Here is a 121,896-nt window from a genome sequence, read left to right on the forward strand (position 1 = left end):
GAAAATGAATGTTTTTTCAATGTGGAGGTTGCATTGTTCCAATAGCTTTTAAATAACTATGTTTCAATGTAAGGCAGATAGTACATTTGGAAATATGCTATTTTGACAAACTGTTATGTGTAACCTAGACATTTAAAAAAAAACTGTGTACCATAGAAATCTAAAAAAAAGTTCACTTCAACAAAATTTAGCCCAGTTTTAACCTCGATGTGTAGACGTCTTTTGACCTGCAAACCACCAAATCAATTCTCGCTGGGTGACATGTTGGTCTGACAACTGTCAGGAAGATTGGCATGTGAAATATGTCACCTGCTGTGTGTATGATTTTAATGAAACCCAAGGTTCTGTCTGTTCTCTGGGGTAAAATCTGTTTTGGTGTATTTCATTCCAATTGCTTTACAATGAGTTCATTCTTATTTTAACAAATGCTAATGTCACTCACCCCATTGACAGGATAAGTCTTCCAGTCCAGTTCTCCAAGCACTGTCGTAGTGTCCAACAGAACCACTAAAGAGAGAGTGGGGTGGGGAGAAAGAAAGTCATGCAAAATGGAGGAGAGAAGTTGAAAGAGTGAGAGAACGGCAGTATAAACACAAAGAGTGACAGGAGAGCAGAAAGGCAAAGAGAGAGAGTGCAAGAGAGGTTGGACAGTGAATTTAAAAAGAAGAGAAATGGAGGTGACAAAATAGGAAGAGAGCAGACAATAGTTATCAAGTTGTCAATGAAGAAGCTGACAGAGCTGTAAAGCCCTTATCAGATTCAACCACCTATGAAATAACAGCTCTTAGGAAAGTCCAGGACAACACTAACACTAACAGAGATCCACCTTCCATCAAAGTGAGGTCTGGAAGATTAGTAGTCCTTTTCGGAGGTCAGGAGTTTTATGTGCTACATCAAAGATAAGCCAAAGATGAATAAAGGGGGAAGATGGAAAGACTGTGAAAACTTTAAAGCCTTTCACTAAACAAAAATATGACTTAATTAGAAAAATACAGTTGACTTAGAAGCAAAAAATAAAACAGTCTAAAGGAAAGCATATAAGACAAACTGTCAGTAAACAGCCAACATGCTGACAATATCTCATTGATTGGAGGTAATTAAAGTTCCTCCTTGAGCTAATCAATACCATTTTGAATGACTGATAGCAGCATTGAGACCCATCATCTTATCAAGCTTCTGTCAGATTGGATCAGTGGTGTTATGTAGACATATGGATGAATGAACTCAAGCTCCAGACCAATAAATCGGCCAGGCCATTATATCATTCAACATTAGCTATAGCATCAGTGTATTATGGAAGGTTTAAAATGCCTAAATAAAAACAAATCAAATAAAAAAATAATTCAAATACACATTGTTATACATACTTAATTTTTATGTATTTGACGTGTCAAAACCAAATAAAAAATGCGTTAAATGACAATTATTTAGATTACTATCTTTAATAAGTGAATAAATTGTTTTTCATTGTGACATGAATTTCTGTGCCACATTAAAATCAAATTGCAACACAGAAAATGTTAGGTGTTTTCCAGCAGAGAGCAGCATAGAAATGCCATTACTAAATTCAAAGCGCTGTCATTAGTTTTCATGAAGAGGTACAGGTGAGCTTTTTCTTTTTTGAGATGGAGGCACACTGTCCATGCCAAAATGAAAAACAATCAACTGTCCAATGACAACATGGGGGCGGGACCAACTAATGAAACGGGTATTGGCCTCAAAAATCCAATATTGTTCGAGGTCTAGTGAACACATGATGTAGATCTTGGCCTGCTTGTTCTGACAATGTGAAAACACAAAGGCAAGATAATTCCCCAGATGTCATCAAGTGAACACAACCCACCTAAAATGACACACATCATTCCATAAAGTATGAAAACAGTAGCGTATGTGGACAGACAAACCAATGCAGGTTTCATTATATGATTTATCTCATGATTCCATCTTGAGGGACACTCGTGCTCACTTCTAATCTTATTTAGGTTGAAGTGTTGTTGTGACAGACACAGGGCATTGTTACTGTGAGGATTATCAGTCATCCAGGTCATCCAGAAGGGCAAAGTAAAGGGCAACTGGACTTGTCTTAGATTTCTGAAGACGTTTCACTCTCTCAGCATTGAAGAAGCCTTTTGGATAAGACGCAAAATGTCTTCAAGAATCTAAAACAAGTCCAGTTGCCATTGACTTATCCCTTCTGGATGAAAATGAGGGTTGTGCTCATTTTATACTGTGTAGTGTGTCATAGTGTATGCAGCATCCGGGGTGTATCAAGACATCCCAACGAAAAGACCAGCACCAGAATTTTTTCTCCTGCCTAGTTTCACAATTTCTACAAGGAACACAAGACACTCAGTGGTGCTCAACTCTTAATATGGTGAAATGAAAGAAGAATGATGTGTTGCTTCATTTCTGTAATTCTCTAACCATTTGACTCTAACCCTCAAGTCAGGAGCACACACTTACGTTACCGTCTTCACACATATGTATGCCGCAAAGCCACTCACCACTCGAACCCACTCGAAACTGTGATTACATACATAGACATGTTGTGGGTGGTGGTTCTGTCAGCTGGAAGACTAAAGTTGGTCTCTGGTACCTTACTCATCATATATGTGCATCACAGATGTCAAGACAGCAAATTATGATTGGTCGAGGTCCAGCTTGCCTTGTGTCTTGGCCCAGTAACAGCTATATAATCACTAATCTGACATAGTGATCATCTCAAAAGAAAAAAATATAGTGTAATCTGATTTTAGCATTTGTATCTGGTGGTGTTTTTGCATGAGCATGGTAATAATTTTAATTCTTTTTGTGTATCCATCATCACTTTATAAACATACAAGTGTAACCACCTCAAGCTGTCTGCACCCTGGTCACGGCTCAGGCATGACGAGAGCCATTATCTGGCCCTTGCTAAACCCCCTGAGCCAATTTGATATGATGAATGTACAATTTCCTTTGTCTCCACACAGCCAGTTAATTACAATCTCTATCAATAAAGTGCGGCCCACTTCAGTAGTCGACATTACAAACCAGAGAGTCACATCTTCAGACGACCTGTCACTCCAGCACACAGCTGACTTTGCCAAATCTGGACTAATTTAATGGGGTAGCTACTGTTTTGAGAGCAAGTTAGATAACCAGAGAAGATACACTTTGGTGAGAATAAATGAACCGCTTCAGTATTTACAGAGACTTCATTTAGCCTTGATCCTCTGCTTGTAATTAAGGGCTGAATTATAATATGGTGGCCTTGCCTCTGCTCAAAAGGAGGACATAGAGAGAGGGAGGGAGGGAGACTATAAGACAGACCAACAGAGACAGACAAATATTGATTTTTGATAATTATGAGCAATGTTCCATACTATGTTTGACAACAGCAAACTTTTTCCACCATCTCCCTTCAATGTCTCTGTCTGTCTCTCCCTTACACTCACACACACACACACACACACACACACAAACACACACACACACTCCTTAACATACAGTAATGTAGTCATAAAATAATTAAATTCCTGCAACTATCTGTGGAGCCAGGAAATAATAGATGGCCCAAGACCACAGCTGTAAATTTGATACACCGATTTTCTCACTCAAAGCACATACACATACTACACACACACACACACACACACACACACACACACACACACACACACACACACACACACACACACACACACATACACACACACACACACATTACCCTTGTCTAGGTATCTATTGTGTCTGGAAGCACAATAAGTATTCCAGACCACAGGAAAATTGTCACACTTTGGAAAATAGGGGTGGCACAAATAATCTACAGCATATGGCAGTAAATAGTAAATTGCCACATATTTTCTTGTGATATGTTGATACACCGGAACTGATATTGCAATATTGCCGAACTGTGTTACTGACAGTAGCTTTTAGTATTGGGGCTCCCATCATTGGTGACTGAATGCGCCATTATCAGCTCAGTTGTGACACAGTTTACTTCCTGGTTAAAAGCTTACTGAATATGACCGCAATATCTATAGAAATAACCATGATGTGACTGATATCTCTGTTGTAGATAGATGGCTGCTGAGCTACTAACATCATAAACATTAAAAAAAGCAGAAAACATACATAGTGACAATGACTTTGAGCTGAGCATAATGATCAGTTCAGCAAACTGATTTGTTATTTCCACTTCTGAATGCAATGCATTCTGCTGTGTTACTGGTGCACAGCTGTAGCTGTCATTTACCCCAGAAATGTTGCTCTGTGTGTGTGTGTTTACTCTGGTTTGCACTGCAGGTGGTGTGCTGCAAACTCATCTCAACTGACTGTAAAAATCTATAAACATGAAAGTGTACTTCATAATACATCAAATGTGTTATACTATACTATAATACACTGTATATACTGTATGAAAAAAAATCTTATTGGCTTTCAAGCTCACTTTGATGACAAAACTCCAGGAAGTCACTGTGCTTGCCTGTTGTTCACCTAGAAACTGTTCCAGCACATGACCCTGCATAAAACCACAACTTGTTTTTACATTACTATTTGTGTATGGATTAAACAAACCAAACATAGTTAATTACCAAGCTTTACTGTGTGTTTACTCAGAAATGTTTTTAGAGGTGGCATGATTGCATATAATGTCATTGGGAAGATGCGAGTAGACTGTAATTTACCCAGGGTGGTGCAAATTGATGTGTCCACACAAGTTGAAAATGTATAAACTTCAGTGAAAACTTCACACATAACCTGTTGCTTTATGAATCTCCTTCGTGAACATACAGAGACTAGAAGGAAAAGGAGAGAAACTGTAAAGAAAATAACAGAAAGAACCAGAGTTTCTGGTGAGTTCTCAGTTCAGTTAGAAGCTGAACTGAACACAAACACAGAAACACTCTAACAGACATGGTCGGTGCGTCTGTTGCTAGCTAGCTTACAACTAATGTACAGTTGGTATTTTTGGTTGTTGAGGGCAAATAAATGTTAATGGTCCAGAGGTCAAACTTGCACAAATGATGCAAGATGAAAATTAGAGATGCTGGTAAATGAATTTCTGAACTTTGGCATGAACCAGGCTGGTTTCTTTCAGTCTTGATGCTAAACTAATTGAATCCTTCATATTTAGCATACAGAAAGCAAATAAGCATATTTCCCAAAATGTTAAACATCATCCTTTAAGGACAGGATATTTTTCAGAAGTGCCTCTGTTGTGTTACCATTGTACTGTGATAATGTCCTTTAACTTCTGATTCCTATACAGCAAATGACAAATCTTGTCGGCTGGGGTCAAGCAAGTGCAGCTACTTTATATATGTCTTTGTGATAAAAAGCTACACAACATAAACCTATTGTACAGTCACATATATCAAATAAATCTCATTATTGGCACCAACATACAGCCTTTATTGGACTGTAGTTTGCAGAAAATTGCTGCGTATTTCTGTGAGTAAAGAAAACCTTGGCTTGAACAGGAAAGTTTTATAAATATGCTCCCCTGCAAGAGGCTGGTGAATGCTCAAAAAGCTAGACATTAAGTTAGAATCCTCAATTATATAAGTATTTGGCTGACGATATTCAAGTAGACAAGCTCTTGGCTGAGAGAGATCCCCTGAGAGACAGGCATTTCTATAAGGGCCCTTGGCTTTTTTTTTTTTTTTTTGCATTTTCAGAAAGCCATTGGGTGAAGAAGAATCATTATTTTCTATATGAGATGATAATAAAAGTTGACAGCGGCATCTAATTCACCTGATAATGACAAAATGATGCTGCATCCTCATATTAAGAGAGGAAGACTGCAGTATCTGCCTAAATGCTACTGAAATAGTCTCTGTGATGTCAGTCTGCGATATTTAGTTGATTTAGTGATAAGTTGAGCGACAGGAAATTTATCAGCAACAATTTTGATAACTGATTGGTCATAAAGGTAATTTATTGAGAGAAATATACCAAACATTTGCTTGTAACAGCTTCTAAAAGGTGAGGATTTTCATGCTTATAATCTAGATTCTGAATTTGTGTTAGTTAATTAGATAAAACACCCAAATTTAAGCAACCACAAAGATAATTTTAAGTATCTATAGATGAAAATGTGTCCTTTTTTGACATTATTTCAACTAAGCGACTTATATATTGACAACAAACAGCTAAATGACCAATGTTGCCAAATACCCTGTTATATAAAGTCTAAAGTACGTCTCAATTATGTCTTTTTGAGGACATATGCAAGCGCTGCACATTCGTCATAAGACTCACTCAGATAAATTGCACCTGGCCAACATATATTAGCTTGTTCTCAGACATATTTTAAACTCCTCACACTGTCATTTTTTTTCCAAGTTTCCCCCGTGTGCCTCCCTTCCCCTTCAAGCCTGTCACCACCACAGGCAGACAGGCATCCTGTGGGGAAAGCTGAGCACACACACACACACATAGACAGAGAGACACACACCCACAGAGGCACACACACTGACACACACACACGCACACACAAAATGAAGTGAGGGAGACTTTGACATTTGGCTAGTGAAATGGCTCCTGTCGTCTTTGAAAGTGTGTATCCTAAACATTAAACATTCAGGGAGGAATATTACAATGACCTCTGTAAATGTGCGAAGTGGAAGATGTCAAGAACAGATTACATAATGGCAACCATTTACCCATGTGACTTATGAGTACAACTGAGAGCAGATACCATTATTATGCCCTGTGTTTCCTCATACATATGCAACTGCACACACTGCCCAAGTGACTGGAAATAACACAATTTTGAAAAGTGTGCAATTATCCTGATACTTTTAGTGTCAACCCATTACATTATAAAATTCAGATGTTTCTTACACTCCAAGTATAACACAAGTGTTCCTCTTGGGAATGTATGGGCCAAGATGTATGAAATCATCATAGAAGATAGAGAGGCAGAAATAGGTAGGTCTACAACATCATTACAGCTGACAGAGTATGCCAGTATACTGACATTTACTGTAACTCTCAGGGGTCCATATAGCTGTGGCAACGTTTCTGTGCACTCAGATTTTGGATTTTTTGCATTAATTTCAATGCCATAAATGTGTAGTTGGAATATTCTCAACAAAATTATTTTTTTTTTAGATGGACTACGTTGAAAAAGTTACTAAATCACGAGCTCCTTTGTTGCATTCAGTCTTCCAAAGACGTGTGTTGTAAGCCATACAATATCAATGATTATGACTACAGACATATACTACACATTTAGAGGCTGTATACTGTATGTGTGTTTAAATGTGTATTATTTCATAAAATTTAGAGGCAAATTTATTTATTTTGAGACAGAGTATGCTGAAAAAGTAACTAAAGCATGATTGCAAAAGATGTATGTTGTCGGCTATAAAGTGTAAATGATCAGCAGTACAGATAGATCCACTTTCAGCTCCTGTCAAAACCAAGAGACTGATATTTTTGTATGACTTTTGAGGCTGCAAATGTGTATTTTTTGTAAAATTCTGAGCCAATATGATCTATTTTTGGTAACTAAAACATGATTATTACTGTATCACTGATCGTGAGTGCAAATAGATCCACTGTCAGCGCATGCTAAAACCAAGATGCTGACATCTCTTGATTCAACCAACATTGCAGGAAAAGGCAAAACAACTGAATTAAAACGCTTTGGTAATCTAGGTGTGCCTAATATAGTAGAGAATAGCCTACTACTGCATTGTGACACCATATAGGATAACACATTATTGTATCATTTCATTTGTTTCAACTCTTAAAAATTTAAATGAGTTTACATTTGACAGACATGTTAGGCTGCTCCAATGAAGCTGTTACTGCAAATTATTAGGTTACCGTGTGTGTTGCGCGCGCGTGTGCACGTGTGTCGGATGATGAGAGCAGAAAATGTTTTTGTCATCAAAATATCTTTTGTTGGTAAAGACTTAAAAATGTCAAATCTGATGCAGCCACCCTTGTTTTTATACTGTATATGAGATGCAGTGACGCCCTTTCTGCTCACCTTGGTTTGTGGTTCCCGGGTCCGACAGGATACTTTTAAGCAAGAACAGAAACACACAGTATTTCCCACTGGAGCACATCGTTGAGTCAGACACAAAGTGCGCTCTGAACTAAAGCGTCGCACAGACTCCTAAATAGATCCCCCAAAAGAAAATGTGTAGAGGTTTCATGAAAGAGGCTGCAGTATCCAGACTCAGAAGGTCACTGTCGGAGTTGTCTATTTCTAATTTATTTAGTTATTTATTTATTTTTCAGCTAAGAATCCCGATTCCCTCCATGTGGAGACAGACAGACAGACGATGTAAACGGCCAGCCATTTCGCACAGAAACCCGACGACTTGAGCAAGTTAAAAAATAAATAAATCGTGTCAGTAAACCTCAAAACATGGACAGGTCGACGTCTTCGGGCGCAGACTATCCCAAAAGTGTTCAAAACCCAACTTCTCCGATGAGTATTTCAGGTAAAGTCAGTCTGAGTGTTATTTAATGTGTTTATCCCAAAACGCGAAAGAAGCAGAGAGACAGAGAAAAAGGAGAATCCCGGACTTCCCGCCTCACTTTCAGGCAGTGCATCCCTCACTGTGCCTCTGTATCACTGCGTGTCTCTCTCTCTCTTCCCTCTCTCTCCTCTCAGGATAGGAGTGATGCTCTGGCGCAGGCAGAGCAGCTGATTCTTAGACCACAGCCAAAGAATGAAGAGCCAAGTGCATGCGTCCAAATCTAACTTATTATATATATATATATATATATATATATATATATATATATATATATATATATATATATATATATATATATATATATATTTCACTCTTTGCATCATGTAAAATGGTCGTTTCCATCAGACGGAATGTGCATGTGGGCTTCTGCTCTGTATTGATTCTGGGGGCACACTGGGGAGATGGATGGAAATATGAAGCCATCACTTCTGTGCTATCATGTAGGTTATACCTGCATTGGATTATATGGTCGTGGGAATAGTAATGTGTCTGGGATCGTTTCTATTTATGGTTGTAGGGGAGGAAGGCAACCAGACAGAGTATAAGTTGATATAGTGCATGGTGGGTTGAAGGTGCAAGCACACAGACACAGAGACACATAAGGCCATTTCGCTTAATGTCTTATTTCACAGGTCAATTAATTCTATACTAATTTTCTAGAAAATTGAGTAATTTTCAGGTATTTAGTGCTTGATTTTGAGGACATTTTGCAGAGAGAGTGGTGTGATATGGTACAAATTATATGAAATAATCATAAGTGTTAATTTGGTTTAGTTGTTAAGTACCCCTACATTATATCTGAGTTCATAAGTAGTTATTAATTAGCAAAAGTTCTTAATAAATCAGACAATTGGCAATTCTTTAAGTGACAGAAAATACTTAATATTCAGTGTGTAGTTTTGAAACAATATATCAGCATATAAGTTTATTTCAATAAGTTACTTAAAGTAGCTGCTGGTTAAACAACCTATTATACTAATATGTAGTTCGACACACAAAACCGAAAACTAAGTATTTTCTTTCAGTTAAAGAAATGTTAAGAGTCTAATTTATTAAGAATTTTTGCATATTAACAACAAATATAATGAACTGGCACTTACCAACTAAACCAACTTAACACTTTTTTCAGTTTTTTCTTTTAATTTGTCCTAAATTGCACCACCCTCCTTGTAAAATATCCTAAAAGTTAATCATTAAATATCTGCAAATTACTGTGAAAAATACCAGGAAATTAGTATGAAAGTAAAGGACCTGTAAAATAAAGCGTTACCCCATTTCCATGTTCTTGCAAGTCACATCATTACATTGTTGTGACTGAAAAATTTAAGCATTTAGGTATACTTTGCAGCAGCCCATTCATAAATGTTACTTTCACTCTCCATCATAGACTGATGAAACAAAACAGTGATTCATTAACATTTATTCAGTTCATAAAGACTATTATGTTGCTGTTTGTGTTTGCAAACAGTCGGCATCATCACCCAGGAGAAAAAATGCTCAACTGCATGTGAAGTGATGCATATGATTCTATCAGCAGCAGCAGCAGTTGGTGTAAAAGTACAAACAACAGAAAATACAAAGTTAAATTTCAGAGCAAACTCTAATACTCTAATACAGTGTCAAAAAGCAAAAAAAAAGATGTTTCCAAAAAAAAAAACATCTAAGGGATTACCACTTTAATCCTTTAATGCGCTTGTATGTATTTGTGCCAGTGTAAATATTTTTCCATATTTATGCCAGATTATGTCTGCAGTAGGCTATGAGCTTATTATAAATAAACCCACATGAAACGGTTATAGAGTAATTGAGCATTGTCAACAGCAGGTCCTGACACAAAGAGTTTCTCTCTTGCTTCAAACACTCCTACCTGTCCTGACTAATGGTCTCCGAGCTATAATCTGTAACACAAGGCAAGGCAAGTGTATTTGTATAGCACATTTCAACAACAAGGCAATTCAAAGTGCTTTACATAAAACATCAAAAGCATTAAGACAAAGTGCAAAAGAAACACTTTATAAAAGGACTTTTAAATACAATTAAAATAGTTATTAAAGAGCCAAGAGAACAGGAAACAAAAACAAGCTAAAATAGAGTAAGAGAGATAAAATACAAGAATAAAAGTTACTGTGCAGTGCAAGAAATGTTTCAAAAGCCTCAAATTCGATTTAATAAAAGGCAGCGGAAAACAGAAAAGTCTTCAGCTGATTTAAAAGAACTTAGAGTTGAAGCAGACCTGCAGTTTTCTGGGTTTGTTCCAGATATGTTGAGCATAAAAACTGACTCCATGTTAAGTTTTGACTCTGGGAACAGAAAGCAGAACTGTCCCAGACGACCTGAGAGGTCTAGATGGTTCATAATGTAGCAGTAAATCAAAAAATTTATTTCGGCCCTTAACTATTCAGTGCTTTATAAACCAACAGCAGTATTTTGAAATCAATTCTTTGACAGACAGGAAGCCAATGTAAAGATCTGAGAACTGAAGTGATATGATCCACTTTCTTAGTCTTATTGAGGACTGGAGCAGCAGCGTTCTGAATCAGCTGCAGCTGTCTGATCGATTTTTTTAGGGAGACCTGTAAAGACACTGTTACAGTAGTCGAGTCTAATGAAGATAAACGCATGGACAAGTTTTTCCAAATCCTGCTGAAACATAAGTCTTTTAATCCTTGGTAATTGTCTTAATGTGGCTGTTGAAATTCAGGTCTGAGTCCATGACTATACCAAGATTTCTGGCTTGGTTTGTGGTTTTTAACATTGAAGCTGAGCGCTGACTTTTAATTGTTTTTTCTTGGCTCCAGAAACAATTACTTCAGTTTTGTCTTTGTTTAATTGAAGAAAATTCTGGCACATCCAATCATTGATTTTTTCAATACACTTACTCAGTGCTTGTACTGGACCGTAGTCCCCTGGTGACATGGTTATGTAAATTTGTGTGTCATCTGCATAATTACGGTAACATATTTTGTCGTTTTCCATAATCTGAGCCAGTGGGAGTCTGCAGATGTTGAACAGATGAGGACCCAGAATGGAGTTTTGGGGAACTCTGCATGTCATTTTTGTCTGCTCAGATGTGCAATTACCTATAGACACAAAGTAGTCCCTGTCCTTTAAGTAGGATTCAAACTAGTTTAGTACTGTGCCAGAAAGTCCCACCCAGTTTTCCAGTTGGTCCAGTAATATGTTGTGGTTGACCGTGTCGAATGCAGCACTGAGATCCAGTAATGCTTTTACTGAAATTCTGATGTCTGATGTCATTGAAGACCTTAACAAGAGCTGTCTCAGTGGTTGAAATCCTGACTGGAAGACAATTGTTTAGTGCCGAGAAGTTGATCAGCTGTTGAAAAACAACTTTTGGGGAAGAAACCTGAGAGAAGAGCCATGCTGACAATTTGTAGAAGATCTGTGGCCATGCAATTTGAAATATTTTTGGAAAAGCTGTTGGCAAAATATTAAGGCAGCAGGAGGAGGATTTCAGATGTTGTATAATGTCCTCTAAGTTTTTATGGTTGATCAGATAAAACTGTGCCATGTTATTTGAATTGATTTTAAGTGGACACAGGGATAACACATATCCTGTACCTGATATTTAGGCACTGACTGCTTGTCAAATTTTCTGAATTTTGTCAGTGAAGACAGAGGTCAATTCATTGCAGGCCCTAGTAGATAGAAGTTCAGAGGCTACTGACACAGGAGTGTTTGTTAGCCTGTCAACAATAGCAAACAAGCAACGTACATTATTATTGTTTTTGGTGATTATGTCAGAGAAGAAGGACCGCCTTGCATTTCTCAGTTCCAAGTTATAAATGTGAAGTCTCTCTTTATAGATGTTATAATGAACCTGGAGATTTCTTTTTCAACACCTGCATTTGGCATTTCGACACTTTCTTTTTTCTATTTTTATCAGCATGGCATTTGTCCATGGAGATCTTTTCTTACCAGAGACCACTTTCACCTTAGTGGGTGCAATGGCATCAATAACATTTGTAATTTTAGAATTTAAATCATCCACAAGCTCATTGACTGAGACACAAGTGAGGGTGGGTATGGAAGAGAAAGCCCAAATAAATATTTCACTGGTGTTTTTATATACCGTTTTGTGATTACTTCTGTTTGAACATTTGTGTGCACGAAGATAGCACTCTCAAAGAAAACACAGGAATGATCAGAGAGAGCAACATCAGTCACCACAACCTTAGAAATGGAGATAATTAAGTCCAGAGTGTGCCCCTTGCTGTGTGTGGGCTCCATCACATGCTGAATCAGTCCATAGTTATCAAGGACACAACACAGCTCTTTAGTCCCTCTGTCCTGGGGCTTGTCAACATGGATGTTAAAATCACCAACAATAACTACACGGTCAAAGTCAATACAGATTATAGACCGCAGTTCAGCAAAGTCATCAAAAAGGTTGCACAGTATATAGGTGGCCTGTAGATATTTATACACACACACACACACACACACACACACACACACATATATATATATATATATAGAGAGAGAGAGAGAGAGAGAGAGAGAGAGAGAGAGAGAGAGAGAGAGAGAGATAGCTATATGAGAGAAGCAAAATTTCCATAAGATATCTGCTTGCATTGGAGGAAATCATTAAACAAAATCACAACTCCACCTCCTTTCTTATGCACTCTAGCTTCACTCATAAAACTGAAGGTGGGAGGGGTTGACTCGATAAGAACAGCTGCACTGTTATCTTGGTCTAACCAAGTTTCAGTTAAACACTTAAAATCAAGATTGTGCTGGACAATAAAATCATTGATTAAAAATGTTTTTCCTGCCAAAGACCTGACATTTAATAAAGCTAGATTTAGTGTGTTAAAAGCATTATCAACCCAATTTTTTTGGGACAGGCTGTGGCTGATGAGGAATGGATGCTAAATTTGCAAAATCAACTGAGTGCGTCCTGTATCTTAGCAGATTCACCATTCTTTTTCTGTTACTTATCAAGATAGGAATTGAAGAAGCTACTGGCACACAGGGCCCTGGCTTGTCCACGGAAGAGTCATGAGTGCCATTAGCCTTGTAGCCTGGACCCAGCACATATCAGTTAGAGCTTGCTGTATCTTGTACACAAATAACTGGACATGCTGTTCTTTTATCAGGCTGGGGAGTCAGAGGATGATTCTGATGCCGTCATGGATGGGGGTCGGGGTGGGCGTCTTAATTGTGACGATTGTGTCAAAACTAGCTTAAAGCCAATGGTGGAGGTGGACACCGAGGGGGGTTTAGGGGAGAGAAAATGGGAGTAGGGTGGGGGTTAAGTTGAACTCAAGAGGGAGGAGGAGGGGGAAAGAGTGACTGAAGAGAAGGGTGATCTGGATGGGGTTAAGGAGGGTGAAGAAGGTGAATCCTCACAGTTGTTGGTGAGTGGGGTGGAGACTCCTCTTCTTCTTGGCTCTGGTAACTCTCATGTTTAAATCTCTCTTCAGGCGGGGGCTCAGGTGGCTCTCTTTCAAAATTTCTGCCACATTGTGTTAGTTCTTCTTCTTGTTTTGATTCCTCTTGTCTCTTGTCCTTGGCAGAGAAAACAGATGGGTGACGCAGGAAGTAAAATAGGTTAGAGATTAAAAAAAATTTGTACTCCTGACTCATTAAGGCAAAGTCCATCTGCCTCAAAAAGATTTCTGCTGTCCCAGAAAAAGTTGAAATTGTCAATAAGTTGAATGGAGGGTACCTGCAGTTTAAAGCCATGTGTTCCGTGCCAACAATATGCTGAATCTCTCAACTCCTCTTCTGACTGGTGGTCGAGGGCCACTGATAAACACCCCAGCATTCAAAGAGCTGACTGCGTCCAACAGATCAATAAAGTCTTGTTTCAGTACTTCAGATTATTGTTTCACAACATCATTGGATCCTATGTGCACTATGATGGTTTTCACAGTTAGATGTGCAGCCACGATATGCAGGATTCTTTTTGTCATGTCAGAGATCATATCCTTGGGAAAGCAGTGTATTTTGGTGTTCGTACTGCACATGCTTCTTACATCTTTTACAGCAAAACCACCCACAGTCAGTGGGTGTGAGTTTGAGGCCCACTCATTAGCTTTTCCTGTAGCTTTTTACTTTCTGAGTTACTCTCAGTACTTACCCTGCTGTGTGAAGATGAGAGGTTATCCAGGTCATCTAGAGGAGATCCAGGGTCCTGCAGCAGTGGAGCAAATCTGTTCTCCAGTAACACACTTGATTGTTGGGGAGGTTTGTTGCTAGTTCTCCCTTTCGCAACTGTCCACGGCTGTGTCCTACTAAGAACAGGGGTTGAAGAGGTGCTGTGCCTGGATGACCAGCTGGTTGCATCACAAATCTCAGGGCGCTGGGCTCTGCCTGTTACTTGTCCTCTTATTTCCCAGCAAAATGATTTACTCTTAGACTTTGCACCAAGACAGTTCCAGGGGGACTACTGGACACATAGCCGTCCTGTTTCTTGGTAGTCTTGTTGGAGCTAATTAGCATTTTGGTTTAGAATTTTGGTTCCCAGCACTGCAATCTTCTGTAGAAGTTTGTGGAATTCGTCTGAGGAGAAGGGGGGCATATTGTTGCTAATTAGCTTTAGCTAAGTACCACATCTCCAGTCACTGCAATACAGGCTTGTGCTGTTGGAAGGCCTCACTCATGTAGTACTGAGGAGGTCATAAAAATGTTGAAATATGGCAAAAGCCTACTATATCTATGAAAAAAATTACAGTCCCAGTCATTTATAAGCAGCCAGGAGCTACTGCTTGTAATTTCTCATAGAAAAAAAAACAAACAAGAACATCAGCAGATGAATGCAAACAGAGGAGAGGACAAGCAGCAAAGCGTCTGCACAATAAGAAAGCAGGAAGCAAGTCACAAACATAATAGTGGATATGATTGCCAATAGAGGCCCGCTGGCATCCACAGTGAGAGAGTTTAATGACCCCTTGGGCTCCAGAGTAGCAGCTCAGCTGTTGGAGGATAAAGGTGCTGCTTGAACTGACGAGTCGCATCAGTCACTCACTGTCTGTTCAGGTGACAGCTGAAGTAAGTGCTGGCTGCATTGACAATGGCATTGAGGCATTTAGTCAGGGCATTCAGTTCAACCATGTTAGCATGTGGTTGCTGACAAGAAATGCTACCCTGTATGCCATGTAGAAAATGCATGCTGCACATAGTCAGCAAGTTGATTGCTAAGTGCCATGGCAATTTTAATGTTTATGTCACGTGAGTGTGAAATATTTCCCAGAAGTTAAACCAACCAGGTAGCTAATCTGGGCTGCTCTGTGGCATGGACAAAATATTCAGCTGCCTGAGGTGTTGCTCTTTCCTGGGTCCTGCCCTAAACCCCATTGCAGTTAAAGGCAAAATATCTATCAGCAAGATATCTATATCCATCTGTACATAGAATATTTGGAAAACTTTGTTTTTAGACAAATACAGACACAGAAGAGGGCAGTGCAGCTTTTTTTTAATACAATTTTAAATAAATTCTGTAATTGTCTCGAATTAAGTATTTGACGCGCCAGTGGACACCTACAGCATTTCAGCACCATGCACAGTGAAACCAGACTGCAGAAGACTTTTAATCTGTGATAATTTTTTGCCTGGTTTGGGTAAAAATAAAGTCTCAGAGTTTTCAGACACCACTTACTTTATGAATATTAGTATACCATCTGCTTGGCACAGACAGTATTAGTCAAAAATAAACTATAAATGTGTGTACCATATTTCCCAAAATAACAATCTAACAATTAAATCTAAATGTAAAACTAATGTAAAACTTTCAAAGAGCTCTGATATTGCTGCTTCAGGTTAATCGAGACCAGTTCCATTTCTGAGTTTAAAATTTAAAAAGCACCATACGATACGATACACAAAATTAACATATATTTTTTGTGTGATCAACTTTTTATTGATATATACAGTATTTATATCTATACATATATACATATACATACACATACATATACAGTACCTGTGAAAAGTTTGGACACCTTCCCATTCACTTGAATGAGAAAGTGTGTCCAAACCTTTGACTGGTACTGTATAGATACTGAAATACACACATACAAAAAAAAAAAAAATCAAAAACACATATAGACAATTAAAGAGGATTCTACCAGATAAACAACCATGATAAACCATTAACATATTAACTAAATTCTACTTCCAAACCCACATAAAAAAGGACAAAAAGAATCAGAAAAAAAGAAATGCATCACAAAAGACTTCACCCACCCTCCTGAACCATTGGATTAGTATATAAATGAGCATATTCTTTAAATTTGTTAGAAACTTTTGGGATTCACTACAAGCCAATTACAAGCCCCTATGATTATTTATTTTCTTTTCAGTTGTGTCTCTCTCTGTTTTATCCTCTATCTGCAGTGTGCCCCTCCATCTCCCTTTCTACCTGCTGTTTGAAAGATTCAGGGCCATGTGGCTATTGATTCTAATGGTCAATTTTAAGCCATTAACTTCCCACAGAGTGAAAGAGAGCATGACTACTTTCCATATTTTCATGATTCTATTTTTGCTCTGCAAGCAGCGGGGCTGAAGGATGGCAATTTCATTTGATTGTCCATCTGTCCAAGCAACAATTTGTTCAGAGCATGATATATCCACAAAGTAGATCAGTTCCATGAAACTTGGTGAGGATATTCATGATTTAAAGTTTTCGATATTAAGTGCTACTGTCTGATCAAAGTTTCACATTGACCAACAGTTTGGTCCATGGCAAAGTGAATCCTCATAGCTTGTTTTCCATGGAAGTTGGTATGGATATTTATTTTCTGCAAAAGATCTTTATTCTAATGTTTGGGTGACCCGCTAACCAGCCAAATTCACATATATCAAAATCTCACAGACATTATTACCATGGAACATAGTGAGCTCATTTGTGCTCCCTAGAGGATTTACCATATCCATTTTAAACACTTCATGAGCTTTCCATTTGCATCACCACCAGGACATATTGTTAGCTTTTCATGCACAATATTTCAAAAGCTAACAGATGACCCAAAAGTTTTGCTGAGCATATTCATGCTGCACATTTTATGTTTTTAGGCCCGCTGGTGATAATGCTCCAAGCAAATGAATATTGCAGCTTCTAAGGGCTGCTGGTGGTGGTTTAGGTTTTCATATTGTTTTCTGCTCCACAGTAAACTCAATTAGGAAATCTGTTTTTCATATGTGTGTTCAGTGTTATTTAACTGTCCGCATAGACATACAACCATTCAACTTGAAGCCAAAGAACAGCAGTACATCCAGCTTTACCATAAATGAATGAATAACATGTTGTTTGAAGTGCAAATCATCTTGTAAAATGATATTTATATAATCAAACAAAAGAAGTCCTGCTGAGGGGCCATGAGGGGAGAAGGTTAACAGGGATGGTGCAGAACAGCTGCATCGTGTGTACCCCCCACCAATTGTTTTAATGAACGACACTGTTATATGTTCTGCTAAACCTTACACCTAACACAGTTAAAGCTTTACACTGCAATAATAAATTCCTGTGACTTCAGGGTAGTTTAATTTGATCATGTATAAGAATGATCCTTTGACACAAAAGACAAAAACTATTGTCCTTAAACACAGTAGAAGAACAGAGTGTGGATTCATGCTCCCTTCACCCATCTTGAAAAGCAGTTGTACTTAAGCACTGCCAGATTGATTTTTCCTTTTTTCCAGTGGCTAACAATCACTGTAAATCTTCCCACCTTCATTTCCAGCTTTACCCTGGTGCATCTTTGCATCGATATTGACACATTGTCTTGCTCCAGATTCACAGATGCTGCTTCTCCAGTATAATGCTAACATTTTCTGCATACTCAATTGTGTGAAAGCAATTGTTTACAGACAGCTTTACTGTAATTGACCAGTTCAGTACCTATGTGGGACATCTTTATATGCAGCATAGAGCAACAGGCATCAAAAAGAGGGCACATTTACAGTTCTGTGAGGCTGTAATATTCATTGTAAAGAAAACCAAATCTTAAGATGGTCCATACAGTGGTGTTGGGTCATTTCAATAGATACCTAAAAACAACATGAGTGTACATTTATGTGACAAAGCCCTCTAGGGGATGTAAGAATTATGACTCTTGTCCATTGGGAGCAAATGTGGAAACAGTGTTATGGTGACAAAGTCTGACAACAAAATATCAGACTCATTCCCCGTTTCCTACACTGACAGTAAATGTTTGTTTCTTTTAACTATGACTGCTGTTGTTCCCTGGCCATAACTAAGTTGTTATTATTGTAACCATGACAGCAAAGGTCTCTTAACCTTAACCAAGTATTTTTAACCCAAACTATGTTTCCCAAGTAGTTATTTTAACCTCAACCATCTTTCCCTAACCCTAACCAAGTTGTTTTTGTGCCTAAACCCAACCAAACCTTCATTTTAACATTTTCAGATCATAAAATGGTTTTATTTATGAAACAACAATGTTGTCCTACTGATAGTCAGATCAGAAAACAATCATGTGTTGTTCTGGAGGGACATGGACCAAGGTATTTGTTTCATTAAATTTGGAGGTTTGAATATTTTGTTGGTAAGGACCCAGATAGCATACAGAAGTGGGCCACTTCAGGCAATGATGCGGCACTGCTGGCCTTCTTCTGGCCTGGACAAAATGGATGTGAGCCTGAAATGACCCACATGTAAAATAGCAAATATGGCCCTAATATCCCAAATCAAATGTGGGCCTTTTTTGGTAGAGTGCTCTCAGGTAAGTGTATTCTGGATGTGGGCCAGTTCTGGTTTATCTGGTTTGTTCTTGGTTGACATACGGCTTGCTTGTGGTCCAGATCTGGGAAATAGAAGCGGACTGCCCAAGTACCATTATTCCACGCAGTATGTGGGCCAGATGAAAGTGCCGAAAGTGTTGGGTGTGGGTCGAATCTGGGCCACAGCAATTTTGCTATCTGGGTATGTAATACCACTTTTGAGATTAAAAAAAAAAAGTTATTACAATTCATCCTGTGGTAAACATGAATGTCTGCACCAAATGTTATCGCATCCATTCAGTAGTTGTTGAGATATTTCATCAAAAACGAAAAACTCAAAGTGTGTAAGTCATTCACTTACACACTTACACATTGTCTGGGATTCATATATATCTCAATGTTCAAGGTTACCCATCCAAGCTTTGCTGAGATATTTTCACCTCAGACCAAAGTCTAGGATGGTCCAAAAAAAAAAAAAAAAAAAAAACTGAGCATAAGACAGTGACTAAAACTGCAGAAAAAAATCTTTGAAATCTACTAAAGATGGCCTTTTGCTCAAGTGATTTAATGTTGCCTGTGATCAGCTCAAAGTAAATTACACTCAATTCCTGTAAAAAAAAAAAAATGTTATTGTTTAATGACCATTTAAAGTCACAAAGTGAACAGAGTGGAAGTGAATAGAGTGACTCCACCAGGGAGACCTCTTTCAAGATATGTCAGAATGACCTGTGAAAGAATAAACTCTTCATTAAGTCCTGGATAGGGATTATCACTCTTCAGCTGCAGACAGACTGGGACCATTTCCTACAATCTATTTCCTCTTACACATCTCCTCTGTTGCAGGACACCACACATTGTGCTGCCTGATTATTCCTGATTTTGTCTGCCTGTCAGTCTACATCTTTATTTCTCCCCTACATTTAGAGTACCCGCCCCTCCTCTCCCTCTGCTCCTTTGCCTCTCTTGCCTTTCTGTCTTGTCACACTCTTCAACCTCTCCTCTCCGTGTTTCATCCTCTCTCTCTCCACAGCCTTGTTCGTTCATCCTGCCTCCCTCAACACCTCCTCTGCTTTTTTCCCCTCCTTTCTCTTCCTCTCCACAAACAACCCGTTCCTTCCTTTCAGATCTTCTGCTTGTACCACCTTTTCCCTCCGTCCTTCTTATTCTGTGTTATGTGTGACCTCTCTCTCTCTCTCTCTCTTTTTTCTCTCACTCTCACTTTCTCCTTCTCTCCCCTCCCATCTCTCTCTCTTTCTCTGAATATTTCATGATTTGGTGGCACAGTGCTGAGGTGAAGAGCCTCTGTCTAGAGCTTGCACAGCACAAATATTTACTCTCCTAGCTGAGCTTAGTTGAGTGTTAAGATGGACTTGTGTGTATGTGTGTGTGTGTGTGTTTGTCTTATAAGTAACAGTGATTACATGTGACATGGGCCCCAGAGGGGAAAGGAGGTCTTTGGTCTCATCCTACATTGATGTTACTGCTCCATTTCACACTCTCTGAAGTCTTCTAGGAGATAGATAGATAGGTAGATAGATAGATAAATAGATAGATAGGTAGATAGATAGATAAATAGATAGATAGGTAGATAGATAGATAAATAGATAGATAGATAGATAGATAGATAGATAGATAGATAGATAGATAGATAGATAGATAGATAGATAGATAGATAGATAAGAAAAGCAATGAAATCTCACAGTGTCTGTGCATTGACAAATGTCTGTTCTGTTTTGGTGGCGAGAATGGAGCTCAATTGCATGTCTGGAGGAACATCAAAACACAATTAAGGGCTGACATGGAACTGGTCATGCAGAAGAGTGAGGACAGGGAAAGAGGAAGTGGAGCCAGAGGAAAGTGCTCGCTAAAGAGAGAAGGACAAGAGAATGAGATATTTGGGAGGTAGACAGAGAAACACAGACACATAATTATATTTTATTAGAGGAGAAGTGGGAAAGGAGAGTGATAGAAAAGGAGCAGTCATTTAGGAGGTGTGTGTGCGTGTGTGTGTGCACGTGTGTGTGTGTGTGTGTGTGTGTGTGTGTGTGTGTGTGTGTGTGTGTGTGTGTATACATGTGTACATGGAGTAAATGGGAGGAAATCAGTTAAGCTGAGTTTGTTACTGACTGGCCCTGTTCATCACATGAATAATCATTCCTTGTATACAGGAATTATGATGCATTTAGAGAAGCTAATTTAACTTTCAACTAAGTGATTCTGAAATTTATTATGCATGAATTTGTGTGAAGTCAGTGTGCAGACAAGGCCATCAGTCCTGCCCAGATTATGAGGAGTGGCTCCAAGTCCATACGAAGACAATTAACTATGGGGTTCTCTAAAGACCAGACCTCGCTCAGTCCAACACTTTGGTCCAGACTGAAATATCTCATCGTATTGCCATGAAATTTTGTACAGACATCCATGATCCCCAGGGAATAATCCTAATGACTTTGGTGCAAGTCAAGAGTTGACTTTGTCCTACACTTTGTGTATTGCTAACTAGCAAATGTTAGCATGCTAACCCACTAAACTAATGATGAACATGGTTAACATTGTACCTAATACATATATGTGTTAACAGTTAATGTGAGCTGATGTTTGCATTTAGCTCAAGGCACTGCTAGCACAACTGCAGACTCTTAGTCTTATTATTTACTGTTAGTCCTCATCCAACTGATTTTTGAATGTTAAAATAGGAGCAGCAGTTGGTATGCAATTAGCTTAGTGTAGCAAAAATACTGGAATCAGCGAGGCACAACTAGTCTCTCTCTATCCAAAGTGAAAAAAAACAGGTCCTCCAAATTAAATGATAAATACATCCTTTGACCATGCACTCCAGAACGACACATAGGAGCAATTTCTAATCTAGGACAACATAATTTATCTGTGCTTTCCGAAAACATTGCAAATCACTGTTAAAAAAAAATGTTGTTTTATGATGTGACAATGCTATGGTTAAGGTCTGGTTAGGTTTAGGCCCAAAAACTTTGGTTAGGTTTAGGGAAAGGTTATGGCTTGGGTTAAAATGATCACTTCATTAAGGTTAGAAACATGGTGTGGGTTAAAGTTATTACATCCTTAAAGTTAGGCAACCTTTGTCATTATGGCTACAATATTAACATCTCAACTCGCGGTTTGAAAAGGGAAAACAAACAGCGGTCTCCTGTGGCACAGTCAACTGTTGGGCTAATACCACCATCCACCCCTCCTCCTCTTATACAGTACTGTGTAAAAGTTTTAGGCACTTTATATGTTTAGATTTATATCCATAACACAGTACCATCAGAGAGGTGTCTGAATAGTTCCAAATTCATTCTGCAGCATGACAACGACCCCAAACATACAGCCAGAGACATAAAGAACTATTTTCAGTGACAAGAAGAACAAGGAGTCCTGCAACAGATGGCTTGGCCCCCATAGAGCTCTGATCTCAACATCATGGAGTCAGTCTGGGATTACATGAAGTGACAGAAGAAATGAGACAGCTTAAATCCACAGAAGAACTGTGGCAAATTCTCCAGAATGCTTGGAACAACCCACCTGCCAAGTATCTTGAAAAACTGTGTGCAGGTGTACTGAGGAGAACTGGCACTATTTGAAAGGAAAAGCTTGGTCACAGCAAATATTGATTTGATTAAGGTTTTTTCTCTTTAATGAACTTTGTATGAATTTAATTGATAAAGAAAAAAAAAGCATTATTTTTGTGAACATCCTCACTTTACTTTTAGCACCTAAAACTTTTGCACAGTACTGTTACCTCAACTGTCGCTGCTCCTAGTCATAATTACTACAGCCACTAGATGGCATCTGTCACTCAAACATAACTACTTAATATGTTGTTTTTGGGCGACTGACAGTACAACCAATTGTGTTGTTTTTGTTTTGAGGACGGTCTCAAAAAAAATACACTAACCAACACTATAAAGTTTACTAATTAATCTCAGTTTAATCCAAAAACAAACAGATATGTAAAAACAACAATCCACATGAGCAGTTAAGATCGATGCACACAGACTCGATTACTTATAAGAATGCATGTTCTGTAGTTGGTATTTCTTCTTACTTTTCCAGCCAAACTTCTGTCCACTCTTTTCACTGAGATTATATTTCAATACATATAAAGTTATTTCATTGGGCCAAAATGGTCTTCATTTTGAGTCACAACGGCATCTGGGAGTTATGATTTCCTATTAGCATTCATTCCTTTGAGAGTGCATTACAGTTGATATGCTTGAAAAATCTGGATTTGAACTTTCATGTAGCTGTAAGGTAAAACTGAGAGCATTATAGCTGAAGGCACAACAGCTTCAAAGCTGTGAAGTCAGCAGGAAGAATCTTAACTTATACATTACAGTCCAGTGGACTAAGCCTACCTCTACTGTGACTATTAACCACAACTTCATTGCTATTAAATGGAACACTGAGATTTGAACAGGGCTCGGTGCAGAAAGAAAATGGGCCGTATAAAAATTAAGTCATGTGTATGTTAAGTTTAATATCCATTCTGGGCTCGTTCTGCCCTTTTGAGAGTGTGTAGCGTTTGATAAACTTTATTTTCCCTCGGGGAGATGTTTCATTTTAGTCAAAAGCAAAAAGGTCACAATTAACATTTTGTTAATGTTTTTGTGATCCCCAGAAAGAGAAGCTATAACCATGAAAATAAATAAAGGGGACCAAATAGATACACACTAAACAATACAGATAACATACATTAAAGTCTTCAAAGAAACTCCTCACATCAGTCAATATCATCATAATTATCACATTGCCCAAAAACATAAATTTCACAACGTTAGAGCAGAAATGGCTTAACAAGGTTAGTCATGCACCAAGTTTGACCTTACTCTTTTTAAGATGATCAAATATAACTGTTTGTGTGACAGTCTCAGATGTCTAAGTATTGCTTTTATTCGAGTTAGGTGGTTAAGTAGTCAATATTATGCATATAAACCTCACCGATTTATTCATATTTTAGGTTGTGAAGCCTTTGTTAATTGCCAGATAGAGTACTGACTCAAATAAATTATGATTTAGTCAAATTAGAGTTTATCTTAATCTCTTAATCTTTTGCAAATTCAACTAACTCGGTAAGGTTTAAATCCTCAAACATCAGAGGACATTTAAGGACATTTTAGGTATTCAACACTACATCTCCGGTGTAAAGAGAAGGTGACATATCAAACATCTAGAGGACATCACATAAAGTGTGATCCTCCCTCTCCCGCTGCCTACCGAGCTGATTTCCTTTGTTCTAAAGCTCAGAGAGGCTTTCAGTCGATGCGTGACCACATTTGAACACCTGTGAACACCTGTTGTTATAAGATCGATCTCAGTGGCAGGAGGGGAAGCCCAGATTTGTGGTTTAGGAATTGGATTGAAGCTGTGTCTAAGAGGCCCAGTGGGATGTTGAATCCTCCGAGTGATTAGGGGATGTGAAAGGCTCTGTGCCCTTCAAAAGTGTTTAAGAACTACAGGTCTGTGCACACTAGTCTTTGATGTAGAAACAATTAGATATTAATCCATGATATAACAATGTGATTACAAGACTATCATGATTGCCACAATCTGTGTTTTATGCAGATTAAAGTAAAGATTAAAGTGGTCTGTGTTAATTGTAGACTCTGCCAGATGTTGTGCAACAATGTACAATAAGTCTGTTTATACAAGCCCAAATAGCAGAACCACAATGACGACTTGATACTGCTCTGCCTCTCTTTTTCACTCTCTCTCCAAAGCAAAGTCTCCTGATGAGGATTAAGCTCAGGCCCAGTGTGATAAGATGAGTCAGTGAGACCCAGGTATCACTCCTCCAGGGGAGATTTTAAAGAGGTGTCACCAGGCTGCTGCCTTCTCACTGACCATGAAGACAGCCGACACAGCAACTCTCAGCAAGCTAGATCCTCCCATGGTGTAGTCAAGTGATTCCATCCAAATATTTCTCTCAGGCCTTCAGTGAAGCATGATTGCTTAATTATCAATCAGATAATAAAACCTTCAATCTATTTCCCGTTGGTACATGAAAGTATTTTTGCTGACGCAAAACTGTTTTCTTTTTGGACCTCTCTGTTCATCTCTCCCTCCCTTTACATCTATCATATTGTTTCTTTCCTTTTCCCTTGTATTCTTACTGCTCAGTCTTTCATTTTTTATAAAGTATCTTTTTTTCCTTCACTTACATTGTCCTCTCTTCATCTCTGTCCATTTCTAGTCTAACTTAATGCATTTTGCCATGTTCTTACCTGCCATCTTTCATCTTATGGCTCATTGATCTCATTAAAGGTTACAGGCTTATTTGACCCGCTGGGTCTTTCTCCTACCAGCCAGCTATTTCATCTCCACCATATCTTCCACCTCATTACTTCTAAGTTAACATAATTAACCTTACTTGTCTTCAAATTGCCTTTAACAAGTGTCATACATACTGTACTCTATTTCCATGTCTCAATGAGAATCTGTATCAAAATACCACTTTGGCAAATACTGTATAATACTGTATGTATCACTTATTCAATTTTTTATAATTGTTTATTTAATGTGTCAGCCACTGGATGTCATTTCGGAAACACATTCACTTGAATACCACAAAGAAGAAAAAAAATCCTTGCACTTCTCTTTTACATCTTCTTGTTATTTTTAAAGGACTTTGACCTTTTCATGTTGCATTAATTATAAATCAGTCTGGTTTTCTCTGTTAATGACCTAAAATGTAAATGACAATTATGCTGTCACATTCGGTTCTATTATGCACTACATTTGACTAATTATACATAATAGGTAACGCGAATACACAGCAAACACTGGTTTTATTGTTGTGTTTGTTGACAGACTCCTCTTTCACTGGTAGTGACAGGAATCAGTGGGAGCAGCCAGGAAACATGCAAAAGCTAGTTGGTGCACATGCATCTAATATTTCACATCAAGCAATATCGAGCTATATATGATCTTTTTCTGTTTCTATCACCAAATAAGAGTCACAAACATTTAAGTTGGAGGAACTGATTTATTTTCTTGAATTATTTTCAGTAATTTAATGTTAGGCAAAAAGAACCCAAGCACAGGAAAGGGCTGTTGATTTATGTGCCACCCAAGTGAGAGCAATTTTACCTAATTAAGAGTTTTCTGAAATGTTTACAGTATTTTATTTAAATGTAATGCTTGGCATAAATGTATTGAATATGTGCAAGTATTTTTATTATAAGTGTTGGACAAGCGTTGTCTTATTTATAATAGTTTTTTCAGTGTTAATTGTTGGGATGAACCAGTGGGAGAAGCCAACCCTGTATAGATGGACTCCAAGCAGAGCAGGGGGGTCATTCTGTTTGTTTGTTTATTAGTTTATTTGCCAGGGACAATGCAAAAAACATTGTAACTGGTACAATAACATGATGTGTTGCATACACGATTTCTAAATAAGGCTAATTTGCACCTCTGTCCCTGGTTAGGCTTACAAATGATCATAACGCATCATCATTACAAAAAGTACATTAGTTAAATTGAGCACATAATAAACAGTGACACTGTGTTAAAGAAATAGTGTGTTAAAGTGTGGTGCTGAGCAGACTGCTGGTAAGAGTAGGTTCAGATTTCTAATGTCTTGTAAATACTATTAATAACCTTAAGACAAGTGAGAGAATCACCTTTTCTTTTGAAGCACAATAAATACACTTTTCTACTAATGGACATTGTCTTGGCTTGCTATCCTTTAAGAAACTGTTTTTGAGCTTTTTCCAGTTAATTCTTGGCTAAACTACCCTCACTCAAGGACAGGGCAGATTTAGTGATTCAGGGGCCCTAGGCAAACTAAGTCATGGAACCTCCTCCATGCCTTATTTTCACCCTTTGAGAATGTTGGTATTGGTGGTAGTAGACGAAGTACTCAAAACTTTAAATTATACCACACTAACAATACTCTGCTAAAACTAAAAGTCCTGCATTCAAAAATGTACTTAGGTAAACATGCAGAAGTATTATTAGCACAATCTACTTACATTTACTTAACGTCTGTTCAAAGTAGAGATACTTTTAATAGTACATTATGCCCAGACATCTCTCTTCTCGGCCACGTTCTCCAGCTCTTCCTTTAGGATCCAAAGATATTTCCAGACGTCTGAGGCCAGATGAGATATATCCCTACAACATATTCTGGGTCTGCCCCTGTGCCTCCCCCTCTAAAGAAGGGTGTCCAGAAGGCATCCTTATCAGATGCCTGAATATTTTGAGGTGAGTTTGTTTCCCTGCCTTTGCATGCCCCATGTGCAAGTTGGGAGAGGCTCCATCCCACCTATCACAATTAAAAGCAATACAGTAAGCAGGCACAGTATAGGAAAAATATGGATGGATGAAGTGTATCTATTAGAGCTTCAGACTAAATCCCACTAATAATTGAGATACTCTCTAATTTTCTTATATTAGCCGATGTGACATGCCAAGAACAAGAAGTGCTGACAAGTGGTAGAAGATGATTTAAGTTTTATGTGAGTATTTAATTAGGAGAGGAACAGTTAGGGAAAAGAAAATGAGACAAATCATTTCTCACAAGTTGAAACGTGTGACTTCTGTTTGTTTCAGTGACTCAGTTTCTTCACAGTTTTGTCACATTCTGTTCCTGAACTCATTTGAGCTACTTTTGACGGCAAAGAACTCAAGATGCATTGGTTATCTTGAACAAGTGTAATTTTATTTTCAGTAAAAAAAAAAAAAATGGAAAAAACATGATATTAGATAAGTGTTCCTCTCAGATATGTTTTGTTCTTGTGACTTGTAGCTCGTGTTGAAGAGGAGCTTGGATGACACACAACTCTGGCAAAGTGATTAAAATGCTGCCTCACTGTGTGAATAAAATCTCCAAGCACCTTTTAATAATAAATTCATTATTCATGATGATAACTGAATGTGGCAAAGCAGCAACAGCACAAAAGACTGTTTATGTTTTCACACTTGGACCCATTCTTTTGATTGCACCAGTGTTGTTGCCCCTAAGGTGCTGTCATTCATGTATTTTTTTTTTTTGCTCGTTGTTATATTTCTTCTGGCATAAATTAAAACATAAACTAGCATTTCTTGGTGTTTATGTATCGGTTGAGGAAGTAATATAAAAGGATTGCAGCTGAAATGGAAAAGAAAAAGAAGCAAGTGTCTGTGACTGTTGCCCTTGCCGCATACAGAGCAGTGTGTACGTGTCTGATCATTTGCACACATTGTTTGCATGTATGCGCTCTTACAGCCAGTCCTGCTGCTCCTACTGCTGTACCCACACTGTTCTCTCGTTCTGTGTGCGAGGGTATGTAGCATGAAATTAGACACAACAGTTCAAAGAAAAAGACCCTGTGAGACATGAAAAAATTAAACTTTAATTTTTGGTCCACGGTTTGTAGTTCAATTAATGTTCAGCCATGATTCTCCTTATTTGCCCAACCAGTCTCCTGGCGCCTGTTTACAAGGAAATAATGCACAGGTCGTGAAAACTTGTCACTCATTATCTACAGTTTAATTTACATATGAAATTTTACAAAGTCAATGAATTCCCAAAGAACCATTTAGAATTGCTCAATTACAAGATTTATTAAATATATATTTGGTATATTGAATTCTCAAAGCCTTTTTCCCCAAATATAGTATTTATTGATTTCAGCAGGGAAAAAGAAAGCATCATTCAGTCAAGCTTTTATATTCTGACCAACAGCCACCTGTCACATCGATGTGATCCACCCCCAGGAAAGAGAAATATATACATACAAGCACCACTTGTCTTCTCAGCATCTGCACTATATGTATGGGCTTCCAGAAAACAAGGACATGTTTATTACAGAATAGGGAAGGAAACACTGTATGGATTTACAGTATACATGAATGTGTATGAATATATGTATATTAATATGCAACAGAGCAGTGATATGAAAAGAAAGCTAGATTCATAAAGATGGGTCAGTCTTGTTTTGCAGTTTAGTTTTAATTATTTATTGTACACACTTGCCATTAAATTGTCCAATGTGAACACTCATTTTGATATTATTACTACATAATACAGTTAGGTACCATTACCATAACTGCTTTTGATAGCTAGCTGATATTAAGTGTGAAGCCTGTATCATTCTTATTATTACACAGATTGGTGACATCACATGATTACCACTATCACTCCAAACAACTTCAGCCTGACTAAAGGTGTAATCATCCACAATTTAAAACACCTGTGTACAGAGCCTTTAAACATTGGACAAGTTGATGCTAAGTTTTATAATGACTCAGTGAAAACTCAACTGGTTGACATAAAGTAACACATCAGATTCCAGTTAAAATGTCTGATTTTATTATTATTTTAGTACAGCTGCAAGTTGAAAACTGTAACAAATTTCCCTGTAAAATTATAGTAAACTACTCGCAGCTGTAGTCGCCAGCTTTTTTTTTTTTACAGTACCACTACTGTAATTTACTTACACAATTAATTCCTGTAAAAATGATTACAGTATCCTGCTGCAGAATGTGAAGTTTACAGTTTGATATTGTAGCTAGGCCTGCAGTAATATAATGTATTTTTAGTGTTGCTATTGTAATATACATTAACAGTTTCTTATTGTAAATGTTACAGTAAACAACTGAAAAATCTTATTCATATTAATAAAAACAACTATAAATTGTAGACATATACTGTTAATAGCAATGTGTCATCAATCTTAATGATCCAGTAATGAGATCAGCTCAGTTTTACATTTAAGTGTAAAGCTGTGAAAGCTTTGTGGAACTGAACATTTATGCAGAAGCTTTCAAATGTCAAGTATATTCAAGTATGCGCGTTTGAAAAAAAAAAAAAAATTCTCAAAGTTCATGCCTTTTCAAAGGGGGTCAATGTAAATCTGTTAATTATAATATCCTGAGCTGCCAGCAAAACTTAGTCATAAGTCTAAACAGCAACAGCTTTGCAAACTACTGTTTAAAAAAATATTAAAGTACAAAGAACAGATTGCAGGATACACAATGTAATGTGTAATGCCTTCAAATGTCCTCGTTATAATTGGCAGAAGGTCGGCATCCAGGCTTCCAAGCTGACAGCTCACTGAGTGAGAAAGAAACAAGAATGAAAGTCGAGCACAGTGAGAGAAAGAGAAATGATACAACTGAATGGGAGACAGAAACATTTTACACAAGAAGGACACCTAACTTTCTTTTATGAAGTGACATTGAGTTCTTCAGAAGAATGGTGACAAGGAATCACTGTGAGCTTGTTTGTCTTCTTAGGTATTACTTTCCCAGGCTGGCCTTTGTTCTCGTCTCAGGGTTAATCACAATGAAGTACCTGAAAGCAACAGCTAACAAATCACCTATTATGTCCCAGGTTTTAGTACAGCTTTAGCAACAAACTACAGTATCATTGCAGCAACCTACAACTGAGAAACATACTTGGATTGAGGTAAGATAACCAATATAACCACTCTGTCTTTCTGGGCTCAGCAGCAGACATATCTTAATCAACTTGGCTACATATTTGAATAAACTTCAATTGTTAACTTAGATAGAAGGCTATTATTAATTACGAAATGCAAGTGGGATAAACAAGGTTCGGGTATAAACCAGGCTGGGCTAACGTTAGCATTCACTGAAAAGCAGTTCAAAAGAAAATATTCATCCAAAAATAATCTTTAAACTAGACTTGCAAGCAGCAGTCATATGAAAATAATGTTTAAATGCCGGTCATTCAAACTTCCAACTATAGAACACTAACTGAAAATGCTCTCTTGTGCCTGCCAGGTGCTTGCTAGGATTAAACCAATTTAATGTTAGCTAAAATTACACATAGTCACTAATTGGGTAATTAGATCCACAAATGTAGCTCTGTTTTCTCAGCAGGATGTTAGTGACCTTTTGGTTTGATTCCTCAAAGGAGGATGAACAGTGATTATATGATGGTTGCATGTGGCTTCTGTCCCTCCATTACTGCGGCAGTGAAAATGAAAATATGGTATTTTACCATCAAATCTTACAGTAGCCTACTGATAATGTCTGTTCTTGGTTTTGGCTCCAAAAAGCATCAAAATTTACAGTATTTTACCATATTTAAAAAGAACAGTACCTTACTGTTAGAATTTTGGCTGTACTTTTACAGCAATTTATTACAGTGTGGAACCAACATGTGATGTTTAAACCTTTTGTGTGTCCAGTTGGCATAGCTTTACAATATTTATAAAAAGCAATCTACTTTATCTATATAGCAAGGCTTCTTTAAGCAAAGGTATAAATTGATTTAAAGTAAAATAATAATGTATAACAGGCAGAACCTGAAAAAATATGCTAAAATAATGGGATAACAAGATGGGAAAATGAATTAGAGAACAATAAAGCAACAAAAAAACAAGGTACAAAGGGATACAAATAGTCATATTTTAAAAACAAAACTGTTTTTAAGGGGGATACAAAAGGGAATACACCGTTTTTAGTCCAGGGTTATGATTCAGTACACAACGGGGCAGGTATTCAGGGTTTACAAATAAATACAAGTCAACATGCAGGATGTATCTGTGCCTTCACATGTATAGTAATGCAAGGATTTGTGTGGATTTATGCAACCGCGAGTGTGTACACTGTTCTGACGATGGTAATAGTAAATACTCTTCCTTTCTCCTCCATCTCTTCTCCTCTGGGTGAACGATCTTGAAAATGTATGTTATGGGTCTTGAGTGCTGAGTGCACTTGTAAGTTTCACAAGAACATCAAAACACAATCAAGTCATGTGGATCCCTGAGGCTTGAGGCTGGGAGCTAGCACTTAGGGAAAGGGAAGATTAAGGGGGGAGGGAAAGAGGGACTTGAGAAGCGGGAAGATGAAGGTATGAAGGAAAACAAAGGAAGGATGTGCTGTTAGAAAACAGATGAATGAAAAGGTTGGGATAAAGGACTTTCTGTCATATCATACTATTGAAACCCGCTGATGTTCTAACAAGATTTTAATACAAAACATAGATTGGATGATATTTTATAGGAACCAGACTTTATAACTAATTGATTCCCTCATACATTCATTCAGAAGTTTTTACCCTCCTCCGTCGTTAAGTACTGAGTTCACTGAATCGAATCAAAGCTCAGCTCCAGCCCAGAAACCTCTGAAATTACCGGTGTCACAATTCACTACTGAGCTGAGTGAACTCTGACAGCCAGAGACGAGGAGTCAGGGAAAATTAAAAGTCCTTTTTTTTTTTTTAACATGGTCAAGCAATCCTGGTCCATTTTGCTCACTTTTGAAGCCTCAGTGTGAGGAATGGTAATTGAGCCATCACTCCAGCAAAAAAGAGAAAGATGAATAGACAGCAGGAAGAGAGAAAAGTGGAGGGGAGAGGGGCGAAAGAATGACATAAGACCAGCTCACAAAGAAAGATATCCTCTTCAAATTATGTTCACATGCAACTATATTTGTATTAATGAAATACATTCTGGGGAAACATAATTATTACAGATCACTGCCATGTTACATTTAATTTTTCAATGTTTTTTTTTTTGTTTTTTTTTAAATTGGCTATTTGTTTACTATCTCCACATGGCAAATAAATGGTTAAGGTTATGCAACAAAAATCACATCGTTTAGTGCTTCAATTTTAAGGATCCCCCAGAAACATTTTTAAACCTATATAAAATATATATATGGTTTTTCCACAAAAAGAAGTTCAATTACCTCATTTGACGTTCTTAAATAGACATCCCATCTTTTCTTCATTGAAAAATCCATCTATAAATATGCAAATCTTGTTTATTTCAAAAGTTTAACTGCTGGACACAAGATGTCTCCTGCTTCACTGAGAAGGCCATTCTCAGTGTTTGTGCACTGGAGGCTTCAAGTTTCCACATCACACTTATGGAAGTTGCATACTGGATCTCCAAGCTGGTTGTGATGTCATAAGTAATGCTCATAGGTGCATACCTTAAGCTCATTTTTAAGGTGAGCACAGAGAAACTTTCCACTTTCAGCAGATGAATGTAAAAACAACCTTCTAGTGTCAAACTTTGAACATACATCATTCTGCACAATGAAGCTCAAACATTCAAGGTAAGGAACAACAAGCAAAACATCTTTAATCTTTAAAGATGTTTCTAGATTCAAAATTTCCCTCAGTCTTGTTTGTTGCTGTGTTCCTTTGCATATTGTTGTGGCTACATTACTACCTCCAGTTTTTCTTAGTTAAAGTTATGCAATCCACCTTGAAAAAGGTATATCGCTAATTTTTTAAACATGTACATAATATTCCTACACCCACCCAGTCTACCCATGAAGTGTGTCACGTGCATATCTGTAAAATTACCACAGATTGTAATTCATATGGATAAGAACCTGCAATCAGCTAACAACATCCTTGATAAATTCCCATTATCCACCCACAGCTTGGATCAGGGTACACATTTGTTTGCCTGTTAGTTGCTTTACATGAGCAATAAATGATGTCTATGAGTTTTGATATTTATCAACTGATCCTTGCGATGAGTAATACCAAAATTAAGTGTTTTCTGTCTTTCTTTTTTTTTAAAAGCTGCAGCTCAGGGTATGGGCAAATTTGCATTCAGCATCATATTTGAATGTGTTTTAGTTGTGGTCAAGTTCAACTTTGCTGTTTGTGTGGGGCCATTGTAAGAATAAGCATGTCAGTGTGGCTCACCATCATTTCATATCTGCTTCACTAAATCTTTTATAAGGATCATGCTCTCTTGATATTCATATTTTTAGTGTGACACTGGGGAAGCAATCTCTGCACACAGCACAATTGATGTTTATCTTAATTTACCTGTTTATTGCTGTAGAATGAAAAATGTTTCCCTTCATTTTTCTTGAGCAATAATGATTCAAAATTTAGCACAAAAAAAATGATGCAATGACGCTGCAATAATGCAAAGTTTAGGATGAAATATTTAGCCGTTTTTTAATCCAGGATTTTACTAATGTAGTCAGACACTACAGCGATGAAACTGCTCACATAATTTCTTATTTTATGAAGTTATAATTCAATCCATATATGCTCCTCAATGTTTTTTATTTCAGTGTTATTATATGTTCATCTTATATCTATCTTATATCACAACATGATTACTTACATCACAGATTACAACCAGCCAGTGTGTGCTGTGTATTACCTATGGAAACAAACAGCAGGCTGTGGTTTGTCATTGTCATTGATAAGGACATTGGAGTGTTATTGCTGTCACCGAATTTAATTCAGCTTATATGAATTTCAAACCTGTTTCTCACCTCATTTGAATTTACCTTATTTCACTAACACACACACACACAGACACACACACACACACACACACACACACACACACACACACACACACACACACACACACAGTATGCTTGTGATTAGGGTGTCCAGGCTTGTCATTAGACAGTGCGGTGTGGGGAAATGATGTCTCAGTAGACCTGCTGCAAAAGGCAGAGCAAGAGTTAAGACATTAATAGGCAGAGAAAAGCCATACAGCATCACTGTCTACCTCTGTGCTAGGACTGGCAAGATCAAAGGCTGACTCTGAGAGAGAGAGAGAGAGAGGGGAGGGGGGTGGGGGGGGGGGGGGGGGGGGGTGCAGAGAGACAGCCAGATACATAGACACAGAGGAAGGGAGAGAAAAAGTCATCCAGCGACAAGGAGACAGAGAGAATAGCAAGTTCTGAAAGCACAGAAGGGACAGGGAGGCAGGTAAAGAAAAAATCGACAGGGAGGATAAATAGAAGACATTTCCCTTCTGCCATCTGCCTTATTGCTGACTTCAGATTATGTGCTGCATTGGCCTCAGTGTCACCTTCTGTATGCCTTGTGAAACCCTTGAAACAAGGCAGGCGTTGAACGTGTCTGGTCAGCGCACTGACTACTGAGACATGCTAATTGGAAATAAGCCTGCAGTGAACATGTGTGCATCCAAGAATGATGCAGCACCCACTTTGCACCAATGACTAATTATTTCATAATGTGTGAGATAAAACTTTCTGGAAAGTCTAAAGTTTAAAAAAACCCCAACTTACTCACTATTTATTTGTAAGAAACGTGTTTCTCATCGTAGAAATGTCAAAGTAGCTCATTCAGTTTATCACTGTAGCACAGGTAGTCACAGGTGTAATTTCATCAGTGCCAGATTTCAAAGGCAAATTGCCCAAATTTTAGTGAAACAGGAATTACAGGTGTGATAAAAATAGAGAGAGCCTGCATCCTGCAACAGTTTTTAGCTGCGTACATTCCACTACGACCAGCTGAATATGAATAATAAATATATTATGTATAAGTGCTTAAGTGCTTATGTAAAATATGATGAATACACTATTGAATATCCAATGTAAGCATTTTAAAGGTAGGCTCCAAGAGGACTCCATTATTTCTAAATTACATCAAACCACTCTGTGAAGATATTCTTAATTTGAGGATGTGTCATCCATTCGATCCTTTGAATAACATCCCCTACTAATGTTTTTATGAAGTTTCAAGCTGAAAGTATTCGTATGAAATCTATCAGTTTTAATCAGCTCCTCCATTCCTTTTCCCTCTGATTTTCTTTCCCCTTTTTTCCTTCAGGTGAAGAATCTATTATTCATGCGTTTCCTTCACCCTGGGAGTGTCCACTTTTCAACAAGGTTTGAAGTCTGGAAGTTTAACATAAGTGAAGTAGGAATCGCGATGAGGCAACTCAGTTTGGGGACACCTTTTCTGGATGAACATTTTATTCTTGGGCATGTCTACTGGAGGAATATGTGCAGGGGTCAAATAAGTGTTAACACAGGGCTGCAGTGCGTATGTTCCTTATAGGTAGGGTGCATGTACAGCAACTAGGAGAGAGGCTAGATGACATGAGCCTCCAGCAGTCTAGGCACAGGGAGCGCTTAATTATCACATGCTAAGAAGCATGTATCTCAAATTGGGCAAAAATTAATTTAGAGAAAATCCCCACAGGAGGAGAGTTGCACATTTAAGATGTAGTAGTTTTCATTTCAATGTGAATAAAATAGGGCTGTTTTTCTAGGCTGCTAATTAGTTCTGTAGAGCTTTTATTAGTTTTGGGGCAAATTCATGTCAAGTCTTCAGTCTTATCAAGTCTAAAGTCTTTGAGGTAAAGTTCACGTCAAGTCACAAGTCTTCAAGCAAATTTTAAGTCAAGCTGCAAGTCTCTCTGGTCTTTGAACGCTGCTGACATAACGTGAACATTTTCATTTTCAACCTGTGTTAATAGTGTTTTAGCTATGTCTTTTTGGCACAGGCTTGATCATTCAATATTCAAGGTGTGAGACGGTGCAAGGCCTGCCTACACTGACTTATTTATATTCAATTGTTCTGGGACCAGGTCAAAACCTGAGAGTTGAATATTTTTGCTTTCAACTCTCAAGTCTGGTCACGTAAGTCAAGTCCAAGTCATGTCTCAAGACCACATTTTTAAGTGTGACTGGAGAAGTTTTGAGCCTACAGCTCTGAAGTTCTTTCCTGTGTTCCATGTGTGTAATAAGGTAGCTGGTCATGTGATTTTGTTTCCTTTTCCATGTCTTTCAAAAGACCTCTGATTTAAAAAAAGGGTGTGGACATGTTCCTTTTTAAACACAGTTTTGGTAAATGTTTTACAGAAGACACTGGCAATAACTTAAGGACTCATTTATCAGCTGTAATGACTACAGTGTTTCTGTTACAGATATTTTTAATCAAGCTTTCCCCTTATTAACCACTAATTTTTACTTTTTTTCTTTGAAACAGTGAATCTTTTTAAATCTGTAGGCGTCTTGGTTGGTCTAGATGTTCTACTGCCAAACACAGGGGTCAAAAGAAGACACAACTCTGTTTTAAGCGGTCACAAGCGGAAAACATTGTGAGCTATTGTTAGAGGTAACTGTTGGAGTGGTCTGTGGTGTAAACCCACATCCTAAATTGCCATATTTATGCCCAGTTTTACTGATCTGTTGTTCCAATTTGCATTTCATTTGCGGAGAAATGATGGCTTGATACTTAAAACTAAAAAGACCAGGCAATTCTCCTTCAAATCCCATTTCACTTCAAGACTAGGCTTAGTTTTATATCTTCCGATCAATTCTGTCTTTTCCTCAAAGGATGAATGAATGTCTAGACCAGGGTAATCTCTCCTGCCTTCAGTCTGTTACATAAGCCAGTGCTTTCTCTTCTCATGCAGCTGTTATGGATGTCTCCTTCCTTGCAGCTGCTGAGGCTCACAGAGGTCTACAGGACAAACAACCACAACAATACATGTTTTCATAGTATAGCTTATTAGATGACACATAGGAGTTAGTGTTAAATGTGCTCTTTAAGGGTCGTCATTTCCCCAACAGTCATATTGAAAACTGTGGACATATTGAGGAAATGATGAACTTGAAAATACAGAAAACAACTAAAAAAATATGTCAGACAAGCCTTTGCACCTTCTGTTTGCTTCTAACCATTTTTCACCATGCTAGCAGTGTAGCTTGATGGATGGCAGTGTTGGTCTGTTTGTCGGTCCATCACATATCTCAGGAACTGTCGGCTAGACTGACATGAAATTTTGTAGACATTCATGGTGCGCAGAGGATGAATCCTCATGTGGACTTGGAGATCCTCTGATTTTTTTGTCATTCAGAACCACCACCACTTATCTAGTTGATAGGGAAAATCTTGAACTTGTTGAATAATTGTTGAAGAGACTCCACAGGCTCCAGTTGATGCTTACTTGAATATATGAAGTTTATTGAGAACAAATATCTGATGTCAGAGAAGCCTTTGGCACAGTGTACACATGGATACAGTCATACCAAAAACTTAGCACAAACAGGAAAACAGTAATTTCTTATAGAGTTGCTCAGGTCACACCACAACGCAGGCAGCCATTGTTACCCAACCAAGGTTACCACCTTATCTCCAAGCCTGGTGCCGTGAGCCTAAAACATCTCTTGTATTAGACCTTGGAAGCCAGAGTTAGGCCCTGTAGATGAAATCATCACATCAAGGCTTGATTAGTACATTCTTATGAAAAGACTTAGCTCATAAGTTGAACACTTCCATAAAGTGGACATTGAACATCTCTCCTTCACAAATGACCATTTTTTGTCTCACACAAGTGAATTATATCAGTCTGCAAACTGATATATTTCACTAGAAGCTTTTCCTCAAGTACCACCATGAGGGTGATATTCGTAGTTTTGAGTGAAATATCTCAAAAACTAGTAGACAAATTGCCATGATTTTTGGTAAAGACATTCATGTTCCCCTCAAGATGAATTGTTGACTCTCCTCTAGCAAGTAAGTAAAGCTTTATTTATTCATATAGCACTTTTTTAAAACACACAGTTACAAAGCGCTTCACAAGCACACACACATGCAAAATTAAAACAAATACATTAACAAAATTGTATAATTTACAATATAAAATCTAACATGCACAGAGAGAACAGGAAGGGAGGTCTATATAAAGGCACGCTGATATAAATGGGTTTAAGCGCCGTTTAAAACAGATTTTAAAACGAAGTTTAAAACAAAGATTCAGCAGATGGAAGATGATGCCACAGAGTTGGGGCTAAGACTGCAAAGACTAGCGCCATCATTTGGTTGAAATTTAAAATTGTTCAATATTTTATAACCAAATACCTGCAAAATAATGACATTCCCATCAGTATCAGTTGTACATTTTGTTTAGAGCTAATTAGCAGTTAGCATTTTTATGCAGATAGCAACAGCAGAGACAGGAAACAAGGGGAGAGAGAAATGGTGAGGTTTGGGGGGGGGGGGTCAAATCATGGATGTTGCGGTTAACCATGTTTAGCTCCGCTCCACATCATACCTTAAAACCACTTAACGCACACCTAGTCAGTGATTATCCCTTACATATTCCATTTCTGCCAAGTCCATTCCACTAGATGCCACTAAATTCTAAACATTGCACATCTAAATATGAAACAACAACCACTTGTATTCAAGTTCTGCTGTACTCCAACATTCAGTCAATACTTCTTCAGTATTTTTTTTTGGAAATAGACCTGGACCACTGTTGTAAATCTGTAAACACTTTCTTTTGCATTTAGAGTCTGTGTGTGACACATACGAAAGTATGATGATTTCTGTGAAGTTGTTTCAGTTACTTTTTCACTTCTGTTCCATTAAATTGCCTCTGGCATTGTCTGTTTGTGCTGATGGTACTTGAAGTCTCCCCAAGCCATAAAACACACATCTGGAGAAACAACATGTTCTGCATCTCTTCAGTCATTAAATAGAGAGCCCATTTTTTGTTTTATGTATGACATTTTGATTACACAAAATTTAGTTCTTATGTCTTCCTCAGAAGAGTTACAGGTGGCGTCACATTACTAATTTGTCATATACCTGTCTGGCCAGAAGTGGCAATATGATGATTTATTTTGTTCCCTAGTAGTCTTTCAATAAATAGCACAAAAAAAAAAATATTCAAGACAAGACAGATCTTTAACAATTAACTTAATGAACCTAATGAATAAAACCGGTGTGCGTTTTCTGCATGCAATCCAATGAATCCACAGTAAGACATGAGCCTTATTCATTCTGTTTTTTTCCTCAGAGATTAGTCATGTAACAATCAATCAAGAGCTGCAATCCTTGTCTCTCACATCCACTGATGGAATATTGACAAATTATGACGTTTGAAAAGAATGATCCCCAAATGTAGTAAATCTATAGACCCACTTGTTAACTGTCCAGCACATTCAATGTCAAATGCTTCAAGTCAAACATTTCTCAAAGCGGCAAAATATCAGATGTTTTTATGGCGGTTTGACTTTGACTGGATTTTAGCACCATGAACAACAAATACTTTGATGTTCCTGTATATTCTTATACTGAGTTGCTCCCAAGAAATAACAAATATGATGGAAAAAATGCCATATGTTAAACATTCTTCATCGGTTAGTCACTAACTTTTGTCTGTTTGGTGCTGTGCAGGCACAGTAGTGGGTTTATCAGAGCTTTTGTGCTGAGAACAGCGGCCTGCTGCTGGAAATGGGGTTAATGAGAGCAGTGAGACTGACCCATGCAGTACACTTAATAGCTGTAAATGGAGCTTTAAAGCCTACACATACTGCTAAATGGCTTTCAGTAAGACTGGTATACAGTATAGCTGCCTAAATAACTCATTTTCTAAATTTCAACTCCTTTATTGTGTGTTAATATACCACCAAATATCGAAATACATATAAATTAAAGGGAGAAGTATAAGTAAGAATTAACTTCATATCAACATGTCCAAACACAGCAATAGATTTGCATGTTACCAGTCTGAAAAGATGACATTCTGGTTTAACAGAGCTCAGGCAAGATTAGCCTGCTTAGCTATAGTGTCCTCTGGCATTCAGGACAATCCTATGCTCCATATCGCTTTCTCATTCTATCTACTGTTCTACAATTCCTCCTCTAATTCCCCCTCCTCCTCTCCCCTTATTGTCAATAACTAGCGTTTTAATGATTACATCTGGCGGTGCCACAAATGAATTCCTGCCTCTCTGGCAAAAAGCTGTTCCCCACCTGATTATGCAAAGCAGGCCTACATTCTCTCCCTTTGAAGTAGAGGAAAAGCTGCTTAGAGATTCTCCCCTTGAGGAAACACTGCAATATGAGGAGTATCAACAAACTAGAGTTCACGCAAAGGTCAGCAACACGGTTAGCCTCAGTGAAGTCCCACTTCATCGCTAGATCTCACTACTTTTAAGTTGCATTGTTGTTGTTGTGGTGTAATGATGCACTCATATCGGAGGCTGAAGCTACTTTTCAAAGACACGCAGAAGTGGAGCAAAAGTAGGACAGCCAATAAAAATAGCCATATAAATGCTCCCAATATTGCTTGTGTCTATGTCCACTCAGAGAAGCTGGATGAAACCGACGCAAGGCTCTTGTAGCTTTCCTATTTCAGCAATCATATCCTTGACAGTGTCATGCAGCTTTTCTCAAACGGACCAGCCTTATGGGAGGCAGAAATAAGGGTTTCCACATATAAATGTCTTTGCAACAGCTTTCTTTGTCAGTCTGTTTTGTTCAAAAAAGTACAGTATATGAATTGTTGTTTGTTGTGGTCCACAGTTACTTACCAAGGAATTTTTCTGGTTCTTGTCTGAGCAATCCTAGCCGGATGAGAAGACACACCGCGATGAAATAGCGTCTACTTTTCACTCAAGCATGAGAGCAGTCCACCCAGGTAATGAATCAGTGTAAGAGATGATACTGCCTTCTCAAACACACTGGAGGCAGGTATGATGACAGATCTAAGATTACATCTAGTGAGACTTAAACGTGTTAATTCAGAGTGAGACAGTACGGGGATGGGAATAGCAGGAATGAAGAAAGAGATAGTTGGTGAAGATGGGAACTGTGTGTTAATTATATGGTTACTGCTCTCACATTTCCTGGTAGACTGTTATTAAACTCATCTCTCAGACTACAACTTTTAGCTTCCTGTTGAGTAGACTATGTGACGTCTGAAGACATTTCAAATGGTGATGCGGTGCTTAGACACTGCACTGGTCAATAAATACATCAATTGTGGGCATTCAGATAGAAACTTAAAAAAAAAAAATAGTGATGACTTAATTCAACAGGTCATAAAAATTTAATTAATGCACTAAAAGCTTGGAAGATGGAGATTCTGAATATCAGCTTCTATGGTGTTGAGTGTAGCAATATCTCATTCTCTATCACTCCGACAAGTATTTAGAAAACTCACACTCAGTTCTTACAGCATAAATGGTGATTCATTTTTAATCTTACCATCTATAGGAAAGAAAGGTAACAACAGTAGAAGATGAGGGCATGCAAGCAACAGCCTCTGCAATTTTTACGTGTGCCACCTGCAGGCAATGAGTGTTACAACTGCAGTATTAATATCTTAAGGTGAGTGTGTGTTTGTAGGCTTTATATTTTACAGTTTAAACCGGCAACATGTAAGAATTTTCTTGGGTGGAGCATATTTTTGGGGGAAGGTACAGAGTTCACACCTCTCTGAGTGTCATATTGTATCCTCGGTTTTTGAGGTCTCCCCTTCTTGATACCTTAGGGAAAGAGGGAAGGAAGGGTTATAACCAATAAATACAGTAAAATAAATAAAAAAGGGGTGAAAAGAAGGTCTAAGGTCTGCTTTTGATGCAGATCACTGGAGCTTAGTGTGAATGTGATTGTTATTCTTTTTATATATTGTTTTATGTTGTTAGCCAACAGGTAGTAAATGTGTTATCAGTAAAATCTCCTTCTATAAAAAGTAAACAGCAGCTTTTAACAAGAAAAGCTTTAACACTCATTTACTGCAGGTGGCTCAAGTGTAAAACCAGCAATAATTATTACTATTTTTTTACTGTAGGTGGTGACACTGACATGTATACAACAGTAGGTCTAAACTGCTGCTTTTGTTTCTTTCTTGTCCTATAGATGGCACAGGATGGCACTGTGGAGACTCTGCGACAAATGAGTGGGTTTGTGAGAGTTAAAAGTCAGTTGAGTGAGGTATTTTGCATCTAAAAAACAAACAAACAAAAGTTGTACATATGAAATGTGGAAGTGTAACCATTTGCTTTCACACATCTTTTCTGCTCAGGAAAGATACACACTATTTCTTCCTTCTAATCCGAGACAAAAACATGGGTCCCCAAGTCTTGTGAGGCTGAGGAACCACTAGAATGCCGAGTCTGTGGTGGTAAGAGGACACGGTACCATACTGTGGCTGCAGGGATGGCTTGTGAGGTGTCTGTTCATGACCATGGTGAGCTGGACTAAATGTGAAGCAGTTTGATAAAGGAACAGCAATCTCCTCCCACAGGTCTTCAGGTTCAGCTTCAGGACAGTCATTCAGCACCGTCTCAACCACAGCATAGTTCTCAGAGCTCGACAGTGTGCAAGTTGAATAAACCACAATGCCCCCTGGACGCACCGCTGACAGCGCAGACCTGCAGGGAGTAGACAAATAATGAATTTCATGACAAGGGATTAACTTTAAAGTGCATAAATAAGAATTTCAAACATGGTTACAACGTTTGTGAGTTTCTTCAACCTCAATCTGGCTATTTTTTGACTAGTACAACTGCAATTTGACCACATTTGATACAGCCTTTACTGAACTCTCTTAGCTACCTTCTGTTGCTTTGAATTTTCCTGTGTTTAAGAGCTGGTTGCCAGACCATTTTTATCCATGACAAATGATGCAAATTTCCAGTAAATCTAATGTAATTCCACTTTATAGTACTGTTTGGAATTGTAATTAATTTAAGTCCTTTCTCATACAGTATTTATATTATTTTGTATACCACTTAAAACACAGGCAAATATTTTGTAATTCTTCATCTTAATCCTCACAAAAAACTAAATATTTTGTTAAGAATTCCAGTTAATCACAAGGTTTGGACACACTGCAGACATTTATTTAGGTTGAGGATAGGACTTGCCTGAGTAATTGAGCCTGGAGCACAGGCAGCCTGGCTCTTTCCTTCAGTCTCTGTTCCCCCTGCTGGCCACTGGAAGAATACAGCCAGCTCCTGTCGTTAGAACACGGAGCATCGACTAAGACCTGTGACACAGAGAGCGAGTTGTGAGGAGTCAGACCGAAAGAGGACAAGAGCGTGATAGCAGTGAGAGACAAATAAAGTCACAGAAAAACACCAAAAGTGAAAGAACAGTTTGAAACTTAATTACATAATAAATGTGAAAGCAGTTAAAAAGACAGATGCTGGAAGTCTGGAACATCATCCGAACACATTTTATATATTTTCCCCACAGCACCTCAGCCATAAAGGACAAACTATGGTCAGTCAGGTTGAAAAAAGAATCTTCTACAAATCATTTTTGTCCCTCAGTACCCAGAAAATGTGTCCTTTTTACAAACTTACAGAGCCATATCATTGCTCCAATACACCTAGAATCTGTGCAGCCTGTTTGTACTGTTCAATGGTTCTTTGTTCGCACTGTATGTCTTACTCTCTACCTTTTCATCCTCTGCATTATCAGACACTTTGAGTCCTTTGATTCCTCCCAGCCATGCGTCTGCCTCCTCCTGGCTCCTACTTTGAATAAATGGTTTTCTTCTCTTCTGCTGGGTTTATTAGCTACTGTTCAAAGGCTTGCTGTTCAAATTCATTTCTAACCATGGCTTTCACTAAGAAGTGTGTCACCTTAATTTGTTGGATACTGAAGTACAATTCAATCATGTCGTAAACATGACAGCAGTCCTCTCCCCACCTTATCATATGCTCCCGCTTCGCTTTGCCCAAAAGACCGTCCATCCTGTGCAGACACAATCACTTGGCTATTTAATGAGTGAGGCAGAAAAGACTCCAGGGTTTTAGCCAGCCAGTCCCGTCTGTGAGGATCTGGTTCATTACAGCAGAGAAATGCTGGAACATAGCACAGGACAGCATTACTTATTATCTGTATTCAATGCAAATGGGCTATTTAATGGGCTATTCAAGGCAGACAAAACTATTCCTTAGAATCGACTGCAGAAACTTATATGCAAAGCATGCTTTAAATGTTTAAAAACAAAGCTGAACACATTTAACTAAGATGTAGAAAGCTCTATCCTGGAAAAGGTATTCATATTTAATAACTATATGAGTTAATAATTAAAGTTTAATATTGAGTATTATAAATATAAAATGCCAGTATGTCATATTTTATTGCAAAGTTTTGACTTGATGTAAACACTCAGTCTTTTATGAGTTGGATTAGCATTCTTTTATTTGATTGCCTTGTTTTTAAATGATACTGAACCCACTCTATGGAGCAGTGTGTTTTTACATAAAATAGATTAAATTTTAAAGTTAGTCAAGTCCACTAAAATAGCTATTTTACCTGGGGTAGCACACTGCATTATGGCTAAGGCTTTGCCCCCAGGGGCAGAGCACAGATCCAAAACCTTCTCCCCATCTCTGACTTGTAGCGCCAGCACTGGAAGCAGGGAGGCAGCATTCAAGAGGTAGTACTGCTTCAGTTGTCCTGGCCTATGAGCCTGGGAGGGAAAACGCAGTGGATATGGGTGGATGTAGCACTGTAGTGAAGAACAGGGCAGACTGAGTGAAGGCTCTGATTGAGGCGGCTGATTGAGTGCATGAGAGCTGCTAACAAGCTGGACGTGGGAGTCATCAGAGGGACACTTGGAGATGCAGCGAGGTGGCAAAACAGTGTATTTTTCTGCTTGGTTTTTAGAATTGGACACTGTGGGGGCATCACAGAGCAACGTGGAGGCATCTGTTTGAGGTAGCAGTGTGGAAAAGCCCTGTGATTGGAGAATCTGTTTGATGTTTGTCACTGTAGTGAAGCGGTTGAGCAAGACCCCATATTGCCAGGAGTGAGGGTCCAGGAGCACTGCTCTGTGGAAGAGAAGCAAGCCTGGTGACCAAAATGTACAAACTCTGTACATATGTGAGCAGGGATGATTGTTGGAAACATAATTTACCTTGCAGGTGTCCACAAGGCTCCAAGTTCCTGACTGTACTGCTGGTCAAAATGGTCCAGCACTGGTTGACATGAAGATCTTTGCTTTTTGCGTGCTTTGGTTACCTGTTACAAATAGACTGTGGTGAAGATGGTACCCAGAGATGCAGTAAATCCTAGAGATATTATGCAGGAACTCATAGGAAAGTTTGACAACACTCAGATTGTTTTGCTAATGGAACGTGGGGACATATCCTGATTTAAAGCTGAGAGTCCTACATTCATGCACAACTCATTTGGACCACAATAACAAGAGTAAATAACTCAAAAAACTTACACCTGCTGACCTAACACATTCAAGTGATGTTTGCATTGTATTTCCAGCTTAACAGTAAACCGACCAAAAACCACTTTAAGTGTAATTTCAATTTCTAGTCACCAGCTGAATAACTGCTGTGGTGTCTTGTGTACTTGCTACCCCTGGTGGATATTGAGTGTAAAGTCTATACTGTTGAGAATAGATTGCAGGTATATTTAGTTATAGGGATAAACATGGTGAAATGTATGCCAGAGCTCCTTAGGCATACAAGATTCACAGACAAAATATTGTTTCAAAATGACTTATTGCAGCTGGCCATAGTTTTTGTATAACACAGAATTACCGACATAGTGTTTATATCTCAGGTGTAAATCATTCAATTTCTTCTTTATCAGTTCAATAATACTGAGTCCTAAAGTTACTCACACAAACACATATAATGGGGCAAAGTCTGTATGAAACTTGGACTCAAAAAGTAATGATGTGCTTTTGAAGAATAGAGGATTAAAAAGCTAAATGTGAAATGTCTAATTTGGCAGGAGCTGTGATACAATGTAGCTGATATAAAACACAGCGTATCGCTATAAACCAGAGTGAAACACAGATAATAGCCTATACATGTAATGCTTTCCCTAATATTAGTTTACCCGAGTGTTGGTGGCTTCTTTTTGTCTGTTCAGCTGTAAAACAACATCGGGACCAGTGTGACAGTTGTCTGACCACCACAGATGTCTTGGCGTTAGCTTTCCAGTTTTGGAGCTAATTATCCTCCATGCAATACAAAATTTATGTACTGAAAACATGTAATTGAACATTCGTTTTCCGCTTTTTCTTACCACCTAATTGACATGTCGGAGTATGATCAAAACTAAATCAATTCCTTTCATAAACCACGGACAAAAAAATAAACACTGACACGTACGTTCCTTAAATCCGTCCCCCCTCACCTTGGACTGTGCTTCTTTAGTTCCACCCGACAAAACAAAACAAAGCGTTGGGACTTTTTTAGTTGCAGCGTCAGTGTTGGGATATTTATTAGGTTGTTATTACGAAAACACACCCTTCGCTTCTTCCCTTGACTTTACGGAGAGCTAATTGGTAAAAAGCAACTTTTTGTGTCAGAAAATAGTAACTTTTCCCTATTTGTGACCTTCATACGTTAGTCGTGATGAAGTCACATCAGATTCCCAACTCAAACCTTCGACGAAAAATCAAAACGCAATTTTTGAAGTTATTCAGCATCTTCAAATACACTTTAGTGAGCCCACAGATGTCTATATTCTTCCCGGAATGGTAATATGTCTGTCCGGGGCGAAAGTAATTTTTTATATCCATTATTTACCCGGACAGTCCCACTCAGCACAGCTCTGAGCAGCAGAGACATCACAACTACGAGATCACTAAATACATCTGACTATACAAACCATGGATGTATCTTATGGAAGCTCATATCTGCCAGTTAAAGAAAAAAAAGATGAAGGCTTGAAAAATGCTCATGGTAAATCAAACTTATGATATAAAGTCATCATTATGATATGAAAAGTCAAAATTATGAGATAAAAAGTTTTTATTATGATAAAAAGCGGAAATTATAAAGTAAAAAAAAAAGATGTCATAAAAAGTTTAAATTATGAGATAAAAGTCATAATTGCGATATAAAGTCAAAGTTATGAGATAAAAAGTCATAACTATAATTTTGACTTACCATGGGCGTTTTTTTTTTTTAAATCAAGGCTAAGTTTTCATCTTTTTTCCCCTCTATTGGCAGGAATGGGTTTCCATACTATCTAATGGGTCCCCTTACATTTACATAAGTTATACAATGTGACCAGATCAGAAAAGGGTCAACTAATTCTAATTTTCGCTAGGTTAGCTAGCTAACCAGGATGTTGAAGAAGACTGACAATCATTTTGGGGGTATTTGAGTTATAAACATTAATGCAGAATGAAAATGATATCATCAATCTCTCACAGGTGAGTTTTGAAACTTAATGAGTTAGCTAGCTACATGTAGTAATTTAACTGGTATTGTTAAGAGAAAAATATCCAGTGAAGCTTCCAGGTCACAGCCAAGAAACTATTAGGGTTTTAAATATCCCCTCCAGAAATGTTTTGAGATGAATAATAGTCAGCTTTTAACAATAATGTGTCTGTGATATGATTTTCCACAAAAAAGTTAAATTACCTGGTTGAAATTTCTTAAAATGACTGTCACTCTGTCTTCCTCATTGAAAAAAATACAGAATCTACCAATATTTTTTCTTTAAAAATCACTGGACATAAGATGTCTCCTACTTCACTCTAGGTTAGTTAAGTTCAGGCATTCAAGTGAAATAACAAGCAAAACAAATTTTTGAGTGGAGGGGGACTTCAAGGTGTCACCATTTTTGTGTCTAAATCAACATACAAAAATAACTCAAACATAAGAACACCCCAGTAAAAATGAACAGACACACATGAATCAAATGTTTTACTTCTGTTATTGGTTCCATGTTTAACAAAAACATTTGATTAAATATACAATATACTGGGAAAACCAGTGTCAAAGAATGACTTTGGTTTGCCAGAGTTTCATACATCAGTGGGTTCACAATCATTTAAGAAACACCGATGTCACCTAAAGCCACACGATTAGCTGAAGTCACAGTACCATTCATGGGCGTCCGAACTGCTCATTAACATTGTGATGTATCCCTTTACAGCAAATGCCTAACTGGTTTACATGGCGAACAGAATGAGGAAAGCAACCATCAGACAGAAGAGACCCATGGCTTCAGAGAGAGCGAAGCCCAAGATGGCGTAGGAGAACAGCTGCTGCTTCAGAGAGGGATTCCTGTTGAGACGAAGTGAGACAGTTGAGACAGATTGGAGGTACAAAGTGCTACAAGTGCAACTGGCAAGACATTTAAATGAGCAGAGAACCCCTGTGTCTTCCAATTTTGTTCCCTGTGTGGGATACGTGATTAAATATTTACACCAATAACTAGAAGCACAAACATCTAACAATGCTCAGTACTTCTCAAATATATTTATACCCCCAAAGAAATCTTTTTTCCACCTAAAATGTACTTCTTGACCATGTAAACATACTGATGGGATTTGGAATAAAGTACACCTCTGTTAGTTTGAGAGAAACCACCTGAAATCTAATGAATTGTTCTTTGGCTAAAAATCACATCCGTCTGGAATTTGAAATGGAAATTATTTGCTAGGTTTTTCTGCCACTGTGCTGATGAGCAAAAACATTCCCTTCTTGGGGGAGATTAACAAAAAACCCTGTATGACGAGTGATTCATCTACCTGGCATATCCAATAATAAGGCTACCGAACACTGTTCCAATCCCAGCTCCAGATCCAGCCACTCCCACTGTGGCAGCTCCTGCTCCGATGAACTTTGCAGCGGTGTCGATGTCACGGCTCACAGCGCTAGTCTGAAATCCACGCACTGCCACCTGCTGCTGGGAGGCAATGAAACTCTGTGGTGGCAGGAGGGAAGCAGTCTGCAAAACAAAGATAAAGTGAGGTTAGTAAAAAACAAAAACAGTCCCCAAAGCTGCACTGAACAATTTTCTGTAGTGTAAACTTGGTTTTCAGCCCATGAGATCAAATCTGTTAGACAGGACAACAAAGAATAACTTCTTGGTATAAGAACTATTGGATAAGTGTAAGTACAAAATACAAGACAGAGAAAAAAAAAGAACAATGCATGTGTTAATTGCTAATAACACTGTACAGCAGAACTAGTTAATAAATAGAGGACAGTATAATAAAATGTGTGATACCGCAATTGTTATATAAAATTTCTTTAACATATTCTAGGCTAAAGCAAAACAAAAAAAACAACAATATACCAGCAGAGAGTCTTGCTGCTTAATGCTAGTCACCTCTTATTTCACTGTCTGCTGACATGCAAGTTAGTGCTGCTCTATGCATTTGTCTGGAATACTTAACACATCTATCATAACGCAGACAGGTTTGGGGGGTCAAGGTTTGGCTGTAGCATGAACTTAAGTTTCTCCAAATTGAACAAGTCAAAGGAAACTTTTCAGTACTGATACAGAGTTGCATTCCTTACGAAAGGTAGTAACCTATGAGGATGGGCGGCTGTGGCTCAGGGGGTAAGGTGGGTCATCTACTAATAACAGGTTCAATCCCCCGCTCCTCCTTCCTTACATGTCAAAGTGTCCTTGGGCACCACACTAAACCCCAAACTCCTCCCAATGGTCAGGCCAGCAACCTGCATGGTAGCTTGCTGTCATTAGAGTGTGTGAATCCGCACCATTCAGTGGTTTGTTACCTTCACCTTCTAATCAGGCTTGAACACACAGTGTAGCAGCACGTCACCTGAGTCAAGTTTATTTCTGATGGAGATAGCACACAATGTTCTAATATGCTGCCTCAGGTCTTGTCTCTTGAGTACTGGGGATTAAAATTTACAAATCAAACCCAACTAATAAAATTAGATTAGAATACATGAAGAAATTACACAACTTATTATAGCACTGTTGTATTGGATTGCATTATGATGTAAAGGTTTATTTTATTCTATTTTTCCTGGTAACTCTGTATGTGACCATCGATGTAACTGCACCTTCATATTAATGGACACTCGATAATGTGAAATCAGTTAAAATAATTAGGACAGGCAACTGCTCACCTCTGCTTTCCTGGCATCTGACACTACTGCTGCAGACAGCGGCCTGTACAGTGCCCGAGATCCAGCACGGACCTGTATCAAGAAAAAAAAAAAAGCAGAAGATGATACGTTTGTTATAGCAGTTGTGCACTATTAAGAGATTTACCCGCATGTTATACTCACTTCTACATGATTAATAATAAAGTAATACATCAGTTCAGCTCAAGACATCATGGGCATGCCGTTTCATCTACAATGACATTAACCTTGTAATAAATATAAGTATAGCTGAAATAAAGCAGTGGCAACACCAACAGTGACCAAATCTAGATAAAGTCTAGGTAATACTGATTCATATAATATTGTTGGGTTTTGCCCTCATACAGGTTCAAAGCCAGGACGCCCTTGCAGGTGTGAACACTAGCTAACTTTAGCAGAGGGTCACAGATGGCTACTGATTGTTAGCCCTGAACACAGACTAGCAGCTAACAACCAACAGCCATTTAAAAAGAGTGAAACAGTTCATGTAGCTGTTATCTTCATCCATTCATTCATTCATTGAACTCACCAGAGAGGGCGTGGAGACGAACTTAGCGCAGGCATACATAACGACTGGACTTCAGGTCAACCAAAGGAGCTGGCGGTGATTCAGCGTCTGCTGTCCACAGAAACACAAACAAAAAACACAATAAAGCAACAGATTCAGTTAGTTGACTCCCAACTAGCTTGTTATATAACAAAGTACAAAGTGTGCCAAGTAAAGCGGGGACACACACATACAAGTAACTTTAGCGGTTAAGGTCAAGACGAGCTGCAAACCGAACAAGGTCGCTGAAAACGAGCTAGCTTGGCTGAGGGTTTCAAAAGAAAAGAGCAGCACTGTGATTAATAAAGCTAAAAAAAGATATTGAGTTACAAAGAAGCGACACAACGCTAATTTTTACTGAAACACGTCTTGTGACAGAGGAGGTTAGTTTGCTCTCACCGGTTTGTAAGTAGAGGTCGAAGACACGAGAGGAACGCGCAGGCGCAGTGTGACGCTTAAAGGGTTGACTTCCGGTTTCCTGAAGTGAGTTACCGCCCACTCAAGATATTATTATTATTATTATTAATTTGTTTTTAAATTGCATTTATTTACTATTATTTACGTTATAATATTATTATTTTATATAATTTAACTTTCTTATCAATGTGCCTTGTATGTTAAGAGGTGTTTATTGTTATTATAGTTTTCTGTGCCTTAATGTTTGTAAATGAATTGATAAAAAATAAAAATATATGAAAAAAAAACTTTCTACTCATGCCACTCCTGCAGCATTTACTATAAATTCGCCCTCAGTAAAAAGCAGTAGAGCAGGAACCAACTCTGTATTATACTGCATTATCTGCACCTGCAAATTTAGATGTAAAGCTGTTTGTTGTTCACTGCCGTCTAGAGGTCAAGTGAACACATGACAGAACACAGGCTGCTGCAGTTCAGTGACACCACAGCCTCGTAAGTCTCACAGAAAGGGTCAGTTAGTAATAGATTATTTAAATAAATGTGAATATTAACGTTAATAAACTGGCTTCCCTCAAAATTACTAAACATCATAAAATAAAATAGACTTTAAAACTATAATAATAAAATAGAGTGAAATAAAAATTAGATTAAAAAACTATATAAAATAGATTTAAAAAAAAAAAAAAAAAAAAAACAAAGACAAGCGATGAGAGGGGGAAAAAACATTTTACAACATGTAAACAATAAAATAAAGTAAATAATATCTATAAATCAGCCAAGGTACATTTTGTACCCTGGCAGGTACCTTATATACAAACATAAATGCTCTGTTGGGAAATCAAGTGACGTTTCACCCAAATCTGTTCTAACATTTGGCTAAAAGTGGTTGGTCTCAATGCTCTCATAATATTTACACAAACCTGCCTCAAAACTACCTCAAATATTTGAAAAAAACACCAAAGCGACAGTCCTAAAAACTTGTATATTAAGAACTTGATTCAGATCCGATTCATGTTGAACCCACATAGACCATTTTGTGGCAGCTATCTGACGAAATAAAATGAGAAGTATATACACCATGATACACCTTATCTTGAAATGATAAGAAATTCTCCTTTTTTTTCTTCAGATTGCACCAAAACAAGAGAAATAATTAGTGAACCATGTGAGGTAGATTTGAAAGACATCTGAGACAAATATTTTCTTGTGATAAGCAGATTCAGGAAAAATGCAAACATCAGTATCATTGACATATAAAGAATATTTGTTTGTTTACAGAGTATTTGTTTTATTGTTTATTTATTCATGTTTAGGGACAATGCAGCAGACATTATAATGCATGGACACGTTTGCACACCCATACATGGGCAGCGAGTTCAAAAGGTTCATTTGTAATGTAACACCTAAAGCCACAGGGAGGCAGCAACACACCATGCAGAGACAGTCCGTGAAATAAACTGGAAGATTAAATTGTGCATGTGGATCACATAGTGCTGACTGCTGTAGCTACATTTTCTGTGAGAAAAAAAACATGCTGGATGGAAGATTAAACATACAAAACACATGCAGAGGTAAAATATAGAAAAACGACCTGAACTCTGGCGCTCCAATAGAACTGTGTGAGATTTCCCTCCAGTGATATGTTCCATGGATTTAGATTTAGATTGAAAGCATTGTGAATTATTCACGTTGGGCATGGATCAGTGAAACCAAATATTATTTGGTATAGGTCAAGCCTGTTAGCAGAGAAGGATTGCAGCTGCAAACCATTATGGTTTTGTGGGTGCAGCGTTGCCTTCATTTTTAAGACAGCTAGGTGGTGGGTGGAAAGCTGGAGATGGATGATAAATTAATGCCAGAGTACATAGATTTTTTTTTATGTTTACAGCATTTTTACCACATTTGAAGTATAGATGTTTTGCATATGCACAAAATTGAATTCAAGTGTGGTAGCCTGCCACAGAACAAGAAGGAATCAATTAATAGCAATCAGTATTTTTTCTAAGGACCTTTATAATGTGAGATTTGTTCTAAGTGGGTGGGAGCTATACCCTCAAATTAAAATGTATTTCTTATTATATTACATTATTGTAGCAATGACCTCCACTTTGTAAAGGCAGTGAAGCTCAAAACTGATTATTCATTTAAGCAAGACGAGCTTAAATAAAGATTTCTATAAAATCATTCACCTTGCATATCGATCATCTTTGATCATGTGGATATAATCCCACCTTCTATAAACGTATCTCCCGAATTAATATTAAATATTTATAGATCACTCTAGCTTTAAGTGGGCTTTCCCTCTTCAAGGATTCATCTCTGGCCGCCCCCTCAGATGTGAGCTCCTTTTGGCGTTGCGGAAGGGAGATTCCTCAGCTCTTCCAGTCATACACTCCCCTCCTCTGTATGATGTTACCGTTACGCACCACTATAATAAACGGAGACGTGATTCTCTGGGGCGAATCCCTGTCGACGTCACTCCTAGTGCTGTATAAATAAGCTGGGCAGCAACTCTAGGCAGACTGAAGCGAAAGCGAGTTTTCGTCAACAACAGCTCCTCAAACAAAGGATTATTGGATTCACTTCGTTGGATTTATTGCCAGCACCGAGTAAGTGCCTTGATTTCTGGAGAGACATTTGTGTTTCTCTTTTTTTTTTCTTTTTCTTTTTTTTCTTTTTTGTTGAGCAGAGTTGACATTTCGGGGAAAAAAACAATTTGTCTTCATATCTGTTTAAATGAGCTGCAATAATTTCAACATTTACAATATGATTTACAATGATAATCATGTGTAAAGACTATCCGCTATATCCCTGACTGAAACCGCACTTTTTCCCTGTTAAAATGTGGTTAAACATAAGCCTGGATCATAACATTAACGCATGGCACATCTGTCCTCAGATCTTCGGTATAAGCACAATGACTTTGAACAAGGGTGACAAACTGCGGAACATGGACAAGAGAAGAGGAAGTATGCCGTTCCCTATGAATCTGCCCAACCTACACCGGAGAAGCATGCCCGTGGACGACCGGGACCTGCGCGCCACGATGCCACAGACCGGACAAACCGACGAGCTGTCCAACCTCCTGCGTTGCATGTCCTACTCTCCTAACGAGCAGCACCGGGGCAGCTGCGCGTCGGACTCCTCCGACTCAGTGATCTCCACCAGCAGCGAAGCTGACTCCCAGGTGTACAAGGTGGTTCTCCTCGGGGAACACGGCGTCGGCAAGTCCAGCCTGGCTCGCGTCTTTGGAGGAGTTGAGGATGCTGGTCACGACTGCGATGAAGCAGGTAAATGGTGATGCTGGGGATGAGTCATCAACCCTATAGCAACCCACACACACTCATAGACACACACAAATTCAACATGTTCATTGTCTTTGAAGACATGACATAGGTTAACTTAGGCTGCATGCTGAACAATACAGAATTATGTGAGTATAGAAATAAGGTCAAATGAGTGAGGTGTCAAGCATAAAAAACTGGAGCCAATCTCTAGTTTTAAAACAAAAAGACAACCATGAAAAAGCATTTTCAGATAATGAATATTCTTTAAAAAATAGTACACATGAAGTCTTTTAGGCTCTAGATTCATATGCATCTGTGAGAACAGTGGTAAATTATAGCTGATGGATTAGAAACAAACACAGGGTTCTTATTTTTGCACGCAAGAGTGTGCATGCATTGATTATTGCTATTTCCATCTACAGAGAGGCACCAGCCCTGCCCTCAGTAGTACAGCTGTCAAAACACATTCAATAACATAACATGAAAGGAAAATATAAAAAGACCTGTGATGGCTTGATCACTCGCTGTGATCAGCTTTCTGCTAGAATATGTAGACTACAAAAAAATAAATGTGCTAAAATCAGTATGAAGAGAAGCGACAACACATTGACAACAAACTGTTCAGATAAGAGATGCTTTGCTCTGTCAGTGTGTAACAGAATATCCCCCCCTCTCCCCCCCGTCCCCCTCCTCAGGAAACACTTATGACAGATCTATCGTGGTGGATGAGGAAGAGGCATCCATTGTGTTGTATGACATCTGGGAACAGGTGAGAGTTATACATTATTCATGAAATGTTTCTCCATGTACATTGATTCATGTCTATTGTATTAGTAATAGTATGATGCTAAACTCGGTATCTGTCTCTTTCTTAAAGGATAACAGCCAGTGGTTGAAGGAACAGTGCATGAGGATGGGAGACGCCTACATCATTGTATACTCGGTGACAGACAAATCAAGCTTTGAGAAGGCGTCAGAGCTGCGTATCCAACTGCGCCGGGCCAGGCAGTCTGAAAACATTCCCATAATCCTCGTGGGCAACAAGAGTGACCTGGTGCGGTCCAGAGAGGTGTCTGTAGATGGTAAGTCAGTGTGATCAACCAACCATTTGAACCTAAATGTGTGATATGTTAAGCCAATATAAGCTTTCAGCTCAAGGGAAGTGGATTTTGAAGTAATTTTTGGTTACTTTAAATACATCCAATATTAATGATTTGATGCTTAAGAGCTATTCTTGAGACTGTCATGATCAAATCTGACAGAACTGGTTAGTGACTGCTTGACTGCTCAGGTTTAGGCCAAGCATAGATTCAAATCCCACTGCAAACTAATGCTATTTGTCAAAGTTTTGTAACTATTTCCACTGAAGGTTAATTTATGCTCTCTACAATTACCATTTTCAGTCTAAATCTAGTCAAGCTTCTTCCTTAATGTGTCCATCCGTACAAAGTACTGATTTTCCTTCTTTATATGTTCTGTATTTCAGAGGGAAGCGCTTGTGCAGTGGTATTTGACTGCAAGTTCATCGAGACGTCTGCGTCCCTCCACCACAATGTGCAGGACCTATTCGAGGGCATCGTCAGACAGATCCGTTTGAGGAAAGACAGCAAGGAGGAGAACGCACGACGCATGGCTAGCTGCAGGCGCAGAGAGAGCATCGGCAAGAAAGCCAAGCGGTTTCTGGGCCGCATGGTCGCGCGCAAGAACAAGAAGATGGCTTTTAGGCAGAAGTCAAAGTCCTGCCATGACCTAACGGTTCTCTGAGGAACACATGGGACAGAAGGACGTTTTTTTTCTTTGGCCTCTGAAGACCAGACGATGTGTGTGTTTTAACACTAACCCTAATGGACTAATAGAGCTGTACAGAAATATATTTTTATTTTTTAGACACCAACCAAAAGCAAAGAGAGGACTTCATTAATAAAACATGACTGACATCATGCAAGTCATAATGGTGATAACATGCATGCAGCTTTGCAAACATTTATTTATTTATTATTATTTTTTGTCTGCCTTAAACATGTTGCTGTCATAATATGATCAGTATTTATGAAGATGTTTGTTTGTTTTTTCTAATAAGTTGCAAAGTTGCTGTTGGGTTATTGTTGGGCTCCTTTATTGGAGGGGATCGATGTGTATATACTGTAACATGATTGATGCCGAATGCAACATACTGTACATCTCATTATCCTAAAAGACACGGTAAAGGATCGCAATACTAGGTCACCTGGAGTCACATTTACTTGAAACGTGGTACGCAGGTTCGTGCCTCGGCCAAGTTACGTAAGACTAGTCACACAGCTGAAAGAAAAAAAACTCTGTTATTCCATGTTGTTCCATAACATTGAATTCAGGTTGTGAATGTATGAGTAAAGCAATAAGTTATATTAGTCTTGTGAACTTTGACATTATTTGGAAATTCTTTGTTTACGTTGTTTTCCCTTTTTTTCAATAAAAAACAAAATCAAAATATAAAATCCTCTCTGTCATTTATTTTTCTAAAGCAAAGTCTTTGGCCAAATGAGACACACAAGATTTGTTTGAGCGATTTACATCCTCATGAATATTCATCTGATCGTATCAGTAGAATGGAACTGCACTGGCCATTGGTTTTGCAGGAAGGAAACAAGGTAGTTAAGCATGTTTATGTGAAGGTGTTAACCATTAATCCCACTGAAGGAGTACAAGAACACAATTTTTCCACACAATTTAAACTCCTTTCACACACACAGCGGAGCACACACATCACTTGGAGAAGGTAAGATACAAAAGGAACGTTTTTATTTAAAATGGTCTCAGAATGTAGTGACTGATGGCACTCTTTGTCATCTTCATCATTGTCATCATCTACAGTTGTTTAACTATATCTTCAGTTTGTTGTTAAACTTTAGGGGCATGAATTGGAGTTAACGGTATATGTAATGCATTGGAGGAACTGGTGCATACAGATGCAAAGCCTGTGCTTTGATATAGCTGAAAAAACTGATGTGTCTAAAAGATATTTGACAGATATTTAGGTAATGTTTTCAACCAACTTGATTTTCATAAACCAGAGTTTAACTTTCAAATCAAACGTGTCTAATTTGTTTTTTTGTGCCACTGACATCTGCTTTGTAGGTGGTTACGCATTTAAATGCAGGCTGTCAGTCATGTAAAAACTGTGAAATCTTAGTGTATGAAATACTTCCATGGTGGTGAATCAGTAACGAGAGAGAAATTGTGTTGATTGTTGGGCTGAGGCCATGTGGTTTTGAAATGCTGTGCCACATTCACAGGGACTCATGGCTGAAAGAAGGGCTATACCCATGCTCATCATTGCTCTCACAGTAAGATTTGATTAACCTGCACTTGAATTGTTATAATAGCAAAATGCTGCATGAACAAAGTCACTAAGATGAGGTTGATGTCTTGTTTCACAGTTGGTGATACTTAACACATTTGCACCATGCTCTGGGGCAAATGTTAAAATAGGTGTCCCAGAAAACTACGATGGTATTTTCCCATGGTACTTAGCCAAGGTAAGGCAGTTCCTTTTTTAACTTATTCTACAAAGAAAAGTTCTACTTTTGTTCACAGCCTTCATAGAAAACAAAATAGATGTATAAATCTCATTATTTTCATAATCTTACCATCTGAATATATTACAAATGTGAACATATGACATTGCAGTAAATGAATTCAAGTGGAAAATCAGCAAAAGTGTACAATATTTAGGGCAGTTTTTATTCTCATATCTCATATTCATAAACATAGTAATTTGAGATGAAGGATGGCAGTAACATTAACCCTGTATGGCCAACAAGCATTAATCACAACTGGAAAAGAAATGTTCCAATACCTGCTCATAGAGAATGATCTCTCAATATTTGATCAGATTTAATGCACTCAAAGCCTCAACATCAAATCACTACATTTCTTCAAGATTAACCCAGGTAAATGCAAAAGTCTCCTGCCAACCTTATGAGCTTGTTTGTCTTTTAGTTATGAGGAATGCGGTAAAAAAAAATCATTGCAGAAACCAAAGGTTAGGTTAGTCTCTTTTCTCCCCCATCTGCACTCAAGGTTAAAGATGTATGAACATGCTGTCATCATCAGTAGACTATAATTGGAGTGTTCACAATGTTTTTCAGGCGTCATACCCAGCCTCTGCATTCAGTCCAGCTGGGTGGCAGGCGGGGTGTTTTGTTCATGTGTGTCACTCAGACATCCTCTGGATAATTCAACAGCATGAGTAGCTGGCACTTTAATTGGTTTCATTGTGACGTCACCACATCTTGAATGAAACACAGTCATATTTTCACTCTTTGCGCTGAGACTCAGTGTCATTAACACTCTTTAAATAGCATGTTAATGGTCAGAATGGAGGAGTTGGATAATAACCCCACTTTGTGTTATAAATGGAAAGGACATAATAATTGCTCCGGATTCGTTCGAGGTAAAAGCTCTTCATGATGGTCTGTACATTAGAAGGGGCAACACTTGTCAGTTCTTGTATTCTAACTTTTTGAATGATCCATTTTGCAAACCTTACGAAGTATAAAAGCACTTAAAATGTCACCTCATGACCTGGTATAAGAGAGATCAATTTTAATGACTGATGTTTTTGCTTTGAGAGGACCTTTTTAGTGAATTTCAAACATCTGTACCAACTGATCAGGCTGAACCTTTCTGCAAAGTATTACAGTGTTGCATTATTCTTTTCCACAATAATTGGGTCATCAAACAAGTTGAATGGTAGGATGTTGGCAAAAAGAAAATTTAATGGATAAAGCAGGCCGTACTCTGTATTTTCTTATTGTCAACAAATTCCATTTAAAGACCAAAACCAACAATGCATTAGTCATCTGTCAATACTTTCCAACCTCCCTCCCCAGTCTGTAGCCCCAAGCCCATTCATTCCTACTAGAGATTTAAACCTTTGAAAACAGGTCACAAATAAATAATTTTATTTTCTTCTCAGTAATTTCCTAAAATAGGTACTGTAGTTTTGAGCAATATGATGCGTTGATGCATTTTTAATAGTCTTTGGACAACAATGGGGATCTATGGCACAGAGGAATACACTACACCGGGCTCTGGCTAAATGTATTACTTCCTAGTAGACTCAAGATATTGTTGGTTTTGGTGTTTTCATGGGACTTATTGACAGTAAGAAAAAATATTATTATATTAATATTATTTTTTTTGGGGGGGGGGCAAGTGGAAAACAGCTGCAGATTCTATGGGTTTTATATTATTGAATCTCTTATAAGTCAACATTTGACCACACATAACACAAATTCAAATCAAATCACTAGTGGCTGCAGTAACTACCCTATTTGCTACCCTTCCCGTCCAGTCCTGCACTTTTATTGTTTCTGCATATAGCGTGCTTTTAAACAGGAACACAACCTGATGTTTTATGAATTTTACTCTGCTGCACAGCTCCACAGCCTGCCAGGTAATTACAGTGACGTGGTGGTAGAGGGGGATGATGAGGGGATATTTGGAGTCGACGCTCAGTTTCTGTATGCCCTAAAACCACTGGACCGAGAGAAGCAGCCGTCTTACTCTCTGCAGGTATTCATCATATCATATATTCGTCATGGCATTTTCATGAATAGCAGTCACAAATTCTTTAATTTAGGATAGATAAGCAGCATAAAATTCACATAAATTACAAAAACCATAATCAGGTTTTGGATATTCTTTCCTATTTTAATCATGAGATTTATGTGCTTACTGTATGCTTAATAATGTATGAAGAATTCATCACTCAGTAGAATTAGTATGACTGTGTGCCAGCGTGTAATTCAAAAATGCTTACAGAATATGTTTGTGTGTTTGTGTGTGTACTGCAGGTGTCCTACAGAACATCTGTACACCATCAGAGCTTCACTATCGAAGTGTTTGTCATCGACAAGAACGACAATGTGCCCACATTCATTGAGGAGAGCATGAGAGGCAGCGTGCAGCTCGGGCTTCTCAAAGGCACGAGAAGCTTAAGCTCTGATGTCACCATGTTGCACAACCTTATTCAGTCTGGGTCACATTTGTCAATTCTGCCAAATGAAATACAAATACTCATTCAGTTTTAAACAACGGAGAACATGCCTAATGTATCCCTGGAAACTGCCATTTACTCTTATCCTCAGTTTTAATAGAATTAATGATTTGATTACACTAAAAAATACTTTTCTGCAAACTGTCACAGGGCTCAGCTATCACATCAGCTCAGATACAATATCCAAATGTATTTTATGTTAATTAATTAACGCTCTGTTCTTGGAAGAGATGAGCAATAAAACCATTGTCAGTAAAACATGAAAACTGAGGCTGCAGAACCTCTCCAAAAATCCTAGCTCATTCTACTGCATGTGTGGCTTTTTATCACCAAAAAGTCATGATGGTACATACTCTGTTATGGGCAGCTTCTTATGTTGTTTTTTTTTTTTATTCTAAATTGCCCACAATGAAGGCTGGTGATATTATTGCACATTGTCATGTATGTGCAAAACAGGCTTTTTGCAGCTGTATTATCTTTTAACTTGGGTACCAATATCCTTATACCTATATACAAAACCAGACACATATATGTCTTTGGTTTTGATTGAAACATCCTGATTGGTACAATCCATGTTTTATCCCTTTTTGTATACATTCAGAAAGGTAATGTGCTATGAGTTTGTGGTGTGGCGAAACGGTTGTGACACAGAGGGTAACTTTTTTGACATTGCGCCACCCGTGTCTCTCAGGGATCCCGTTCATGCAGGTGGAGGCGCTGGACCGTGATGACCGCAACACCGCCCACGCTGAGCTGCGTTTCAGTCTGATGGAACAGACACCCAGGATTCCCTCCAGTCAAATGTTCTTCATCGACTCCATCACTGGAGAGGTTTCCCTCACTGAGGAAGGTCAGTCCTGACAAGAGACTGAAGGAAAAGTATCAAGTTAATATCATACTTTGTTGGTCCCCACAGGGAAATTTTTGGATGCATGTTTTTTTTTCAGTGAGGTCAGCTACTGGGCAGCACTCCTTTTTCAGTGTATACTTGTTTACAGATACTAGGGCACAAAGTGTACCCCAGTTTAGGGTAAACATGCCACTTCAGAGGTCTATCTTTTTCATATGCTCGAGAATACTTTCTCATTTCTAATTTTGTGTGCTTGCAGTGTTCACACAGTTCACATGGTTATGGAACAGAAATGCCAAATAGGTGTTTGAAGTAGTTTAAATTAAGTCTTATACATAGTTTGTCTACCAGAGAGCACTGACAATTTTGTTTTTCATCTGTATAATGTCTGGGACGATATGTATTGTCACTGGATTTAGAAACTCTAAAATATTGATCTTTATCAGCCTCAAAAGTCCAGTATTGGTTGGGCTTTAATTATGATGTCATTGCTAATATGGAAACAATCTCTGGTTTGAATAAAGTTTTTGAGTGTGTGAAGAGGAGCTCTAATACTTGCCAGAAGCCTACTACTTATTGCAGTTTTTAAAATAGGAATGAAATGGGAGAAAATGTAATGAATTGATTGAATGAAACAATGAACGAAAAGGCTCACTTATACATGAAAGACAAGAAATAGACATTTCAGAGAAAAACTAGCATTTATCTGGTGGTTCGGGTTGGTTCAGAGCTACTGTTAATATTAATGTTAGAAAATATGAAGTGATGCAAATATATTGGCCAAAAATTCCTTTTTGAGTCAAATAGACTTACATATACAGTACACATACATCCTCACACACATGCAGTGAAGTCCTGTATGCTGATGCTATTTCCAGAGCTTTCACACTGCCCCTTGTTACGGCTTGGCAGGAGCTGGATGACTTTCACGCTTGCCAGTCCCTTCCGGCCCACACTGCTGCTGCTGGTTTCCACACAGCTTCATAATAGCAGAGAAAATCGAAAATGACCTCCTTGATTTTCTACTAACAGATGGTTGTGATAACCTTTATACTGGTTTGCTAATCTTATTTCCCTGCCATCTCAGTAAGAAAATGAAAATTAATAAGTTAGATGAGTAAGTAAGTAAGATAAGGAAAGTATTCTAAATTTAGCATGGGATCTGTTTAATGTTTCAGTCATTTGAGGTAAAATATAGTCAGCTAAAACTTTCTGTGTTTCCATAAGCCTTCATGTTTCACTATTTTTGTATCTCTTTACATTTATTTTCTTTTGTGTGGCCTTTTCCTTATATAGGACGTTGAACACATACAGTATCTTGTCATGAAACAGACTAAAATATATGAATGACTGTATAAAGAGGTTACTGTAAGTTTGAAATGAGATTGAAAAAAATGATGTTGAAATATGTCCTTATATCATCTATTCCAATGTGACCACCAGGAGCCTCTACTCTGGACCCAGAGATGTGTGGCCGCTATAAACTCTCAGTGATGGTGAAAGACATGGCTGGAAAGGCTAACGCTTTCTTCACCACTGGCATTGTCACCGTTGAGGTGACTGGAAACACCTGGGCATCACCTGACCCTGTGCGACTACAGGAGAACCTCCCAGGCCCGTACCCCATCCCCATCTCACAGGTGAGGTGGCAAAACCCTCATCAACATGTACTCAGTCAAACACTTTAACCCATCTACCCATCAGCAATAAAAACACTTTTACTTATTCGATTTTTACTATAATTCACACAAACAACTCGGACTAAGTGCTGACTTTATTGTTAATGCAGTTACAACTGTGATATCATATTACTATGAAACAAACAGTCAATAACCTGGACAGAGTAAAGTGGCATCGTATTGCCAGTTGCTGTTTTTAGAGTCTCTTGGGTCATCCTAAGTGACCAAATACTGAATTATTGATGCTGTTCAAATGCCATGGATCCTTTCCGGCTACCTCCTGACTGAGTCACTTTAACTCCCATAATCACTCACTCTCCCACCCACCCTTCACCATCACCACCACCACCACTCTGAGGGGTATTATACAAACCCAGCAGCTTAAAGGCAGAATCCAACCCAAGAAAGACTTCAAATATGTTATTTTAATCATATTGCATAACTCATACTATACTTTTTTAATGTTGGTCCTCATGTTGGTCAGCATTGAAACAGTCTGTAGTGATGTCATCTAGAGGCAAATCATGACTAACTCCATAGACAGTTGTTCTTGTTTATTTTGAAAAATATTTGAACAATTATGTAACCATGTCTGCTGTGGCAGTACATCATTCCATTCGAGCTGAAATGATTAATCATTTAATCGATCGATCCTACTATTAGTTCTAAAGTACAGTTAAATAACTTCACAGTGTGTATATTGCAGCTTTGTTGGAGTCTTTAAGAAATCACATCAAAAACAGTTTCGACTGTAATGTGTAACGTGTGTGATCTCGATGCACGTCTGCCAGTCAGGTAAAATGCGGCTCTTTCTCACAGAACGTTACAACTAAACATTTGTAAGCTAGCCATGCTTCAGTGGCTTGACGACTAATGTTAATACAGGAAGTCATGACCAGAATCGTTAGAGCTTGACAGACAGGAGCCTGGTTTTCTGTGCAGTAGTTATTCTGCCTGTCTGACCATTAGAAAGCTCCTTCCTTGTGGCTAACAAAATCAAACTGCTAATGAAGGCAGAAGCACTGCTCTATGTTCACAATGTCCTCTGAAAATGACGATAATCACGGTAATGGAAATAGTGGAAATGGTTGGCAGTACTGATACCATCAGAATGTTTCACCGCGGCATATAGTAAAAAACTCAAAAATGTGTCACCTGATGATATCTGATCATCAATCAACTATCTCGTTAAGTTCTATTTAAAAGAGACAGTTTTAACTTTTGTAGGAATGAACTGTCCTGCATTGTTGCAGTACTATAACATTTAAATTCTGTTCAAAGTTGTCACCTCAGGTTCTCGTAACATATCACTGTGTCTGTCCCTTGTCTTTTGGCTGTTAATATTAGCCATATCAGCTATGGCTATAAATAACTCAAAAGCCCTCAGAGGATTTGTAACACTTGAAAAAAAATCAGCTAGCAGTGGCACATATCCTTTGTGAGGAAACCTTTACAAATGTACATGTAACTGTCTGTTTCACTGAGATGCTTATTTCATATGTCATAAATTCATGGTTATTTGAGTTCATACAACCATTAAAAAATTAGTAATAGTATAAATAAGATGTTAAAAGGGAAACATTGATAAAAAAAAAAAAGTCTAAAATATACCACCTTAAAATAATGTTTGGTTGAAAAAATTTAGTGCTCTTTAAATAAGGTTTTATTGTAATTTAGAGTGTAACGGGTCACATGACCAGAGTTTAGTTAAGGGCATGACCATGGCATTGTGCGTCAGAGTCAACATGGATGCAGACGAAAGACCCCCAAATGACCTTATTCTGCACATGGTCCCAGATAGTATAATGTGTGTTGATGTGCCTTTACATGGACAAAGTAACATGTTTTCAGTAATTTTATTTGATTTCATCACATTTCTGTTGTGCTTACGTATTTGGGCCTGAATATTCATGGACACTAGCTTGAGAGACTTTAAAAAATGACTGAGAGATGTATATTTTAAACTTTTTATGTCAGTTATTTTCTTGTATTTTTCACGGTGTCTGGTGACGAAAGAGAGACAGAGATAAAATAAATCTTCAAAAGACATCTGTATGATGCACGGCCATTATTTCATTGGACCAGTGTAGCTACAGTACGCCTGTGTGGGAAAAAAACATTTTATTCATTCACTTCTGAGAATTGTGGAAACAAAAGAGGCTTGCGGTGATAATTCCGATGCTGAATTAAATGCATTGTGCAGGTTCTGAGAGTCACTGTGTCCAGTAGGTACATTACAATACCTCCCCCTCCTCCTGTTTTCTCCCACCTCCCCCTCACTCGCCCTCAGCCTCTCATCTCTCCTGTTCTAACAGCCCCTTCCACCCACTGAAAATGTGTGGATTCACAAGTGTAGGCACATTTGATTTTTCTTTTCTTTTTTTTTTGGTCATATTTTCAAAGGCCAATTCAAATCTGCAATAAAATCTATCATGTATTATATCTGTCATGTAGTTTTAATTCCTAATAAGTGCTATTTTACACAGCTTGAAAAACATCTGTGCCACTATATGTAAAAGGTACTATGTGAGAATATTTTACTGAACAGACTCCCCTTCTGTATCTGCTTACATTCTGATGAAAAATGTGTTAAAAGAATGAGAAATGAAGACCATCACTGAAATATCCACATAAAAAACAGTTACAGTGTCCCAGCTATCCCCATCCAGAATCTAAATCACAAAACTGGATTAGGTTAACATGGTGTTTACTTGGGGGAAGCCTCATTTCTCCCACGCTGAGTGATCGTACTGCTGCGCTCAGTAGGTGGTGGGACTAACCGCTGTTATGACACACACACAGATAGTCATGTTCAAGGACCCACTCTATGGATCTCACCTCCCCCCACTGTCTCCAGATAAACGAAGCAGTCATGTCCACATCTACTCAACTGTAACAAATTTGGACTTTTACTTGTGCTGACACCATCCGTTGTGTGACAACGACTTGAAAGATGCTGAAATCAATCTGCTGCTCATAGTGCACTTTATGTAGTTTTTGCCATCGTCCGTTTCTGTGTAAAAATCAGTTATAAAAGTAAGCCGAGATTGCTGTGTGATCAATTTGACTGATTCTGCAATCAGATCAAAACAAGCTCTGGCTGTAATTTTAAATATGAAATCCAGGCATTTGTTATCAGTACTTTTGCGTCATTGGGGCTAGGGAGGTTAATTTCAATCTGGTATCTGTTGCGTGTTTCTGATTGCCTGCCTAAAACTTTGATTGTGTAATGCAATCAGTACAACTACTTGAACTCAGTAATGCAATCTATTGAGACTTTGGAGTGGAATAGATGCCTCAGTGCCTATCAATGAATGATTCAAGGCTCTTAACTGCATTAAATAGTCAGTTTTCACTGTTAACTAAAATCTGATTATTTGTTGCTGAATTAGTTTGAACCTCACTAGACCTTCTTCATGGTCTCACAATCGGTGTTCAATATTACAAATGATATTTGTATGAACATGGTGCTTCAGCTAACATTAGTCATCAGAGGTGATCTCACGTTAGTGAGAATAACACCAACATTAAAGCTACTATAATCAATATTTTTAGAACAACAATGGTTCAAATGACTATGTGTATGTGGAAGCAGATGCTTGTAATGACAAACCCACAGAAAATTATTAACCTGACACGTCAGATGGTTTGTTACACAGAACCATCTGAGAAGTCTGTTTGGAAAAGGTCAGGCACTTTCAAAAAATACTTGGCAGATGATTGGATGAACCATCTGTCTATTACCGTCTATCATGGGCTATCGCTTCTCGCTGTCATTACACCTAAACCACGCCTGTAGCTGCCAGTAGTTCCAGGATGACAATTGTACCAAACCAATAGTGGTTTGACCACAAGTGCGTAACTTGAAGCCTGACAGGATGGATTCTTGTGTGATCTCATGATCTTGCGAATCCAGCGAAGAGAGTTATCAGCTGAGCCTGCAGCTGCCCCCCTACTCTATAGAGCATTTTATGGTTTTACACCTACAATTTTAGTGTTTTGGTTCAGTCTTACTGCTCTCATCAGTGTTTGTTAGCAAGATACCTCTAAAATCCTACCACACACTACCTGCTTAGCACCAAACAGCAGACAGACAAAGTTAGCGACCAAACAGAGCTTAAAGGAGACAAATGATTGGTAATGTTGCGCTGCTGTTGGATGTGTAAATAGGCAACTGCTTGCTGACAAGATTGCAATGACAACTTTATAAGGATTTGTCTGTGCAGTTTGTTTCTGCTGCCTCCAAGTGGCCACAAAAATAAATGATTGCAAGTTTAATGTTTTATACCACAAACAAGAAAAATCGTGCGTTGTTTCTGTCTATGACTTTTGAAAACTGATGATCTTAGTTGTAATCAAAATGCCTCCACTCCCCTCCAAGATATCCGATATTTACTGTGTCAATAAAATTATCAGTATCATGTTATATCCATATTTTATAGATCTACAAAAGGCCTTTCAGTATCAATTAATCTTCAGATAATTTTCTTAATTCATCAAAAATATCATAAAATAGTGAAAAATACCCAGAGACCAAGGTGACATATTTAGATTTCCTTGTTTTGTTTGGCAAACAATCCCAAACTGAAAGACATTCAGTTTACTATCAATATGACAAATGAAATAAGCAAATCCTCACATTTGAGAGAGTTGTTGTAAATTAATTTCCTGTCGATCAACTAATAGGTTAATTGACAATTTGTTTCAGTTTTAATAGTTGTTAACAAACAGTGAAATATGCCAAAGTTCACTGTGTATTGATAACTATTAGAGCTGAAACAATTTGTTGATTAATCAATTAGTTTTTCCTTTCCATTGTACTGTTTTCTGTCATTTACACCACAGAGACACCAAGGCGCTCAAACACAAACCATTCAGGGGAGACAGAACACGCTCCACAAATACTGACAGAGGCAAAACAGATGACCTCATAGATATGTTGTATAGAACTTTATATAGTGCAGTGACTGATCATTAATCAGCCTTTTAAACATATCACTTTAAAGCTCTGAGGTCCAGAAACACACCATAACACTGAGAGGCAGCCAGCTGTGTGAAGTGGCTTTGTGTATACAGAAGCATAGCGTTTGGGCAGCCATCTCCAAAACAAGGGAGAAGTGTGTGACAGTAAGATGAGGAGATACACATGCCCTGGGTGTGCATCAGCTGTGCTATGACCAGGCTCCTCTCCTTGTTGGGTGCTGTTTGATGGCTACTAGGGCCCTTTCAGCCCCACTGCACAGCCCTCTGTCAAGGGCTGTAAAGCAGAGTGGAAAATCCCCCTCAGCCTGCATAGTTAGTTTTGGCTGTGCTCTCTGTTCCACATCATTGTCAGCGCATTTGGTTGGCTCCTTATCGTGTAAACAAATGGTAGCTTAGCTTTGTACTTATGCATCACGCAGGCCTTGTTAAATAGCTGTCATGATAATTTTCCTAGATAGATACCACTTAAATTCATTTTATAAAACAGACAAAGCAAGGTGTCAACATGTTAGTCATGTTTACAATACTTTGCTGTGGTATGTGGGATGTTGTATTCATTAAACTTTTTCTTGTGTGTGTGTGTGTGTATGTGTGTGTGTGTGTGTGTGTGTTTATGTAGGTGAAATGGAGTGGAAGTCAGGCAGAGTACAGTCTGGAGGGGGAGTTTCCAGAGATGCTTTTCACCATCAGCAGAGAAGGAGTCATTTATCTCAACGCCCCTCTGGACAGAGAGACACAAGACCAGGTCTGTAAACCTGCAAGCTAAACATCTCCAGCACCTAATAACGAATGTTCAAGTTTATGATTACTGTTTAAAATGTCCAAACATGAGGGCTGTAGGTGCTACACAGCACCTTTATGAAGTATGCAAACCTTTTTTTCTGTTTATCCCTGCTTTATTGTGATTGTTTCACATGTGATAGTAAAAGAACACAGCTGCAATAGACTCTTTATATTAAGTTGCTCTGATTTAAAGGCACATTATTTTCTGGTTCTCATGAGATTCTTCTTTTCTAAAACCAACAAAATCCTATGTGATATGCTGCAGAATTTCTAGTGCTGCTTTTTTCCCTTCAAGTAATTTTCAGTGCATTTCATTATCTTTTAATAACTCTCAGCAATAACCAGATAACCAAGGTTTTTAAATCAAAATGCTAAAGAACAATAGGATGTGACACACTTAAGGCCACTAAACAATTTCTCATATTGTTCATCAAGAGTAAACTTCTCTTTGAATTGTCTTATTATTTATAGCTTAATAATCTTCTAATTAAAAGGGCCTTGGCACATATTATTGCAACAAAGCCACAGGGAACAGTCTATTTTTAAACTGCACAGGAGTAATTAGGGAAATAATCTAAACCTGAACCTCCCTGTGGCAACAAAAAAAGAATTATTTTATTATGACAAGGATTATAAAGTTAAAGGCTTCATTTCAAATCTTGTTCACTTTAGGCGAGAGACAGACAGATCATTATGTGTTGTAGGATTACAAATTAAACTTCACGTGTTTGCATTTTACTCTTGAGTTTTGCACACAACTTAATCTCCTGAGAGCTTTGAATGGCTCACTGAACAGTACATTCTGGCACAAATGCTCAAGTGGCCAAAGAACAACGCTGAGAGACTGAGCTACATTAGTGGATATGACTAGTGTATAAACACATGCTCCTGGCACATTGCACTTTCTGTCTTCTCTAGTGACCGTTTAATGGGAAAATGCTTCATCAGCCTGATGCCTTATGGTCAGAGTTTGGCAATTTATATAAGAGATAACATCACATTTGTATTTCTGTATACTACAGGACATTTAAATGTATTAGTAGTTTTAAAATGTGCATAACATTAGTAGAAGTAAGGAAAAAGAGGAAAAGGTGGAAAAGATATAAGTTATTTTTGCTATTTTGTTTGAAGTAAAAGGTTGTAGATGCATACGTACCATCACTGCTAAATTGATTGATAATCTGCGGACGTGCTAAAGAGCAAATAAATGCTAAACATATCCAAATACAGCTCCATTAATCAGTCTGTATCCCTCATGAGTGATGGTGCTGAAAGAGCCTTTTCACTTTGTTAGTTGTGTGTCTTCATCTGTGTCCGTCAGAGGTGCAGAATGATGGATGTAGAGATTCAGGGAGCTTTTTTCGCACTTCCATCCATGTTTACCAGCTTACTCCACTTGCAGGATCCTCTCACTATCCTATAAATTTGGTAAAGGGCACAAAGGGAAACATTCTGCACTGCTTACCAGTTGCTCTATGGGGTCTACATGTGAGGTCCAAAATGGGGAAAACACCTTGAACATGACCCGATATGTCCAACTGTTTGGAGTGTCTTCTCTTTTTGCCTTGTCAGTTCCAGATCAGCATTGTGGTGGAGCGTCCAGATGGCAGAGAGATTGCCAAGCCTGTGGAGTTGAGAGTGATGGTTGGTGACGCCAATGACAACAGACCCACCTTTCCACAGGCACAGTACCATACTGTGGTCAAGGAACTGGCTGCTCGAGGTAAGTGACAACTGCATCTTTAGCATTTAGAGAAGAAAATTTAGGAAATATTTGTGAGAAATGTATTGATTTGTGTTACAATTTTGCTCCCCCAACATGTGAATAAATATTCTGATTCATAATTTTTGTAAGAAATTGGTTACCATCTATAACTGCCTGAACCATTAAATTTAGTATATATATATATATATATATATATATATATTATAAATGCATCAAAGTTTCCTTGTAAAAATCCACTTGTAAATGGTTGTAAAATGTAGTTACTTTTGAAATTAGGGATAACCATTTAACAACACAAGGAGTCCTCTGAGTAATCCTTTGTAACATTTGCCCAGTAATCGGAATATTGTTTTACAACAGCAATAATAAGGTAGAGGAAACACTGGCTGGATGGGACATTGCAGTGATGAAATGGCTGAGAGTGCCAGATACCTTTTGTGAAGGCAGATTGGGATTTTTGCCAAAACACTGGGGAAGGCACCCGCACTCTATCAGTGCTCATAAAAACCTCATGGTGTGTTGTGACATATCAGGTCTCGGCATAAAAGCTTTTTTGTTGATGCTTTAAAACAGTTGGTTCTCGGAAATGAATTACAGAGGACAATCTGTTAATCTAAATGGAATCACTGAGTGAGGATTAAATGAGAAAGCTATTGTTATATCCTTCCTCCCCCTTATTCTCTCATTCAGAGCGCTATGTGACTGCAACTTGTTGCAGAGAGCAAAAACATTTTAGGTTCTTTGGCTGTTTTACAGAAACTGAAAGCTGAGGTAGAGCTGTTTGAAAAAGTAAGAAAATGAGAAATTAGAAATGTTGACTCTCGGATGCTCTTGCATTTCAGAGGGTTTATTTTAAGTGTACTTTACTGGTGTATCTCTCTCTAGGGACGGAAATCCTGACTGTGCAGGCAGCCGATAATGACGATCCCAAGACAGACAATGTGCGGATCTTCTACCGTCTAGTCGGCCAAATCCCAGAGAGTCCACGTGCCCTCTTCAGAGTGGACCGTGACTCAGGGGTCATCTCAGTCCAAGCAGACAGTATGGAGGGCACAGCACCACAGTACACTCTCACCATTACTGCTGAGGATGCCAAAGGTGATTATTTGTGGAAGAAGTATGAAAATAGCGCATCATTAAAATAGACTTAACAGACCAGGATTCTCATCACTATCCTCTATGTAACTAGTGATAGTGAAGCACAATTAGTGGGTTTTTTATGAATATTTGTTTCATACAAATACAAATACTATTTTTTTAATTATTTGTTTTCGGGGGAAAAAAAACATGTCAAATACCAGCGCGCAGGTCAGTTACACCGCTGTCTCAGTCTATCTCCTCTGCTCTGCTGTTACGTCTATCAGCAGGTCTCAACAAGGGGAGTCACATCCGCCTGCTACATGACGCACATTTCTTTATTTGGACATCACTCCCAGAGTCGGGGGTGTTCCCCAGAGATAAAGCTGAGCTACTGACACAACCAAAGTGCTCTCAAGGGACTCTCCGTAACCTGTTGTTCCCCTTGTCCACAAAGTTAGGTTGTAAAAAATAGGCAATAAATGAAAAGTGCAAAGCAAGAATCACCTTTGAAGTTCTTCCCTACACATTACATGCTGTACTGTCTCTGTGTTATGGGTGTATAACTAGGTAGAGGTCTGTCTGCCATGAGGTGATGAGTAAAGTTTTAGCTCAGTAATCAATGCAGTCGTCTATGATCTGGGAGACTCCAGTTTGAGATCCAGTGTGGGGACCTCCTTCATAAGGTAGTTTATTCATGAACACTTATTGTAACACTTTGATTTTCTAAAATTGAAAGCGTAATAAAATAAAAACAGGATGTTTAAGCCTCTTTCCATTTTTACTTGAATACAAATACAAATACAAATAATTTTGCTGCCTCAACAAATACAGATACAAATACAAATACTGGGCTCTCTGCACATCCCTATTGAAGACTGGCCAATCACTATATCCATCAAATGTCAGTCAATGAACAAATCCGAGAGAGAAGAGAGAGAAAAAAGAAAGCAAGTGCTGTGTTACTGTGCCAGTAAGGAATATAATGTACACACATAAAACCATCATATTGAAACTGTCTATTAGCTTTTTAAGCTAGTGCGTCAGTAGCTTTGTTGACACTATATTGTCCAGGGGATGTACAGTATGTATGCTAGCCTCTGGGGTGACAGATGATGTGGTCCGCATGACTCATGGATCAGGATGTGATGGAGGCAAGATGAGGTACTTGCTGTTCCAACATATTTTATTTGTGTAATGTAATGGGCTGACCCTGAGTCACTAACAGAAGTTGTGATGATGTCCCTGGCAGGTCTAAACAGTTCCTGCACTGTGGTTGTGACGGTGCAGGATGAGAACAACAACCCACCAGTCTTCTCCCAACATGAGGTACGAGAGCACATGTTCAAGCACACACACACACACAGTAAGTCACACTTCTAATGCATCGGTCTGCTCAGGACATGATAAACAATAGCTTTTGGAAAAAAGGCAGGCCAAACATCGCAGGCCATAATAAGTGGCTATTGGACTAAGGACTGTGAATCCGCTCTGCAGGTCAGTGATCTAATTTTCCTGGCGGGGAACTAGATACAGCATGCCCTCTAATCTCAGGCTTATAGAGATGGCACCATGTTATTGGAGGAGTTTTATTCTGTTCTTTGTACTCTAAGTGGACAGTGTTCGTAGAGTTTAATCAGATAAAGCTTCCTTTGGAGAGAAGTTTCCACTCATTTATTTATAGCCCACAATCTACATCATGACTACAGAATAGCAAGAACATGTTTAAAATTATGTAAGAATCAATGTCATCGTCATTTCTGTGTGAGCTGGCTCTTTATTTCAGCAGCATACTAGCATGAATCTAAACAAAATGATTCTTATAGTGGCTCTCTGCCCGAAATCCTTTTAGTATTAAACACTTACTCCCTGCTTGAAAGGTGGCTGTAAAAAAGCTTGAGTGTAGTCATGTTTTTTTACAATGAAGTGCATAACAGGAAAAAGGAAAACAATTTTACATTTATGAAAACTTCTCAATGGTAATTACAAAAAAGTTCCTGCACACCATAAAGTCTACGTACGTACGTGGGATCAAAAACTCTTAAAGGTTCCCTGTGGAGTTTCCCTGTAAACAAACAAAAGTTATGCTTATTCACTGTTACTCACCACATTTCTTTGGGGAACCACTCAAAAAAAACTTCTCCATAGTGCTACTAGAGGCCAAAAACTCCACAGGGAACCTTAAACATAAAAAGAAAACCAAAGAATCCCACACACTGTCTATCACTTGAACTCATTTTAATAACAGGTTTTAGTCCTCAGACCAAACCTGTCTGTACCGTTTGATTATATGAATTTTGCCTGAAGGTCTGAGGACCGAAACATTGTGTTTGTGAGTTCAAGTGATGGATAGTGTGCAGGATTCTTTGGTTTTCTTTCAATGGTAATGTTTTGACAGTGGAAAAAAATGAAATTAGCGTCCTAAGTTTCTTAAACTTTTGGAGCATAGTCATACTTCAGTTATTGTGCTGTAGTTTTAGTCAGGTCTCCCTTGCAAGTGATTGTTTTCTACCTTATTGGGACTGGCTAAGCAAAGTTTAAATTTAAAATAAACTTTGGTTTACAGCTATCTCTGAATCTGATATCCCATAAAAAACATGGTTTTGGGTGTAGTTTTTGGGTAAATCTGACAGCTATTACATTTTTTTCCATTGCATCCTCATTTCCATTTTATATATTTGTATGGAATTTTTTCTTAGTGATCCAGTTGAGAAAGGCATTTCATTCATTAAGACTGCAGTCACAGGCCCAGCATGAAATGGGATGAAGTGGTTTCCCTCATTTCAACATAGCTGCTGGTATGAAAGAAAAATAGACTAAAGATAGGCAGTTACAGAAAATCCCCTCACTTCCACCCACATGTGCCGCATAATAGGAGCGAGAAAACTCATGAGGGTTGGGAGCAATACGTGGGAGAGCCATCATGCTGCGATAATGGGGAGCCAGTCTCTGGCTGTTCTCTCTGTCAGACCATAGTGGCACTGAAAGACTGCAAGGACATTATGAGCTGTGAAGGAACGTTTTATTTTGAGCGAGAAGAGAAGGTACTGTCTTGAAGTTTAACAGCGGAAACTGGCAGTCTAGTTTTGGCAAGAAGGTCCAGACCAATAATATAAGACAGTGTTGTTCAATGCAGATGTACAGACACATTATTTCATAATATCAAATTTGTTCTTATGTCATCAGTACTTGTGGTATTCCCAAAGTTCAATTAACACATTAGGATTTACCCACATATCTTTTAAACACTGGTGTTTCTGAATGGTACTTTTCAAACTGTTACAAACAAATATGCACACTTACCACAGACACACACACACACACACACACACACACAAACACACAGAGGTGGAAAATGCTCTTGAGCGGGGTCACGCCTTAGTAGTGCAGCTTTTTCCATGGCTATGTGAAGGCAGCACTATAGGGGGTGATGTGGGAGGTGAGTGGTGACAGGGCTGGGTTCAGCGACCCTGTGGATGGGGCAGCCAGATCAGAGGCATGGCTGCTTCACTAGAGGACATCTGTGAGTGGCAGATTAAAAGGCTGTCTAAACACACAGAGGTGTGTGAATAAAGGTCAGCTAACACCAGGAGGGCAACGAGGGGCAAAGGTATACTGACATGTAGTCGCAAATAGTCATATCAGCACGGTCAAAAAATCGAGCAGGCACTCATCTCTGATGGGTCTTTGGCAAAAATTACAGTGGCTTGTAACTTAGATAAATATTAAATAATATCATTTAATATTTAATGCACCTGTTAATGTAGTCATTTGAGAATAATAAATTTATATACATATTCAACTAAATTACCCTGCCTCCAATATATATATCTTTGTAACAACACTACATTTTGGGGATCTTCGCTAAAAATGTTGTGTCAGCGGATAAGAAAAGAATATTGGTTTATATGCTGTTATCAGATTATTTTAGATTCTAAATATCAGTATCAGTATCGTTTCCAAAATCCAGTATCAGTCAGTTGCTATCAGTAAAGAAACAATGTTTTAATGTAAATGAGTAATTATAGCAATAAGAGGCATTAACGCAACTTTGTCATGGACTTTATTGACTTGAGGTAGGTGTCCACTACACATAGACACACTTCAGTGTAGGAGTATTTTGTTGATAAATGAATGGTTTCTGCTGAGTGATCATACATTTTCTGTCTCCTCCCCATCATCAGTATGGGCCCTTTCACATCCCAGAGGATGCTCCAGTGGGCACCACAGTCACAGCTGTGCTGGCAGGGGATGCTGATGTTCGAGGAGGAGACAGCTGGCAGGTGGACTACCGTTTAGAGTCTGGAAACGAGGAAGAGGTCTTCATATTAGTGACAGACAAGCAGACCAATGAGGTCTCACTTGTCCTCTCACAGGTAAAGAACACAAACCATCAATTATCCTCTGTTGACACAAACACACACACACAAACACACACGTGCATTTAATGGTCTTATTGATTTCCTCTCTAGCTCATCCCTACTAAGATAAACTTAAAAACAGTGATTCAGATCAGAAACTCTTAATAAGTCCAAAGTTAACCCAAATTGTTGATTATGTTTATCGTCCTGTTTATTATATGAGAGTGTACAAACAACTTTTCCCTCTCAGAGACAGAGATATTAATGTCAAGGACCATTTTTGGCATGATTGCATGTATCTGTTCTTGGTGTCACATGTAACTCAAGTAATTTTTACAAGGACATGATTTTAATATCACAGTGTGAAGATGTGAGGCTCAGACAGAAAGGTTGGAAAATAATATTCCAATACGTCAGTACTTCATTCCCACATGCGTCAAATAATAAAAGAGTCCAGATGACAATGGAATGTTTTAGCCCAATAATCTCTCCTGTCCCCGGGGTGCATCGCCCTTCGCCTGCCTCCTATAATCCAGCGGGGCGTTTTAGGATGTGTGGGGAAGTGTGTGTGCATGTTTGTGTGTGTGTGTGTGTGTGTGTGTGTGTGTGTGTGTGTGAGGCGGTGTGTGTGTATACTCTATGATGTGCTCTCTGTAAGTGGGCCAGGCAGGAGACAGTCTATTATTTTCGACCTCTCTGTGGGAGTTGACGAATGTGATTGAACTGTGTGTCACACACGCTCCTCTGAGATAAAGCAGGAGATGTCTAAAAGCTAAAAATGGATCTTGTTGCATTATTTCAGATTAACACACAAAGACTTCTGCTTTTTAGAAATGATATCATATTGCACAGATTAAAATCTTGTCTATTCGAGCAGCTGTGTTTAAAGCACATGTGCTGACCTTGGGAGAGTCCACTGTAACTAATACCAAGGAGGGATACTGTTGTTTATTTAGCTCACTTTAGTAAAAATTAAAGCTTAAATCCCTCACAAGTAAAACCCCAGTGGATTAAAATGCACTTGAGCAAATCCTTTAATTCATCGTGTTACAGTGTGAGGTCAGCACCAGAAGGCAGACACATTTCATTATTAGAAATTACACACTGCTCACAGCCCAAGTGAATAATTAAATTGTGTGAGCAGACACTAATGGCAGTTTACCACACAGACTAGAAGCTGCTGAGGTAAATGTATAATGAACCAGGGGAAGTGAGATGAATCTAATCAGGATGGAAGAAGAGTAGACTTTAGACATTACATCACATGTAAAATCATTTTGTTAAAGTAAAATTACATCAAACTTCTTTAAGGTAAAGTGAATCAGGGCTTGTTGTAACGGTGAAATTAATTATGTTAATGCACCCATTTACCATTAATTAATTAAATCACCAAATAAACCCTCAATACATATTCATCCATTAGTGACTAAATGTGTGAATCATTGGTTTGAAGTGTAAATTTTGTGATGTAACAAAAATGAATCATGAGAATGACGTTAGCAGGAAAAATAATGCAACCATAATAATATTACATGAATGTTATATTTATGACAGTTCTATTTCTTGTAAGCTTCATTTTAAATCAGAAAAATGTTTCTAAGCTGTAATGTGGCTTAAGTGAAAAAATCGAGCCGAATAGCACAGGACGAGCCAAAAGAGACAGGTATGCAATGATGCTACAAACACAAAAAAAATACTGGGTTTCTATTGGGATTCATTGCCATGAATCTGTCCAGAGTAGAAAACAAGAGGAGGGTTTGAGTCATTATATTTCATAGATTAGTATATCTAGAGGAATAATAATTCATTATCATAGGAAAAGAGAAATCTTTATAGGAGAAAGAGAGAAAATTTGACTCAAAATTAAGGCAAATAGAAGCTTAAGATATGCAATAAAGAATGACAGAATAATGCATCTCACCCAATGGGAACACAGTTATTTAAATAAAAGCATGGAGCGTAATTCGATGAATAATTAACAGTACAAATAAGGCTACAATGAGATTACTAATTACAAGAAGAAATGGATGATTATTAGTTTTAGATACACATTCTGGAGATGTTTAAGGATTGGGTAAGGTTCAAGGTATCTGTCCACTGACACCTAATTCACATTTTAAATATGCAAAGAAATGCAGAATCAATCAAAAGTAATTCCACCATGTGAAGCATTTGAGCAATATAATGGTTCAGATGACTGACTGTAGCCTCCAGATAGTCCGGACACATGTTCTGATACACGCTGAGTAGTTTGATGCGTCACTTCCAGTCAACAGCAGTGCTCATGCACCCTCCAAGGTCTCTGTTTCCTCTCCCTGGCAACAGAGACGCAGTCAGTCTGAGCAGCATGATGTCAGGCCACACTGGTTTAATGATGTCTTGTTTTATGGGAAGACAAAGCAGATTTAAGGGTAAAACAGGACATGAAACACAAGCTTCTGGACAGGATTCAATAATATTATTCCTTGGTCGTAAATTTGATTCTTTCGCCTCTAAAATCTGTAAAATCTTAAAATTCCGAACAATTATTCAAATTACTGACTGCTGTATAACTGGTTTGTCTTATCCCATTATAAAACCATGTTTTTAATCCCTTAAACAAAGTCAGTAGGCCACAGTCACTATTTTTAGTGTCAGATTACAACTATCCTATCATTTGAAATGTAATACTCCCAACTTTGCTGCAAATGTTTTGAACCAAAATAGCATGTACTGCTAATCGCAGAGCAGCAGTAAAAGTAATAAAGTTAATGAAAAGATTAGTTTATGTATATGTTAATTTTGCACTCTTTTACAATTTAGAATTTATATATTGATAACCCCACAAGAACACAATTTCATATATATAATCTATGACCAGACTTACACAAATCTGTTTAACAGTGTTTATACAGGGGTATTTTTGCAAGGTCACATAGTAGTCGCAATCAGTGCATCATCATGGAAAATGTTCAATAATGACACAGTGAATCGATTGGATCTTTTCCCTGTGACTAGAGTGTTTGCTTCATATTGGAAATACAGAACAACGCTGCCAGTAAATCCAGTTTCCTTGGAAGAAATGTAAGGGAACTGGAAACAGACTGTGTCCTGGTCCCCTGGGTTCATGCACACAATGCACACAACCTTTTTTTCTCAATTGTATCAGGGCTTTTAAAAATAGGTCCAAAATATTTGGGATCAAGGTTTTGGTGAACTGGCCCTCAAATGTAAATGTAGAATTCATTTTAGACATTACAGATAATTTGTATGTCATGTTTTAGAAGTTCAACAAAACTCTCTAAACTCTGTTGGATGTTGACACTTAAACTGAGCTCATGTCACCAATAACGTGTTCCTTCATCTCTGTGTGTGTATGTTTATCTACGTTTGAGCAGGTTCTTGACTTTGAGCGTGAGAGTGAGTACATCCTCGTGCTCAGTGCTCAGAACCCGGTGGCTCTGGTCCGTGGCCGCTATGGTCCTGCATCCACGGCAACAGTTTCCATCTATGTCGACGATATAAACGAAGGTCCAATTCTCTCTCAAAGCCATTATGAGGTGACTGTCAGAGAGGGTGAGGAACCAGGGCGAGTTATTGCCACCATCCGAGGTTATGACCCTGATTCTCACCCAATCAGGTAAATCAAGATATTGTTGAGTGCTGTATGAATAATTATCAAAGTCATGGAAGAGACATTAAGTTTCTTAGTTCTTATTTCACAGAGATGCACATGTGGTTCTTCCTGTCTTTTTCATTCCAGATATTCTCTTCAAGGGGACACTAAGAAGTACTTTTCAATAGGGAAATACTCTGGTGAACTAAAGACTGTGCAGGCCTTGGACAGAGAGGAGAACAGCACGTACACCATGGAGGTTATTGCAGTGGATGGACGTAAGATAGTTTTACTAATTACCACAAAACTATTTAAATGAAGGGCTATGGCCTTAAGCACATATTCCATCCAACTGTGAATTAGTAATTAAATTACATGTTATTCAGTGTTTCATTTTACTACAATACCAGTCAATAGTTTGAACGCACTTTCTCGTGAATGGGAAGGTGTGTCCAAACTTTTGACTGGTACTGTATGTTGACTTGTTCTTTGAATTTCTTCAGATGTACTCTTAAATGTAACAACCCATTAGCCCAATTTATTTTTCCTCTCCACTGAAGAATCCTCATTTAACTTTGAAATTTCATAACATTGTTTTGCACCAATGCACACACACACACAAGTACAAAATACTGAGCTGCTTACCAATTTAGACATCTTCACATCACGACAGTTTGTTCTTGTTTTATACACGGTATGTACAGTAAATGTTGATAACCACCTGTAAACTGTATATCAGCTTAATCTGTCATTCAGTAAACAGCTGTCATGATTTGTGAGTATCTGGTGCTTAAAAGAAATGTTAGCTGCCCTAAACTTGTTGACATATTGATGAATTTTTGTTCCTCTTAGGAAACTTTTCCTTATCTGCTTCCACCGTGGTGACTGTCCAAATCTTGGATGTGAATGACAACAGTCCGGTGCTGGTTGGGGATTACTCCTGGAAGTACTTGTGTACGCCTCGTTGGGAAGACCAAGCACTGGTGCTAGCCTCGCGGGACAGCGATGGGCCGCAGCATGGAGGACGACTCAACTTCTCCCTGCGCAGCGATGCTACAGTCCGACGCAACTGGAAGCTAACACCGATCAATGGTGAGGTGTATACAGACTAGGTGAACCCAGCCAACCCACAGCATTCTGTATTAGTCTTGTGATTCACCAAGAAAGAGAAAAGATGATTGTTCAGTATATGAAATTAACTATCAAGGGAAAAAAGGTACCTTTTTTATGCTAAGCTACTTTTTTAAATTAATTTAACAAGTGAAACAAGCATGTATTATTTTTAGCCAATCCTTGACAAAATTAAAATTTTATAAAACTGGAATGTTTTATTATAATTCAAAGATACTCTGAATGCGCAAACAGGAAAAACTCCATATCATTCAAAACCAGCCTCAATGGACAGATTGAACACATCTTCTTGTAGTGTGCAAGAGATTGACGATTCAGCTAAAATGGCTAGGCCCAAAAACAGTCTAGATCCAGCAAATAGATTACTCATGACAAGTCACGTGCCAGAATCGGCTCTGATCTGATTCTGGGTGCCAACACTGGCTCCAAGCCAGCCTAAGTGCTGCAAATTGGAGCTAATTCTCAACCTAGATCAACCCAAAAGTCAAAATCTGGCAACCGTATTGGCTTTACATCTACTCGCACCAGAATGCAAGCTGACACCCAGTTGGCCTGCTACCTGGGTTGCTGTCAGCAGTTAAACATGTTTGATTTTTTGCCATGCCAGGCATTGCTTGAGGGATGGCAAGAGCCTGTCTGTCAGTTGATCAGTCAGTCCACCACTTTGGTTCAGACTGAAATAATTCAACAACTATTTGATGGATAGACATTTAATTTTACACAGACATTCGAGGATGAATCCTAAAGACTTTCGTGAGTCACTAACTTTTCCTGTAGTGCCAAAAGCAGATTGATGTTTTTAGCTTGTAGTGAAATATCCCAACAACTATTAGATGGATTGCCATGAAATTTGGTGATTCAGGTCAAAATTTCAACTTAGCAACAAGGCTGAGTAATGTGTCACTACTGATAATTGGACTTTTAAGTACATCCAGTGGGCAGAGCATGACGGAAGCTTGGACTTACACCGATTAATAGGAATTAAAATAGTAAAAATGCCATCCTTCTGTATGGTACAGAAACTCATGTCTACGGTCAAGGAAACGGATCTGGCCCAGAAGATGTGCAAATTGCCTTGTTCTATTTTCCTCCTGCGTGATTTTTTCAGTTCGATCTGGGATGGGAGGTAAAATGTAATTACTCTTTTTTCTGCAGTTGTAAACTGCTAGTGTTGGGCTCATTTAATGCAAACTATTTACTGCTGTGACGTCTGTCATTAAGTCATTCACACAGCTCAGCCACTTCCCTCTCAGGTTTTTTTTTATCTCCCCCTTTCACTCTGCTGTTCCTGTTGGTATTGATTGAGCCCAGCTGTAATTATATCTTCTGTGTAATTTCTTTGGCGTCACTGCTGGGTTCCTGCCAGCTAATGGGGGCTAAAAGAGGAATCTCCCACAATGCTTTGCACCTGGTAGCAGCCAGTAATGGTCGCACCAATAATGTGTAACATTTCATGAAAAGAAGAACCTATGTGCGTGTTTGTGTGTGTGTGTGTGTGTGTGTGTCGTGACCATTCATCTCAAGTCTCTTAGACTCTAAAATGTGCCATGTTCAAATGACTGACAGTTCCTTTCAATGTAGAAATTATTGGTTCATTATTGTTCATAGCAGTAAGGAGAAAATGTAATATATGCATTCTGCCTGTAACACAGCACCACCATTGGCGTCTGTGTGCGTGTGTTGTGCGTGTGTGTGTGTGAATGGGTAAATGAGAGGCAAAAATTTGTCCGTTAAGGTAGAAAGGTGCTACATGAGTGCGGTCTATAAAGCATTTTCTGATAACACAAACATTCAAAAATAATTTTAGGTGGATAGGAGCTCACAAAATAAACCTGCAAAGATGTCAAAGCAAAGATGCAACAGTACAGTGAAAACAACATTAACAGTCTCTAGAGAAGTGCTGCACAGCTCTCCCTGACTGACAAGTGGAACATGAAGGGGAATAATGGTAAGGTGTAAGCGTAAGGTTTAAGACCCTCAGATAAGGGTTCAAACAACTTGTTAAGATGTTTCTCTTCACTGGCCAGGGCTTTTACGTCATGCAACCAGGCGTGTATTTTAGACTGATTTACAGAGATAAGATAAAGAGTCACACACTCCAGACCTCTCCATACACAGCTCCATCAGTCTTTCTGCATTGTGTAATGGGATGGATGTCTGCAGTATTTGCTTTAATAGGTTTTTTCCCATTTGATAGTAGAAATGACAGCAAAATATTTCAAATTTACATACCAGTATTGCAGTTACCTTCTAGGGGATGTAATGGAGCATTTAGTCTAATTTAATTTTTTCAGTAGTGTCTGTTCTTATTTAAGTAGTTTTGAAAAATGCACTGGTGTGAAATTGTAGCACTGCACAGGAGGTTATACACTTTTTGTTTTTTTTATGAACAAAAATATGTCACTATATTTTCTTATCCACCTTGATCTACAAGCACCAGACAGCACATACCTCCTTTTCCTCTTGTTACTTCTTTATAGTTTAATGTCATCAAAGGTACAAAAGAATTCAGTGGGGAACTCAGACCTTCTTGTCAGAGCTTTGTTTAAGTAAATGTTATCTAAATTCAATTATATGAAGTAGATTTGTGTTTAGCATGCAAATCATTACCTCATCATTCAACGAAAAATTAGTACATGATTTTGTCTAAAGCCTAATTTTATTAGTTTTTTTATTTTATTTTTACAGTATGTGACATTTTTACAGTATGTGACTTTTTCTCAACCAACAAGCAAATGTTTTGTACCTCAGATACTCACACCAACCTGTCCTTAAACATCCCATACCTGGCCCCCGAGGTGTACACTGTACCCTTCACCATCTCTGACAGCAGCTCTCCTCCCAGGAGCACCTTCATAAACTTGCCAGGTAATGCTGACACTCCTGCTGATGAGCTAAAGTGAGCATGGGGAGGATATGGGACAAGAGCATAGGAACAATCAATAGAGATCAACCCCTGTGTGCCAGCTTGTCCTAGCTCTGTTCTTGTTTATTAATGATGCAATGGGGCTTTACAAATGATTTTTCTAGGTTGATGACTATGTGGCGCTCTTAAGACTGTGTTTTGCCCAATAATAACCTGCTGACACCTTACATACATCGCACAAAAAAAGCATAATTTCTCACACACTGGTCAGGATAAACAGTTGGAAAAAAGATTAGGGTTGTACGTGTACAGAGTGCTCTCCAAGGTTTTCCTCTCTGCAATTTTGCAGTCAGATTAGATTTAACTTCTGGCACACATCTTACAAAAAGTCACATGTGATGCATATGTGAAAATTATATTTTAGGTTGTTTCCTTCTATGTGAAATTCAGTTTTCATATATGAAACAAATATTGTCATATGTATAGCAGGTAAAATTCCTATTTATCATCATTGGAGCCATTTTTTACAGTCTGAGGAAGTGTTTATATCTTAAATCAAATTGTCTTGGAGGAATTAAGCACCAAACATCAATCCTGACTGTAACATTAATTCTTTAGGTAAGTTGTATTCCCTGTTTGTTGTTTAGTCATAACTATTGTTGTGTGATATTAAAAAGTCTGGATCTATGAGTTGTTTTTGTGTTTTTCCTCTCAAATCTCCTGTTAGTGACAGTGTGTCCCTGCAACGTCAGAGGGAACTGCAAAATGGCTGCCAAGCAATTGCAGGGCATGCCAACTATCCAGTCTGCAGTGGGCATTCTGCTTGGCACCTTTGCAGTCATAGGTAAGCAGAGAGGCAGCTGTGCAATCCATCATAATGTATTAGATTTGACATGTCCTCACGATACTAATTACTGCACTTCACATACAAATGAGCGGTAACATACTGTAGTGACATTGCCAAATATCTCAGTGTCTGTTTTTCTTTATTCCAGGCACTATCCTCATTGTTGTGTTTGTGAGACTGTCCTACCAGAACCCTAAACGGCCAAGCAAATCTAACCAGGAAAGAGTCCCACTGAAAATGTCGATCTAAAAAGGATGTATTCTGTCTTGCTGGACCAACATACCAATGTTGCTGTAGAGGATGTGGCGAAGAATGTATGAAAATGAATCTAGTTATTAGATCAAAGTTGTGATGTACACTGACCTGAAAGCAAAATTAGTTTTTAGATTAGTCAAGATGTCTTATGCATGTTTAATGTTTGGAAGATTACATTGTCTTTTATGTTTTAAGTTTGTTATTTTTTTATTGCTATGGAGTTGGTCGTTCGTTTCAAGATGGTGCCTCCTTAACTTGCTCATTCTTGTTGTTAATTTATGTTAAACACATCTGGTTGTTGAGTTCTCATGGTATTTACTTAATTCCTAGCTATGATAAATTGTCACACAAAGACTGTTATAAAACCATAAACTAAAAGAAACAACTCTGTAAATGCTGAGATTTGATTTGTAGTTTAGTTAATTAAACACATCAACAGAATTAAAACATGTTACTGCACCACAACTGTGTAATTCTATTTAATTATATATATCCTTATATATCTTTTCATTTTATCAATTCATACATGTGTATGCCATACTTTAGATATGAGTCTGTTGTACAGTACTTGTAGAAATGGATTTGGTCACTTTTACTGCATGAAATCTTTTCCTTATACCCTCTTGCTGCTTGCTTCTTCTTCATTATAAACTGAAACGCACCCAGACAGCCTGAAATCGTCCTGTGTTTGTAATTGCATTAGTGGCGCACTCCAGTCTGTGTGATTAAGCCTTTAGAAATGCTGACCCAGACAACCTAACAAGCAAGCAAAGCTATATTCAGACCCAAGTGTTGCTATGATTGACAATTGAAGGACCACTGAATGACACTCACCCAGCAGTGTCCAACAAACTAATCACTCTCTTTTCACAAGAGACAAAGCTCTGAAAACTGAATAGGCATACATACCCATCCATTAGCCTGTTGTGAGAAAAGTTTAATTAAGTTGGGATAACTGTTCATAATTGACTGTGAGGAGAAAAAAAGGCAGTCACATTGTCAGTGACACGACAAATATGACGCTCCTCACACACATCGTATGTGAAACTAACCCAGATAGAAAAATTGCTGTGGCCGAGATCCGGCCCACATCCGACATTTTCAGCACTTTCATCCAGCCCACATACCGCGTGGAATGATGGCACTTGGGCGCTCTGCTCCTGTTTCCTGGATCTGGGCCACAAGTAAGCCATATGTCAACCAAAAACAAACCAGATAAACCAGAACTGGCCCACATTCTGAATACACATACCTGAGAGCACTGCATCTTTCCTTCCTCATTGGCAGCGGTTTGTCATAGTGATGAACAAACTGAGAGGCTCTAAAGAGTTTTTCAGCCACTTTTTGATCCCAATTTTGGTGTTATGGTCTGCAAATTTACTATATGGTTCAGTGTCACTATCAGTCCCAGTTTCAGCAGCATCAAGTAGCTATTGTAGCAAACAATATATAACAAACCCAATGTACTCTACATGGCCAGCACCAAATGGCAGACAGACAAGTTAGCAACTAGCTAGTGAGGAAAGTCAAACAACTAGAAAGATAAAGATTCAGATGTTTTTTTCAGGATTTGGAGGAGACCAAACCAGAGCTAAAAGGAGAATGAATATTGGACTTACATTCACCAAGTGTGTTCATCCTCTAGTGACTGACAGAAATTTTGATTTGTAAGAAAAGGTATGCACAGGTGTTTCTAATAACATTAACAATGGCTCTGTTCTGTTAAAGTGTCCCAATAAACCATTACAGAATGACAATGATGAAATTGATTTTATTGTTTGCACCTGTGCTTTTATTGGTGTCTGCTGTGAAAAATGTGTATTAACCCAAAATCAGAAACTAAATATCTAGAGGCAGCTATATTTATGTTATGACAGTTGCGATTATCACCTGAAAACAAGCATTTTTAGTTACACATTGTACGGTAGTTATAGCAATAGACTATGTCAATTTTATTTATACAGTCCAATATCACAAATGACAAATTTGCCTCAAGGGGCTTTTTAAATCTGTACAGCATACAACACCCGCTATCCTTAGACGCTAAAATACCCAAATAAAGTTAGCTAATGTTCTCCGCATAACATATTATAGTACAATATGATAAAATTAGGGATGCAGCCATAATATTTTGCAAACAAACAAAACATAGTGAAGACTCACAGTTTAGAAGTGATGATGACATCATACACACCGATACAGGAGCAAGCCTCATCTGTGAGAAGGTTAGCAGCTGTATTTTTTTAATATCCCGGGTTAGCAAACTAGAACAAAACCACAATTTCTTCTATCATCTCTTCTGTTCCAGCAGACATGAAGTGAAGGAATAAACATGGCAAAAATGGAGCAGAAATGAGATGGCAATATCTAAAAATAAACACATTTACATATTCACTATTACAAATACATTTGAGCAAGGAGAAGATGCTCCTTCAACTGGACATTTTCAATGTGCAGTGACTCACCAAACATACAGACAATGCTGCTGATAGCCTACCCACCCACTGTCCATTTATATTAGGCTATTTATATCCGTTGTTGCAAACCGTTCCCAATCACAACCAAGCACAACATGGCGAGTAAAAGAAAAGTACACTGAAGAGGACCCTGAGGGAGATGAGAGAACAGAGGGGAAGGGATTAGCTTCTGACATAGGGTCAAGCGCTACATTTGAGAGGTAATGAGCCTCCAACTTTAGCCTTGAGATCCTCTGAGGACAGGGATGGTTCAGCTGGCCAACTTGGGGTGCAAGGCCACGGAGAGAAATGAGGGTGAGATTTCCAATCACTTCAAGTAGCTTGGGAAATGAGAGATAATTCACCACATATGGATGGTCGTTCAGGGACAGGAACAGTGGAGCACTGGCCGGTTTCCCCAAGTGACCAGCTAGTTTTCCATTGCTGGTTTACCAGCATAGAGGAGTGTTTTTCCAACCTCCCCCCTCGGGTTCGAGTTTCCCCACAGCTTTGGCTATTTTAAGCTTGTTTTAAGATAGTTTCACTTTGGCTCCAAACTTGACAGTTTTCCCATCTGTAGCTGTTAGAGGCTTGTATCAGTACTGCTGCAAGTCATAATAATCTAAATATAAATACTAAATAATATAAATACTAACTATGAGATAAGCACTTAAAATTATTCACGTAGAAATCATGTTTATTTGGAAAGCTGTGGGAGGCTCATGTTGTTTTGTATGAGTTCTCATTTCCATGAATGTCTACAATAGAGCTGGCAAGTGCAAAGTTAGTTTAGGGCCACAATGACCAAATTTGTGAGAATATGTTGGGTTGAAATGTTGTTTTTATACTTTTTTAAACTCTTTTGTGTATGTATTAAACAAATGGGGTATATTGTGTTAATTTGTAAGCATTTAGAGGTGCTGGTAGGCCAATTTTGTTAGCTTCACACCTGCTTCCAGCTAAGCTAAACTAACCGGCAGTAGCTTCATATTTAACGTACAGACATGAGAGTGATGTTTATCTTCTAATCTAACTCTCAGTAAGAAAGCGAATAAGAGTATTTCCCAAAGACTCAAACTATTCCTGTAACAGATAGACACCACCAGGCACATCCTAAACATTATTTTTTAAATTGGTCATCCCAAATGTGGATGTCAATGCCAGACTTTGAAGGAACTTATCACCTGCTGCCAGTGAAGATCAAGTAGAAATATGCCTCCTTGGAAGGACTTTACTGTCATTATCACCATCAATAACCACCACCAATACTATTTAAAAATGACAACTTAAAGTCAGGATAGCAAGTCCCTACTACTTATATCTATTTCATAAGACTGCAACTCTTCAACTCATTTTTATATTTGCCTGCATTTCCATCTCTTGTGGGTTTGAGAGTGTTTAGGCTCATTTTGATTGCAGTATGTTTGATTTTATTTCATGTGGAGGGAAACACCTTATTATCATCTTATTCAATACCACTGATTACATCCAGAGTATATAGGCTTTCATTTGAATTTCTTTCGAATAAAAACACCCACCAAAAAAGGAAGAGGAGCATGTAGGACGTTTGCTTCCTGTTAATATTGTACTAATGGAAATGGAAATTTTAAAAGGTTAAAAACATGAGCATTCTCCCTTTGAAATTACCTCAAGAAATGTTGCAATAAATGGCCTGCAGAGTAAACCTGCTCTCGGTTGTTCCAGCATCTCCTGCTCTTTCAGTAAATTATGTTTGACTTATATAAATTGCCTGTAATTACTGGCAGTTGAGAAAGGTCAGAGGCTGTTAGGGTTTTCCATTTGAACGATAAATTGATTCACTGACAGGAATGGTGCAGCATAACAGTGACACAGCTTACTGGTGCATAATGTTGCATCACTGACCAAAGTGTTCCAGCTGTCCACTTTTACAGTAACCCCACTTTAAAAGCAGCTGCTGTTCAGCTGGCAGAAACTTTGGGATTTCCTGTGGAGTTTCAACAAATTGCTGCTGCATGTCTTTGCAAGTTGAAATAATAAATGAAAACACTGGAAAAATACACAGTTCATGTGGTCCAACCTCCCATCAACTTTAAAGTTGAGAGTGGAGCTGACCTGTGATTGTAAGAGGCTGGCGGCTGTCTTGTTTCACATAACACTGTCACTGGCAGCGTGAGAAGCTGTTAATCCTGTTTGCTACAGCTCTGCTCCAGCAGTGGAATGTAACTAAGTACATTTACTCAGATACTATATTTAAGTGGAAATTATAGGTACTTAAAGGATAAGGATGATGATTTTCTATATTTTTCTTATTGTCAACAAATCCCATGTGCAGAGCCAAACCATCAATGAACTGATCTATTTATAAGTATTGTGTATCCAAAGCCTGGTATATCTTATTCCTCCGTGCCATAGACCCCCATTGTTGTCCACAAACTATTAAAAACATGTCACATGCCTACATATCACAACCTCTTGACTTTGTACTAAAGTTCTTTGAGAAATTTACAACATAGTACAAAGTCAAGAGGTTGTGATATGTAGCGCAACCTCAACCAGCTACAACAGTAAAATGGTTACACATGAATGCATCTGTAATGATAACGTACTAATGTAATATACAATATGCAGTAACACTCATGGGGGCCATTTTTCTGAATTATGAGTACTTTTCCTTTTGATATTAACATTTTGCTAACTTAAGTGACATTGTTAATGCGCGGCCATTACTTGTAATGGAGTATTTTTATATTACAGTATTGCTATTTTTACTTAACTAAAGGATCTGGATACTTCCTCCACCAATGTTCTCCAGCATTAAAAACTAAAAATAGAGAGGCTACGGGTTTTATGTGTAGCAGTACTGTGAATAAGACCCCTGAGAATAGAAATGCATATAAAGAAAGCCTTTTAAGAGAGACAAGGTCGTAGTTCTGTTTTTCTTTTTTTAATTTTTTATTATTCATTCAATACAGTAATTTGGTGTTCCAAACAGGAAAACATTTTAAATTGCTTGTCACATGAAATGGACATCTGACAGAGTATGTGCGTCACTCATGCTATTTCTGGCATTTTGGAGGCTGTAATCACTCTTACATTTCAGACTATCAAGACAGGAAGCTGGAAATCAACAATTTGATTCAAGAAGCAGCTGGAATATACACACATGAAAGCAAACCTGACTCTAAAATGCTGCTCTCGCCCTCTATTGCTGTATGTATTGCAACAGTCATCAGTGGTAGATCACCAGTGTAGTCATTTATTACAAATTGCAGAATTGCTATTCATGTGTTATTAAATTAGATTTCTTCATATTCTTTATATTTTGTTGTTTATATGTTTAGCATATTAGATAAACCGATTTGTTAATCATTTTATTTCTTTAAGCACAAGTTATTTGTGGATGTGAAATGAAACTTATGGAAATGTAGCCAGTAATATCAAATTTATCGCATTAGCAGAGTTCATCCACTCTGCAAAGGTGCGTCTCAGACAAGAAGGAATTATGAGACTAGAGCAACAGAACTATCACTGACAAATGAACACAGAATGCAGTTATGTAAATTATATGTTGCTTAATCAACTATCATCAGCAATCATTTACTGTATCATGTAGAATTATGAATATGAAGGTGCTTAAAAGATAAAGCTGGCAATCTTCTGTACTTTTTTGTCAACAAATCCCATGAAAAGACTAAAACCAACATTGTGTTCGGCCACCCCTCAATATTACGGTACCATTTGTTCCTACTGAAGATGTAACTCTAAAAAACATGTCAGAAATATATTTCTTTTTTTTAATAAAAAAGAATAAATAAATTCCTAAAAAAAAAAAAAAAAAAAGATGGGCACTGTGGTTTTCAGCAAACATTTCTCAAACAGTAGTAAAAAGTGTATTGTTCGGGACTATTTTCAGCTGCGAACTAATACACACCGGCTGTACAGTGAGTATCTAGTGGCAGGACAGTGTACTGGGGATTGACTCAAAATTAACTACATTGTCTGTGTTTATTGTAATGAAGAAACATGTGAGCCACTATTATGCATGACTCACTCTTGAGATTTTGGTGCAAAGGAACAAGTTATATCAGGCTTTGGCTACACAGGTGACACTGCTTAGTAGAGGGATCCATTCATTTTTGCTTTTTGGTCTTTTATGGGATTTGTTGGCTATAAGAAACATATATAATACCACCAGATGTATTATTTCATTTATCAAATACAAAAAAATTCACTAAACAGCAGGACAAAAAAAAGAAAGAAGGATATTATGTGCAGTAACATTCAAAAGTTTGGACACACCTTCTCACTCTCTTGAATGATAAAGTGTGTCCAAACTTTTGACCATATATGTATTGTGTTAATATATTCCACATGCACTTGTGAAAAAGCCATGTGAGAGTGAGGCAGAGGCACAGAGTAAAGTGCTCTACAACTAGAGAGGAGCTGAGGGCCATGAAAGAGAGAACACAAAAGGTTCACATCAGGGATCAGGACAAAGTGTGCTGATTGATACGATATACAGAAGGTGGTTCATACCGTACATGTCATTCAGGGTAGCCTATGTGAAACAAATCACAGCACGTGCAAATAAATAGTTTATGAATCTGACATGAGAAAAAGGAACAAAGATGTAGAGATGAAACCAAATTTTGCTTTCATATCATTGTTTTGTTTAAGCCTTTTTTTTTTTTTACTGTATTTCCCCTTTTTAACCCAGCAACCTGTTTCTATGGCAATGAAAGAGGCTTTTGTGTATCTTTTCACCTGGGCAAATTGTACAGCTTTCCACCTTATATGATGTTAATGTTACTTTGAAAGCTGAAAGCATTCAATACTATATTTTCTATTCACAAAACAATCTCACTTCAAGATCCATTTAGAAGCTTTTCTGGAGCTTTCTCTCATATCCCACAATCTTCATCAGCAGCTAGAGTTTTCCCAGTTACCATGGCATCGTAGATGTTCAATATTTTTTAAGGATATCTCGTCCATGTTGGCTTAAAGGATAGGTTAACATTTTTTCAAGTCTATTTTAAAACAATACTGACAAGCCCATATGTACAGTACATTGAAAGGGTTACTGATTGCTGTAATTGTTACTGCTGTCCATACTGGCTTTAAACAAATCCCTTCTTAATTACAATGTAAGTGATGGGGGACAAAATCAGCAATCCTCATTTTGTGCAAAAATGACTTCTTAAATTCAAGTAAAGCTAGTGTGAGGCTTCAGTAGTCTGAGTTAGGTACCATACTGTCCTTTTAGTGCCAAATCCCACTTTGTGTTACTTTGCCTCAGTAAGAAAATACTGTCCATGGAAGCACAAAGCAGGAATTTCATTCCAAAAAGGATGTAATTGCATAAGATAACTACTTGATGTGCCCATCTTAGACTGCTGGAGACTCATGTTAGCTTCAGCTAAACTCAAGAATTCATTTTTGCACAGTAAAATGAATGTAAATTTCATCCCCCATCATGTATATTAAAATAATTTTAGGAAGTAATTTGTTTGCAGCCAGTACTGCAATTACAGCAATCAATAACCTATTTGATGTACATACGGGCCTGTCAATACTGCTTTAAGAAAAATTGCGAATCCATTATTTATAAAGTGAATTCTTGACCTTGGAAACAATTTGTTACAGTCTCAACTAAAGGTCTATATAGTCCATTTAATTAGATTTTCAATCAGTTGACCATAGGTAGGGAATTGTCTTCACATAAAAATGATTAAAAAAAATACTTCATTAAATGGTTATTGATTTTGTATTTTTGATATCTTAAGAGGAAAGAAGCTACAGAACATTTCAGAGACCTACATCCTCTGATAAGTGACAGCAGCAGAAACTGCAATTAACAGCAATACAATTACATGAAACTCTTCCAATCATTCATCCCTTTCAGACTCACTCATCCCACACACATCATCCGTAGCTCATGACACATCTCCATCTCCATCTTGACACAAGCATCTGCATGATTGCACTCCTCAGACTTAACATAGTTCAATGTGAGGTTCAATAAGAGATTATAAATAAAACTGATGACCACCTTTTCACTGTTTGACAAGCTTATTATTTCTTGAAGACACAAGAAGAGCAACAGGTATTCAAACATTAAGACACGGCTGCCCCCACACTTGAAGAGGTTTAGTGTAACAATCTTGAGAAGAGAGTAACAAGACACACACAGACACAGACGTAGACACATACACACACAGTCCACCTACACTATCTCAGTGCAGAGAAAATGTGGCAAGTGGCCTCTGCCATCAGTCATGAACTGATGCATGAGTGGGATGAGACATACTGTCCTTGTGTGGGTGACCTTGCTCTGAAATATTGTAGACAAAACACATGAGAAAAGGGTGAGAAGGAGAGAGAGAGAGAGAGAGAGAGAGAGAGAGAGAGAAGATGAAAAGGTTGGGAAGAGTTGGTAGTGAACTCAATTTTTCCACTGCAAGTCATCAAGTTGTAAAGGCACTTTGACCTTCTCCCAAGAGTTTCCTTTTCATTTGAAGTGAACAGAGCCTACAGGAGGAAGCTGAATTTTGGCAGTCTTAACTTGACCCATCCAGTCACAGCTCCTACAGAGCTGCATTACAGTTTAACTCAGATTTGGATATTTATCGTAGTAGTTCGATTGGCTACCACATATTGTATGTGTTTCCAGGTGTCTCTGAATGACATGTTTGTCCAGCAGATCACTTTATTTAGACTAGCTTAAAGGATAGGTTCATGTTTTTCCAGACTGTCTTAATACAATACTGACGTGCCCATATATATGTGGAGATAGGTCTTGGTTGTTGTAACAATTCCTACTCACCATACTGACCCTGTAGTTATTCCTCCCGAACGTGACTTTTCTTTGAGAAATCCCAAAAGGACAGAGTTATTAATACTGTCTTATGGAAAAAATACACAATTTGTCCAATAAAAGAGCAGCTGTGAGAAAATGTCTGAAGAACAACAGTTGATGAGATGGTAAGTGTAAATAAATACGTAGTATGTGGTTCACTCTGTTTCTAACATATGATTAAAAAGCTGGTTCCAGCAACAAATCTCTTAACAAACTTAATATGTACAGTATTACACACATGATACTGTTATACTGCAAGTAAAACATATTCCTTTGCACTCACCCTACATTCATCTGTATTTCATGTTTGTCTATATTGATCCTGAATTCATCCATTCCTCAATTCATACCTTGTTTGTTGAGAGAAACTGACCTTTTTTGATATTTCTGTTGGCTTTTTTGAACTCCGTAACTGAGCTTAATGCTGTAAATGTAAACAGTGAAAGTTTCAGTGACTGAGGGTCTTACTCAGAAAGCCAGGGATGAGTTATTATATACAAAAGACAGTAAAGCATGTTTTAAGCAGAAGTGATCTAGATTAATCAAATAAAGCCACAGTTATGGGTCTTTCTATTTTTACAGCTCTCATGTAACAATAGTTCTTGTCATGTGACAGTTGTAATAATGCCAATCATCATTTCACAAAAGTGGACATGCTTATCTGTCATCAGAAGAGAGCTCCATAAACACTAAGTGGATGGAAAGAATCTGAGGGCAAGAATCATCAAGCCGTTAACTCAGCAGCTGTTAGGCGGTTTGTTTCTGTAAGGGATGCAGGCCGGCCAGCGCTGTAGGCCCACTGATTACCGTTTTTACTCGACGGTGCTTTCCAACATCGGGCTGAGGGCTTGGCACACATGTGACCTATTGAACAGTGACTGGAAAGCTTTGCAAGTGGTGCTGTCAACACCAGGACATAAATAAAGCTAAAGATAGTGTGATGTGGCTTCAGCCCAGGTTTCTGGTCAGCCAAAAGCTTTTTATAGAAACACTCCGATTTATAAAAGGCTAACGGGGCTATTTTTGACCTGGTGGGCTTGGGGGAAAGGGATCTTGGAAACTTGTGACGCTTCTGGGTGCATGACTGACCCCTCTGACTTGAACGTGTCAGCGGTGGTTGGTTGTGGGAGTTGCAGCAGATAGCAGATGCGGCAGGGATCAAACCGGCCAAAGGCCTGTGATGTTTTTGGAGACAATCCAGAGAGACAGACAGAGAGATGATCACATGGGTCTATCCCAGTCAGACCCATTAAGTTATCAGATTGCTCTTTAATGGTTCTGTCTAGGGATAAAATTTAAATAAAGCTTTGATTCACTCTTCTTCACTTCAATTGAAATTCAATGTGTGATTTGCTCTGAATTTCAATGACAGGTAAAATACGCACTTGAGTTTGTTGATCTGTTGTATTTCAGCCCTCATATTGAACCAGTGTGTTTGGCTTCGTGTCAGATTTTTCTACTTCCTTTGTGATATTACAGCAGAATTAGCGATACAAATTCAAACATTTGCTTTTATCCATGCTCGCGGTGTGGCTCCATGGAAGGCAATGTCAGACAGTCGGTCAGTCCACCACTTTGATCTAGACTGAAATATCTTAAAACCATCACATGGATTGCCCTGAAATTTGGACAGACATTCATGGTCCCCAGAGGAATGAATCCCTGACTTTTTTTTTCTAGAGCCACCATGAGGATCACATCTGTAGTTCAGAGGGAAATATCTTGAATACTATTGGATGGCTTTATGTGAAATTTGGTGGTGCAGATATTCAAGCTCCCTAGAGGATACAGCTGGTGATCCTTTGACTTTTCAACTAGTGCTTCAATTTGCCCAATATTTTGGTTTATGACCAGATACATGTAGCTTACACATTGTTACATTGTGCTAATGAGTGAATGTTACCATGCAAACAAGATAAACTAAGGTAGTATACATGGTAAATTACCTGCTAAAAATGAGGATGTTCACATCGCCGTTGTAAGCATGTTAGCATGCTGACAGTAGCATTTAGCTCAAAACACAGCTATGCTTAACAGCCTCACAAAGCTGCTAGCATGGATGTTGACTCTTAGTCTTGTGACTACATGCCAAGACTAGAGAGTATACAGTCATGCTAAGTGCTACCAACGGACAAAGCTATGTTGGCATTGCAAGAACCATGCTGATGGCGAGGCTTAAAAGTCACAGCGAGAGGTCACACTTAAACTGAAAACATAATGTCTCATTCAAAATAATTTGTAGGCTTCTGGGACCCCTTTTTTGGTGAGAAGATGGCATTATAATAAAGGGTACTGGTGTGTCAGGTGCACCATCTGTAGCAGAGCCAAAAGATACTAACATGTGTCATGTCAATCCTCAACACTAGAAAATTGTTTGGTCTATTAGTAATTCACACCACCTTCTGTGTCTGCTAGTTTATATCAGCTCTCTTCAAACTTGATTGAAATAGCTGCAAATACAAATCTCTGATTCCCTTAGAGTTAGTTTCATGTATGCACTCTGTAAACCAAATGTCTCTGACAGTGATTTTAAACAGACATGCCTGAAATAAATATGGGTTGACCGAGCCATGTTGCGGTGCTGACTGTGTGTTGCTATAGCCACCCTGAGCAAACAGTGGATGTTGGAGTGACTCAAGGCGATTTAAGGGTCACTGAGTTAAGTCAGCTGAGTTCCCCGCAGACTGTGTAGGTGTCTGTTGCCCACTCTGAATATGTCATGGCTCACTTCTGGGCGACCCCACACTGTCAAGATCAGGTGTCAGGGGTCAGGGTGTGACTGTCATACCTAACATACTGTGTATCAGTGTTTCAATCAACTGAGCAACTAAACATTATACAGAGAAAATCAACTATCAAGGCCAGAGGAATCAAACAGATATTTTCTGAAAAAATAGTCCATAGATCAAAGGCTTTATGGTACATGAGTTGACAGCCAAGTATAGAATTACAGATCATGACCTCCCCTCCCATAACAGAGAAGCTCTGTTTTCTTTAATTATCATAACAGACCACCAACAGTCTGCCCAAGAGAGGGAACCTCATCTCCTCTTCTGGTGTGATTTATAATCCACTCAGTGAACCAAGGCCACTGCCTGACAACCTTAATATTATTTGGTTTATATACGCAACCCATAAAAGGTGTATTTTGTTTGGCAAGTTGTGATTGTTGTACCTTAAACCCATCCTTGAACCTGGGTGAAGGCCAAACATCAGCATCCAGGATGGACAGGTGATGTGTGGCTGGTTAGGCCCGTTCACTAAACATCCGCACAAAATAGATATCACGCTGCTAAATAAAGCCCCTTAATGAATACTGTAACACACATGTGTCACCAGAGGGGTCTTAAGGGGAACGAAGCATCAGATATTTTTGTAGTACGGTTTTATTTTCTGACAGGGTGACGGCGACGGATCACTGGCTCGTAGACAAGTAGGGGAGATATGAGCTGGCCAAGTGTTTGTGTTGTGTTACATGTGCTGTTTGTATCCATGGCAACTGCACCGTGTCCATGTCCTCTGATTACCAGATAGAGTCACTGTCCTTGACAATATTGAGAAACTTAAAATGATTTAGGAGCAGAGTGCGTCCTGTTTTCAGTTTTACTGCTGAAACAGGGGTAGTGACTCAGTCTGTGTAGACTAAAGCGTCATTAAAGTTATGTGATTAGACGGTCAGGAGTTTGGTTTAGGTGAGGTGATGACTCAGTGGTTTGAACCTCTGCAGCCTCATGACTATCAAACATATTAGGTTCTGTACAAATTAAATTCATTAATCAAAAGGAGATTCTCATATTTTTAGCAATGACATGATAATTAAATTCTATTTAAAGGGGTACTCTAGCAATTTTTACTCCGAAGTCTGGACTGAGCATCCAAACATCTTTTGTTAATCCCTCTCTTCTCATGTGGTGGAATGTAACGAAGAATGTTTATTCAACTGTACAAGTATGATTTTGAGGTACTTAAGTATTTTCATTTTATGTTACTTATACTAATAATACAGGGCTTATAAATCTTACAAGGAAATTATTTTTTACTCCATCCCATGTATTTAACAGCTTACTAGTTAAAAATTGTATAATGAGATTATAAAATACAATTCATTGCTATAGGTTAATGTACGTAACAGTATATAAATTAAACTTAGCTCCACCTCAACCAGCTCCAATATAAAATGCTGTTTACACATTAATTCATCACTAATATGAGCCCATTACATAATACACAGATTTTTACAAAACTCTAATGGGAGCCATTTTTCTGCAAACAAGTATTTTTACTTTTAATACGTTAAATACATTTTACTGCTAATACTTATGCACTTTTACTTAAGTACCACTGGCCCACAGTTTGTAATGCAGGCTTTATTTAAAAATTTGTGGTCTTCAAGCTCAAGCCCAGACTTCTCACTCAGACTTAACAATTCTATACAGCTGATCTCATGGGCCCCCAATAGTAACCAACATTTAAAATCAGTGGAGTTCCCCTTTAAAGGACTACACCATATTTTTAGAAGATTTTATATTTGGTTAGTTTAGTTTAATCTATTTTTGGAGCAAATTTATGTAAACAAACACATATTCATTCATTTTGTCATATTTAAGTTGTGGATGGGAGATATAATGCTAGTTATAGATAAATGATGACTATAATGATGGTGCAGAGTCTTCATGGAATAATTCCTACTGGTTGTTTGATACCTTCCTCTGAATTCTCATCAAGACTATTCAGCCATTCATTCTCTCAAAAACTTATTTTGCCTGAGCAGCAACTTTTCCTTCTTCCCGTTTGTCCTGCAGGTTTGTATTTCACAAGTTGGTCAGATGTTGCTGTGTCTGGGAAAAATCACTACAACAAGCAAGTAGATATCGTGATGCTAAAAATACATTTGACTGACTCTATTTCTGAGGCCTGACTGTAATATCTTATTACATGGCACATCGATTGTGGCTGAGGATGATGTGCCCGCTCAGGCATTCTCGGTCTCAATAAAGCTCCCTGATGCTATTTTGGAGGGATTATTTGAGAATATGTGTTAAATATACTTCACACACACCCAGTTTCATTCTTTATTCATTAACCTGCAAACAGTTTTTTTCCACAGCTATCAGCAGTTAAATGGAAATGAAACCAGATGGGGTAATACAACCTTTTGATTCATACAACACTTACAGAATAGCAAGGAAGGCGGACAAAGGCAAGGTCAAGCATTATTGATAGCAAAAGAATAAAAGGTTGGTGGTCAGACTTGTTTTTCTCCTGTAGTCATACATCATATATAGAATACGTAATTTAATTTCCACATCAATCCACTTCCATGTACCATCAAAGACATTGTACAGTTGTTTTAAATGAAATCCTTGTGGCTGGTAAAAGGCAAACCAGAGTTCTCGCATCTGATTAAAAAAGACAGTAGATGCTGCCACCTACAGGAAGACCAACACAAGTTAAACACACTGTGTAGATAACACAAATACAGAAAGCATCATCAAAATCTGGAAATGAAATTAGAATACATCTATGAAAAAAATAAAAAATAAAAAAATATATATTTATGTATATATATATATATAATGAAAGAGTCTGAGTCTGAATATGTTTGAACTGGACTGAAATGTTGTTATTCTGTTCTGTGTACATATAAATCTGTATTTTGTGGTTCCTCATGCAGGACCACTTAAAAAACTCAATCTGGTTTAGAGTGGTATTATTTTATTTTCTCTTTTTATCACAGTCCAGCCTCAGACAGATCTTGCTGATCTGCTCATCTGTCTGACTGATGATCTAAATTTCAGTTCAAAGATTTTGTTGTAAATATTGTCAGGTAACCCTAATCCAAATGCCACAGAGTAAGAAATACACAAGCTCTGCCTTCTGTTTTATCATGTAAACCTATATCCTGCCATCTGCTGGACAAATACTGTAGTCAAAATTGTTCAAAAGACGAATGAAATTAGGGGGGAAAAAGTCAAATGCAACTTTAGTCACTTATAATCCAGACAAACTCAAGCATAAAACAGTTTCTAAGCAAACTACTTTATTCATTAAGTCAACCATCATTTAAAAAATTGAAAATAATAAATTCTATATTTAATCTTTATTTCTGATGTACAATATATTTGCTGCATCCTCTACAATTATACACAGTTTCTTGGTATTACAGAATTATTTGTCTCTAATTGGCCTCTAAATACAAACCTCCAGCAGGATCAATATTATCCTGATTGTTGGTGTCCAATCTACAGTGTCTCTTTACTTTTTTTAAAGATACAGGTATCAATGTGAATAAGAAAGTTTTTTGGACTTTTAGATTAAATGCAACTAGATTTTGGCAGTTGTTCATGTAAGATTTTGAAAAACTGGACTTTGATGCGTTAAACATGCACAGTGGTCATTACAGTGCAAAGGTTTTGGCCAGGTGACATGGGAGATGGATGGATGGGGGTCCTCAAATAAAAATTTCTGCGGGTACAATAGAAAATACATCACAACTAAAAACATGTTATTGTACTGTGAAATGGTGATCCACTGTAGTTGAATTTATATGAACAGAAGCAAACATACCATGAGGTCCAGCTGGACTTGTGGCAGGCACTGGGTCATCTGTCTTCATCTCGCTTCCCATCAGTTTCTGTCTCTGTCTTTGATTCTGTCACAATTTTCTCATTCGGTTCTTCTCCATCTCACTGTCTTCTGTCTCTCATTTCCTGATCTCTTAATGTAATTTTGTTGTCCTCCGTCTCTCCTTCCAGTCTTTTTGCCTTCCATCTCTCTCCATCTTTTCCTCCTGTCTAGTCTTCAGCATTTTGAGATGCCCATTTTGGATTGGCATTATGATAGAACATGTTTTTCATGTTCTATCATAATGCCAATCCAAAATTGGCAGCTGCTCTGACCTGCATTATTCAACATGTGAAAGGATCTCCTGGTTAAGATCAAGTTATGTTTAATATTGTAGGAGAATGTTATTAATAAGCTATAAATTAAAACCTTTATGCATCTATTAACAATCTCTGTGATTAAGAAGCACAAAAACTTGCTATTCTCTTAGAAAAAAATGTGAAACATTTATATGTTTTATCAACTATTTTCTAATCACTAGTTGTGTGATTTTTAATTTTGTCCCCAACTTATATTTTGACTATAGAGCTGCTATATATGTGCAGAAGTCTGTCTGTCATTCTCCTGTTCTGTAATAAGTTGTTTGAAAAATAGAGTAAGATACAGTAAAATCAATAAATAGCAATGATCTTGATCTTAGCTAAAATACACAGTCTGTTTGTGTGCACACTCATATTTATTTGCTAATCAAATAAAAATAATTGATCTGCACAGACACTGCTGTTATTGCTATAGTATTCAGCAGAGCATTACCAAAACAAATTCCTTGTGAATGATTAGATAATGAGTAAACATTTTATTTCAAATGTATCTAAATTCAGTTTGTTTAACACTACAACAGCACACTTGCAGCTCTTCGATATTGATTAAGATCCAGGCCCACACTTCACACACTTGCAAATCACCTTGTGTAATAAACTAAAGTTACTATTAAGTTAAAATTAGGGGCTCTGTTGTAGAAAAACTGAACTTTTGGGTAGCACTCTGATTATTGAAAAAATCCATTATCTTCATTACTGACTTTGTTGCTTTACAAAGAGAACGTCTGACTTCCATCCCCACAGGAACAATTATTTTCTGTACAAAATTTGAGCTAAGGAGATGTCAGCCACATGGGTGACCTGATGAAGGTGCACAAAGTTTAGAAGAGCCCACTGAAGAGGATCTACACATTCTTCGATAGGGCTATAAGGACCTTGTTTGGAGAGAAAATGTGAATAAAAGAATGCTGATTATTACTTTATTTATTTTACCTACTAAATAATTACAATGCAACTTTAATTTTTTTACTGATGTCAATAAAATGCAAATTCACTTTAATTCCTTCCTGTGAGTGCTTTGGGGACACCAATAATTGTTTGATTGATTCAATAAATAACATGGATGCAGGAACAGTAGTTAAAAGATAAAGCAGCTCCTAACCTTCCAAATACAAAAAAAACAACATGACCTTATGACGTATATAATACTTTCTTGATAGATAAAGGGACCTTTTCTCAATTTGTCCCATCCAGATAGCAGACAGAAACACAACTTTGCAGAAGCAAACAAGTAAATTGGCCTCAATCATCATTAAGCAACATTACAGACACACATCCTTGGGCATTTTTTACAATATTGGCTCATTAGTTTATTCATGCATTAAGTATAAACACTCCATCATGTGAACTTAAGGGCCAAATAAAGTCATTCAATGAGCACCATTGGTAAATAATTGACTGTGATGATGGTCCATGTTACTTCTTGTTCTTCTACTATCCCCCCCACCCCCAGCCCCAGGCTAGATCCTGGCTACTAATTACCTTGAACACAATCTTGCTACTGCTGATCTGTGAGAGTGAGTTTAAACATTTGCTTGAATGGCACCTCCCTCAAAAACATGATGTAGATACAAAGGTACAAAGTTCATATATTGCAACTTCAATAACGGTGGAGAATGGTGCTTTTTGGTAGGAAAAACAAATTGCAGACTATATTTCATGTAAATGTCCACTTGTACTCCTTTCAACAACCTGCTGGGTGCCATTTGTCCAGCTATTTATTTTCAATTATTTTCACTGCATATGTAAAATGTTGGTTATTACAAATCTGGTAAGAACCCCTTCAAATGAAAAAAAAAACAAATAAATCAAACTTATTTCGAATTTTATTTCATTCAGCAAATGTCAAATGTCAAAATTTTGAATGCATTACAAAAACATTCAAACCACCCATAAATTACATTTTTAATGTCCTTTCACATCAATGACATAAAACAATCATAAGTGAGGTGTGATTCTTCATGTGTGCATCTGGTTGTATGGCCACAATATATGTTTATCCCTGCCATAGGTCAGTATTAGCAAAATCCAAGTCGGTCTAAATAAGGACCGGCATTACACAAAGCTGCCATAACTCACCAAGTGGGAGACACCAGGGCCTCTGTCAGGCATTACATGTTGGACTGTGCATTTATTTTTCTTACAACTGCAACTGCAGAAGTTTGTGCATCACGCTGAAACCTTCCTGCATAGTAAAGAGACTGGAGCAGGAAATGTGACGCTTTAACCGAGGTGTAGTTTAATCTCAGAATGAAGATTAGAAAAACAAAGATGCACAGTTTGTTTGAAATATTGAATTCATTGGGTCTTTGTTTGGGCTGCTAGAGTTTGATAAACCCCAAGTGAGAGATGGTTGTAAAGACAGGTTTTGGGCAAACATGCTAAAAATAATAACCACCCTGATGGGGACAAATATCTCAGTCTCTTAAGCTGTAAAGGATCTGAGACTTTCATGCTACCCGTCACGACCTAACAGAGCACTTTAGATAAATGCAGCACTAATCCAATCCCACCTCCAGTTCGTTGTTGGAAAGGATCCGTGACCACAAGAACTGGATATCCACCAGCAAAAGGCTGGATCAGCGGAGGATCAATCGGGATCAGCTGAGGCCCTGAATCTGCAGACGGCAGGGTGGCATAGTACCAGTGTGCAAACAGCAACAGACTGCTCTGTATATCTAGGCAGTTAGATATTTAATTGGGGAGCAGCAGAGGATTAAAGGTAATAACGCCTTACAAGACCTTGCTGCTAGTTGTACAGTAGCACCTTTTTTTCTCAACACTTGTTTTCCTTAAATAGCTATGCAAGTATAAATCCAACCTTTAATCTTCATAAAGCTTATAATTATATAATGATATACCCAATGAGCATCATAAGTGTTAGTATTCTAATATTACTTTGTAACATCCCTTTTATTTTTCCCTAAATCATTCCTCCCACTGTCATTAAAACTTCTGACCAGTGAAGATAAACATGCATCTTAATGTTCTGGCAGTGATGAGAATTACTCCTTGAACTTTTTCCTTCTGTAAAGAAGTAAAGAATCAGAAAGCTAACATGAGGTAAAAGTACACTCATATTTATGCATTCACTCTGTTGTCTAAAAGCGATTTCGTTATCTATGACATCAGATCCCTTGGGGTCGCATTAATTGGAGGAACGCACTTTTCTGCCATTCAGGGGCTGAGGAGGCCTGAAGTTGTTTTCCATGCGTGTCCTCTGGTCCTCTTCCTCCCCAGTGAACAAGAGCAGTCTGAACTTGCCCAGCTGCATTGGGAGAGAGACAGAGAGTAAATTCCTCATTATATCCTTGCAAAGAAATTGAAACTACTGCTATTGTATGCACAACCTTTGTTTTAAACTAGACACCGTAAGCCCATTAAAGGATAAGGCTGGCGATATTCTGTGTTTGTTTAACAAATCCCATTAAAAGACCAAAACCGACAACGCATCAGTCCGTCTCTCAATTTTTTTTTAGTTCTTAGCAAACTTTACTCAAACAGGAGTAAATAGCGCATTTGTTGGGGCCTTTTTTTAGCTGCAGATTTGGTTCACGAGTCAGCATTTATGACAGCAGGATGGTGCAAGTGGGATGGACTAAGAATAAACTACAGTGCCCATGTTCTTCATGATGAAGGAACAAGTGCATCAGTGTGGCTCATTGATGTGAATTTAATAGTTTTTGGACAACAATGGAGGTCTATTATATAGCTTACTCACGGAAGAATTAGCCTTTTCAGGCTTTTGGATACACAGACAACAGGATCAATTCATTGTTGGTTTTGGTCTTTTCATTAGATTTGTTGATAACAAGAAAAATATTGCATGTTACCACTTACCCTTTAACGCATGCCACTCCCAGGCGTAAAAACTACCTAAACATCCACTCTCTTTTTAGTATTTCCCTTTAGCTCTATGTCTACCGTTATGTGGGGGAAATGAAAAACACAATAATGCCCTGTTATCCAAGGGCTTTCCCCTGCTGGGTCTCCATGAAAGCATTTCTCAATCAAAGCCCTGTACCCATCCAGTCATCCATCCATCAGGATAATCAGCTGGAGGGGATCAAAGGCTTGAGGCCTGGAGTCATAGGTTGTGAGGCCAGTTGCCTAGCTTACATCCTAACCCCTAGCTATGGGTTTACAGACAGAATGTTCAGGACTACATCCAAGGTGCCGCCGTCATTAAAACTCCCTACTAGTCCTCCCAGAGTTAAAAATGGGGAAGTAAACTAGAAAAGATCAACACAGTGAGAGAGTGTAATCCAGAGGCTGGCAGCAGTTGACATAGGGCCAGCTCACAGGGGGACCTGGAAGGCATGTGCTGCAGTCATCCAGTTAGCAAGCTTAACTTGTCAGCAACTTGGTGTTATCAGACCTAAACTTTCTGATTAAATTCAGTACTAAGAGGGGTGGATAAAAACAAGTCAACCCTAAAATACTGCATGCCCCATGAATGACGCTGGCCCTTGTTTTGGCATCTAAGTATAGCATTACACACTAGCCAAACAGTATATTTGTGGAAGTCCGACAGCGGGCAAACCCCAACCCCACCACTACTAAGACTTGGCATACAGATCCAGTGATGCTGAACTTTGTAGTGTAGCCCTCTGTCATGCTGGCCGGGAAACACTGATTCCATAACTGACTGATCCAACTGTAGCATCCCTCATAAACTCCCATAAACTCCACTGACTTACAGATAAAACATGGCCTTCTGACTGCCAACTATAATTATGTGCAACTCTGTCATTTCTATGAAAAAAGTAATTTCAGTCAGTCAGAAAAAACATTTTAAGAAAAGTTACCACTTAGGATAAGAAAAATATCAGTGCAGACCAATATGTTAAAGCAATCAGTAATAATCACGAAAATCAAATGCCAGTTTTGTCTAAAAATCCTCTTGCTGGTACACGTTATTGTTTCAGATATCTATTTGAATTATGATTTTTCTTCTGTAACAGCCAGAATTTAATTATTATGAATTTTTAGTTTTTTCTTGCACATCCTTGGTACTTTAAATTGCTTCTTTTTAAGCAGTGCCAGCAGATCCCCCAGTTATAGTCAGGGAAAATGTAGATCTTGTGCCAGGAGGGGTAGCCCAGGCCTGGCCTGCAGCCAGGATAGCTGGATTGGGGTTATTGGCTGTGACACCTGACCTGGAATAAAAGAATATCTATATCTAACATTACAGGGTTTTGGTGGTCAATATTCTTGTCTCACATACTGTAAATACACAGGACCAGTATTAAATTAGAAACTAATGATAGGACAAAAGTCAACTTCCTCTTTTTCTTTCAACAATCAAAATATAAAGTTAATGTTTCTTTTAGGCATCAGTCAAATAATTGATCAAGACCCAGGTATACTTATCTCTAATTTAGGATGAGCACTGTCACTATATCTGATTTGATAAATCTGGATTATTTTGTGGTCAAAATTACACTCACCTGTTTTTCAGACACTATGATTGGCTCCTTCAGGACGATCCAGGTGACGCTCTCATGGAGGGGGGGCGTGGTCAGCGATCCAGGGTAGGTCCAGTAGTGGAGGCTGCTGGGTAGGAGGCACTTGGGGTTGAAACCTTTGAAATCTGTGACACTGCCCTGTAATAGAAACAAAAAGACAAAAACATTTATATATGACTGCAATAAGGCTGAGAACAAGTCAAAAAACACATGAACACTGCATGTAAAATCATACTGTAGTACTCACCTTAAACTTCACCATGTACAGAGCGTCTGTTATCATGTGGAGCCATCTGTGGTCGTCACCTGACTGACATAACAGACAGATTGTTTTTGAATTTTGAATGACTTTTGAAGGGAATCCAGATCGAATCTTTTCATATAACACTATTCTGACTTCGCTTCAGATCAAGTTGCCATGACTTAATGCAGACCATTCAAACAACTGTTATGCTGTTACACTAATACTAAATGGAAAGGAAAAGGGGGCATAAGGATAGAAAATGGGATAGCACTCAAGAGAAACATCTTACTTCTAAAAAGATGCCAAGGACAGCGAGGCCATCGGGAGCTGCAGCCGCTTCCCCAAACGTGTCGTACTTGACAGCGTTCCAGTGTACTAAATGAAGCTAGAGGAGGTAAATAGGAGGAAAGAAAGACAGAAAGGAACTGAATGGGAATAAAAAAAAGGCTTTTATAGTAAATAAATTAACTCAAGTCAAGCATTCTACACCTGTGTGGGACAATCATGTGCAAATATTTTCCAAATAAGTATATCTACGTCATGTTAGCAGGCATATAATGCATGTTAAGATGGAAATGACAAACCAGTTATGCTTAATTACCTATAGAAACGTATAATAGTCTCTTCACTGATTACATGGTGGACATTATTATTTTAGACAATGATATAAGAGAAGAAACCTCACACATAGACATAAGAATAGATGCAAATTGCAGCTATTTGGTAGAAAATCACATTAAATATACCTTACCAAATACCATTAGCCAAAAATTGGGTATCCTGTAATTCTGTATCTATTGGTAATCAGACACTGACACTACAGTATTCAGACCCCAAACACTGACCTCAGATGCATAGCTATTCCCTTCAACAGTGTGCTCAGAGCCATGGCAGCCCTTTCCGCCCCAGTGGAAGTGAAACTGTTTCAGTCTGTAGGGGTTGTCGAGAGGGCCTCCCTGGATCACTGTAGAAGATGAGAGGAGTAGTTAAAAAAATAAAATAATTTTTTTTTAAAAAAAAAAAGGCTCAGCATCCTCACACAAGCACACATCCACATTCCCACTCTCTGTCGGTGGGTGTTTCCAGCAACGAGCTGCACAGAGCATCCTGTGTGTGGTATCATCCAGACAGCTTGGTACCACTGCAGGATTCACACACACACACACACAGCACAGAATGAGTCAACCCAGCAACACCCAGCAGACTTCATTTAATTTCTCACTCAATGCTGAGACGTGAACACAAACAGACAGCCTGCTTCACCAACAAATCTATCATTAGCGTTCTCTGGCACATGCTTCAGGTAAAGACACAAATAGCCAATCCTATGCAAATATAGCTATTTAGCTTGATTTAACCTCCTATTCAGGTCCACTGGATAATAAGGTCATCAATAAATAGAATTAATGGCGCTCTCATGTCGTTTAACTGTGCGTGTCATAATGACATGCCCATTGTCAGGACAGCGCAGACTGTTTTCCAAGCCTGTGGCCTGTACTGCTGGGTATAGACTGCTGGGTATGGACCACTCTAATCTGATTGTTATTCATTGTGATGCCGCTGACATCCTCTTGACAAACAGGCCACACCAGTCCAAGTCAAGTCAGCCAGGCAGAAATGACACAAGGGGCAAAACACTTCTTAAAATGGAGACAGCCAGAGGAAAGAAAATCTGTTATCTACATAGATGTTTAGTAACAGATATATAAGATTATTTGGACATTTTAGACTATTTATTTACCATCAGTTAAATGATAAATAGATAACCATTTATAACAACTGATGCGCTAAATCAGGTATTTAAAAAGGTAATTATAATGTTGTAAATCTTGGTCTTGGTATGGTAATGCTAACATTAAGGGCTGCCTTAAGTATTGTCTTAATTACTGACAATTATAACCTCCCTTAACTCCTTTCTTGTTTGTTATTCTAACATTCAAAGCTAGATCTGATATATGCTTATCAGTTTGGATTTCTTGAATTGTGTGCATCTGTCTTTATAGAAACTTTTCTTTGTGTTACTTTATCTTTGGTTTTTTAACCAAAAAGTGAAATATGTTCTGTAGAAGCAGCGTGCATATATACGTGTGTAAACCCGGACCCAGCCACACAAGACAGATTGACAACAGCAGGTTTAAGCGATTTGCACACCTCATTTGAACTATTGATGAAAAATGCTGAGGAAGTGCATTTCTTTTCCTACAGGTCTCCTCTTCCATAAATTATTTTCAGTGATAGCTACTTGTCTGTGAGATAGCCAAACAGCCCCACATTTCTGAGATTATCATTCATGGTAATGACATGGTGGATAACATGGATCCACCCAATGATAAAAGCAAATAGGTTCATAATAAGCATTGAAATCACCTCAGGTTATTATATCTCTTGTCCAGCAGACAGATACTCATACAGTTAACTGCTGGCTGCACTTTCTTCCAGCATAATCAGGGGTTTATTTGCAATCTCTGATTATGGTTATTTATGCGCATGGTTTGCACTTTCTAAAAATCAAGGTAATCTCACCTTTGAAGCATATTTTCACATAAAGTAAACCTTTAGCACAGATTTCCACTGCATACAGCTGACAGAAGATATCAGAGCTAAGATTATCCCCGAACTGTGACCTCTGTCAATTACTGTTTCGCAAGGCACTCAATAATCTTTTAATACTGTCATAGAGGTCATATCGTATCAATGCGCATAGTCCATGCCAAGACTTTATTCTCCTGTCACGTTTCTGTTTATTTTTCAGTTTCACCACATCCACATGTAAGTGCAAATACTGTGCAGATCTAAAACAGTTACATCTCTGAACAACATGACAGATTGTGATTTTAAAAGCTGATGTTTAAAGTAAATACAAATAAAGACCGCCTTCTTCTTACCTGAACGGTCATCAGAGTCATCAAAGTCCACCACTACAGAGTGTCCATTGTTGGTGATGTTCATGGAGGTACAGTGATCATAGTTGAGGACAATTGGGTCCAGGTTGGGGTCATGTGAAGCCTGTTGAGGGACGATGTCAATGGGAGACTGCCGGTTCCCCTCGGCAACGGGGAAGTTTTTGTGCCATACAGACGGACCTAATTATGTAAGACGACAACAAGCAACCAAAACAATATCATTTAGGACTTAAGTGTTCATAATACACTCACACTGCTGCACTCATGCGGTCAGCTTTCATGTGTGAAGTGCAAATGTAGCTTAAAAGGAAAAAAAAGAATAAAGGTTTCACTGGCTCACCTACTTAAACATGGAATACTGATTTAGCTTTTATTCAGCATGCTCATTTTATTAAAAACTACTATAAAACATCTGTTTCTCAAAGCACTAACTTGGGCACAAAAATCAAATCTTATATCATTTGATTTGATTTGATTTGATTTGGTTGGGACAATGCAATTTAACATAGTTCCAATACAGAGCATGAAACTGATGTGCTCTACAGAGAGTTTATAGCTATTGCTGATTTTCAACTCTTGTCCCTAGTTGAGCTTTACATACAGTGTCATTAAGATATACAGCTTTCACCATCATAAAACCACAGTGCACTACAGATATGGAGTACAATGAAATACACATACTGAAAAACAATGATTGTGATGTACAGGTTGAAAGAGAAAGAAAAAAAATTAACACTACAATACAATTAGCTAAAAATGGGTACAACTCTGGTTTGCTTTTAGCCAGCACTTAACCTTTGTTTTAAAAGATTTTATATCTGGAATTCATTTGATTTCAGTGGGTAATGTGTTCCAGAGTTGACAGACCTATGGAGAAGGCTGATTGTCCAGATTTAGATCTACAATGTGGCTTTTTTACAGTTGCCATTCACCCTGCTTCTAGTTACTCTGGTACTGTCTTGTCTTTGGATATATCTGGAAAGAGGCTCGGGGGGCTAAACTGTTGATGCATTTGAAAACTAATTTGCGAAAACAAAAATGAGTAAAGCTCACAAAACTAAGTAGATTGTATTTTTTCCGTATGTGACAGTGATGCCACCGGACAGGATTTTTGTCCTTTATTTTCAGTGCCTGATTGTATAAAGATGTGAGGTGTCTGATTGTGGATAGTGATGCTTGAGTCCATACTGTCAAACAATATGAAAAATTAGAGAAAATCATAGCGTGCATAAATAACAGAGTTGCCTGAGTTGGTATGTAGTGCCTGATGATGAGAACATAAATGCTTGATATTCTCTTCAATCTAAATCTACACAAAATCTACACTAAGCAAAATAAATAAAGACGCTTCCCCTAAAGACAAATATTGAACACTGAACTAAACACTATGCCATAAAATATTTGTTTTCTTCAATACACCACTGAAGAGCCCAGGACAAATCCACTGGAAAGTCAGGTTAAGGTGACAGCAGTCATCCCTCTAAGCATGGGGTTAATCTCGCATTAACAGCTATCTTAACATCTACGTTGCTCCTCTGGACAAACCACGTAATGGCTCAGCAAGACCAAATAAAAAAACAGCCCTTTACAGTCTCTGATAACACCCTGGCTTAATTGAATGAGAAAGCGGTTTGCCTGGAGCTTGGATGCACGAAATCTTACCGTCCTCTTTCCCATATCCCCACTGATTCCCTGTCATTGTCCCTGCTTTTGGATCCAAGTCTAATCAAGCGGTCGGCTTTGAGGTTCTCGCACTCCGGTGCGCACGTGGAGGAAGGACAAGGACATCAGCCGGTGCAGCTATTGATGAAGTTTATGTAGTGACTGAAGGGGAGGGCAATTATCCTTTTTCTTGACACGCCCCCTCACGCCCACATACACACACACACACATTCTCGCGCTCACACACGCGCCCGCGCACACAGACATGTGCACGCATCACACCTGTCTTGTTTTCATGACAGGTTTTAATTTTGTGTAATGTTGATGCATCACACCGGTTCTTTTTGGATTCTAAGCTTAATTGTGACACTTAAACTAAGTAAGCTTACAATACAGATTTATATTGCAATATGTGCAATATTAATATATGTAATATAAGTATGATGAGGTAAATATCTCACAAAATGATCAATATGGTCAATGTAACCATGGATTTAAAAAGCTGTAGGCTACCATTTAATAGCCTTTAAATCATCATCTCCACTAACACTGTAGAAATGTGCAATGGTCCTTAAAACAATTGCTTTTATACTACTTTTAAACCAAGGCTGAAAATTAAATGAAAATTCAACTTTTGGCTGTAATGATAAATATTAAATATTTATAGACTTTTTTGTAAAGTATTTTGTTTTCTAAATTCGTATTTGTTTGTTTATTTTTTTATTCCACATGCATTGACAAAGACAGATAGACTTTTATTCTGCTATTTTATTGCCAATGTTTTATGGGCTAAAGACTTCACCCTGTGGATGAAACCCACTATACAAATAAAGTTACATTGTCTTACAGTATCAGGCCCACCTGCGATGCTCATGGTGAAATTGTTATTTTTATACCCATGCATGTATTGAATTCTGGATGATGAGTGAATGCTGGTACGTTTATTTATACTTTTTAAAAAAATGTAAATATTAGTTAAAGAAAATATTAACATTCATAATATTAATAAAAAATATTACTATCTTAATTGCTGCTTTGGTTCCCAAAGTCCCCAGTATGTTCCCCAAGTGCCCCACTAATCCAAGAGGAATGCACCTCAAACACATGATATGCACATGAACACCTATGTATTTGGTGCAAAATAAGGAAAATCCCCTTTATATATTACTCACACAATATTTATACACCTTATGTCATATAATTTCGTCATCTATTAGCATAAAGATGGCAATATATGACGAAAGTGCGGGTATGAATTCTCGCGCGGGTGTACTCTTGTCGAATCTGGCCTTCTGAAAGTGTCTGCAGACGTCACTTACTCTAGAGGTATCATGGCAGCGACCAAAGCCTCCAAAGAACAGAAATACGACCGACAACTCAGGTAAGTTTTAACTCAGTTGTGTCGTAGATGTCACAAAGAATTTATGTTTTTTTTTTTTTTTTTTATCTATGTGCTGTTAGCATTTTACCTGAGACCTCACAGCAAAAACACTGGTGAGACAGCAGAGCTAACGTTAGCGTGCTAGCATTAACGTTAGCTGACTTGCTATATGCGCTATAACGTTAACATCATCGGCAAGCAAACACATTAGCTATAAACCGTGATGGGATGAGTTGATATGTCTCTCAGTTTCGTGTTTGCTTGCCCGTCAAACTTGCCAGGTTGCTTCATGACAGCCGTCACCCCGACTAACCTCCATATCTCATTCATATTTATATTGTGTAAATTGTCTTTGTCTGTCCTGCATTGTGTGGATGTAACGTTATATAGACTTTATTTTTTGATTGTTAACTGCACATATATATCCTGTTAATACACACACATAGTTTATTGACACTCAAATTCATATTCATGTCTACATTAGTATTCATACCTCTATTTATAGTCTGCTTTTTGCATATGAATAGTTTTTTATGAGAACTATGTGTGAAGACTTTTCTGTTTACAGCTGCCTTTTATTACATCAAATTTGAGGCTTTCGTTTAATATCTTACACTTACACACTCGACTGTTTTATCTGACTGATTTTAACTTATTTTTTATTTTCTATTGAACTCTTTTAATTGTATTAAAATGTCTTTTTTATATTGCCTTATGTTGCTTTTGCATTTTGTCTTCATGCTATTATGTTTTACATAAAGCACTTTGAATTGCCTTGTTGTTGAAATGTGCTATACATATAATAAATCTGATTCTGTAACATCATAGCAGAGTCGATGCTAATGCAGCTGTCATACCACTAACACAGAAGCTCACTGTGTATTTACAGTGGTTGAGGATGTAACATGTCACTAGATGGCAACACATGTCCATGTTATGTTGTGTGTCTTCAGACTGTGGGGTGACCATGGCCAAGAAGCACTGGAGAATGCACATGTTTGTCTCATCAACGCAACAGCAACTGGGACAGAAATACTGAAGAACCTCGTACTTCCAGGTAAACAGACATAGCTCTGTGTTAGGGAATTTATTAACCAGGAAGATACATTGTCTCTCTCACAAGGGAGACCAAGCCAAAAGGTGATAACTCTGTAGGCACTGATCGTGTTTGTAACTGAATGAATTGATCTCTGTGTCAGGTATTGGAGCTTTCACCATAGTCGATGGACACACAGTTTCTGGGGAAGATGTAGGAAACAAGTAAGACAGTTGTTTTTTGTTGATCTAAACTTAAAAGATGGGTAGTCAGGTGTCCAAATGGACATTGAAATAGGTTTTTCTTGCCAAAATCATTCCTCCTGTACATACTGACCATCAGAGGATAACTTCATAATGCCCTTTCAGTGTAAGTGACCAGGGACAAAATCCATAGTCCTCCCTCCCTGCAAAAATGTATTTAAAAGTTTATATGAAGCTTCAGTCGTCCAAATCCAAATCAAGTAGATATCTTTGAACATTACAGTCTTTTTAGTACCAAAGTCCCTCTTTTTGTTACTATACTTCCACTGTAGCTCAACAGGGAAACACAAAGAGGGAATTTGATGCTAAAAATACGTAAATATGTATAAATTGGCAGATATTTACTTGATATGACTAACCCAGACTGCTGAAGCCTCATAAGCTTCAGATTAACTTCAAATGCATTTTTGCACAAAATGACTGTGTGGACACACTGTGTATCTTGGCCCCCATCATTACATTGAAAGCACATTTGAAGGGAATCTTTTAATAGCCAGTATGAACAGGAGGGATGATTACAGAGAGGAAAACCTCTTTCAGTGTTCATATGGACACCTGACAGATGTTGTGAACTTTTCTTTAATGATATTTGTTAGTTTGACTCGTCTGTTCATTGTTGACTTCTTTATCTTGTCTTGCAGCTTTTTCCTGAGCAATAACAGTATTGGAAAGGTATGCTTTGCCAAAATAAATAAATGTATATGTTATGCTCAAAAAAAAAAAGAAAGTCATTCAACAAAAAAGGGGGACAATGTATTTGCATGTTTGTATGAGCTCTGACCTTAGTTTTTATGTTGCAGAACAGAGCACAGGCTGCCACTGAGCTGCTACAAGAACTGAACAGCGATGTGTCTGGAAACTTTGTCGAGGAGGTTGGTATTATTGATTTCAATATGGTGCTACGCAGGTTGTCTTACGGATAATATTCAGTAAGAATTGAAAACACAAAACTGTCATATTGTAAAACACATCAAACACACAAAATCCTATACAAGGTTAAAATGACATACAATCTACTAAATACAACTTTAAGTAGATAGAGAGGCAGAGGGGTAAAAGTGATGCCAAAAATATTTTCATTACATTAAAGTAGGTTTATGAATACATATTATGTGTAAATGTGTACATGTTTTGATCAGTATCATTATTTTGATAGTGACAAAGATATTGCATTTTCTGTTACACCTGCAGAGTCCGGACAAGCTCCTGGACAACGATCCAGAGTTTTTCCACAGGTTTACCATAGTCATTGGCGTCCAGTTGCCAGAAAGGTATGAGTTATAGTTTTATTGTACTTTAATTGTACATTTTATTGTAAAAAGAGAAATTATATAGGAACCTATAGTGTGCTGAACTAGAATATTTCACATGTTCCCATGTTTGACAAGGACCTCAGTATCATTAAAAATATATATTTAATTGACATCTCTGATAGAACCAAAGATTACAAAACTTGTTGCAGGTCAATTATTATAGTTGGTGAATAAAGAGATTCCCATACTGGTTCAGATTCCTCTGACTACAGAAGTATTAGAAGTATAGTATATTTTTACTCCTTTTTAAATTGTTTACATCTTTTGCAGATCTCCTTTAGATTGGCTTGATTTGGGTTTTTTTTAATATTTTCTGTCCAAATAACTTACCAGATTTTGTCTGAAATTCAACAGCACATGTTTGAGGCTAGGCTCAGTTCTGTGGAGTGCCTCAGTACCTTTCCTAGTTTGTAAAACGTACGGCCTCATCGGCTACATGAGGCTTGTGGTGCAAGAGCACACAGGTTAGTAGTATTCATTACTGATTCCTCTTCATTTCTCATTATGACTAATTAACATTACACTTTAGACGGCATATTTTAATTTACATCAGTGACATATTATCTGCCTGTATACACACATTTTGGTACCTGGTCATTTCACTGTGGCTCCATGTTAAAATGTATAATTCAAATTTCTAATATATTCTTTCTTTACTTCCCATTTCTTCAGTGATTGAATCTCACCCAGACAATGCCCTGGAGGACCTGAGGTTAGACCAGCCCTTTGCCGAATTCAAGAACCACATTCAGTCCTACGACCTAGACAGCATGGAAAAGAAGGTGCATATTTTGGGGTCAGCACATTTGTGTATCTATTCTGGCTATGTCTCAATTATGTTTGCTTTTCCCAACTGATAGTGTTCCCTTCTATTGTTTGTTTTCTCTGTAGGATCACAGTCACACACCGTGGATAATCATTGTTGCTAAATACCTGGAGAAGTGGCTCAGTGAGGTACAGTATATCTTCTGTGGCCTCTTCAGCACCAGTAGTTGTTTAACAATTACTGCATCGCTTATATTGACTCTTAGGTAGTATTGTTGTGCAATTAAATGTCATTCTTCTTTTGTCTTTGTAGCACAACTGTCAGCCACCAAAAAATTACAAGGAGAAAGAGGCCTTCAGACAGTTTATTCGGGAAGGTATCTGTAGACGTTGAGATTGTATTTTCCTAAATTCAATCACCTGGCTGTGTAAATCAAACATATATTTGATTAATTCTCATTTTGTTGTCTTCCAGGAATTTTGAAGAATGAGAATGGTGTCCCCGAGGATGAAGAAAACTTTGAGGAAGCTATTAAGAATGTCAATACTGCTTTAAATCCAACCAAGGTGCCAGATTTAATCCCATACAACAAATCTCACCCTTCATAGTCTCACTGTTGCCTATTAAAGTTTATTGAGCCTCCTGTTGTAACTCATTTGTTTCACATTTGTTTCTGCAGGTCCCCAGTGCTGTTGAAGACCTCTTCAATAGTGAGCAGTGTAACAACATCACATCACAGGTTTTGGCCTTTTTCTTCAGACTTTTCTGTGAAAAAAAACATTCTAATTTCATCCAAGTTTAGAAAATGAGATTATTGCTCTTTTGTAATGTGGAATTCTGTCTGTGTGTGCATGTTTACCAGACCACATCCTTCTGGGTGATGCTACGAGCTGTCAAGGAGTTTGTTCATAATGAAGGCAACGGCAGCCTACCTGTGCGGGGAACCATACCAGACATGATCGCAGACTCTCAGAAGTTTATCAACCTTCAAAATGTGTAAGTGTGGAATATATGGATGATAGCTATATGGATACAGGGCACAAGGGCAAAAGAGCAGCAGTTAAAAACTTACTTTTGGCAACCTATTTGGGGATATCTTAGTTCTCAACCACAGTGCTGGCTATTGGCTGTGTTTATTTCCCACTATACAATCACGGTCTTGTCATTGCCAATCATTTCCCTTGTCCTGCTAACATTTAAATCCAGACAATTTATTTCACATATGTAGTATTACAGGTCTTTTGCCACCAGCACCTAGGTTAGTAAATATGGTTAAATACAATAGCACTTTAAGTTACCAATAGCTAATTGCTTACTAATAGCACTATCATCCTACACTAGATCTGGTTCTATGTCATACTCTTTCTATTTACTTATATAATAATGTTTGTGACTGTGTTGCCATTCATCTTTATTTTTTATCACAGTTACAGGGAAAAGGCCATGCAGGATGCAGCAGCTGTTTCTAAGCATGTAGAATGTCTATTGCAGTCTGTTGGAAAAGTAAGTTGTCTAACTGTGTACTACTGAAAACAACTACAACTACTGCGCTTAAAACAAATGTGCTTGATAGGTTTCACAATTGTGCTAGACAGCAGAAGATTTTGATGTATCACAGCAGGCACTCTAGAAACCAAAGTGTCATAGAATATTTTCTGTGGTCACACCTATCAAAAACTAAGAAAATGATGACTCCCTACTGACCCATTATCCACCACAAAAACTGACAACAGGCAGCAGCACAGATGATATTAATTACCCACTAATGCTGTTACTTGGTGATACTCTCCATACAAGCACCCACGCAGAAAATACTGGAAGTGACTTGATGACGCAACTGAATCTGAACAAGTTTAGCAAATTTTAGAAGCCAAATTAGAGATGAAGAGCGCAGCCTTAGGACATAATTAACTTTTGAATTATCAGTTTTTCCAGCTTTGTGTCTTCATTGTGGCTTATCGATCAGTTTTAACATGCAATCACACAAAACGATATTATGTGAATAATATGTGCATTATGGATGAAAATGCAGTTACTGAAAACTAATTTGACTAAAACTGGATTTGCACTTAATGACTTTTCCTCTTTGTTTCCCCCAGCCACCAGAAAGCGTCTCTGAGAAGGACATCAGACTGTTCTGTAAGCAATCTGTACTTTGAGAAACAACCCTCCTATTTTGATGATCACTTACATTCATTGGGTATATTTACATGTGTTCTAAATTTGATTAAAGCCATATTTTGTCCATAGCACATACTATATAGTGTTTCTGAGTCATTTATCTTATATTGTGATGTGGAGTCGGGGTTTCATTGTGTTCCACATTTTCAATTAAGTTATGTAATGCTTGAAAATTCTTTAAAGTTTCTCTACTTTAAATAATGCATCCTCTAATTAAACTGCAATGATCTGATCATCCACAGTAATTAAGAGTATTATGCATGTAAACATACCCACTGAGGACGTTTATTATACAGTACCAGTCATGTGTTGCCATCATGCTGTGGTGTTGCCTTTTCTGACATCTAAAGTTTCTCATTTCTCTGAGCGTGGTTACTGTAAAGATTTGTAATGCAGTCATATTAGTCAATAAGTCACACTTCCTTAACTTCAGAGAACGCAAGTTACTTGATTGCAGCATAATCTGCTTTATCTGTTACTGCAACAACAACAGATTTGGTGGTAACTGTAGTCATTTGTGTTGGTGTTTAGGCAAGAATGCATCCTTTCTGAGGGTGGTGCGCTGCAGGTCTCTGGCTGACGAATATAGTGTGGATTCAGTAAATAAAGATGAAATCAGTAAGTGGGAGATTCATTTCTCTTCTGCATAATCCATCCAGTATTGTTTATACTCATTTCTTAACTAACTGTTGTACCATTTTCTCACTGTGTAAAGTATATTAACTATAACTGTATCTCCTCAGCCTCAAGCATGGACAATCCAGATGGCGAGATGGTCTTCTACCTCATGCTTCGTGCTGTTGATCGCTTCTATCAGCAGCACTCCCGCTACCCTGGTATGGCCAAGGATTATACTGACTTTTCTGTAAAAAAAAAAAAAAAATTCAGTTAGGCAGTATATACTCTACACCTGTAGAGTACAATGTCTACATGGTATAACACGTGTTATACCGTCAATACATGGTGTTAAATGGTTGCTATGATGCGATTTTAGCTAGCAGATTACAAGATTACGCCTCTCGTAACTGACTTGCAATCTCTCAACGCAGCAAAATCAAATCATTCCTTCATGTTTGGCACAGTGCAAATGTTCCACAAGGGGGAGATGTTGAGTCAATGTAAGACCATGGCAACTTGTGCCACAGAAAGGGAAGGAAAGTAATAGCGACAGTGGTTTAGACCTGGGGCCTGCACCACCAACACTGCAACGTTTAGTCAATTAAATTGATTAGTCAATCGACAGAAGGTTAATCGGCAGCTATTTTTTATCATTGAATCATCATTTTAGTCATTTTTCAAGCTTTAATGGCAAATATTTGCTGGTTGCAGCTTCTCAAATGGGAGGATTTGAAGGTTTTCTGCATTGTACATAATAGTAAACTGAATATCTTTGGATTTTGGATTGTTGTTAACAGATAAAAACATCACCTTGGGCTCTTAAGAAATTTTAACAGGCATTATTCACTATTTTCTGACATTTTATAGACAATGATTAATCAATTAAATGAGAAAATAATCAATAATAGAAATAATTGCGAAACAGGTGGTGTTCTTCATTACAAGCAACATTACAGAACCATGAGTTGCGAATACTTTCTCACTGTAGCCTGGTCTTACTATATATAATCATGTTGGTAGTTCCTCTTGGTGTCAGTACACAGAAAAAAATACTTCTGTTATCCTCATTTCTGTTTTGTTCTCTCTCACCAGGAGTTTATAACTACCAGGTAGAGGAAGACATCAGCAAACTGAAGCTTTGTGTGAACAGCCTACTGCAGGAGTACAGCCTCAATGTCAACATCAAAGACGATTATATCCACGAGTTGTAAGTCCTGGTCACTGCTGGATTTACTGATTGTTGATGTCTGTGCCAAATAATGGATTTGACTTTTCTTGTGTCAAAAATAATCATTTTTAGATTATGTATTAAAATTACTGTGTTTCTCCCTTTTCATAACCTGCAGCTGTCGATATGGTGCTGCAGAGCCGCACACAGTTGCTGCATTTTTGGGAGGTAATGTTTTAGTAGCACTCCTTAGAAACTGATTTTGATTCAAATAAACAGCATATTGTACCCTTACAGTGCTGATAAATCAGAAATGTGTGTTCACGTTTTGTTAATTTGATTGTTTAGGATCAGCTGCTCAAGAGGCCATCAAGATCGTCAGCCACCAGTTTTTGCCCTTCAACAACACTTTCATTTACAATGCAATGTCCCAGACCTCCGCTACCTTGCAGTTGTGAATACTGATCCTGAAATTGCTCTCAGAAATATCAAATTGATATACAAAGAAATGGAGCAAGATTGAAAAGGAATTTGTGACCTTGCTTTAATCAGTCTTTTGGAAGAAAGAGGAACAATTTCATTTTTTTTTTATTCTCAGATTGGGATTACTGCCCAAATATGTGCACTTAAACCTAAAAATGTTTGTCATGGAGAAGATCAAAAGTGTGGACTCTTTAGACTAAATGTTCTGTCAACCGTAGAGCCTTGCCTTCTTCTTAAAGTTCTTAAAGGGGGAAGAAATCAGGATACACCCATATATGCACCCATGGAGCATACACTGATTTTTTTTTTTTTTTCTGGTTTGGCAGACATTATAAAACAAAGCTGTAAATGAAACTAGAAAATTCAAAACTGTCATGTAGTATTTTCATCTCTGAGACTCCATATTTATGGATGATATATTATAATGTAGCAGCACTTTGTATACTTAAGTCGCGCCTGTCTCTTATTACATTGTCTCAAGAACAAGGTGGAAGATTTTTGGTTTAAAATTTAAAAAACAAATGTAGGGTTTAACTCATGCATTGCTATAAAACATTTGATATTTGACCTGTTCTTTGTTTTTTTTTTTTGTTTTCTGTTATTTTGTTGTTGTTTTTTTTTTTTTTTTGTCAGACATGAAGATGAGGTTTTTTTAGTTCACATGCTTTGAAATGTGTGAAACTGACCTGACTCTAAGCTCATCATCTGCCAGCCTTTGGGCCTGCACGATTTAACCTCTATACAAATACAAAGTGTTGAATGCTTTGAGTGAAGCGAATGTTGATTTGTTGACTTGTTTAATAGTTGAAACAAGGATTACACAGTTATTTAGCCTAAATAAAGGTTAGATGACAAGCATGTGAGCTTCTTGAGATGCACGTAATGTGACTTGCCCCCTGGCAGCTTTCTCATGCAACCCAGGTTAAAGGTGCAGTGTGTAGAATTCAGTGGCATCTAGCGGAATAGACTTCGCAGATATGGAATATAAGTATGTTTTAATTAGTGTTTAATCACCTGAGAATAAGAATTGTTGTGTTTTCATTACCTTAGAATGAGCCCTTTATATCTACATAGGGAGCGGGACCACAGAGGCCGACATGTTGTACCACCATGTTTCCACAGTAGCCCAGAATGGACAAACCAAACACTGGCTCTAGAGAGGGCATCTCGCGTTTT

General features: G+C 38.0%; 6 protein-coding genes across 12 annotated transcripts; 3 read left to right on the top strand and 3 right to left on the bottom strand.

Moving 5' to 3' along the window:
- Window positions 1–41,726: 41,726 nt before the first annotated feature.
- Window positions 41,727–48,198, bottom strand: nsun3 (NOP2/Sun RNA methyltransferase 3). Its single transcript, XM_067586714.1, has 6 exons — window positions 46,522–48,198; window positions 45,578–45,681; window positions 44,974–45,491; window positions 44,362–44,516; window positions 43,572–43,693; window positions 41,727–43,076 (listed from the first exon to the last, which is right to left on the bottom strand). Exons 1-6 carry the CDS (start codon window positions 46,687–46,689, stop codon window positions 42,740–42,742), a joined length of 1,404 nt encoding a protein of 467 aa, XP_067442815.1. The 5' UTR covers window positions 46,690–48,198; the 3' UTR covers window positions 41,727–42,739.
- Window positions 48,199–48,331: 133 nt separating this feature from the next.
- Window positions 48,332–51,591, bottom strand: LOC137181194 (ATP synthase F(0) complex subunit C3, mitochondrial-like). Of its 6 annotated transcripts, none has more exons than XM_067586728.1 (5): window positions 51,496–51,591; window positions 51,079–51,168; window positions 50,532–50,603; window positions 49,175–49,374; window positions 48,332–48,707 (listed from the first exon to the last, which is right to left on the bottom strand). In XM_067586728.1, the coding sequence occupies exons 2-5, from the start codon at window positions 51,115–51,117 to the stop codon at window positions 48,593–48,595; spliced, it is 426 nt and encodes a 141-aa protein (XP_067442829.1). In that variant the 5' UTR covers window positions 51,118–51,168; window positions 51,496–51,591; the 3' UTR covers window positions 48,332–48,592. The 6 variants fall into 6 exon arrangements, with proteins under 6 accessions (XP_067442829.1, XP_067442836.1, XP_067442863.1 ...); XM_067586735.1 differs by having other exon boundaries at window positions 51,079–51,165; window positions 51,496–51,580; XM_067586762.1 differs by lacking the exon at window positions 51,496–51,591 and adding an exon at window positions 51,291–51,485 and having other exon boundaries at window positions 51,079–51,165.
- A 2,375-nt stretch (window positions 51,592–53,966) lies between these two features.
- On the top strand, window positions 53,967–57,187 carry rrad (Ras-related associated with diabetes). Its single transcript, XM_067586783.1, has 5 exons — window positions 53,967–54,122; window positions 54,413–54,803; window positions 55,496–55,569; window positions 55,678–55,882; window positions 56,287–57,187. The coding sequence occupies exons 2-5, from the start codon at window positions 54,431–54,433 to the stop codon at window positions 56,562–56,564; spliced, it is 930 nt and encodes a 309-aa protein (XP_067442884.1). The 5' UTR covers window positions 53,967–54,122; window positions 54,413–54,430; the 3' UTR covers window positions 56,565–57,187.
- Window positions 57,188–57,501: 314 nt separating this feature from the next.
- Window positions 57,502–86,715, top strand: cdh16 (cadherin 16, KSP-cadherin). The gene is made up of 18 exons (XM_067586794.1): window positions 57,502–57,558; window positions 58,076–58,126; window positions 58,220–58,318; window positions 60,225–60,359; window positions 60,641–60,770; window positions 61,535–61,693; window positions 63,137–63,333; window positions 68,975–69,100; window positions 70,711–70,861; window positions 71,750–71,962; window positions 73,194–73,270; window positions 76,126–76,317; window positions 79,680–79,921; window positions 80,045–80,175; window positions 80,750–80,989; window positions 83,780–83,896; window positions 84,622–84,738; window positions 84,890–86,715. The coding sequence occupies exons 2-18, from the start codon at window positions 58,082–58,084 to the stop codon at window positions 84,988–84,990; spliced, it is 2,472 nt and encodes an 823-aa protein (XP_067442895.1). The 5' UTR covers window positions 57,502–57,558; window positions 58,076–58,081; the 3' UTR covers window positions 84,991–86,715.
- Window positions 86,716–103,042: 16,327 nt separating this feature from the next.
- ca7 (carbonic anhydrase VII) lies at window positions 103,043–111,667 on the bottom strand. 2 transcript variants are annotated; one of them, XM_067586807.1, is made up of 7 exons: window positions 111,512–111,666; window positions 109,832–110,029; window positions 107,792–107,910; window positions 107,236–107,331; window positions 106,950–107,012; window positions 106,685–106,840; window positions 103,043–104,502 (listed from the first exon to the last, which is right to left on the bottom strand). In XM_067586807.1, the coding sequence occupies exons 1-7, from the start codon at window positions 111,546–111,548 to the stop codon at window positions 104,383–104,385; spliced, it is 789 nt and encodes a 262-aa protein (XP_067442908.1). In that variant the 5' UTR covers window positions 111,549–111,666; the 3' UTR covers window positions 103,043–104,382. The 2 variants fall into 2 exon arrangements, with proteins under 2 accessions (XP_067442908.1, XP_067442917.1); XM_067586816.1 differs by lacking the exon at window positions 103,043–104,502 and adding an exon at window positions 106,054–106,393 and having other exon boundaries at window positions 111,512–111,667.
- Window positions 111,668–112,782: 1,115 nt separating this feature from the next.
- nae1 (nedd8 activating enzyme E1 subunit 1) lies at window positions 112,783–121,575 on the top strand. Its single transcript, XM_067586826.1, has 20 exons — window positions 112,783–112,892; window positions 113,846–113,949; window positions 114,092–114,152; window positions 114,833–114,863; window positions 114,992–115,063; window positions 115,383–115,462; window positions 115,859–115,968; window positions 116,177–116,286; window positions 116,396–116,458; window positions 116,583–116,646; window positions 116,745–116,836; window positions 116,950–117,009; window positions 117,133–117,266; window positions 117,698–117,773; window positions 118,370–118,409; window positions 118,983–119,069; window positions 119,195–119,287; window positions 120,162–120,276; window positions 120,416–120,465; window positions 120,586–121,575. The coding sequence occupies exons 1-20, from the start codon at window positions 112,843–112,845 to the stop codon at window positions 120,693–120,695; spliced, it is 1,602 nt and encodes a 533-aa protein (XP_067442927.1). The 5' UTR covers window positions 112,783–112,842; the 3' UTR covers window positions 120,696–121,575.
- Window positions 121,576–121,896: the final 321 nt, after the last annotated feature.

The sequence above is a fragment of the Thunnus thynnus genome, chromosome 1, assembly GCF_963924715.1.
Source record: "Thunnus thynnus chromosome 1, fThuThy2.1, whole genome shotgun sequence".
NCBI lineage: Eukaryota > Metazoa > Chordata > Actinopteri > Scombriformes > Scombridae > Thunnus > Thunnus thynnus.

Excerpts from the sequence above, each read along its gene's own strand:
- nsun3 (XM_067586714.1), bottom strand. The coding sequence starts at position 46,689 with ATGTTCAATTACATGTTTTCAGTACATAAATTTTGTATTGCATGGAGG. Across the intron at positions 45,682-46,521 it reads AAGAAGCCACCAACACTCGG|GTAACCAAAGCACGCAAAAA; the intron begins GTAAACTAATAT and ends TATTTGTAACAG. Across the intron at positions 43,077-43,571 it reads CTCCAGGCTCAATTACTCAG|GTCTGCGCTGTCAGCGGTGC; the intron begins GCAAGTCCTATC and ends TACTCCCTGCAG.
- LOC137181194 (XM_067586728.1), bottom strand. The coding sequence starts at position 51,117 with ATGTATGCCTGCGCTAAGTTCGTCTCCACGCCCTCTCTG. Across the intron at positions 49,375-50,531 it reads CAGATGCCAGGAAAGCAGAG|ACTGCTTCCCTCCTGCCACC; the intron begins GTGAGCAGTTGC and ends TTTGTTTTGCAG. Across the intron at positions 48,708-49,174 it reads CTTATTATTGGATATGCCAG|GAATCCCTCTCTGAAGCAGC; the intron begins GTAGATGAATCA and ends TCGTCTCAACAG.
- rrad (XM_067586783.1), top strand. The coding sequence starts at position 54,431 with ATGACTTTGAACAAGGGTGACAAACTGCGGAACATGGACAAGAGAAGA. Across the intron at positions 55,570-55,677 it reads TGTATGACATCTGGGAACAG|GATAACAGCCAGTGGTTGAA; the intron begins GTGAGAGTTATA and ends TCTTTCTTAAAG. Across the intron at positions 55,883-56,286 it reads CAGAGAGGTGTCTGTAGATG|AGGGAAGCGCTTGTGCAGTG; the intron begins GTAAGTCAGTGT and ends TCTGTATTTCAG.
- cdh16 (XM_067586794.1), top strand. The coding sequence starts at position 58,082 with ATGGCTGAAAGAAGGGCTATACCCATGCTCATCATTGCTCTCACA. Across the intron at positions 73,271-76,125 it reads CAGTCTTCTCCCAACATGAG|TATGGGCCCTTTCACATCCC; the intron begins GTACGAGAGCAC and ends CCCCATCATCAG. Across the intron at positions 76,318-79,679 it reads TCTCACTTGTCCTCTCACAG|GTTCTTGACTTTGAGCGTGA; the intron begins GTAAAGAACACA and ends ACGTTTGAGCAG.
- ca7 (XM_067586807.1), bottom strand. The coding sequence starts at position 111,548 with ATGACAGGGAATCAGTGGGGATATGGGAAAGAGGACG. Across the intron at positions 107,911-109,831 it reads TGACTCTGATGACCGTTCAG|TGATCCAGGGAGGCCCTCTC; the intron begins GTAAGAAGAAGG and ends CATCTTCTACAG. Across the intron at positions 104,503-106,684 it reads TCATAGTGTCTGAAAAACAG|CTGGGCAAGTTCAGACTGCT; the intron begins GTGAGTGTAATT and ends CTCCCAATGCAG.
- nae1 (XM_067586826.1), top strand. The coding sequence starts at position 112,843 with ATGGCAGCGACCAAAGCCTCCAAAGAACAGAAATACGACCGACAACTC. Across the intron at positions 114,864-114,991 it reads GCAATAACAGTATTGGAAAG|AACAGAGCACAGGCTGCCAC; the intron begins GTATGCTTTGCC and ends TTTATGTTGCAG. Across the intron at positions 115,463-115,858 it reads GGCGTCCAGTTGCCAGAAAG|CACATGTTTGAGGCTAGGCT; the intron begins GTATGAGTTATA and ends GAAATTCAACAG.